The 144,179-nt window shown below is 45.4% G+C and overlaps 1 protein-coding gene across 3 annotated transcripts; it reads right to left on the bottom strand.

Moving 5' to 3' along the window:
• Positions 1 to 34,788: 34,788 nt before the first annotated feature.
• On the bottom strand, positions 34,789 to 95,006 carry ZBTB7A (zinc finger and BTB domain containing 7A). Of its 3 annotated transcripts, none has more exons than XM_066574424.1 (3): positions 94,939 to 95,006; positions 78,731 to 79,857; positions 34,789 to 36,214 (listed from the first exon to the last, which is right to left on the bottom strand). In XM_066574424.1, the coding sequence occupies exons 2-3, from the start codon at positions 79,843 to 79,845 to the stop codon at positions 35,866 to 35,868; spliced, it is 1,464 nt and encodes a 487-aa protein (XP_066430521.1). In that variant the 5' UTR covers positions 79,846 to 79,857; positions 94,939 to 95,006; the 3' UTR covers positions 34,789 to 35,865. The 3 variants fall into 3 exon arrangements, with proteins under 3 accessions (XP_066430521.1, XP_066430522.1, XP_066430524.1); XM_066574425.1 differs by lacking the exon at positions 94,939 to 95,006 and adding an exon at positions 94,253 to 94,316; XM_066574427.1 differs by lacking the exon at positions 94,939 to 95,006 and adding an exon at positions 87,179 to 87,217.
• Positions 95,007 to 144,179: the final 49,173 nt, after the last annotated feature.

The following is a 144,179-nucleotide window of genomic DNA, read 5'->3' as shown; positions in this document are numbered from 1 at the left end:
GGGCATTATGTGGCGCAGAGTGTTAAGGCAGCAGAATGGAGTTCTAAGCTCTCACTCACGGCCTGAAGTTCAAGGTCGACTCGGCAGCCTTCTATCCTTCTGAGGTTGGTAAAATGAGTACCCAGCAGGACGACTTGCATCCAAATGTGGCCATGTGAGTGTCCATGTGATGTCTGAGTGGGGGAATAGTGGACATTGCATGACCTACTCTTGTCCACGGTACGCACCAGAATAGCAAATGCAGCAGTTGTTTTCACACAGACCATTGGTGAGCAGCTTAATTGGCAATAATGGGTCTGTGTGCAGCCCATGAAATACACGAACAACAACACAGATGGGAAAAATCCGTATATGTATGGACCTTTATAGAGAAATACAGTCTAACTGAACTGACAAATAATACAAAACCAGTTGCACCAAGACAGGTGATCGTCCGGGGACCAATGCGGCAGCCCCTATTGATGGGATATTGAGGATAGGTCAGCAATACTTTTTTTTCCGGAAGACCCCTTTAGGCCTGTGATAGTCGAGCGCATTCTGACTGCATCTATGTGTCCATAATACGGAGGAGTGTCCCGGCCTGACCCTGGGTCTCCTGACCCAAACTCTGAGCATCACCGCAATACCTGCGGTAAGGCTGGGACACACGTCTGCATTGCAGATGCATAAATGTATTTGGAATACGTAAGTCTGTCAATGGCCTTAAATCAGATTGTGTTTGTCCAGAATTGGAAGCAGTCAGACCACATTTTATTAATCAATGCAGAAATACAGAAAATTCCAAAAGGTTCAGTTTCTTTTTCTTGTAAATGTATATGACCTTATTGGTCATCCCATTTTACTGTCTAGACCACCACCAATGTGCTAACTAGAGATGAGCGAGTAGTGCCTTATTCGAGTACTTGCCCGCTCTTCTCTAAAGATTCGGCTGCCGTTGTGGGTGACAGGTGAGTTGCGGGGGGGAGAGAGTGAGGGAGAGATCTTCCCTCCATTCCTCCCCGCTCTCCCCCACCGCTCCCCGCCCCCCGCCGGCAGCTGAATATTTAGAGATGAGCGGGCAGGTACTCGAATAAGGCACTACTCACTTGAGTAGTTTGCCTTAGTGAGTATGCTCGCTCATCTCTAGTGCTAACCTCTTCTGTACATAGATCCCCAGCGATGTGCCCATTAACCCCTATACTATCAGATCAACAAACCTGGTATGAAAATTCCAAAAGGTTCAGTTTCTTTTTCTTGGTTGGACCTTATTGGTCACCCCGTTTTACTGTCTAGACCACCACCAATGTGCTAACCTCTTCTGTACATAGATCCCCAGCAATGCGCCCATTAACCCCTATACTGTCAGAGATCAACAAACCTGGTATGAAAATTCTCAAAGGTTTTCTACTGAGGATAAGACATGAAAATCTTTGGTGTATTTGCGATGGATTTTGCCCCAGATGTGACTCTGGATTTGAACCTTTGCATTATGAGTGAATTCAAAGACCATTTAGGTCCTGGCCAGGAGAGCCAGAGAACGTGCCAACTGCCTTTCACTGCCCATATGGTCTAGTAGTTGTCAGTATTGGAGGGATGCCCAAATGGTTGAACCCCCACCATCAGTAATTTATGACATGTACCTTTCTGATGACTAAATAATATGTAACAGTCCTCCTAGATGAGCTGCAAAAGGAATTTAGTTGAAATTAAAGGGGTTGTCCCGCGGCAGCAAGTGGGGTTCAGCACTTCTGTATGGCCATATTAATGCACTTTGTAATGTACATCGTGCATTAAATATGAGCCATACAGAAGTTATTCACTTACCTGTTCCGTTGCTGGCGTCCCCGTCTCCATGGTGCCGTCTAATTTCAGCGTCTAATCGCCCGATTAAACGCGCTTGCGCAGTCCGGTCTTCTCCCTGGTGAATGGGGCCGCTCGTGCCGGAGAGCTGGTCCTCGTAGCTCCGCCCCGTCACGTGTGCCGATTCCAGCCAATCGGGAGGCTGGAATCGGCAATGGACCGCACAGAGCCCACGGTGCACCATGGGAAAGGACCCGGGGTGCATCGTGGGTGAAGATCCCGGCGGCCATCTTAGTAAGGTAAGTAAAAAGTCGCCGCAGCGCGGGGATTCGGGTAAGTACTAAACGTTTTTTTTTTTAACACATGCATTGGGTTTGTCTCGCGCCGAACGGGGGGCCTATTGAATAAAAAAAAAACCTGTTTCGGCGCAGGACAACCCCTTTAAATTTTCTGTGATGTTTGATTGCACTCAGGTCCCATTCACATCATGTTTATGGCCTTCATTTAATACTATTTTGGCCTTCATTGGGCGACTATAAGGGTTCTGTCACACCACCGTGTTTGCGCAGGTATTTGTGTATCTGAACTCCGAGAACAGAACCGATTGATTTAAATGGGTTTGTTCTCAGGAAGCATTTTGTGCGCAGCAAAGTGCCAAAGAAGCCTATGGGAAGTGTGAAAATACACAAGAGCAAGGATGTAACACTGCGCGAAAATGCAGTAAAAAGAACACATCTAGACCTTTAATTAGCCCCGAAATCCATGGAAAGGGAGTGTCAGATGCGTTTGAACTGGCCTTGCGTGCGCAAAAATTACAGTAATATGCACAGCCTCGTGCACCACGCAGATTATGTTCCTCTTCAAACCTCGTTCATATGTAACTACACTGCGGCAGGTGTTTTTGCGCATAAGCTTGTGTAACGCCGCCCTAACCCTATGAACACAATTGGCGTATATGTTAGAATTCCTAGTATACACACTGAATATACATCACAGATATGATATGGACTGAACCTAAACTGCTTGGGTTTTGGCGTAAGCATGGTGTGTTTCCAGCACGGCATGTTTGATGTGTAGCTTTGTGTTTGGCGTGTGCATTAATCATGTTATTTGCCGGATTAAGGTGTAAATCCTCACAGATAACAAAGCTTCTAAGGATAAACAGACACAATTAGGGAACTGGTAATATGCGCCTATTGCAGATCGCACAGCCACCCAGTGAGAGAGAGTGAAGTGTCAGGAATCCGGGCGGAAGAGAGAAGCTATTAGAAATCAATACAAATAAATTAAGGGAGTCGGACGACATTTGAGCAAAAAAATAGGCTTTTTTTTAATTTGAAGGGACACAGAATGTCTACTGCAGTCCACAGCCGGGGAGCCTCCTTCCTAATAGATTCCTTAATGGGGTGGACCTCGGCGCACAACGAGAGAAACATGAATGAAAAAGGAAGCTCGGCAGAAAACATGCAAAGCAAAGCAGAAGAACGGCTTCACTTCCCCGCAGAGTTGTTGGCGAAGTCACTTACAAATCATGAAGCACAAGAGAAAAACCGGGTCACCGAGGAGAGCCAAGTGAGACATAAAATGGACCTCTCTATAAGAAGTCAAGAAAACCTCATGATAATGTCCAAGATCATCCCTAGTGATAACGCCGAGGAGATAAAACTGGAAACAATGGACAGAACGACAAAAGGCAAACTAGAGACAAAGAGCGGTCAGATGAAGGAAAGAAATCAGCAGGAAGACAGGAACGGTCTCCTCGAGAAGCCAAATCAATCATACATAGCCTTGATTTCAAGAGCAATCTTGTCCACCCCTGAGAAGAGACTGCAACTAAGTGACATCTACCAATGGATCATGGACACCTACCCCTACTACCACAATCAGGTAACTCGGCTTGCAAAAATGTAACTAGAGCCTTAGAAATGAACTTTATTGCAAGGGTAATTAAGGACATGGAACATGATAGATACAGCAAAGGACAACAGGGTTTAGATTTTAAGCCTTGACATGTTGGGGTCTTAGAGGTTTCTGCATGTTCTCATTGAAATGTATGCGAAGGTAACCGTGTAATAGGTAAAGTGTCACTGATATTGTGGAACGGGCATTATTACAAAGCCCTTTTACTATAGGTGTCTCATCTGCTATTTATCCCACAGCTCGGATATGAAATAGTAGAACCACACAAATAAATTATGAAGTCGGGACAAACATAGTAACATAGTATGTGAGGCTGAAGGGAGACAATGTCCATCTAGTTCAGCCTATCCCCCCCCCCCCCCTCCCACCTTGTTGATCCATGAACATTTTTCCCCAGTCTGACGTAAATTCCCAAAATGTTGCTTACCCAAAAAGCGGCTCCAGAATGCTGATCTAGCAGGGGGCTACCGGTTGGACCTGATCACTTTAGTGCTATCATCAGACACTGAACTGCTAAGACTAAGCCTTAATGTTGCTATCATGGCTGGATTCGTCTTTGCACTACATGCAGCGCTCAATGTTCATCTATTTTATTTTTTGTGCCTTTTATATGCTTTCTTTTTGTTGGTAATTTTTTCTCCTGAAATACATTTCTGCTCAGTCGTCTAATAATCAATCCTATCAGTAGTAACGGTAACTTCTATATGAAGCAGGATGACGATGACCGCATCTAATAACCATTATATGTGTGGCAGGACAAGAGCTGGAGGAACAGCGTACGCCATAACCTCTCTCTTAACGAGTGCTTCATTAAGGCTGGACGGAGCGATAATGGGAAAGGACATTACTGGGCTGTGCATCCTGCTAACCTAGATGCATTCTCTCGTGGAGATTATCAGCGCCGCCGGGCCAGAAGACGAATTCGCAGGTATATGAGTCATCTATTAATTTTAGACATGTAACGGACCGGGGTTGTAAATGCGATTCATTAGGATAAAGGTTGCGTTTTAGGGTCCGGAACAATTGTTGTTCCAGCAGTTCTCACTCCTGTGCTTTCACAAAGGAGCGATGATCGCTCAGTGAATGGAGGCGGAGATAGCTTCTGCCCGCCTCCATTGACAGTGAACAGGCAGATGAACGGCTGCCTGTTTACACTGGCCAATAATCGTTTGATTGTTATGCCTGCACAAACTGAACGATAAGTTAATGAATTATTGTTCGGCATTCCGTCGCTGGCAGCGTTTACACTCAACGATTATCATTCACATTCTCACGATTCAGCGATAAGCTGAATGATATCATTCTGTGTAAAGGGGCCTTACAAATACTTTACAGTTGCTTATGAAACTTGCTAAGAAGAATGGGTGCGCCAGCTGAGGCCATGCAGATCATTATGTAGGGGAAATCAAATGACCAGGATAGGCATTTATCTAGAATAATTACAGACTTAAAGGGGTTGTCCACTTTTTGGGAAAATTTGTAATCTGCCAAAAATGACTGTTTTGTTGCAATGGAAAGTATAGAACTTCTTACCAAAGTCTTTCCCCAAAGGCCTCCTGCTGCCCATGAAGACAATGCATGCCGCGCTCTCCTGGCCATACGAATGAAGATTATAGCAGCTATGTGATCCAACCACATGACTGTTTTCCTCTCTTTTGCCCGGCTCAATCAACTTCTTTGTGGCGCTGAAGATGACCACCGCCATCTTCATTCGTATGGACGGGAGAGGGTCACATCCATTGTTTTCATGAGTGGCAGGGACCTTTAGGTAAAGGCTGTGATAAGCACAGGCGTTCTATAGATTCCCGTCATAAAATCTTGTTGACGTTTGCATATTTTGCATCGTTATTGGTAATCCCAGCATGGATTGTTCCAAAATACAGAAGAGGTACAAAACTTTCCATTATACTTGTTCACGGGTTTTCTTCCACTTCTAGTTTGACCTTACAAATACTGATTACTGACCACAAACCACCCGGATGACGGTGTCAGAAACAAAAGTGCCAAGGATCTGTAAGCCTCCTAAAAGGCATAAAAGGGTCCTTGGCAGAAAGAGCAGCAGACTTACTTCCCCTAATATAGTATTATGACCTGTTGCTTTCAGTCCACAAGGCGGTAGACTCAGGCTGTTATCAGCTCCGGATCCAGACGCTTCTCTTGTGTTTTACAGAAAGTAATATTTTTTTCTTATGCATCACTAATTATCATTACCCGTTACTGGCATACAAATAATACAATATAGAACATCTACATCTATGGGATACTCTTCCTGAACTACATCAGTACCTGCTGCACCCGTATATATATGCATACAACTATGGCAGAATAAGGCTTTCTGGGTCTCGTTTAATGAGACTGTCAAGCAGTAAGACCAATCTTGTTGCCCCTAGCTACCAATCAAAGGCTTGAGATATAAAAACTGTGCTGCGATTGGTTACTAGGGGCAATAAGGATAGTCTTACTGTTTGACAGTTTTGTTAAATGAAACTTTTTGAGTCTCTGTTTCCATTGATGTGGGCAACTACCATAATGTAAATGGAATGGGCAGACTACAATATCCAGAGAGGTTATCAAAATTGGGGTTATTAGAAAAAAGACAGCTAAAGGCCGACCTAATAACTATATAAAGAAAATCATCGGGGATCTGTTATACCCTGGAGTGTAACAAGGGGGTGCTCTAATAACTATGTATAAAACATCAGGGGTCAGTACAGAGATCTCTCCCATCATCTATTATACCCAGGACTGTAAAAAGCGGGAGCTCTAATAACTATGTATAATATATCAGGGGTCAGTACAGAGATCTCTCACATCATCTATTATACCCAGGACTGTAACAAGGGGGCGCTCTAATAACTATGTATACATATATCAGGGGTCAGTACAGAGATCTCTTCCATCATCTATTATACCCAGGACTGTAACAAGGGGGCGCTCTAATAACTATGTATAGATATATCAGGGGTCAGTACAGAGAGCTCTCCTATCATCTATTATACCCAGGACTGTAACAAGGGGGCACTCTAATAACTATGTATAGATATATCAGGGATCAGTACAGAGATCTCTCCCATCATCTATTATACCCAGGACTGTAACAAGGGTGCACTCTAATAACTATGTATAAAACATCAGGGGGCAGTACAGAGATCTCTCCCATCATCTATTATACCCAGGACTGTAACAAGGGGGCGCTCTAATAACTATGTATAGATATATCAGGAGACAATACAGAGATCTCTACCATCATTTATACCCAGGACTGTAACAAGGGGGTGCTCTAATAACTATGGATAATATATAAGGGGTCAGTACAGAGATCTCTCCCATCATCTATTATACCCAGGACTGTAACAAGGGGACGCTCTAATAACTATGTATAATATATCAGGGGTCAGTACAGAGATCTCTCTCCATCATCTATTATATCCAGGAGTGTAACAAGGGGCGCTCTAATAACTATGTATAGATATATCAGGGGTCAGTACAGAGATCTCTCCCATCATCTATTATACACAAGACTGTAACAAGGGGGCGCTCTAATAACTATGTATAGATATATCAGGGGTCAGTACAGAGATCTCTCCCATCATTTATATATACCCAGGACTGTAACAAAGGGACACTCTCTACATCTAGAGGAAAGAAGATTTCTACACTGACATAGAAGGGGGTTCTTTACTGTAAGAGCAGTGATACTGTGGAACTCTCTGCCTGAGGATGTGGTGATGGCGATACAATATAGAGTACAGGAGGGCCTGGATGCCTTTCTTGAGTGATACAATATTACCTGTTATATTACTGATTACTCAGGAGGGTCGGTGATCCGAGGATTATTCTGATTGCCAGATTGGAGTAAGGAAGGAATTTTTTTCCCTAAATTGGGAAATTAGCTTTTACCTCATTGGGCTTTTTTCCTTCCTCTGGATCAACATTGGGGTTAATGGGCTTTTCAGCCTAACATACTATGTTACCATGTATATTTAAAGGTGATCCTTGGCTCCATTGGCCATTTACTGCCATGACTATGTGATGCTTCTTAGTGCATGGGGAACTGTATTGTCAAAAAGGCAAATGTTTGGACTAATATTACATCTCTGTAGCCCTCGCCTCTTTATTCTTCATGTACTACTATTCTCACTTTCCTTCTTTTAACAGGGTGTCATCTGTTCTTGGAAACCCAAATCAATTTCCTCTCTACAATCTGCCTTGTTTTCACCAAAGACTCTGCATCTGCTGCTCCCCTCTTTATACTCACTCCAGTCCAACTCGAATCTGTCCTCTCATGGAAAATCCTCACCAACGGTTGCGCCGTTCTCTTGCCATACCACATCTACTGCCCTGGAGCCAGCCGTACATATCATTCAATTAGTAACTTAGAATGAATTTGGACAGTGTCTGAAATCTATGCAATGTGGGAAACCCATCATACATATCTTGTAAGTTGCATTATTTGCTTGGTTTGGCTTCTCACCAAATAAATATATTTTACACTTTTTTTTGCCTCTTTTCATATTAATGACAGAATCCCTTATACTGATGGGGTTTATAATTACCTTTTGGAAAATATGCATGAATCAATACCAGATGCTTTATTTCCCTCTTTAAGAGCATGGTTTTAATTCGCTGGGTGACTAATAGAGATGAGCGAACGTACTCGGTAAGGGCGATTTCGCAATCGAGCACCGTGATTTTCGAGTACTTCACTACTCGGGTGAAAAGTACTCGGGTGCGCTGTGGGGCGGGGGGTTGCAGAGGGGAGTGGGGGGTAGCAGCGGGGAACAGGGGGGAGCCCTCTCTCTCTCCCTCTCCCCCCCACTCCCCGCTGCAGCCCCCCGCTGACCCACAGCGCACCCGAGTACTTTTCACCCGAGTAGTGAAGTACTCGAAAATCGCGGTGCTCGATTGCAAAATCGCCCTTACCGAGTACGTTCACTCATCTCTAGTGACTAAGAGTGTATGTAGATGTCTTTGTATTTGGCTGTCAGGACACTAGATAATGTGGCTTCGCTGCATCTTCAAATACAATTTATAGTGGGATAACTGCTTTTTAATAACTTTTATGGTAAATCAAAGTTTAATAACTTTTCTACAATACAGTGGCACACAGTAGGATCCTCTATATTGTAGTGTCATTTCTGCAGTAAAGATACCTGCTGGAGGAAAGGAGAATCTGCCATTTAGGTGTTAGACCTGCAGGGGCTCTATGTCTGGCAGCCACTGACCCCCTTCTCCCGATCACCCTTTCCTAGCCGGTCACCTTGGCTGATTTTTTTGAATTTTTTTTTTCCTGTATCTGGGGCCTCTGACACCCGAATGTATTTGTGCAGTGTTTTCTGTGCGCATAATTTGCACGCAATACAAAGTGAATAGAACCCATTGAATTCAGTGAGTTCACATAACAGTATTTTGCACACGCATTTTGTTCACGCAAAAAAATACACAGCATTCTTTATTTGCGCATTTGCACATAAAAATAGCACATATTGAACTAATTAACTTAATTGCCTATTTCAATAAATGGGAGCATGGCTGCATAATTTTTTTGTGTTTGCAAAAAGTACAGTAAAACATGCACAGGCCGATTACGTGGCACAAATGTGCTTGTAAATGCGCTTATACCCATGTGACAGCGACCTTACACTGTAGCTGTTTTGATTTTTATCTATGTATCTTAATAAAATGGATTTACGCTGGTTTTAGAGCTGCGTCAAAACCCCCAGCCGGAGGCTCTGTCGAGATCCAGCGAAAATACCAAAAATAATATGTGCTGCATGCAGCACTTTTCTTCCATTCAAAAGCCAGGCAGCTAAGTGGACAGCAGGCAGATTCCATTGTGGTTAATGGGGTCTGTTCAGCGGTGTTTGGTTCCATCCAGAAACAGAACCATTCGGCCGTGTGGATTCCTCTTTCCTGCTCCCCAGAGCATCTAAGTGAAATCCCTGGCTCAGATTTAAAGGTACTCTTACTGATCATTGCTTCTTGGGGGATCTGCCCTTGTCCAACCATCATAGAATAAAGGATTTAGCAGTTAATTGGTTGATAATACGATTTCGCATACTGAACCTGATGATTCAGAACCAAGTCTGTACTTTCCACCTCCAGGATTTGTTTACACTGTGCAGCATAAATTAAAGGCCCATTTAGACACAACGATTATCGCTCAAACTTCGCTCTAAAGCCATCTTTTCAGCGGTAATCGTTGTGTGTAACTACACTGACATCGTGCAGTTTTCGTTAAGCCAGCGCTGATCGTTGATCTTTCAGCATGCTGAAAGGAGTTATCAGGAGTTCACAGCGGGATACAGCTGATACTATTGTTTCAGCTGTATCCGACTCCCTGAACACAGGCGGGGTATGAAGAACACAGCAGTCCAGCGCTTCAAGCAGAGAACAGCTGGATGCAGAAGACAAGCGGCCCCGCTTGTCTTCTGCATCCCCCACTTGGAGCACAAAGTCATCGCTCCACATTTGAGCGATCACCTTGCGCTGTAAGGCACACAACGATTATCGCTCAAAAGACATCTTTTGAGTGATAATCGTTTTGTCTAAATGGGCCTTTACACACTGTGGAATTAAAATCCGCAGTGCAGGTCAATTTACACCAGTTAATTCTGCAGCATCCCTGCCCCGTGTGAACATATTTATACGTCCATACTAATATTACAAAGGCAAAAGTCACTCTGTTTCTTTTTTACGGCTGTGCCGTTGAAGCGATTATGATGAGATTTGGCAGACAGATGGTTTGCATCTTGAGGAAGGACATCGGCTACGTTTTATCCTGAAAATTTAGAGTTCTCTAAGAAGTGCAACAAGACAGATTTATTTGGTGATGAGCAGGCGCACCTCAGCTCCGGCACCGCGCTGAGCGGCGAGATGAAGGGGAAGGGAATGAACATCATTAGCTAGGCATCGTTGCCGCACATATGCAATTATTAACCCTTTCCAATGCACTGTCTGACCTCAGAAGACATTATGATTTAAGGCTGTACAGCTCTGATGTTGGAAGACGTCCGTCAGGGTTCTCTTACTGTTTACTGCCAGCCTCTCTGCTGTCGGAGCCTATCCAACGTGTCACCTCATGCAGTACTGGCTTTAGCCAGCAGATAGCGCCGTTGTATAACGGCAGAAAAAGAGTAAGCCCCCTAGGAAAACCAGGATACAAATTGGATTGGAAAGGGTTAAGCTAGCAGGGATACCTGGAGTTGCCTGGGATTAAAACTTGAACAAAAGACACATTAACATGGATGGAGATTTTAAAGAAAATCTGTGATGCCCCTAGAAACCAATCACAGCGTATCTTTCATTTTAGCTCAGCAGTATAAGAAATGCCAACCAATCATAGCGCAGCTTTATTACCTCAGCAGTATAACACATACCAACCAATCACAGCGCAGCTTTTATTTTACCTCAGCTGTGCAAGAAATGATTTCCTTTTGATAATCGGATTTCCTATCCATTTACGGTCTTTTTTTAATATGCCGCACAAGTCAGATGTAGTGCCTGGCTCCAGCAGAGTACGAGCTGCAAAATTACTGAAACCTAGAATCTGATGAAGGCACTTAGGCAAGAAGACATCGACAAACTGGAAGACAAGCTGCTCTTAGAGCAGTGGAGACCCCGGAGCATCTCAGACCCGTCGGACTTTAGATCATGAGCGTCACGTGTCTCTTAGAGCTACAGAGACGTTGCAGTAATCTCCGGTCCGCCGAACTCCAGATGCTGATCCTACACAGACATTGGAGCAATCTCAGGGCCGCGGGACCTTACATGCTGAGCGTCACACATCCCTTAGAGCTGCTGAGACCCTAGACTAAACCCAGACCCGTCAGATTTTAGATGCTGAGCGTTACGTGTCTCTGACCGCTGCGGTGACGCTTGAAGACTCACAAAGATGGCGTGTTTTCTTTGCTGAATGACATTAAAAAAGGAGACGTGCGTTTGTCCGCAGCAGGTGGAGCCTTTTAATGATGCCACATTTCATTATGACCCATTGATTGACTATGTTAAGCATCAATTAGTAATCATAAGGAGAATGAATCAAAATGTAGGCATTGCGAAACGCGAAAATTGAAGGAGGAAACTGTTGGTATCTGTAGTTTTGGTGGGAAAATCTCACTCCCCTCGCGAGGCGAGCCAGAGGAACTGCAACGAATCACAGCGTTTTTTAAATAGAATTAGGAAATACAATTCGTGCTTCCAGATCAGATGAGGTCATTTGGTGCAGATAGGGAAGTCATAATACCCGGTTTTTCACCTACTTTCACAATTCGAGGTCACACTTACCATAGAATTGGCTCGTTGCTTCCTACAGATAATGATGTCATGAATGGCTGTGATTGGCTAACACCAGACTAAGATAGCCAATCAGAGTATTAGCTTTCTGGAGGCGGGGCATTCAAGCCTCGCTTGCAGAAAGCAATGCTCTGCCGGCGTGCACGGTGGAGAGACAGCCTGCAGCAGCACTGCAGGTGGTGAGTATTCATTTTTTTTTTCGGACACTGTATACCCAGTGTATAAGACGACCCCCGACTGCAGAGCAGATTTTTTGGGGTTAAAAGGTCGTCTTATATGCTGGAAAATACGGTATTTATTTGCATTTTGCACAGGGAAATAAGTATTTGATCCCTCTGGCAAACAAAACTTAATACTTGGTGGCAAACCCTTGTTGCCGAGCACAGCAGTCAGACGTTCTTTATAGTTGATGATGAGGTTTGCACACATGTCAGAAGGAGGTCCGCTCCTCTTTGCAGATCATCTCTAAATCATTAAGATTTCGAGGTTGTCACTTGGCATCTCTGATCTTCAGCTCCCTCCATAAGTTTTCTATGGAATTGAGGTCTAGAGACTGGTTAGGCCACTCCAGGACCTTAATGTGCTTCTTTTTGAGCCACTCCTTTGTTGTCTTGGCTGTATGTTTTGGGTTATTGTTGTGTTGGAAAACCCAGCCACGACCCGTTTTAATGTCCTGGTGGAGGGAAGGAGGTTGTCACTCCATCCATTCTCCCACTAATGCGGTGAAGTAGTCCTGTGCCCCTAGCAGAGAAACACCCCCAAAATATAATGCTTCCACCTCCATGCTTGACAGTGGGGACGGTGTTCTTTGGGTCATAGACAGCATTTCTCTTCCTCCAAACACAGCGAGTTGAGTTAATGCCAAAGAGCTCAATTTTTGTCTCATCTGATCACGGCACCTTCTCCCAATCACTCTCAGAATCATCCAACCTTCAGACGGGCTGCACATGTGAAGGATTTTAATCCATTATTGGGTTACCAATGGATCTTCTTTGTGACTGTGGTCCCAGCTGCTTTGGGATCATTAACAAGTTTCCCCCGTGTAGTTTTAGGCTGATCTCTCACCTTCCTCATGGTCCAGGATACCCCACGAGGTGAGATTTTGCATGGAGCCCCAGATCGATGCCGATTGACAGTCATTTTCTTCCTATTGCACCAACAGTTGTCTCCTTCTCACCCAGCGTCTTACTTCTGGTTTTGTAGCCCATTCCAGCCTTGTGCAGGTCTATGATCTTGTTGTAGAGGTTAGAGTCTGACTGATTAGTTGGGTCTGTGGACAGGAGTCTTTTATACAGGTGACCATTTAAGCCAGCTGTCTTTAATGCAGGTAACAAGTTGATTAGGAGCATCTAACTGGTCTGGAGGAGCCTGAACTCTTAATGGTTGGTAGGGGAGCAAATACTTATTTCCCTGTGCAAAATGCAAATAAATATATATAATTTAGACAATGTGATTTTCTGGATTTTTTATGGATATTCTATCTATTCGACCCTAAAAATGATAGACTGTTCATGTCTGACAGCAGGCAAACTTACGGAATCAGCAAGGGATCAAATACTTATATCCTTCACTGTAAATATTATGACGCATTACAATATCAGCTCATTTTTAGAAAGGGGCAGAAAGGGTATCATTTTGAAATACTGCAAATAAACGCTGTAACAGGCCTTTCCCTGACGAACAAAAAGGTGTCTTGTATGGATTTTTATACCTACAGGACGATATGAGAAAACTATTTTAATATGATACCACGATGTAGACAACTGGCCAATCAGTCGATATGTATGTTAAGATTGAAAGTGAACGACTGTGTTATATATAATTAAGGTGTTATTTACACGAGCGTATATCGGCCGGCGTTTTCACGTCCGGCTAATATACGCTTCCATCTGAGAAGTCCCCCCTTCCTCCCCACTCACTGACTCTTTGCCTCTCTCCTCCACTCCGGCGTTTGCAATGTGAGGGGGTGGAGCTAATAAAATCAGCATAAATTCTCAGGAGGACAGCATGCTGTGTTCTCCATGGGCAGCGCTGATAGCATTGTAAGCAACTGGCATTGTAAGAACAAAGCAGATGTATTTAGAGAAGAGACCACCTGCAGTTCTCTAAATACATGCAAATGAAGCTAGTTAGCTGCTAATGGGATGATTAGCCCATTAGTAGGTAATGCAAAATGATCATTCAAAACTGTCAGTTTCTTACACATTTTGAGTGATCATCTTTGCGTGTAAATGAGGCTTTAGATTCAAAAACAAGTCAACTCTTTAGGCTCATTCACTTCAAAATGTGTAAGCTAGAGAAAAAAGGTAGAAAGAAACATTAAAACTAGAGATAAGCGAGCATACTCGCTAAGGACAATTACTCGATCGAGCATTGTCCTTAGCGAGTACCTGCCCGCTCGGAAGAAAAGGTTCGGCTGCCGGCGTGGGTGACAGGTGAGTTGCGGCAGTCAGCAGGGGAGAGCGGGGAGAGAGAGAGGGAGAGAGAGATCTCCCCTCCGTTCCTCCCCACTCTCCCCTGCCGCTCCCCACCCGCCGAATCTTTGCTCCCGAGCGGGCAGGTACTTGCTAAGGGCAATGCTCGCTCAAGTAATTGTCCTTAGCGAATATGTTCGCTCATCTCTAATTAAAACCCCCCAAAATTCTGGAACTGATTGTCCACAAGGGAAACGAACACTGATGAAACCACAAACATTGTAACACTTTAAGCTGAAAATCCTATAATATGTAATGAATGATGTGTGCAGCACTAAAGGACACGTTGGCGTGATATATACGTATTATTGCCTTTATTAAAACGAGGAAGAAAATGGTGATGGATTCCGTATTAACAATTCCATGGAAATGACAAGAAAAATCCTACATATTACATTTGTGCATTTGCTGATTTTTCTTCCCATTTATGTTATCTTCTGGTTTCGTATCTTTTGGCTGAACAGATTTTCCATCTCTGGATCCATCATGAAATGTTTACAAAAATGTCAGCGTGTCGCCTAAGCTTCTACTATTCATGCGTTGACCTATCACACCTCATACTTCAAAACAGTGCCCTAATTTCTGGCTAATTGCTTATGAGGCTCTTAACAGGATCTTCAGCTTTAAGCCTGTAATTGTTCTTTAGTCGGATTTAGTCCTCGCTGTGTTAGTGTTAATCTGAAGGTTTAATCAGTCGGAATCTGCTGAGCTTCGAAAAATAGTCAGCTTAAGACAAGCATATCATCCCTTGGAAACTTCAGTGTCCTAGAAGTGTAAGGCTTCTTATACCTCCAGGCTTCATGTTTTGGGATATGCACTGTTCTGATATTGTGTTGAAATCCTACAGAGGTAGCAAAGTTTAACTTGGTTGTGAAAATATTTCTGTGACCAGTTATCTTATCTTAAGCCATTGGGAAGCTATTTAATCTTATTTAGACCAGTGCTGGATTATAAATGGAGCTAGGCCCTGGGATATCCGCTATTTAGGCGGTCCCCAGCTGCCTGCCCTCAGATAGGGTGAGGGAAACAACCCCAACATTGGTTCTCGTGGTTTGGTAGAAGCAGTTACACCCCCTTATCTGCTTGTTTAAAAAAACACGATGTACTCAGTCTTGGTCCAGTCATGTGTCTTGGCACGTACATTTACCAACACTTGGCTACAAATTACCTGAAAGCGCTGCAGAATAAGTTGGCACTATACAAATAGCAAGTCCCCCCCTTCCCTTCATTGTGTTGAGAGTTTGTTTCCTGCGGTTGCGGTTGGCCTATGTTTCCCCAGCTGTTGCCTGTCACATGTTGGGGGGCTGCTAAGTACAGATAGTCCCCGACTTGCGAACATTCGACTTACGAATTTCGCTAGATACGAACTATCTGTCCTGCACAGTATGATGTCATGCTATGGCATTACATCATACTGTGCAGGGAGCGGGCAGGCTTCTATCAAGCCTGATAGAAGCCTGTCCGGTCACATGGCGGTTGCTGGGCTGCCGGGGACCTCCTGAAAGGCCCTAGGGCTGTCTATGCAGAGCGCCTATCAAGCCGTGCTTGATGGGCACTCTGCATAGACAGCCCTGGGGCCTTTCAGGAGTTCCCCGGCTGCCTAGCAACCACACAGCGTCCCGCGATCTCATCGTGGGACGCTGTACGGGCCCCCTGAAGGTCGGGTGCAGGCTGTTTCTTACAGCGGGGGCACCCGGTGGCAGCAGTTCCGACGAGCCGCGCCGCTTGTCAGAACTGTTAACACTCTAAATACTGCTGTCAGAGCGGTATTTAAAGTGTTAAAAGTTCTGACAAGCGGCGCGGCTCGTTGGAACTGCTGCCGCCGGGTGCCCGCTGTAAGAACAGCCGGCAACCGACGTTGTATGGAGCGGGATCCACCCACGATCCCCTCCATACAACCATTTGTTCGACTTGCGAACAGGCTCCTGGAACGGAACCTGTTCGCAAGTCGGGGACCACCTGTATTATACTTGCACATAGATAAGGTATGTACCAGACATCATTAATAGGTTGTAAGCCTGCGTCATGCACTACACATATGAGTTGGTCTAAGAGATATGACTTATCTATGTGCAAGTATAATACGAAGCGTCTCCCACCATATGTGGTGGCTGTATGAGAATATTCTTTCAGTATTTTGAACCTGTGTAACGCTCCTTCATATAGCAGTTGGGCTACATGCTGAGGGATGTGGTTCTTTACCTGCCCATGTGCTTTCTATCAGTATATTAATGGGTATGGCCGCTGGCAGTGATGTCTGAATTGATAAGTCAGCTTTCTGTGATAGATCTAGGGGATATTTCCCACAAATTTGAAGCTCATATTGCAAGACATATTAATACTCAACACGATGGGAATATTAAAATGATCAACTTTATGGGCATTGAGCTGGTGAAGACTCATGGGAGGGGAGGGAACGGGAGAGACTTATCTCACAGAGAAAGGCTAAGTGGATGTTTCAGTTGGATTCTGTGGCACCGAGGGGGGCGAATGAGTATTTGCGTTTCCATTCATTTTTATTACCTGTTATATACCTTTCTCACATCCTCCCTCATCTTCCTATTTTGGTTCATTTTATTTTGGACCATATGAGCACTATTTAATAGGTGTTCTTGTCTGCCCTCATTTGTCCCTTTGGGTCTTGTATGGTGGTGGAAGATTTGTTTTCCTTGCCACTGTCTGGACTGTTAGGAAAGCATCATCTCCACAGAGGTTCAAGCTTCGAAGAATGGAAGTTCTGTAGAAACTGTTTGGGTAAGAATACAAGGAGAGAACAACAGAAAGGACACCACTGTAGGCATTTACTATAGGCCGTCTGGACAAGCAGAAGACATGGAGGAACTCTTTCTACATCAGATGGCCAAAAGTATCATATCCAGACATTTGTTGGGAATCTCTCTCAGAGCATAGTAATGGACAGAGAGGGGCATATCGAATGAAGAATATAATGACGTCTGCAGAAACTGTAGGGCAAGTGTCACAAAAGTTAACCTGATGATGATTTGAAGCTTCCAATAGAGGCCAAAAGCAATAAAAAAGGATTTTGGGAACATGTCAAAAGCAAAAGAAAAGATGCTAGTGGATTCTTACAGGAGGAAAGTGGTGAATTGTTCAAAAAGCTGTTGAGAAGGCTGAACTCTTAAATTCCTATTTTGTATCTGTTTTCTCTCAGAAAGTAGCTGTAACATCAACTGATCTTCCCTGTGCTATTAGAGGAATAAAATGCAGGCTACCTATAAGCAGAGAGATGGTGAGGGAACACTTTGCTGACTTAAATTAATTCAAGTCTCCAGGTCTAGATGAATTACATCCTAGGATACTGAAAGAAGCAGCGGAAGTAATTGCTGAACCACTCGCCAGAATCTGTGAAAATTCTTGGAGAACAGGAGAAGTCCCAGAAGATTGGGGAAGGGCAAATGTTGTCCCTGTCTTCAAAAACGGGAAGAAGGTGGATCCAGGAAACTACAGGCCTGTGAGCCTGACTTCTATAACGGGAAGGTCTTTGAACAAATTATTAAACAGCATGTATGCAAGTACTTGGATGAGAATAAAGTAATTAACTGGAGCCAGCATGGGTTTGTAGCAAACAAGTCATGCCAGACTAGTCTAACTTTCTTCTATGACAGAATCACCGACTGGGTTGATCATGGAAATGCAGTAGGTATAATACATCTTGACTTTAATAAAGCATTGGACATTTAGCAACCACAATTCTGGGATGTATTAAGCACAGAGTCTAGATCACATGATGTAATAATTCCCATCTACTCTTTCTTGATCAGACCTCATCTGGAATATTGTGTCCAGTTCTGGGCACCCCAATAAAAAAGACAGACAAACTGAAGCAAGTTCAGAGAAGAGTTACCAAGATGGTGAGCGGTCTGCAAATCATGTCCTATGAGGAACGGTTAAAGGATCTGGGAATGTTTAGCTTGCAGAAGAGAAGGCTGAGAGGAGACTTAATAGCTGTCTACAAATATCTGAAGGGCTGTCACAGTGTAGAATTGGACACAGTATCCAGATGAGGTCTGACTAAGGAAGAGTAGAGAGGGATAATGACCTCACGTGATCTAGACTCTATGCTTCTCTTAATACATCCCAGAAATGTTTGCCGTTTTTGCTGCTGCATCACATTGTTGACTCTTATTCCAACTCTGATCTATTAGTATACCCAAGTCTATTTTACATGTGCTGCTACTTAACTCCCATTCTGTATGTGCTCAATTCATTTTTCTTGCCCAAAATGTAGGACCTTCCATTTTTCCATGTTAAATACCAATAGTTTCGTCACGTCCCACTGTTAAAACTTTTGAATCCTCTCTCTTCTTGTCAGGATTTGAACCCGCAACCTCCTGCACACAGAGAGGTAGCCCTTCCTATTGCGCTGTCAAGCCTTTTGGACACTTCCCATGCATGACTCTTCTCCTATTCCCAGATAATACTAACCCAACCCATGCCCTAGCTTCGCCCAGTTCTTGATTAGACTCATTATAAAAGCCTGGCCCTGACATTCGTGTTTTTATTGTGCCTTGTGCCTCTAACTTAGCTACCTCTCCTTCTACTGCCTTCCTTGCTGAATAGATTGTCATCCCGTGTACCAGACTCCGGCTAGATTCCTCTAGACTACTGTACTGTACAAAAATGTTGACCAATACTGGGCCTAGGACAGAGCCTTGTGGTCCCCACTTGATACATTCTTCTAATTGGATGAGCAGCAATTTATGATCACTTTTTGAGTATGATCACTCAGCCAGTTGTGAATCCACCTAACAGTTGCCTTGTCAATCTCATTTTTGGTAATTCTTTTCAACAAGTATGATATGAGATACTTTTTCAAGTCAAGACATACTATATCTACAGTATTTTACTCATCAACCCAATCAGTGATTCTGTCATAGTTTGAGCCATGCTGGCTCCAGTTAATTACTTCATTCCCATCCAAGTACTTGCATACATGCTGTTTAATAATTTGTTCAAGGTTCTTTCCCAGTAAAGATGTCAGGCTCACAGGCCTGTAGGTGCCGGAGTCCATCTTCTTTCCCTTTTTGAAGATAGGGACATTTGCCCTTCTCCAATCTTCTGGGACTTCTCCTGTTCTCCAGGAATTTTCAAAGATTATGGCAAGTGGTTCAGCAATTACCTCCACTGCTTCCTTTAGTATCCTAGGATGTAATTCATCTGGACCTGGAGACTTGAATTCATGTAAGTTCCCTCACCATCTCTCTGCTTATAGATAGCCTGCTTTCTTTTATTTCCCCAATAGCGCAGGGAAGATCAGCTGATGTTCATCTACTTTCTGATATATAAAATAGGAATTTAAAAGTTCAGCCTTCTCAACAGCTTTTTTTAACCAATTCACTATTTTCATCCAGTAAACATCCTATAGCAGTGATGTTGAACCTTTTAGAGACCGAGTGCCCAAACTGCAACCCAAAACCCACTTATTTATCGCAAAGTGCCAACATGTCAGGGGGCGGGGCTTATCACGATGTACGATTTTACGCCCATCGTTCTAAAAAGGACAGGGCCGCTTTAAATTAGACAGCGTGCAGATTTTGACAGTTTTTTAGATGCGGAAATACTGGAGAATGTCCTCAGCAGGAATTTCTGCAGCAGTCAAAATCTGCACGTTGTCTATTTTGAAACAGCCCTGCCATCCCACAGCGGCCCCCAGCAATAGTGACACCCCACAGCAGCCCCCAGTAATAGTGACATCCCACAGTGGCCCCAGTATAATAGTGACATCCCACAGCAGCCCCCAGTAGTAATAGTGACACCCCATAGAGGCCCACAGTAATAGTGACATCCCACAGCGGCCCCCAGTAATAGTGACACCCCACAGCAGTCCCCAGTAGTAATAGTGACACCCCACAGCAGCCCCCAGTAATAGTGATATCCCACAGCGGCCCCCAGTAGTAATAGTGACATCCCATAGTGGCCTGCAGTAATAGCAACATCCCACAGTGGCCCCCAGTAATAGTGACATTCCACAGCAGCCCCCAGTAAGAATAAAAACCCCACAATGACCCCCAGTAATAGTGACACCCCACAGCGGCCCGCAGTAACAGTGACATCCCATAGCGACCCACAGTAATAGTGACACCCCACAGCGGCCCACAGTAATAGAGACACCCCACAGCAGCTCCAGTATAATAGTGACATCCCACAGCAGCCCCCAGTAATAGTGACACCCCACAGCGGCCCGCAGTAACAGTGACATCCCATAGCGGCTCGAAGTAATATTGACACTCCACAGCAGCCCCCAGTAATAGTGACATCCCACAGCAGCCCCCATAAATAGTGACACCCCACAGCGGCCCGCAGTAAGTGACATCTCATTGCGGCCCGAAGTAATAGTGACATCCCACAGCAGCCCGCAGTAATAGTGACACCCCACAGCGGCCTCAGTATAATAGTGACATCCCACAGCGGCCCCCAGTGTAATAGTGACATCCCACAGCGGCCCCCAGAATAATAGTGACATCCCACAGCAGCCCCCAGTAATAGTGACACCCCACAGCGGCCTCAGTATAATAGTGACATCCCACAGCGGCCCCCAGTAGTAATAGTGACACCCCACAGTGGTCCGCAGTAATAGTGACATCCCACAGCGGCCCCCAGTATAATAGTGACATCCCACAGCAGCCCACAGTATAATAGTGACACCCCACAGCAGCCCCCAGCAGTAATAGTGACACCCCACAGCAGCCCCCAGCAGTAATTATGACACCCCACAGAAGCCCCCAGTAGTAATTATGACACCCCACAGCAGCCCCCAGTAGTAATAGTGACACCCCACAGCAGCCCCCAGTAGTAATAGTGACACCCCACAGCAGCCCCCAGTAAGAGTAACACCCCACAATGACCCCCAGTAATAATAACACCGCACAGCGGCCCGCAGTAACAGTGACATTGCACAGTGGCCCCCAGTAGTAATAATGACATCCCACAGCGGCCCCCAGTAGTAATAGTGACACCCCACAGCGGCCCACAGTAATAGTGACACCCCACAGTAATAGTGACATCCCACAGCAGCCCCCAGTAATAGTGACATCCCACAGCGGCCCCCAGTAGTAATAGTGACACCCCATAGCGGCCCGCAGTAAGTGACACCCAACAGCGGCCCGCAGTAATAGTAACACCCAACAGCGGCCCGCAGTAATAGTGACATCCCACAGCGGCCCCCAGTAGTAATAGTGACATCCCACAGCGGCCCCTAGTAGTAATAGTGAAATCCCATAGTGGCCCCAGTAATAGTGACATCCCACAGCGGCCCCCAGTAATAGCGATACCCCACAGCGGCCCCCAGTAATAGTGACTACCCACAGCGGCCCCCAGTAATAGTGACTACCCACAGCGGCCCCCAGTAATAGTGACACCCCACAGCGGCTCGCAGTAATAGTGACACCCCACAGCGGCCCCCAGTAATAGTGACATCCCCTGTTGGTAAGAATTAGGTCCAAGATAGCAGATCCCCTTGTTTTCTCTTCTACCTTCCGGAAGATAAAGTTGTCACCAAGAGCGGATAAGAATCTGTTGGATCCATTACTTTTACCTGAGAGATTCCCAACAAATGTCTGGATCGGTAAAATCTCCCATGATCACCATGTTGGGCTTCTTTGAGAGCTTGGCCATCGGATGTAGAAAGAGTTCCTCCATATCTTCTGCTTGTCCCGGCGGCCTATAGTAAATGCCTACAATGGTGTCCTTTCTGTTGTTCTCTCCTTGTATTCTTACCCAAACAGTTTCTACAGAACTCCCAGCTCTGAAGCTTGAATCTCTGTGGGGATGAATGTTCTCCTAACATACAACACAACGCCTCCTCCCCTTTTATTAGATCTGTTTCTTATAAATACATTGTATCCTACAAGCCTTGTATCCAATCATGTGTATCATCCCACCAAGTTTATCATACCACTCATCCCAGTGATGCTCAGCCTGTCCGGTTACACAGGAATATTGCTGGCATTGCTCACAGCGCTGCCGGCATGGAGTTGGAGCGGGCCAGGGAGCATTCTTCCCCCGCCCGCCTCCATTCACAGTAAGCAGATAATCGTTCAGCAGGGACCGTCATTGAGTTGTCTGCATGCAGAAACTGAATACCTGAACAATTCTCGTTCAGTCGCTGCGTGCGTTTACCCGGGACGACTATCGCTCAGATTCCCGTGGGAGCCCGAATGATAATCATCCCGTCTACAAGGACCATAAGTTATGGAAGTCCATAGGTAGAATTTGGAGGTCCAACTTGTAACTTTGTTGCTCCTATTAAACCAGTAAAACACAAGACATCTCATTTTTTTAAAGACATGTTTTATTTACAGGAGAACATGATATTTTGCATATGATTTAACCTGACAGTGCAGGTAGGAATACAGGGAGAGTTGTCCGAACTGCACTCAACCTGAAGACCTGTGGAATGCATGAGGACAGAAGGTCATACACTGCAAAGAATTAACCAATGTTACAAAAAAGGAGTGAAACTGGTTCCTTAAGCTTTATAGTGTAATATTGAGAAGCAGTTAACATAGACATAACATCCCCAGATCTCTTTAGATTAATGTCTGTGGAATGTGCAGCCCGACAGGCTGGTGTTAGGACTCAAGTATTGGTTATCAACATTTCTTGGCCAACAACATAAAGTCAGGAAGTTATTCTACATCGTACAGAAATAGAACTTTTGGTTGAATTAACTGGAGGTGTTACAAGGTTTCCCCGTGGAAACCCAGCTTGGCCCAATCATTTCCATCTCCTTTGGGTGGATTCCACATGACGCAAAAATTCACCACAAGCAAACTCCCACAAAATCCTGATTTCTTACATGCGGCAATGGCGTGGAAATGCTGCGGATTCCACTCTTTGTAATGCAAAGGGCATAATCTGCAGCCATTCCATGGAAAATCTGCCTCAAGATCTGAGCAAGAAATCGCGATACTTGTCAGAGTTGCTTGGTTTTAGCGCCCTAAAGTGCCCGACAGTCATCCCGTGACTTTAGCTGGCTTTAGTACCTTTTAGCTGGCTGCTTGACAAGGGGGTGTTATTTAGTGGTAAGGGGGCATGGCCTAAATGTGACAACATGCGCCAAAGTTGTGGCACAAACTAAGCCAAGCTAACAGATAATATGAAGTTAGACAAAAGTATCTAAATATACACCAAATTTACCATCTAGCACGAGCCACTATGATACATTGCTGCATTTTTAGACTGCCTGGTCTTAGTATACAAGGTTTAACTATTAGATCAGTAAACTGCCCCGCTGTGTACAATCTATATGTGATGTATAAGATAGATGTAGTCGTTGCAATAGTTCTACTGGAGTTGGCTCACCCACTTGACCTTTATCTGCCTGGGAAATGGTTGTGCCATATATTTCTGGCTAGCCGGATTATTTCTCTTTATGTAAATGTCGCTGCATTATACGGCTACAGACAACAGGTCACACAAGAGTCTCGGAAAGTGCTTCAATACATTCTCAGAGGTGAGAACAATATAAGATGTGGACCTGCTCTGCTGCTGAATGGAATACATTTAGAAACAATGTTGCAGATGTGAATTTCCTGGACCTTTTCAGCCTGCGGGACTTTGCTATATTGAATTAAATAAGTCAGGAAAATCATGGAAAGCACTTGGCGAATGGACCGCAATACCCCGCAGTACCTGTTCTCAGAATCCAGACCCCATCACTGGGAGTTGTCTGGTGATATTCTGTTTGCCTCTACCAGCCATAGTAACTAACCCCTGTTAGTGCATGTGCTTTGTAGGACTTTGGACTTGCTGAGCTATATACACTGGAGAAGAACTAGCCTAGATGACCATGCAGCGGACAAGCAGGGTCACATGAGCTGTGCAATACATGGAAGATACACATTGTAACTGCATACTGTTAGTAAAATGAAAATTTGTATAGTAAAGGGGTCGTTACATGAAAACTAGTTATCTCCAATTCACAGGATAGGGGAATAATAGCTGATCTATGGGGGTGCAATCTCTGGGACCCCCAGCAATGCCAAGAATGAGGATCCAGAGCATCTTGCAATGTGACAGCAGCGGATAGACATGTACACTGCCACTCCATTCATTTCAATGGGATTGCCAAAAATCGCTGAATGCTTGAACTCACCATCTCCAGCGGTCCCATTGGAATGAATGGAGTGACCGATCACATGTGTAACCGTGGCTGCTTACATTTTGGAAGATCAGTGGGGGTCCGAGTGGTCAGACCCACAAATATCAGCAAGTTATCCCTTCTCCTGTGGATAGCTGATAATGTGTTTTTGTGGGACGACCCTTTATAAGCTGCAATTTTAGCTTACTCTTGCAAGTACCAGGATGTGATTAGAACTGCACATGACTTGACCAACGATTCCTTACAGATGTGTCCAGCCTTATTAGGGTTATCCCAGAGCAAAACTATTGGTGAACTATCCTGAGAAAGGACCATCAATAGTGGATTGGCGGGTGCGCTGCTCCGCACCCCAGCCATTCACAACACTGTCCGGTCTGCAGTGGTCCAGGTTGGTATTGCAGCTCTCTCTCGAGTTTAATGGGAGAGAGCTGCAATGACAAGCACTACGGATGGCACTTTGAGAGTTTCATCCATCTATAGTAGCATGTAATCAGCTGATTGGCAGGGATCCCAAGCCTCAGGACCGGCCACCAATAGTTTTGCTTCTGGGAAAACCTCTAACTTTTTTGAATTTGTTATGATACCAGTTGAATCCAATTTAGTGCCATAACATAGAAGCCTATAGTGGATGGATGGCGAAAGATGTCTGACGGATAGCATCTGGCGAGTCATATATTAGGTGTATATATATATATTTCATTTTGGTTTTGCTAAATGAAGTAGGGATACATCTGTATGATTCCATAATAGAACTGATACTGCATAGATGGGAACAAAGTAACTTAGTGTAAGTACTGGCTATCCATTGCTACTCGCAGTCTTGTCTGCATGACCGCGTATTTCCAACTTGTTTCCTCGTTATAGACAGGTAATCTGAATAAATCAATAATGTAATAATTGGGCCCCTATTAAATCAAAAGAAGACCAAACCTCTGTGAAACCACTGCGCGGCTCACTGCCACCTTCAGGGTGTGTTAAACAGTAGCAGCAAAATGCATCAAAATTTACCAAATCTCATTCATACACCGCATTAAAAAATTGCAGTGTATTAAATCTGCAGCATGCCAGTTTATGCTACGAATTTTCATTGCAGATTTCACTACTTTCACCGAGCGGAGAGAAATCTGCAGCATGTGTGTATTTTGCTGTGCTGGCGACAGATATTGCCAAGTGGACACATCCTGTGTGGACGAACCCTTACACTGCCCAGTGCATTATAGAAGGTAGGACATACAAAGTCTGCACATGTACCAGATGAGAACTGCTCATAGAGGAGAACCACTGGATAGTATAGACAGCACTGTGTACCAGAAACGAAGGTCCTGCTTTAAAGGTTCTTGCTTAACCCCTTAAGGACCAGGCTGTTTTGTACCTAAAATGACCAGACACTTTTTGAGGATTTCAGCCATGGGGTGGTTTACTACCCTAGATTTTTTTTATTCAACTTCCAAAATTAGTTTTGCTGCATTTCCCCCCCACGTTTTTTATAAGTTTATGGGATTCCGGGGTGGGGGTAGGGGGTAAAAAGCTAAAACAAAAAAATGTAACAATTATATATATTTTTTTAAATTAATATATTTATGCTAAAAAAGTATGGGAACGGGTTCCTCATTTTGTTTTGGACATTTTGATACATAATATGTGTAGGTTTGGACTACAGGGCTCATACGTTTTTGGGTTCTTTTCTTTTTTATGAATATATATTTTTATTTTATTCAGTTATTTATTTTTTTACTTATTTTTGTAACCATTTATGACCCCCATGACATCATATAAGACATCTGCGGTTCTATCATATTGTCTTTTTTTTATTTCATACTTTTCCACTGTAGTTGGGGAATCCGTTGGAGCCCCAGTTACAGGGAAAACATCCCCCTGTAGTGACAATAGTCACTGACGGAGCTGATCCGGGTCTGCCATGATCCTGCAGCTCTGCTGTAACGGGGAGATGCTGGCAGTCACGTGATCGCCAGGTCACATAGTGGAAGAGCGTTATGTACTCGGGAAAGGGGTTAAAAACCTTCTCCATTCTCTTCCGGGGTCTTAGCTCTGACTTACAGCTGAGGACCCGACCTGTTCCGGCTTGATTGCAGGAGCAGAGGCTTTAATCTTGCGCCATATATCTTTGCTATCGGTGGGGATTAAAACCCAGGACCAAATGCCGTATATTTACAGTACTTGGTCCTTAAGGGGTTAAAAGGAGACTGACACCAGGGCAAAACTGCTGACAGCGCTAGGAAGGGATGGGGAGGAGGGTGTGATCATACCTTTGGGCATGATTTGGGGCTTTTAATAGCAGCACCAACAAAATGAAATTTTAATCGCTGTTGTACTGCCGCAAATGCCAAGAGGAGGGGCTTTCTCTTTAACATGTCCATCACTCTGCCCATTAAGCTGCTCTACAGCTCTGATTGACAGCTCTAGTGTCCAATCCGGAGACTACTACAACTGTCAATCCCAGTAGTGGAGCTGCTCAATAGGCAGTGCAGAGGCAACTTCAGTGAGAAGCCCCTATGGCACTTTGTACCCAGAGGTACGATTGCCCATGCTCCCCTACCCAGCGCTGCCAGTAGTCTTCCATTGACAATATTCCAACAGACCCTTCAAGAAGGTTGAGAAACAACTGATATAGTGGAGGCCGGCCAGAGGGGCCATGGACTTGTTGGGCAACATTTAATCTTTACCAAACAGGGTTTTCTTTGGACCTCTTTTTGTGAATCCCAGAATGTAAGAAGCTTTTGTGTACAAAGAGGTAAAAGGCGTTCCATCACAGGCCAGTCTCTACATGCCCTATGAACAAGTTGGTACAATTGTACCCACCAATCAATGGGCCAGAAGTGAGACCCTTGTATACTAGCAAATATGGACAGAACCTCTTTGTTAGGAGTCAGGGTAAAGACAAGTGTCATTAGACATCTTGGCTCTCCTGAAATACTTAGGCTAGTCTCACCCAGACAGGACGGGTGCGGAGCCCGCCGCAGAATCCGTCCCTGTCCCTGCTGGCGACCATGGGTACCTGGTATATCCTGTATTGTGGATGGCCACAGCAAGCCGCCATCAGACATGTGCAGTACAAATTTTTAAAAGAATCTTTTTTTTTTCACCACGCCGTCGTTAGGTGATGATGTGGGCAGCCGCGACCTTTCTGCAATGTTAGTTGCGGATGGGCCGCAGGTCGGACGGCTTCCATTGACTTCAATGGGAGCCATGCGTGCAGAATCTGCACTAAAATAGAACTATGTGAGCGGACATGCGAATGTTCTATTGTTGAATGTGTGCGGAGTGCCGCGAATCGTCTGTGCGGGTGACGATTGTGGATTCCGCAATTCAAACCCAGTGATGTGAGATCGGCCTTAGAAAGAAGGGGAATTATATGGTAAGCTTTTTCCAATCGTCTGATCAGCACTTTAGTAGGCTGCTTAAAGGGAGTCTGTCAGCTGGAACGTGTTGTCCACACTGCAGCCATCATGTTGTAGAGCCGCACGGATATATAGTTTTATGGGGAAGATTCGGTATAACTTGTATTTTATACATTTATATCTCTGCAGATTCTGAGTTGAAGAGTCCAGTGGGCGGAGCTATTAGTGATTGACAGCTATCTGTGTATGGCTGTACATCCAAGGAAGGCTGCCAATAAGTAATAAGACCACCCATTGGACTGTACATAAAATGGATCAGACTGAAAATAACAACAGTCCTGGTATGTTAAATAACCCTGATAGGTTACTAGTTTACTAATGATGGAATCTGACCCCGAGGTTCTCACTTTAAGGCCACTTTCAGACAAGTGTGTGCTTACTCAGTATTTGGTCCGTGCTTTGCAGACTGTAAAGTAGAGCCAATGTAAAGCTATAGATTTGCATGGCCACACTTTTCAAATCCATGTTTTACAAAAGCAACTTACTTTTGTCCATTTTTGCATAAATTGGTATTATTTCTATTGGGTGAATACAGAAAATAAAAGGAATGACTGCAAATACAGAGATAAATACGGATCAAACAATCACGATGAACAATGTCATCTGTACAACGTCCGTATTTGGAACATGTGGCCATTTGCTCATTGTGCCTACTAGCTCAGTGTATATTGGAGTGATACATGTGAAATCTTGTCCGGGTGACGGCTTAGATCCCATTTACACTGATAGATGATCGCTCAAACGATAGTTTGAGTGACAGTTTTGAGCGATCATCTTCGCATAGTCTATAGTAGCTAGTAAAGAGCTATGCGGGCAGAGCGGGACACAGCCGCTATCACTCGGCGAACAATACAGCTATTCTGAATAAGCAAACAGCTGTATTGTTCTCCATGATTACAGCTGGTGGGACACTGGCTGTAAGAATCTTATCAGCGCTGCCGACTGTGATAAAAGCCTGCACCGCTGATAAGAGTTCATCGCTCAATTCAAGAAAACTAGAATTGAATGAGGAATGACTCGTGCACGAAAACTGCACCATGTCCGAGCATTTAGACCAACGGTTAACGCTCAAAAGACGGCTTTGAGTGAAATTTAAGCGAGAATCATTGTGTCTAAATGGGCCTTTAGCTTGAATGAGGATTCTGCTTTAGCATAACTATAGGGTATTAACCTCTTCTGGGCCTACAGACTTCTCTTAAAGTGGCGGCTCTGATTACAACTTCCAGAACAGTTTTTTCAAGAAATAAATGTCATTTTTTTGCAATCCAAATTTTTCGGACTATTATATCTGCAGTGTAAATCTGCTGAGCGCCGCGAGTTGATGCATCTTCATGTATCCCTGGAAGCCGCAGCTGTAAGGGCCCGTTCACACGGGGCGGGTTTATATTCACAGTGCAAAATCTGCAGCAACTGGACTTCACCCCTCATGTAAATAGAAGGAATCAACCCTGAAAATACGCGCCGTAAACCGACATGCTGTAAATGGAAAATCTGCACCGCAAGTCAATGCTGCAACAGATTTTGTAGAGATTTTTTCTGCACCGTGTGAACGAGGTTTGGTAAATCCCATCCGCATGGCTGGTACTGCGGGAGACCTGCAGCCTATATGGTATGTTGCTGTGGTCCACATGGCTGGTACTGCGGGAGGCCTGCAGCCTTTATGGTATGTTGCTATGGTCCACATGGCTGGTACTGCGGGAGACCTGCAGCCTTTATGGTATGTTGCTATGGTTCACATGGCTGGTACTGCGGGAGACCTGCAGCCTATATGGTATGTTGCTGTGGTCCACATGGCTGGTACTGCGGGAGACCTGCAGCCTTTATGGTATGTTGCTATGGTCCACATGGCGGAAGTCACCACTGAATTTACTGCCTGACTTCCGCCTCTAATGACCACAGCAAACCTGACAGTTGGGAAAATGTGAGTGCGAGCGGCAGCGGCTGTTGTGCAAGGGTTAATTCCACCGCATACGGATTGAGCCCGGTCGATGGGCAAACTCTGCATGAGGAATTCAGATGCAGAAAAACCCATTTCTGCATCAATTAGTGACATTTCTTGAGCGGAAACGTGTTGCGATTCCGTAGGCGGATTTTACGGTGGTTTTTAAAGGCGGAAATCAAGTGGAAAACTCTGCAGTGAATTCCGCGGTTACACAAGCGTCGGCAGCTGCTGCTCACACCCGCGTTTTCCCGAAAACTGCCAAGTTGAACCTACAATTGCCCGTCTAGCCCAGCAATTAGCGTTAAATTGTGCGTGCTTGTGGCGGCCACTAGCGTTCGTGTAATCACACCCTACCAGTTCAAATTGGAGCGGTCATGCCACAAGAAGCGGTAATGGAAACGTCACCATGGAGATGGATCTGGAAATGACTATAGTTTCTGCAGATAGAGGGTGGTTGCAGTGTACAGCGCCTCGCGTCGTCCCCAAAGATGCTGCGAACACACCAAAATTAGGGTAAAAAAATACAAACATATATTCCTGTCTGAAATTCAAGCTTCCTTTACAAGTGCAATCAGCTGTGAGGGCTCAGGGGTGCGAGCGCCTAGTTAGCACTATCCTCATCGCCTCCCAGACCCTCCTGACCATGTAAACATTACAGGGATTAGTAAGGTGCTTCTGCGGCTCTAAATAGTAGTACCAAGTGCCTTATTACGTATCGCTACCTTCTGCTGCACAGGGACCTTCCCACCGGACAGGACGCACCGCGAGCCGCGCCAAATGCTGCACCAAAATCTACAAGCTGTTTTCGGGTTTCGACGCAGAATTGAAAATGGCTTTAAACTCTTGCAATTCTGCATCAAAATCCGCAATTAGGCCCGTGGACATTGGCGTGAAATTCCGCAGCTGTAGATTTGGCGTAATTCCATGAAAGGTCATTTATTCTCTCCTTGCATAATATCGGTTCAGTACAAAATTGCAGGGATACAACTGTTTGCGCCAGAGTTGTACGACAGCTCGCGGGACACTGACCCCCGCTTCTACGGCTTGTGTCCGCACATAACGAGCCGCGCACATTTTATTTATGACTCTGGATGCAGCAAACATTCCTGCAAGCATCGCACTCTTCATAAGGCGGCGCTCACACGACCGTATGGTAAAACGCTGTACATATGCAATGAAGTTGTGTTTGCGCAGCGCTTTCTTATGCACCCATAGAGAACAATAGGTCCCTATCGTGCGTAATACGCGGTAAAATAGGACATACTGCGTTCTTGTTTAAGTGCGTATTATACACAAGGAATATACTCAAGTGTGAATGGATCCATGAAAATCACCCCATTGGCTCATTCACCACGTATTATGCCCACACACATTGCGCAGGTAATTGACGTAATTAAATTACGCACATTTGAACCCGGCCCAAGTCTGTGTATGAAAAGAGCCGATTCAGTCCAGTGATCTGATCTGGTTCCCCGACCCACGCGGCGGCCTTTTTCTTTTTTGGCAGCATTGACAAGCATTTGTGATGAAACTACGTGCCATCGCTGCACCAGAATCCCCACCCTGACATTAGACCCCGGACCCCACCAGCGGGATGCTTCTACCTTATATATATGCACTAACTCCAGGGATAGAAGAATCAGATCTTTGAAGAATCTGCCTGTATTCTGTAAGGACGTATTCTTACTTGCTGAAAAAGTAATTGCAAAATCCCGGTAAACCATTTATGGGCGGGGCTTATGACCGCTATTATTGGGGTTCTATGATTTTAGTAACTAGTGATCAAACTCTGAAATAGCAGAAACTATGTAATAACCTTGATTTTTAATTTATATTTCCTGCTACACAGATACGTCCTTACCACTAGTTCTATGGATAAGTTATGTGCATTGGATGAAACAGCTGTTCAGTTCAAGAAACCCTTGAATACAGCATACTGGGTTACTGACCCTTAAAGAGATAAGCCCATCTCATACCTCGCTAGGGTATACCATTACTTTATGATTGGTGAAGGTCCAATCTCTAGGACCACTATCAATCATGAGAAAGAATCAGCCTTCCAGCCCCTTTGCTACACAGCTGTGTGGCTGCCAGGAACGTAGCTGTGTAGTACACTGCAAGCGCCCCATTCTCTTGTACAGAGCTGTGCTGCTATTGCCTGGGAGCAGCTCTTAAGGAAAAGACTGTGTAGAGGCTGCAGGCATTGGACCCCCATCGGTCATAAAGTGATGCCATATCCTTTATTTATATACTTGTCTACATCAGGGTTTCTCAACTCCAGTCTTCAAGACCCCTCAAACAGGTCAGGTTTTCCAATGTATGACACAGGTGATGTAATTATTGTCTGTGCCTCAGTTACAGGTACCTTCCTTAAACCACGACCTGTTGGGGGGTCTTGAAGACTGAAGATGGGAAAAACCGCTCCAAACTAATTTGTTTTTGAATTTCAAGGATATATTGCACAATATTTTAGAAAGTCTTTTGTCGCTCCCATTTGTACAATCATTTATTAGGTGCGCAGCGTAAGGTTAAATTCAATGGCTGTATTCATTTTAGAACATTTGCAAATAAATAACAGAAATGCATCTGTGATCCAAAAGAAAGGACAGAAATGACTACGGCTACTAAACCAAAGCATCGGTCCGAGCTGAGCCATAATAATCTCATGTTACAGCAAAGACAAATGTTATCAAAGCGTGGACATACGTTGTATTTAGAATGGGTTTAGTTGTCCGACGACTTTTGGCAAATAGAAAATGAATTCACAAATCTAAAGTGAGAATTTTTAAGACAAAACAAGAACCCAAATAACAAGACTAGTGAGGCGCCTCTAGCTGTGATCAGAGCTGAAGATAGGAAAATGTAAGCTAAGTGACAACATAAAAAAGATACTTTCTTGTGCAAATGTAACTTAGAAGTGAGACCCCAGCAAGTCCTCACTACATAAAGTGCTTAAATCTGGAGGACACCGACAATATTACCCCTAGAATAGTAGGTTTTACATTTCATTCCAAGGTGACTGATGAAGAGGATTTCTAGAAGTCACTGAATATGACCTTTATAGACTATATTAACGCAAAGCTTTACTCCTGGACATCTCTTTTTTGCTTTGGGGGGTGTTGGTGGGTTGGAGATGTCACAAGATTAACTATTTTTAAGATGTATTTAAAACTGCTTTCTTGCACTCATTGTGCAGGCAAAAAACAAACAAAAAGAAACTAAACTGCCCGGAGTTTTAAAAGTTTTTTTTCTATTGATCTCAAACTAAGTTATTCTGCTAAAGAATTTTTTTATAAATAATGACTGCAGAGAATGGGATTTCATGGCTTCCAATAAATGGCATTATTATCCTCAATTACTGCTTATATACTCTATGGGGACGTTCCTGCGTAGGGGAAAATGTTATGAAATGTCCACAATGGATATTCCGCACCACAACGAAAAATGTGTCAAAATTTGTGCCCTAGGCGTACCTATGCTGCAAGTTTGGACTGCTTCTGTGTTGTGGCTATGGTGCGCAATGTCCTTTACAGACGTTCAGCAATATTTTCCGCTCCGTGGGAACGAACCCAAAATATTAGAAATGTCTGAATTGTTCCTAAACGATGCTTGCGGAGTAATGTGCACTGTGTAACCCAGTGCTCCCCGACCAGTAGTTTGGGCACAACACGTGGCACTCCGCCCACCGGCCTCCTAAGGCTCTGTTCACACTAGCATCATGGGTCCCTTTATAAAAGAGCCACAGCGGCTGTTACACGTGCGGATGGACCCAGCTAACTTTAATGGACAAGACTGCAGCTATACATTTAGTATTTACATACCAGCTCTAAAAGGTCCACTGGTATCATCCCTGCTTTCTATTCTTAAAGGGGTATTCTGGAGATGAGGCCTTTCTTTCAGTACTCATCCCATCCACTGGATAGGTGATAACTGATACATCGGTGGGGGTCTGACCACTGGAAGCCCCACTGATCCGGAGAATGGGGGATGCCCCCCCCCCCCCCCCACCATTGTCCCATTTGTGTAGTGTAGTGGATAGATGAAAACTGAAGACAATGTCTCATCACCACAATACCCCTTTAACACCTGGCCTCTCTCATTTCTTCCTGCTAGGGGTGTGTGTAATAATGTATAACCCCGCCTACAAGAGAAAACGGCTACTTTTTCAGAGAGTACTATAACTACAGCTCTACGTGGTCAGCAGGGAGGCACGCTACAAGGAGAGATAATAAGACCCCACTGGGAGAAGTACTAGACACTTTGCATTGTGCCGCACCCCACAATGTGCCCATGAAGGACATGTTGTGCACCAACACGCAGTAACCGTGTACTGCAGTAAAAATGACACGGCAAACAGCAGATCCGAAGGAAAAGAATAAAATAAAGAATGAACACATCTTTGTGAAAAATAACATTTTGGTCTCTGACATTTTGGAGCTACAATGCCTATAAAGCTTTAAAAGTGCATTGGAGATTAAGCAATTAGTGGAACCTGTAATGTACTTCATGCTGCCGTCACTGAGGGCAGCATACAGTAGTGACAGGCATGCTGATGTCACTTATGTCCAGGGCTCTTTAAGAACTTACAGGTGGTTTCTGCAGCTCCTGGCAAGAAATGAGTCCAACTTATTCATGAGGTGCTGCTAGCCCCGCCCATCCATCCTATTACTCTGCATATTGAGAAAACTGCCAATCACAGAGGGTGGGCAGGGCTAGCAGGACCTTATCCATAAACTGGTCTCATTGCTTGCCAGGAGCTGCAGAAACCACCTGTAAGTTCTTAAAAACCACTGGCCACAAGTGACAGCAGCATGCCTGTCACTACTGTATGCTGTCCTCAGTGGGAGAATCATAAGACATGACAGGTCCCCTTTAAGCTTGGGCTACTTGGAGGATGATGCCGCAGTATCTTTCCTGCAACATTAGAAATCTAAGATGCTTTTAACTAGTCCTTTCTTTCATCAAGGGCAAAGATTGGCTCTAGCCCTGTAACTAAATAGTCCCCAGTCAAGGCAGAGTAGCATATGTCTGGCCATTTGCCCCTTCGCTAAACCTTTAGATGGTTTTCTAGTTAGTCAAACCAAAGAAAAACTTGAAGTTCTTTCAAATTGATTGTCAAATTGTGGCCATCCAGTCTATGTAGACTACTGTAGGTAGTGTCACCCGGGAGTGAAGGAGATGACTATGTATCCCTTTTGGCACATCTAGTATTAAACTGGAAGTAGTAGTTGTGCTGTAACAGTCTAATGGTTATCTAGTCTACTATCAGAAGCCCGTTCACCTCTAATACACAGCTACGGCATCTGTTACGTCGCTACACAATCAAAAGAACCAGAAAGGAAATGCTGGATAGTAATTGCACTAACTGTATAAGTTAAAGGCTTTTCTCCCGCGGTTCCACCGCTCAACATCTCAAGAAGCGGAACGTTTCCTTTAGAAAAGTACAGCCTGATTTACATGGACTTCTATTAGATTGAACACCCTAAATGATGCCAGAATCACTTATCCTGCAGCACTGGCAGCCGTTCTGCACACACAATCACACATTACACGTAAAGATAAGAGTAGCCTCGCGCAGCATGAACCTTTAGAGTAGACGCTAAGTACGTTTTCAGTGTAGCTGCTCTCTACAGCAGGTATAGAAATAGTGCAACCTGCCCCGATACACCTCAAGCGCTTCTGCTTTACTCCCAACCATTCATTCGTTCCAAGCACCCCCCACCTCCCACAATCCCAGGAGAACACGGTTCCCCTCCCTGGTCCCCTGTGCTGAGTCTAGACTCTCAAGTCCCTCCCACGAGGATAGTGATAATTAGGCAACCCCAAATATACTTTGATATAATTATAGATTTATATATATATATATATATTTATAATGATTTAGAGAAAAATTCTAGTTTGTTTTTGGTTTCTTTAGGAAGTGCTTCCAGCCCCCACACTTGGGCACCCAGCCTGAATTTCTCCAGGACCATTGCCGTTCCCTGGAGGTGGAGGAAGAGGAACAATTCCTTCTCGAATGCGGGGTTTCCGTCCTCTACGAGAGGGGATCCCGTTGCAGCCATCCTTCTTTAGGTGTCTGTGGAGATGGTCAGAACGCACAAAGGTTTTGTGGCACGCCTGGCATTGGTAAGGTCGCAGCCCGGTGTGCACTCGCGTGTGATTCTTCAGGTCGTAGTTGTGGGCAAAAGCTGCACCGCACTGCTGGCAAAGGTAAGGCTTCTCTCCTGTGTGCTTCCGCATGTGGACCTTCAGCTTGTCCTGCCTGCAAGAAACACAAATGGTTTACGAGTCGGTAATGTACAGAATACAAAACAGTCAACACAACTCGAAATTCTTTTGACATGGAGTATTACGGCCGGGCTCACATGATCGTATCCCGCAGCGTGCCACCCGCACGAGACATGCACACGCCATTTAGCAAATACGCACAGCGTATTCCACGCTATGCCGAAACGCTCGAGTCCAGTTCTGTGGACACTTCTCTACCGGTCAAGTTACAAATCCGGCCCCTCTGTCATCAGGGCTCTAGAAACACATAACGGACCGCGATTGGACAGTCGGGGGTTATTCATGCGTTGGCTTTGTATATTAAAAAGCTGACATGTATGGACTACGGCGTGTGCAGCATGAGGCCTCAGATCTGGGTGTGGTTAAGCCGCCAGCGTTCCCGTGTGTAATATGTGGGGAGAAATGGCACGCAACTTATCCCCGTGGCGCAACAAAAATCTATGCAGAAATTCTCTGCTGTGTGTGAATGGGACAGCGGAGACCCCCAGATGGGACAGCGGAGACCCCCGGATGGGACAGCGGAGACCCCCGGTTGGGACAGCGGAGACCCCCGGATGGGACAGCGGAGACCCCCGGTTGGGACAGCGGAGCCCCCCGGATGGGACAGCGGAGACCCCCGGATGGGACAGCGGAGACCCCCGGATGGGACAGCGGAGACCCTGGTCCCATGCAGAATCTGTGCTAACACATCCAAGATTTTGCTTGTATTTCAGCAAACTCCTGAAGGGCAACTAAACTTTTAGAACAATTCGGATATATCACAGTAATAAAGATAATGAGATCTAAAACACAAACAAGGTTATTGAACATTCGGTATTATTCATGTGGACTTTTACTAAATGCTGTACAAATGTATTACAAAAAGTAATAATTGTGGGCAAATTTACATAAATGATAAAATGGAATATATATATAATATACACACTTTGTCAAAAACAATCCCGCCCCTAGAAGGAGTTGTGGAGGCTCTAGTACCCCCGGCATCTCAGGCAGATCTGTAAATGATGAGTTGTGGTGATTAGATGAACGGTCTTGTCATCGGAGGCCCTAAAAGTGTTTCCCCCCTTGGCCTATAAGAGGCTCTCTTGAACTGGATATAGTTTTCTCCAGCAGGTTTCGGGGTATTTTGTAGCTTCCAAATTGTATAGTGTGCACACATCATCGAGCAGATCAGACACAAGCTATCAATCTCATATCCAAAATGGCTCTCTGGGCAGAAACACCCAGACGGCCCCTTTTATTGTAAAGCATAACACCTGCCCTTTAATGGGCGTGCAACAGATTACATCAGTAACATATAGAATTCTCATTTGTCAGATCATATAGAATCCCCCCTCCTTCCTGCCCACCTTCTCTCAACTCCAATGTATAAGCAAGTCTTTGTCTTACAAACATGTGCTCAAATCTGAAACTGAAAGTAGATATCTCTTTATTCTGTGTGGGGGATGGGGAGGACTGGGAAAACACTCAGTATTGAATACAAGCAATAACACTGTGATTTAACTCTTTCCTTATGCAGCAGAGTTCCACATTAGGCTGAAGTCACAAAACACACATAATACGTCTAGTTTAGTACAAATCGATAGACATTTTATACTAACTAATCATCATGTCTATCACACTCTGAGACTCCTTCATATCTGGAGATTTCAGGGTGATCACCTCAATCCTGCCCCCTGCTGATGTGATGGTCTGGGGGGCCATTGCATATGACAGTCGGTCCCCCTACTGGTGGTATGAGGGACAATGACAGCTCAGCGATATGTTCATGACATCCTGTGTTCCTCGCATGACGGCTTCCAGCAGGATAATGCTCGGCCGCACACACAAGGGGGTCCCAGGAGCCCCCACAACATTGTCACACTTCTGTGGCTGCCCGGTAACTTGATTTATCGCCAATAAAACCTGTATAGGACAAGCCAGTATGCAAGATATGTCAGCCTACAAGTTTTCATGATCTGGAGGCTCAGTTACAGCAAATGTAGAACGATATGCCGCAGGATACCGTACAAAACCTGTATGCCTCCATATCCACCCGTATCACATCTTATATCCAAGCTACAGGCAGTACAACAGGGTACTAGAGCCTCCATGCCCGCCCGCATCACATCCTGTAGGGTCTTGCCGATCCAGAGGAAGGCAAAAAAAAAACAAAAAAAAAAACAAGCAGCCATCTAGCCCATTTGGAGGAAAAAAACTCCCCAAGGGACTCAATAATGGCCGCGAGAGTAATCCCTGGATCAACATTTGAGATCAGCAACCCCACTAGTCACGAAACGTCTATATCCTGTAATATCATAGCGCTCTAACAAGACATCCAAGTCCCCTTTTAAACTCCTCTATGGATTCTGCCATCACCACGTCCTCAGGCAGAGAGTTCCATAGTCTCACTGCTCTTACAGTAAAGATCCCCCTCCTGTGTTGGTGATGAAACCTGCTTTCTTCTAGACGTAGCGGATGCCCTCTCGTTACTGCCGCAGTCCTGGGTATAAACAGATCATGGCAGAGATCCTTGTATTGTCCCCTCATGTATTTATACATAGTTATTTGGTCGCCCCTTAGCCATCTTTTTCCGGGGTGAATAATCCCAGTTTTGGTGCCTCTCTGGGTATTCCAGTACCTTCATTCCATGTATTAGTTTAGTTGCCCTTCTTTGTACCCCTCCAGCACTGTAACATCTTTCCTGAGCGCCGGTGACCAGAACTGTACGCAGTATTCCATGTGAGGCCTGACAAGTGCCTTATATAGTGGAAGGATAATGTTCTCATCCTTCGCCCCTATACCTCTTTTAATGCATCCCAAGACTTTATTTGCCTTTACAGCAGCTGACTGGCATTGGTTGCTCCAGTTTAGTCTACAGCCCACTAGTACCCCCAGGTCTTTTTTTTTCCATCTCACTTTTCCCTAGCAGTACCCCATTTAGTGTATATTGGTGACATCCGTTTCTCCTGCCCATGTGCAGAACCTTACATTTATCCACATTGACCTCCATCCCCCCCCCCCCCCCCCCAAGCCCCCGGCTTATCTCGGTCCGTTTGTAGCCGCACATTGTCCTCCGTTGCATTGATTATATTGTATAATTTTGTGTCATCTGCAAATATTGATATTTTGCTGTGCAGCCCCTCTATCAGGTCAGTGATAAATATATTGAAGAGAATGGGGCCTAATACTGAACCCTGTGGCCCCCACTAGCGACGGGGGCCTAATCAGAGTACGAACCATTTATTACCACCCTCTGCTTTCTATCTCTGAACCACTAACAATTTGCTAACGGGTGCATGTGCAGAAGCTGGGGAAAGGTCCGCGGACGACGATTCAATCGAGCGGAAAACCCGGGGGCTTTATGTAACTAACTTCCATGAGGGGAGATGAAACTAACTTTTTTAAAACTTTTTTTTTAACTTTACATGTTCGCTGTTATGCCTTCTCCCACGCTTGCTGCAAACCCAACTTTTTTTTTTTGGTGTGTGTGGGGCAGAGGGGTGGAGGGATTTCTTGACCTCAGCGGCAGGGATGAGGTGTAGAAAGTGGCGCTCTGTGAGGTTTCGTAAGGTTGTTGAGGTGCGGCGGTGTAGAAAATGGCCCTCGGTTACATCTCTCTGCTCTCGACTATGTTTGACAGTTGGGAGCAGGGAGTTTTTAAATTTCGCTGCTGGACGTCGGAGGTGAGTCATTTCAGCTACCATCACGGTTCCGATCCGTGAGGAGAGTTTGAAACTTTAACTTTTATGCAATTGCCGTTATTCATTGGATAACGGCGATCACATGACAGACGGGCTCGCTCACTGTGGCCCCCATGACAGGTACAGGCTACCCCTGGCAGCCAATAGCAGGGAGCTGTCACACATATAGACCCCGCGTCTTAAGTGTACAGGGTCGGCGTGATTTTACGGCCCTGTAGATTAAAGCCCAGACACCCAGGACGTGGTCACTAATGGGTTAAAAGATATAACTCTTCTAGTCGTTGGTTGCGTCCGAATGTTGGGCAGTGAGTGAGGCCCCTGGCCTGCAGACAACATAAAGAGTGGCGTCTTAAAGTCTGAGAACCCTGGTGAGAATGCTTTTATTTTGTGTTTTTTTTTCTAATTAAAGCCAAACTTTTTTCTAATGATTATAATTTGAGATATTTTATATGAATTTCAGAGTTTCTCAGTATTTTGTATGTCTTCTTCCTGCTTTAGTGTACCGATGTGCAAACTGGATGACCCATGTTATCTCAGCATCATTTGAAAGTGTTCCAAAGAGTATCCTGTGATGATAATGAATGCTCGTCTTTCTTGCCCTTCAAGCGCCCCCATAAATATTTGATCTGTTGAGTTCACATGACAGCCGGCACTTCTTGCTCTCCTTCGGTCTTCCAGTAATTCGTGCTTTCAGGTGTGGTTTTTGGTCACTACCCTGCTGCAGTATGAATCCTTCACAAAAGATTTAAACCCCATGGTATAGCTTGGAATGTTTCCTTTGCCAGGGTGTAGTTGCAGAAGTCCAACTCGGTAGGCAAAATTGTCACTTCGAGGGACAAACCAAAATAGTTTTATAGTAATATGGAATGAATTATTAAAGGGGTTGTCTCGCAGCAGCAAGTGGGGGTATGCACTTCTGTATGGCCATATTAATGCACTTTGTAATGTACATCGGGCATTAAATATGAGCCATACAGAAGTTATTCACTTACCTGCTCCGTTGCTAGCGTCGCCATGGATCTGTCCAATTCTGATGTCTTCTTGCTTTTTTAGACGCGCTTGCGCTGTGCGGTCTTCTGCCTGGTGAATGGGGCCGCTCGTGCCGGAGAGCTGGTCACCACGTCGTCATCGTAGCCCCGCCCCGTCACGTGTGCCGATTCCAGCCAATCAGGAGGCTGGAATCGGCAATGGAACGCACAGAGCCCATGGTGCACCATGGGAGAAGACCCGCGGTGCACCATGGGAGAAAACCGCAGTGCATCCCTGGGAAAGGACCGGCGGCCATCTTTGGGAGAAGATTTTTTAAAGTCCTTATTTCATCGGATCGGTGAGTAGCAAGCGGTTTAAAAACCGCTTTAATTTGCTATTTTATGCCAGGGAGGTGACAGGGGGAATGGGGTAAGGTAAAATTTTGAGGTTTGCCGCGAGACAACCCCTTTAAGCTGTAATGAAGAACATTCTTCCCAGTTTTGGCGACTATATGTTCTCGTTTGAAGTGACACCAATCAAATATGTCCCTAATACACCCTGAGAATCAGGCATTCACTTTACACATAATTACAGGGTAACAATATAAGAGGGACCATGTCCGCTGCCTGTGCTTCAGCGCTAATCGCCGTGCCCTTAATCATAGTTCAGCAAGAGGAGGATTTGCAACAAAGTTTTCTTGTGTGGGATTAGAGCTCAGTACAGCTTATTATAAAATATTTTTTTGTTTGTCCCTCATAGTAACATTTTCCATAAAGCACAAAAAATGCTTTCTATTTGGTGAGGACAATAATAACTTGAGGCTTGCAAGAGAGATCAAAAGCAATAAAAAGGATTTTGGGGGTATGTCAAAAGCAACAGAACAAGATGAAAATGGTGAATTGGTTAAGAATCATGTTGAGAAGGCCGAAATTTTAAATTCCAATTTTGTATCTGTTTTCTCTCAGAAAGTAGATGTAACATCAACTGATCTTCCCTGTGCTAATGGAGGAATAAAAGAATGTAGGCTATCTGTAAGCAGAGAGATGGTGAGGGAACACTTAGCTAACTTAAAAGGAACTTAGGTTTCCAGATCCAGATGAATTACATCCTAGGATACTAAAGGAAGCAGCGGAGGTAATTGCTGAACCACTCGCCATAATCTTTGAAAATTTCTGGAGAACAGGAGAAGTCCCAGAAGATTGGAAAAGGGCAAATGTTGTCCCTGTCTTCAAAAAAGGGAAGAAGGTGGATCCAGGAAACTACAGGACTGTGAGCCTGACTTCTATACCAGGAAAGATCTTTGAACAGATTATTAAGCAGCATGTATGAAAGTACTTGGATGAGAATGGAGTAATTAACCAGAGCCGGCATGGGTTTGTAACAAACAAGTCAAGCCAGACGAATCTAAATTTTCTTGTGTGACAAAATCACCGACTGGGTTGATCAGGAAAATGTGGTGGATGTGGTAGATCTTGACTTTACTAAAGCAATTGACAAAGTATCTCATGCTATCCTTATTGAAAAAAATGATCAAATATGGGATTGACAAGGCAACGGTTAGGTGGATTCACAACTGGCTGAGTGATCTACTCAAAGAGTGGTCATAAATGGCTGCACATCCAATTGGAAGAATGTGTCAAGTGGAAACCACAAGGCTCTATCCCGGACACAGTGTTTTTAAACAGGAGGTAATTGATGGGAAACTGATCAAATCTGTCGACGACACAAAGCTAGAAGGGATGGTTAACACTGGAGAAGAGAGAGAGTTCAACAAGATCTAGACAAGCTTGAACAGTGGACGGTGACTAACAGAATGGTAATTAACAAATAGAAATGCAAAGTCCTGTATCTGGGCAACAAAAAGGAAAAAGATGCAGAATGAAAGGAATTGGGCTAAGCGGCAGCACATGTGAAAAAGACTTTAGTATACTAAGAGATCACAAACTGAACATGAGTCAACAATGTGATGCAGCAGCAAAAAGGCAAACACAATTCTGGGATATATTAAGAGAAGCATAGAGTCTAGATCACGTGAGGTCATTATCCCCTCTACTCTTCCTTAGTCAGACCTCATCTGGAATACTGTGTCCAGTTCTGGGCACCCCACTTTAAATAAAGACATTGACAAACTTGAGTAAGTTCAGAGAAGAGTTACCAAGATGGTGAGCGGTCTACAAATCATGTCCTATGAGGGACGGTTAAAGGATCTGGAAATGTTTAGCTTGCAGAAGGGAAGGCTGGAGACACAGATTAGATATTAGACAGTGAGGGGGATCAATGAGTGGAACAGGTTGCCATGGGAGGGGTGAGTTCTCCTTCAATGGAAGTGTTCAAACAGAGGCTGGACAGACATCGGTCTGGGATGATTTAGTGATCCTGCACTGAGCAGGGAGCTGGACCCGATGACCCTTCCAAATCTATGAGTATAGCACATTAATTTGATGTGAGAGATTCTCATTGGATCTAATGTATGTCTATTTTAATGTATATATTTATTAAAAGTTAAAGGGAACCTGCCCGAACCAAGAGCAGCATGAACCCGGGACAGATATGTACTGTGTGTTATTCTTAAATGCTGTGATGTTTCAGAATAAAGATACATTGAAGTTTGCCTGTTTAACTCCTTAACGTCCATGGACGTAAGGTTACATCCTACAGCGTCAGAGTATGTATGAAGGGAGCTCACTCAGTGATTTTCTTCCATACAACGCTGACATCTGCCCGCAACAGCTCCACTAAGCCCTGTGGCTCATCGGAGCTGTCAACCCTTTAATTGCCGCTGTCAATATTGACAGCAGTATTTAAATCCCCTGGCCGATGGTCCCATGCTGAGATCGCAGGGAGCTGTGGAGGTGTCATGGCAGCTGGGGGCCTTCTGAAAGGCCACAGGGCTGTCATGGCAGAATGCCTTATCGATCGCAGTATGGATGTAATGCTGTCATCTATTATACCCAGGACTATAACAAGGGGGCGCTCTAATAACTATGTATAATATATCAGGGGTCAGTACAGAGATCTCTCCCATCATCTATTATACCCAGGATTGTAACAAGGGGGCGTTCTAATAACTATGTATAGATATATCAGGGGTCAGTACAGAGATCTCTACCATCATCCATTATACCCAGGACTGTAACAGGGGGGCGCTCTAATAACTATGTATAGATATATCAGGGATCACACAGAGATCTCCCCCATCATCTATTATACCCAGGACTATAACAAGGGGGCGCTCTAATAACTATGTATAGATATATCAGGGATCACACAGAGATCTCCCCCATCATCTATTATACCCAGGACTATAACAAGGGGGCGCTCTAATAACTATGTATAGATATATCAGGGATCACACAGAGATCTCCCCCATCATCTATTATACCCAGGACTATAACAAGGGGGCGCTCTAATAACTATGTATAGATATATCAGGGATCACACAGAGATCTCTCCCATCATCTATTATACCCAGGACTATAACAAGGGGGCGCTCTAATAACTATGTATAGATATATCAGGGATCACACAGAGATCTCTCCCATCATCTATTATACCCAGGACTATAACAAGGGGGCGCTCTAATAACTATGTATAGATATATCAGGGATCACACAGAGATCTCCCCCATCATCTGTTATACCCAAATGCTGTATGCTTTGCTGCCAGATGCTCCATATGAGCAGGTTTTCTTATATACCAAATATACCACAACTTATGTATTATTTTGATTTTTGCAGGGAAATAATAAAACTTCAAAAAAGACTGAAAGCAATTTATTATAAAGCAAACAAGAGCTGATTTATAAACCCATGATGCAATGTTTTAAGTATAGGAACCTTTTGCAGGCAGTAAGGAAGTGTCGTAGCACAACAGTCTAAGCTTCCTTCCACACAGTGCAACTTGAAAAAAGAGCTAAAACCTTGTACTCCCCAATACAATACCATAAAACCATGGTGCATATTGGGCATCCAAGTAATAAATGTAAGGGTTGTTCCAAATTGTGGTTGGAAAAAAAATACAGCTGAGGGGCGCTCTAATAACTATGTATAATATATCAGGGATCAGTACAGAGATCTCTCCCATCATCTATTATACTCAGGACTGTAACAAGGGGGCGCTCTAATAACTATGTACAGATATATCAGGGGTCAGTACAGAGATCTCTACCATCATCTATTATACCCAGGACTGTAACAAGGGGGCGCTCTAATAACTATGTATAGATATATCAGGGGTCAGTACAGAGATCTCTCCCATCATCTATTACACCCAGGACTGTAACAAGGGGCGCTCTAATAACTATGTATAATATATCAGGGGTCAGTACAGAGATCTCTCCCATCATCTACTATACCCAAGACAGTAACAAGGGGGCACTCCAATAACTATGTATTATATATCAGGGGTCAGTACAGAGATCTCTCCCATCATCTATTATACTCAGGACTGTAACAAGGGGGCGCTCTAATAACCATGTATAGATATATAAGGGGTCAGTACAGAGATCTCTCCCATCATCTATTATACCCAGGACTGTAACAAGAGGGCGCTCTAATAACTATGTATAATATATCAGGGATCAGTACAGAGATCTCTCCCATCATCTATTATACTCAGGACTGTAACAAGGGGGCGCTCTAATAACTATGTACAGATATATCAGGGGTCAGTACAGAGATCTCTCCCATCATCTATTATACTCAGGACTGTAACAAGGAGGCGCTCTAATAACTATGTATAATATATCAGGGGTCAGTACAGAGATCTCTCCCATCATCTATTATACCCAGGACTGTAACAAGGGGGCGCTCTAATAACCATGTATAGATATATAAGGGGTCAGTACAGAGATCTCTCCCATCATCTATTATACCCAGGACTGTAACAAGAGGGCGCTCTAATAACTATGTATAGATATATCAGGAGTCAGTACAGAGATCTCTCCCATCATCTACTATACCCAGGACTGTAACAAGGGGGCGCTCTAATAACTATGTATAATATATCAGGGTCAGTACAGAGATCCCTCCGATCATCTATTATACCCAGGACTGTAACAAGGGGGCGCTCTAATAACTATGTATAGATATATCAGGGATCACACAGAGATCTCCCCCATCATCTATTATACCCAGGACTATAACAAGGGGGCGCTCTAATAACTATGTATAGATATATCAGGGATCACACAGAGATCTCCCCCATCATCTATTATACCCAGGACTATAACAAGGGGGCGCTCTAATAACTATGTATAGATATATCAGGGATCACACAGAGATCTCCCCCATCATCTATTATACCCAGGACTATAACAAGGGGGCGCTCTAATAACTATGTATAGATATATCAGGGATCACACAGAGATCTCTCCCATCATCTATTATACCCAGGACTATAACAAGGGGGCGCTCTAATAACTATGTATAGATATATCAGGGATCACACAGAGATCTCTCCCATCATCTATTATACCCAGGACTATAACAAGGGGGCGCTCTAATAACTATGTATAGATATATCAGGGATCACACAGAGATCTCCCCCATCATCTGTTATACCCAAATGCTGTATGCTTTGCTGCCAGATGCTCCATATGAGCAGGTTTTCTTATATACCAAATATACCACAACTTATGTATTATTTTGATTTTTGCAGGGAAATAATAAAACTTCAAAAAAGACTGAAAGCAATTTATTATAAAGCAAACAAGAGCTGATTTATAAACCCATGATGCAATGTTTTAAGTATAGGAACCTTTTGCAGGCAGTAAGGAAGTGTCGTAGCACAACAGTCTAAGCTTCCTTCCACACAGTGCAACTTGAAAAAAGAGCTAAAACCTTGTACTCCCCAATACAATACCATAAAACCATGGTGCATATTGGGCATCCAAGTAATAAATGTAAGGGTTGTTCCAAATTGTGGTTGGAAAAAAAATACAGCTGAGGGGCGCTCTAATAACTATGTATAATATATCAGGGATCAGTACAGAGATCTCTCCCATCATCTATTATACTCAGGACTGTAACAAGGGGGCGCTCTAATAACTATGTACAGATATATCAGGGGTCAGTACAGAGATCTCTCCCATCATCTATTATACTCAGGACTGTAACAAGGAGGCGCTCTAATAACTATGTATAATATATCAGGGGTCAGTACAGAGATCTCTCCCATCATCTATTATACCCAGGACTGTAACAAGGGGGCGCTCTAATAACCATGTATAGATATATAAGGGGTCAGTACAGAGATCTCTCCCATCATCTATTATACCCAGGACTGTAACAAGAGGGCGCTCTAATAACTATGTATAGATATATCAGGAGTCAGTACAGAGATCTCTCCCATCATCTACTATACCCAGGACTGTAACAAGGGGGCGCTCTAATAACTATGTATAATATATCAGGGTCAGTACAGAGATCCCTCCGATCATCTATTATACCCAGGACTGTAACAAGGGGGCGCTCTAATAACTATGTATAGATATATCAGGGGTCAGTACAGAGATCTCTCCCATCATCTATTATACCCAGCACTGTGACGGTAACAAGGAGGTGCTCTCTACATCTAGAGGAAAGAAGGTTTCCACACGACACAGAAGGAGCATCTTTACTGTAAGAGCAGTGAGACTATGGAACTCTCTACCTGAGGACGTGGTGATGGAGAATTCAATAAAAGAGTATAGCAGGGGCCTGGACGGCTTTCTTGAGCCATATAATATTGCATGTTATATAAACTGATTACTTCAGAAGGGTCGGTGATCAGGGGATTATACCAATTACCAGATTGGAGTCGGGAAGTCATTATTTTCCCCTCAAATGAGGAAAATTGGCTTCTACTTCATTGAGGTTTTTGCCTTCCTCTGGATCAACATTGGGGGGGCCAATAATCGTTCAGATTCCCATGATCCAGCGAACATCTTAATGATTATAATCTATATATATAAAATTGAATGTATGCGTGTGTGTCTGCGTGTGTGTCTGTCTGTCTGTTTGTCCTTTATGCGCTACTACACCATTCATCCGATCGCCATGAAACTTTGGGAAGTTGTTGAGTACACTCCTGGGAAGATTATAGGCATAGTACAAATATTCTATGATAGGTGGCGTGCGTGCGTGCGAGCATCGTCGACAGTTACGCCCCCCCCCCCCAGGTAGATCGTTCGATTTCCATCATTGCCACTAATTCTCTCACTTCCTGATGTTGTAGAAACATGAAATTTAGCACGAGCATTGATTATGTCATAAATAGGAATAACTAATGGGTCCCAACTCGATTATTCAATTCTAAGAGCCAAAGAATTAGCGTCCACATTTTACATACGGAATGTAATTCTCTCACTTCCTGATATATATAAATGAATGTATGTCTGTCTGTCTGTCCTTTATGCATTACTACACCATTCATCCAATTGCCAGGAGACTTTGGGAAGTTGTTGAGTACACTCCTGGGAAGATTACTGGCATAGTACATGTATCCTACGATAGGTGGCGCACGTGCGAGCATCGTCGACAGTTATGCCCCCCAGACAAAGATTGTTTGATTTCCATCTCAAGCACGAAAGCAAAAGGCATTACGAGCAACGGGAGGCGTGTTCAACTACAACATGATGCATCCGCCGAACGTTTCGCAAGACAATTGCTGGATATTGAGAATGCTGAGGTAAAATGAAAGCTGTGCTGTGATTGGTTGCTATATATTATACTGCTGAGGTAACATGAAAGCTGTGCTGTGATTGGGTGCTATATATTATACCGCTGAGGTAAAATGAATGCTGCGCTGTGATTCGTTGCTATTTTTTATACTGCTGAGGCAGAATAAAAGTTGCGCTGTGATTGGTTGTGATTTCTCTTACTGCTGACGTAACATGAAAGCTGCGCTGTGATTGGGTGTTATATATTATAAAGCTGAAGTAACATGTAAGCTGCGCTGCGATTGGTTGTTCTATGTTATACCGCTGAGGTAACATGAAAGCTGCGCTGTGATTGGTTGTTATCTAGATATATAAAATCGAATGTATGTATGTCTGTCTGTCTTCGCAGCAACGCGCGACGGGTAAGCTAGTCTATATATATAAAATTGAATGTATGCGTGTCTGTCTGTATGCGTGTCTGTCTGTCTGTCTGTTTGTCCTTTATGCGCTACTACACCACTCATCCGATCGCCATGAAACTTTGGGAAGTTGTTGAGTACACTCCTGGGAAGATTACTGGCATAGTACATTTATGCTATGATAAATGACGCGCATGCGTGCGTCGTCGTCGACAATTAACCCCCCCCCCACCCATGTAGATCGTTCGATTTCCATCATTGCCACTAATTTTCTCACTTCCCGATGTCGTAGAAACATGAAATTTGGCAAAAGCATTAATTATGTCATAAATAGGAAAAGCGAATGGGTCTCAACTCGATTATTCAATTCTAAGCGCCAAAGAATTAGCATCCAAATTTTATGTACGGAATCTAATTCTCTCACCTTCCTGTCTGTCTGTCTGTCCTTTATGCATTACTACACCATTCATCCAATTGCCATGAGACTTTGGGAAGTTGTTGAGTACACTCCTGGGAAGATTACTGGCATAGTACATCTATCCTACGATAGGTGGCGCGCGTGCGAGCGTCATCGACAGTTATGCCCCCCAGACAAAGATCGTTTGATTTCCATCTCAAGCACGAAAGCAAAAGGCATTACGACCAACGGGAGGCGTGTTCAACCAGAAAATGATGCATCCGCCGAACGTTTCGCAAGACAATTGCTGCATATTGAGAATGCTGAGGCAACATGAAAGCTGCGCTGTGATTGGTTGTTATATATTATACCACTAAGGTAAAATGAAAGCTGTGCTGTGATTGGTTGCTATTTCTTATACTGCTGAGGCAACATGAAAGCTGCGCTGTGATTGGTTGTTATATATTATACCACTAAGGTAAAATGAAAGCTGTGCTGTGATTGGTTGCTATTTTTTATATTGCTGAGGCAGAATAAAAGTTGCGCTGTGATTGGTTGTTATTTCTCTTACTGCTGAGGTAACATGAAAGCTGCGCTGTGATTGGTTGTTATGTATTATACTGAGGTAACATGAAAGCTGTGCTGTGATTGGTTGTTATATATCATACTGAGGTAACATGAAAGCTGCGCTGTGATTGGGTGTTATATATCATACTGAGGTAACATGAAAGCTGCGCTGTGATTGGGTGTTATATATTATAAAGCTGAGGTAACATTTAAGCTGCGCTGTGATTGGTTGTTATATATTATAGCACTGAGGTAACATAAAAAAGCTGCGCTGTGATTGGTTGTTATATAGATATATAAAAACGAATGTATGTATGTCTGTCTTCGCAGCAACGCGAGACGGGTAAGCTAGTACAGTATAAATGTGTGCGCCGACTGAATGACTCATTGTTACAAGGCTTGTATAAAGAGTCTTACATTCACTTTAGGGATTGCTGCTTTTCAATAGGTGGCACTGTAGAGGTTTTATTCTATCTCCCTTATTTGCATATCACCCAGAGGAGCGTGAATGGCCTTTTAATTCTCCTCACTCACTGTCCAGGTGCTCTCCCTAAGGAGAAAAGATAGCGTTTCGGAGCCATGTCATAGGCCTCTCTCTAGCAAAGTCAGAATCCTACTGCACAGTGAAGAAGGGATAAAACCCTAATAGCTGTCTGTGCATGGGCTCTGACTTGGTTTTCAATTCTTGGTCATTGTTACAAGGTTTGTATAAAGAGTCTAACATTGACTTTAGGGATTGCAGCCTTCCAGTAGGTGGCACTGTGGAGGTATTGTTTCATCTCTCTTATTTTGACTGAATGACGAGCATGCAGCAAACCGAACAATGCATCGGTCTGTGTAAACAGGCAGTATCACCTATGAATGACTGTGAATGAAGGCAGGCCAGAACGATCCCCAGCCGACTCCGTTTCACTAGTGTAGAAGCACAGGACCAATACTTCCACTATTTAAATTACTACATGGAGCTACTCCAATTCCCATATTCAGATATATTCATATGGGATATATAGTGCATAAATGGATGTAAGTAGGAGAAAACCGGTCTGTTCGTCAGGTTGTTAATAGCAGTCATCCATATTTCACACAGAATTCTCTTCCCTGTTCAGTGTAAATGGGTAGAACAGATCAACTGTCAGGACTTTGAACCGGGAACCTCCTGTACTCCAAGCAGTAGCCCTTCTTAATGAGCCATCAACCCTATGGACAACACCCTGATCCCAGTTATCTAGTTCCTGCCTGCAGGTCCTTATTAGGTTCATTATAAAAGCATGACCCTGGCACTGTACCAGTGCGTGATTATTGTGCTCTATTGCCTTCAAGCTGCAGCTCCCAACCTGCTGCTCTCTTGTGTACTGTGACTACCTGCTGATGACTCCTGGCTCTCCTCCTGACTACGTTTTCTGCTTCATCCATTTGTACTGCAACTGAGACTTCCCAATAGGACTCCTGGCTTTCCATCTGACTACGCTTTCCGCCTCATCCATTTGTACTGCAAACGTGACTACCTACTGATGACCTCCGGCTTCCTCCTGACTACTCTTCGGTTCCGCACGGCTACTATACTACACCCATGGCTGCCTCCCAGTGCTAGTACGAAGCTACATAAAACGCACAGTGAAGCCTTATTCAGACAACCATATTTTCTGTCCATGCATTTCATGGACAGTGCACAGATCCATTATAAGCCTATGACGCGATACAAACAAGTGTTTTTTCAACCAGAACCATGATCCATGTGAAAAAAAAAATCCCTGCATGTTCCATTCTCATCTGTATCACAATGAGAATAGGACATGTTACGTCCACTGTCCCTTCTTGCAGCTCACGTATGGCCGTCTAATTGAGGACTAAGATTATCTGAAATGACTAATAAATCTGTACAGCACGGATACCCTCATAGTGTTTGCAGTGACTCTGTCTCTCTGTTATCACTTGCTCAGCATCTCCTCTGACAAGAAGTACATCCAACCTATCACACCAGGGAGCCCTCCACATCCCCAGCACGTCCACCGCAGCACATTCGCGCAGGTGGACACAGAGAAGCCATGCAAAAGAACCAGCAGGTAGCGCTATTCTAACATTACCCCGGAATCTCTGGGTATAGAAACTTTTTTTAATAAATGGAAATATATTAAATATTTATAATTATGGGCTGTTTTTAAATATACATATTTTTTTTTGTGGGGCAAGCCCTTTCATACCTACCTATACGGTGTTAGGTACACACACTACTAATGTACTGCTCCATTTCCTATTCCCAGTGTGTGTATGGATTATCTAGAATATTTAGGTTCTGTTTAATTTCTATTTCTCCCGCCAGTAGATCCCAATGTGAACCCCGAATTTATAGCCCCAACGTATGCAACTGTAGGAAATGTTGACATCCACTGTGAAGAAAAAAAAAGGACAATATAAGATTTTGTTTGTTCGGTCCTCTTTATTTGAAAAGTCCTTTACTACAATTTTCAATTGTGTATTAAAAAAAAAAAAAAAAAAAGGAGTAAAGCACATTATAATCTGACGCTGCGTTGGGTAAATACATCTGCCATGTGATAGTCTGGTTGTAAGAAGGGAGCGGTTTGCTGCCTGTTCTGCTGCCATCTAGTGGGAAAGAGCGAGATTTCATCATTTTGTTTTAAAAGTCACCTTTCCACCCCTACACTTTTTAATTGCTACATCATATAAATTGAGAGCTATCTAATGCATGCAATTTTGCAGTGGAGCCAAGGCCATACAGATATACTGTGACGGTGCATAGTTGTGCGGTATCCAAAACTACAAACTTCTTAACCCTTTCAAGACCAACGGTCACCATTGCCAATGGAGCTGTCAGCATGGGTTTGGATTTCTAGACCTTGGAGTGAATTACCTATATGATGGACTGCGTGCTAGAGACAGGTTGCACCTTACAAAGACAGGTAAGCATATATTTGCTGGGCGCCTTGCTTCACTCATTAGGAGAGCTTTACACTAGAACAATATGGGAAGGGAAGTGGAAGGCAAAAATATACAGCTAATTAATACATTTGAGAACCTCACTATTAGAAGTGGAAAGAAAGAACAAAGGCAAAAAATTCAGAAGGAAGTAGAGGAACAAGAGACCCCGATCACAAACTAACATGTTTCTACACAAATGCCCAGAGCCTGGGAAACAAACAAGGGGAATTGGAGCTCCAAACACAGGAAGAGAAATATGATGTCATAGGCATCACAGAAACTTGGTGGAATAATACACATGATTGGATACAAGGCTTGAAAGATACAATGTATTTATAAGAAACAGACCTAATAAAAGGGGAGGAGGTGTTGTGTTGTATGTTAGGAGAACATTCATCCCCACAGAGATTCAATCTTCAGAGCTGGGAGTTCTGTAGAAACTGTTTGGGTAAGAATACAAGGAGAGAACAACAGAAAGGACCCCATTGTAGGCATTTACTATAGGCCGCCTGGACAAGCAGAAGATATGGGGGAACTCTTTCTACATCAGATGGCCAAGCTCTCAAAGAAGCCCAACATAGTGATCATGGGAGATTTTACCCATCCAGACATTTGTTGGGAATCTCTCAGGCAAAAGTAATGGATCCAACAGATTCTTATCTGCTCTTGCTGACAACTTTATCTTCCAGAAGGTAGAAGAGAAAACAAGGGCATCTGCTATCTTGGACTTAATTCTGACCAACAGAGAGGGAATGGTTGAGGAAGTAAGGGTGGCTGGGACCTTAAGAGGCAGTGATCATGCTATCCTTGGATGTTGGGTAACAAGGGGAGGAAGACCTAAGAAGACTCAGACCTCAAGGGCGGATTTCAGAAAGGCAGATTTTAATGAACTCAGAAAGAGGATAGGAAGAATCCAATGGCTGGATGTTCTTAGGGACAGAAATGTCCAAGAAGGTTGGGAAATATTGCGAAATGAGATTCTCACAGCATATTCGTTAACAATCCCTAAAAGAAGGAAGAATGGGAAGTATTTAAAGAGACCAGGATGGATAAACACAGAACTTAAATACACGCTAACAAGGAAGAAAAATATGATTATCAAATGTAAAAAAGGGGGAATATCTAAAGAAGAATATTTTCGTGGTATGTCAAAAGCAGAAGAAAAATCAAAGATGCTATTGGATGCTTACAGGATGAAAATAGTGAATTGGTTAAAAATAATGTCAAACTTTTAAATTCTATTTTGTATGTGTTTTCTCTCGGGAAATAGATGGAACATCAGCTGATCTTCCCTGTGCTATTGGGGGAATAAAAGAATGTAGGCTATCTGTAAGCAGAGAGATGGTGAGAGAACACTTAGCTAACTTAAATGAATCCAAGTCTCCAGGTCCAGATGAATTACATCCTAGGATACTAAAGGAAGCAGCGGAGGTAATTGCTGAACCCCTCGCTGGAATCCGAAAATGCGTGGGGAACAGTAGTCCCAGAAGTTTGAAGAAGGTCAATTGTAGTTCCTATCTTCAAAAAAAAGGTGGATCCAGGAAACTACAGGCCTGCGAGCCTGACTTCTATACCAGGAAAGATCTTCTAGCACATTATTAAACAGCATGTATGCAAGTACTTGGATAAGAATAGAGTAATCAACCAGAGCGAGCATGGGTTTGTAACAAACAAGTCATGCAAGACAAGTCTAATTTCCTTCTATGACAGAATCACTGACTGGGTTGATCAGGGAAATGGGGTGGATATAGTATATCTTGATTTATGTAAAGCTTTTGACAAAGTATCTCATACCATCCTTATTAAAAAAAAACAAACAACAAATATTGGATTGACAAGGCAACTGTTAGGTGTAATCACAACTGACTGAGTGATCATACACATCCAAGTGGAAGAATGTATCAAATGGGGGACCACAAGGCTCTGTCCTAGGCCCAGGATTCTTCGACACTTTTATAAATAATCTGGAGGAGAGAATTGAGGGAAAACTAATCAAATTTGCCAGCAATATAAAACTAGAAGAGAGAGGATTCAAAAAAGATCTGAACAAGCTTGAACAGTTGTCATCAACTAACAGAATAGTTTTTAACAGAGAGAAAAGCAAAGTCCTACATCTGGGCAAGAAAAATGAAAAAAGCACATACAGAATCGGAGGAATTGAGCTAAGCAGCAGCACATGTGAAAAAGACTTGGGTATACTAATAGATCATAGACTGAACATGAGTCAACAATGTGATGCAGCAGCAATAACGGTAAACACAATTCTGGGATGTATTATGAAAAACATAAAAAAAAGTTTGCTACGGTGTTAGCCAGTGAAGCAAAGTGTGATTGTTTTCAGTGAAAGAAACCAAGTGATCTTGTAGATATTATACCTTTTAATGGCCAACAGAAATACATGATGTTACAGCAAGCTCTTATATATGTGCCCCATCCAAACCAGTTCCATTTTATCCTGAGGAAGGATCGATAGACGATCGGAAAGCTCGCTATTACATCATGTATTTTTGTTAGCCATTAAAATGTATTATCTACAAGATTACTTGGGTTTCTCTCACTGAGAACAATCACACATATGAGGAGCATAGAGTCTAGATCACGTGAGGTCATTATCCCCTCTACTCTTTCTTAGTCAGACCTCATCTGGAATACTGGGTCCAGTTCTGGGCACCCAACTTTAAAAACACAGACAAACTGGAGCAAGTTCAGAGAAGAGTCACCTGTTTTTTTGCAGGGAGTCCTGTAATTTGTATTAGTAACATTTTGGGGAATATACGACTTTTTGATAGCTTTTTATTCAATTTTTTTTGGAGATGAAATGACCAAAAAAGCACATTTCTCCTATTGTGTATTTCTTTCATTTTTTCTGATGCAGTTCATTATGCAGGATAAATGATGTGATTTTTTTTTAATGGACCTTTATCTTTCAGATGCAATGAAAGTTTTTTAACTCTTAATATTTTGTGTTTTTATTCTAATTAATAAAAATATTTTATCTGTAACTTTTTTTCTTTTAATTAGAACCCATAGGGGACTTGAACTTATGATTGTTTGATCCCTTATATAGTATAGTGCAATACTATGGTACTGCATTATACTATAGTTTAACAGGCTTCCTATTAAAGACACACTACAGGCCATAGGCACATCTTTAATATGCAAACTATTGTGGCAGCCATGGAGACTTTCAAAAGTCCCCAGACTGCCATTACACCCTGACAGCACCCCCCCTTCCTCCTCCTTCCCGGTGGCGGGGCCGTTTAGGACATCTAATTTCTGTTATAAGACCTGACAGCAACATTTGAAGAGTTAACAGCTGCAATCAGAAACAACTGTCACCCGCCATGTATAGGGCGGATTTAGCTCTGAAGCCCGCTCTATACACAGCATATGTAGTGGACAGCATGGCGTACGTGCAGTTAGGGCAAGTAGAGCTATATGTGTGTCACAAAGGGGTGAAGGAAGTGGCTTTAAAGCCTCTGGCTCTATATACGATGTCAGCTTTTTTTCCTCTACTTCTAAGCTCCTGGCGTCACGGATGTGTATCCCTGTCCGTGCACACACTGGCCTTATCCAGTAGCGTTAGTAGCCTCTATGTTATATTGTGTACATGGTTTTCTATGTGACCGACCTCTTAAAGTGTACCTCAATGAATAGTGAAACAAAAGAACTAATGAACTCGATTAGCGCATTCTGCCTCCGAACTGCAGCACAGACTTATGCAGCGGCAGACCTCCCATGTATTGTATGCTAGTCACTTATCATATACCGCTGGCTGCAGAACAGGAAGATCTGTACCTACTGCATAGCTATTACAATTAAGAAAAACTATGCATTGTATCATTAAAGGGGGTGTTGGCATCTCTCAGCAATTCTAGCATATGCACAGGATACAAGTGTGTGATAGGTGCAGCTGCTACCTCTGGGAGAACTTGTGTCCAATCTGATGACCCCATTCACTCCATTTATTAAAGGGCTTCTCCGGGACCTTACAATAAAATTGCTAGCTTAAATAAAGAAAAAATACATACTCCCCTAGTTGAGCGGCCAGTCACCGAAGCCGGTAGCTGGCTGAGTGATCACGACCGCAACCAATGGCTTCATTTTTGCATTGCTTGAGCTTTGTTAGGACTTGTTTTTGTGTGGGGCAAGCTGTAGCTTCTCTTGGTACTACTCTGGACTACATACAGGCCCTGGTGTCAGTCACAACCATTTCTAGACACTTGGCTGAAGGACATTTGGTCTGGCGGCCCCCATTACATGTACGGCCTTTGTCAACCAACATCACCTCAGTTTGCAGTGATGTCATGAACGATGAAACTGGATGCTACGGAGTGAAACCGGGTTGCTTTTAGCAATGAATCAAGGTTTAGTTTGGGCGCTGAAGATGGCCATGTTTGTGTTTGGAGACCTCGGGGTGAGCGCTCCAATCCTGCCTTTGCTGTGGAGTTGCACACTGCCCCCTGCTGGTGTGATGATCTGAGTGCCATCGCATACAACAGTCGGTTCCCCCTAGTGGTGGTACGAGGAACAACGACAGCTCAGTGATATGTTCAGGGCATTCTGCAGCCACATGTGTTCCTCCAAGAGGCAGCAGGATAATGCTCGGCCGCACACACAAGGGGGTCACAGGAGCCCCCACAACATTGTCACACTTCTGTGGCTGCCCGGTCACCAGATTTATCACCAATAGAACATGTATGGGACCATCTGGGACGCCAACTTCCACAGCCTACGAGTTTACAGGATCTGGAGGCAATGCAGAGAGCTCCTAGGTGTATTTGGCGTTGACATGCGGGAGGCAGAGCATAACATGGATAGGTATTATGTGAAGAGTAAATGTAGGGGTTGAGCAGAGCAGCAAATCTGCGAGGTAAAACTTCAATCAATGGCTGAGGAGATATTGTGACCACTTCCAGACAGCCCAGCAACATGCGACCATTTTATTTCTTGCGTTGTCAATGACCTGTAGGGCATTAGATACCGTGGCAACTTGTATTTGCAGGACTAGAGTGAATAAGTGGCTCTTGTGTGTTACATGGCCCGAGTACAGCCATTTTATTAGTTATGAAACTTTTGCTGAAGTTCCACTTTAAATTTCTTTATACAACCGATTGGACTGTTTCCAATCTACTGGTAATTCTGTAGGTAAAATCCTTTCTCTAGTTTGGCCCCGATGACCCCGGAGGTCCCTTTCAACTCTATGATTCTAGTTGACCTAAGGTCCCTTTACACAGGTCCACTTTCGAGCGCATAAGCTTCCGACAGCCGTCCCACGGACTACCGCCTTTCACTTGTGTGCTTTACATAGGAGCAATAGTCATTCAAATGAATGGAGTGAGCCAGCCGCTATCGTTCCAGCCCACCCGCCTCCATTCACAGAAAACAGGATTTGCTCAAACATGGAGTAGCTCCTGTTTGCACGGCCCGATTGTTGCTTGGTCTTTCGTTCTGCTAAAAATAGAAGACTTACTAGCTTGTACTTTCCGGGCTCACTTTTTCACTCCTAGTAGAACAGAACCTGTCACTGTAGAGTCCCTAAATATAAGAAACAATGGTCTGTCTATAACATTACTTAATTCCCTTAGTACCCAGGGGTGTATGCTATCAGACCCTGGTGATTTGTCCATTTTAATCTTTTTTTTTAAATAATTGTATTTTTAGTGATATTTTTCCATTACATACAGAAAAATAAAGTGTTGAAGAAAACATAATAGTAAAACAGTAAAGAAAGCAAAACAAGGGAGGTACAGTTTTAATTTTAGGTGAAAAGTTGTCTGAGTCTCTTTACTTATCATTCATTACAGTATAAGCCAACATACTGGGTGTGAAGGATTTATGTCTGATGGAGGAGGTCTGTGTATTCGAGTCTGGTTGGGCTTAATAGAGGAGGGGGATGACTCTACTATACTGTAGTCTTGACTGTCTCGTCTGTTTGTGTATCCCCCTTCACACATCTCCCACACACCTCTCATAAGGGGTTGCTAGTCGTATAGTCTAGACAGGTTTCCCAGAAAGACGTCCGTGGGGACTTGGTGACAAATCCTACGTGAGTAGGCCTCCTCCAGGTGGAAGGTGTGGTTCACTGAATTCCTTACTTCCAATATAGAGGGGGCCTCTTTTGATTTCCAGTGTTTGGCAATAGCCAAACGCGACGCAAGGATGATGTGTGAGGTGAGAGCCGAGTAGAAAGGGGATAGTTTACCCGTATTTAAGAAGCAAAAGGGCCAGAGTCAAGACAGGGGGCACATATTGGTGTGTAACTGAGTATATGAAGTTAAATACTTTATTCCAAAAGGACCGTATAACTGGACATAACCACCACATGTGGAATACTTGGGATCCGGTTAAGGAGTGGCAAGTAGTTTTTGGAGAAAGTAAGGGAGCTGGGGTACGCTATATTGATGCCTAGATATGGAATAGAACTGTTACACCAGGTGAAGGATTCAGTTATAGTTTGAGTTGTCTTGGCATCCATGCCTAAATTTAACATTTGAGATTTTGTGTTAATCTTATAGTATGAGACATCACCGAATTGAGCTAAGGTGGATTGGGCGTGTGTCAGGGAGGTAGTAGGGTTAGTGATAGCTAGTATAACGTCATCTGCGTATAGTCCAATCTTATGTTCCTGTGATGCTATTTTGATCCCTTGGATGTTCTGGTTATTTCTGAACTTTTCCGCCAGTGGTCTCATTACCAGGGCAAATATTAGGGGCGAAAGGGGGCATCCCTGTCTTGTGCCATTAGAGATAACAAATGGAAAGGACAGGCATTCCGAGGAGAAGACTCTTGCGGAAGGTGCCGAATACAAGGACATAATTGCTGTTTTGATGGGCCCTGAGAAACCAAACTTTCCCAGGGTGGCTTCCAGGAATCCCCAATGTATTCGATCAAATGCTTTCTCAGCATCTAATGCCAAGAGCATTGCAGGTGTTCCATTCTTTTCCGCCACCCTGACAAGGTTCAAGAATCGTCGGGTGCCGTCAGGGGCCTGTCTTTGGGGGACGAATCCCACTTGATCTATTGCTACCAACAGGAGGATCGTGAACAGTCTTACACTAAGAAGTTTCGCGTACATTTTAATGTCCGTGTTCAACAGGGAGATGGGTCGGAAGTTAGCCGGGGATGTGTTCTCCTTTCCTGGTTTGGGGATTGTAACAATCAAGACCTCTAACATCTCGGATGGGAAGGAGCCACTTTCCATCGCCCCGTTGAACACAGACGCCAAACGAGGGGCCAGGAGTAGGGCGAATTTTTTATAGTAGCCGTTTGAAAAGCCGTTTGGACCAGGGGTCTTGTGGGGCTTTAGTAATTTAATTGTGTCCAACACTTCCTGTGTGAAAATTGGTGTAGAGAGACTGTCTATTTTCTCAGGGGAAAGACGAGGGAGATTCATGCTTTGCAGAAAATTCTGTATTTCTTCATTTTGGGGGTGGTGAAGATTTGAATTGTCTTTTAAATTATATAGGGAGGAGTAATATGTGGCAAATGCATTTGCAATCTTTGAGGGTGGAAGATTTTCCTGCCTTGGGAGTCAAGAAGATATCTGATTCTTTCTTTAGCTCTAAGGTCTTTAAGTTGTTTTGCCAATAGGGCCCCTGTTCTGTTATCGTGTACATAAAATTGCATTTTGAGCTTCTGGAATGTGATATCGTGTTTAATAACTAACAGGTTTTGGAGCTTCGTCCGAAGATTAAAAAGGTCTGCTGTTCTTTGTGAAGATGGTTCTTTTTTGTTTAGTGAGTCTACAGATTTAATTTGGTCCATTAGACGATTAAATTCCTCCGCTCTTTCTCTTGGCTCTTGCTCTGAATTTTATGAACATGCCCCTCATGAAGGCTTTATGTGCATTCCACACAGTGAACATGTTCGGAACCGAACCTACATTGTTCGCGAAAAATCCCTCTAATTCCTCCTTAAGTGGTAGTTCATGTTTGGGGTGGTTTAGAACGTATTCGTTCAGTCTCCATGGGAATGATGGATAATAATTTAATTTCTCTTGGAGGGACAAGGATATGGGGGCATGGTCAGACCATGTAATCGTTCCGATTTCAGCCCGCAAGACCCCCGCTAGGCCCCTCCGCGGCAGCAGAAACATATCAATTCTGGAATAGGATGAGTGTGGTGCAGAGAGGAATGTATAGTCTTTCTCAGATCCGTGTAGGCATCTCCAAACATCATATAATTCCTCTGAGTGAATAATTGGAACAATAGGTGACACGCCCCTGCTGCTCACGGGGGAGTCCAACGCGGGGTCAAGCACAGAGTTTAGGTCCCCTCCAGTTACCAAGTTGCCTTCTTGGATTATGGCCACTTCTGATAGGACATGTCTAAAAAATGTAGCCTGTCGTTTGGGGGTGGGGGGGGGGGAAATGGACATTTACAAAGGTGTAAATAGTGGCGTTAATCTCACAAACTAATATTAGGAAGCGCCCTACTGAGTCTGCATATAGATTTCTTTGGGAGAATGTTACTTTTTGACTTATGGCTGTCATTACGCCTCTTTTCTTTTTCTCCACATTTGATGCCAAGAAGAGGTTTGGGAATTTAGGATGGGTACAAGGGGGGGGGGGGGTGGCTCTCAGAAAGTGAGTCTCTTGAGCAAAAAAAGACATCCGAGTGGGATTTAAGGGCCTGTCTCCAAAGCATGTTACGTTTATAGGGGCTATTCAGACCTTTTACATTTAGGGATGTAATATTAATAGGCATGACTGGCGGGTGGTTTATGAGCTGGCTGTCGTGTCGTCTTGTCATATTAAGTATAGTGGTGAGTTGGGGAAAAGACCTCCTAAAGAAACTTTTATAACTATATTTAACATAAAAGTAAACATCAACGTTTAACAGTATCAAAATATTGTTCATCCAGCGCCAATGCGCACTGGGTGAATGAACATTAGGGGGGGATAGCATTCTGAACCATCCGCTTTAGGCTTCATGACGGAGGAAAGCAAAAAGGGACCGGGACCTTTTAAAGCACCGGGTTACGCATGTCTGCCGTGCTTATCTGCCGTCAACCAGTCTTGTTCAACTCTAGGAGGGGATCTCCCTGCCGTCCTCGGGGATTTCCGGGGGAAAGAGACTTCCCATAGTTTCAGAAGAATAATGCCTTCCTCCACCGAAGTTGCAACGTGGAGAGTTCCATTTCTGGAGATCAGTAGCTAGGTAGGGAATCCTCATCTATATTTGATGTGGGCCTCTTGTAGAGCTGATGTGAGTTCTGCAAATTGTGTACCGGTAGTGTGCCTCTACGTCTTCCAACAGATAGAATTTCTTCTTTGATTTTATAGAAATGGATCCTTGCCAGGATATCTCTTGGTGCGGATTCAGGGACGGAACGAGCTTTCGTGATCTTATGAGCTCTGTTGATAGCATATTCCATTTCAGGGAGATCCGGGAGGAGCGTTTGGAGCATTTTAAGTATATATTGTGGAATGTCAGAGGGGGACACAGCCTCCGGGATTCCCCTGAATTTGAATTTGAGATTGTTCCTCCTGGATCGGTCTTCTAGGTCTGTAACCTTTTCTCGCAGACGGGCTACTTCTTCTTTTAGGTTACCGTGAGCGTCTACCAGCTCATTGTGGGCTTTAGTAAATTCCCCTAGTTTTTGTTCGATGTGATCAGTTCAGGTAGCCAGATGATCGATGTTAGATTGTAATTGTCCTGAGAGGTTCTGTATATTCTTGGAAATGTCTTTTTGTAGTGATATCAACAGGTTCTTCAAAGTATTTATAGTTAAGGGGCTCTCAGAGTCTGGGTAGGCTTGGAGATTGTTAATAGAATCTGTCTGCGGAGGAGTTTCTTGTGATTTGTTGTTTTGACTTTTCTTTGCTACGGGGCCCTTTGAGGAGGGGGAGGTTGGAGGGGGTTCTTGGGCATTCCTTTTACCGCCACCTCTGGAAGGGGTATTGAGGCTGCCCAGAGTAAGGGAGAGAGAGCCTGGGGTGGAGCTCTGCGACGAAGCGGCGGTACTTTGTGTATTAGATGCATCTTCGGTTTCAAGGTTCTTTGGGTGAGGAGTAGCAGGTTTGTTTCTGTTGCTCTGCGGGACAGGAACTCTGAGAGTCTCCTTGGGACCGTCGTTTTGATACGGCGCTTAACTATTGTGTATAGACAATGCCTGGATATGCTCGTTGGATTAGTTGCTGTTTATGTATAAAAGAGTCCGCCAGAAGGAGCGTTGTTTGTGGAGAACGTTGGAAGACGTAGTCAGGATGTTTGGAGCTTTTTAAGGTTTCATTGGTGCTGAATGGTCTGGTTATGAGCTGTTTTGGAGCCACATGTTGCGGATGGGGCTACGTTATTCGGCCATGCTATTCCATCATGTGTGCAGGGGAGCAGCTCTCCTGTGATGTTTAAGGAGATTAGTTAAGTGTGGTATTTCTGGGTTTCCTCCCAGAGGGTGAAATAGTCGATGTAACGATTTAATGGGGGACTCTCCTCGGTTTGGAGACTTTTATATTGTATAGAAGGGGATATGCGCCAATAAAAGTTTTGGTGCAGAGCCAAAACTTGTAGTGTGCCGGGTAGGTTCTAGATGGCGGTGTGGCTGTGCTGGGACTTGAAAAGAGTTCACTTTCAAGTGATGCAGGAAGACTCTGTCCCTGTAATTGAGGGTGCCTTGTCCGCTTTAAGGCGCTAAGGAGGTTTTTTCCTGCGCTCCCCTTTCTTATGTCCCTCTTGCAGGGGTGTGGGGGGGGGGGTTCTCTAGGGCCCCTTTCTTCAGGTCCCTCTTATCTAAGGGTTTCTTGGCCTATGCAGGGCCACAATATCGTGGGGTCTCAGCATCCTTTTTATGGCTCTCAGGCCTATATAGCTGTTTAGAGGGTCCCTGTTTTGTTTGGGGGGGGAGCGAGGGTGTCCGGGTCTTTCTGGAGCTTCACCCTGTTGTCGCGGGTCCCCACCGCTACTCCTGATCTGCCGCCGCTGCCTGGGGCCTGACCTCCCTCTTCTGTGCGGTGTCCTACCTCCAGCCACTCGCGTACCGCCGGCCGCTACTTCTCCTCCGTACCTCTGCGCCCAGAGAGTCACTCTCTGCTGCGGCGAGGGTCTCCGTTCGCTCCTGCTTCCGGACGGCCCGGGACCCACTTCCGGCTGACGGCACCCGACACTTCAGCCCGCAGCTTACTTGGGGCAGGTAGGCCTCATCGCGCGCCGGAACCGACACGGCCGTGGAACGGCTCAAAATGCTCCTCCGGTCTCAGGGATGTTCGTCGTCCACCTCTCGGGCTTCTCCGGTGACTTCTCCGGCAGGTATGGGCCAAAGAGAGAGGGACTATAGCGGAGCTCTCTCTGCTGCGGCTTTCCCGCAGCTCGCCAGGCCACGCCCCCCCCCCCCCCTATTTTAATCTTTTTAAGGCGGATCTGCACTTCTTCCTGGGTTAAACTTTGGGGATTTAGTGGAGAGTTTAATTTATCAATTTGCATTTCAGCTGACATTTCATTTTTCTTTGTGAATACACTGGAGAAAAAACTGTTTAACAGATTTGCTTTCTCCTCATCACCCTTTATACTTTTCCATACAATATTTATTAAAGGGCCAACACTTTCAGTATCAATCTTTTTACCATTTATATAATTGAAAAGCAGTTCAAGGTTAGTTTGGGAATGCACCTCTCTGTCTCCACCTTTACTGCTTTTCACATAATTTATTTTTTTCCTTATAGTTTAAATGCTTTCTTTTTGTTGTTTATTGCTCCCTTTACATCTTTATTAACATAGTAATTTATTGAGCCACATTGGTATACTTCTACTCCTAACCCTATTATTCCTGTAAGGTATGAACCTCTCACAGTAAGTATTTAAAATGTTTTTTAAAATTTCCCATTTATTGTCTGTACTCCTATTTCTGAGGACATTGTCCAAATCCAGGAATCTCTGAGCTGATCAAACTTTGCTTTCCTAAAGTTTAGTATTTTTGTAGCTCCTAGATAAAACTCTCTCTTGAAAGAAAAGTGGAAATGTACTATATTATGGTCACTATTTCCCAGGTGCAGCTCTACTTGCACCCTCGTTATTCTGTCAGGTTTGTTGGTTAATATTAAGTCCAAAATTGCCATGCCTCCATTTGGAATAGCTGAAGATTAAAGAAAATGGTGGAGCACAACCCAAAAGTTATCAAAAACCTGAGTCTTAGGTGTAAACCTATGGCCCAAAGGCTTTGAGGAGGGTTATAGAGAATAAGTGGTGCAGGTGCTGTCAACTAGGTGGACCATGGCATTCTTTTGTCCACCAAATGCGTGGGGGACACAAGTCTAGGTAAATCACCAGACAGATATAACATAATGGCACTAATACTGTCTAATAGCTAGACAGTTCAGACTTAGACTAGGCAGTCTATAAATGTGCAAGAGTTGTCACAGTGGTTGTCCTGAAAAATAAATCTGTCAAATTTTAAGACTGTCTAGTCGAAGGGTGGCTTTATATAGGGCAACTATCAGTCAAAAAAAAAATCAGTCAAAGGGGCGATCCTGAGCAATAGTTGTCTCATATAAGCGAAGGATCCGAAGGGGTACTGAGCGAGGAATTGCTTCCTTTAAGCTCACGTTAACAAAACAACTACTGAAAAACTCTCGCCCGGTGTGAACAGGCAGTCAGTTAATCATCTTTGAATGACCACCTGTTCACAGTGAATGAAGGCAGATGGCTCTGCCTCCATTCACTGAACTATCGCTCCTGTGTGAAAGCACAAGAGCGAGAGTTGTTGGGATGACTTTTGGGTGCTATTGTGCCCATCGTTTGTCCCGTGTACAGTAACCCTAGTTGGTGTAGCTAATTTTGTCACATTAACATTTGGTCTCAGGCCCATGAGACCAACATTGCCCCACTGCAGCACGCACTGGCTCCTATGTCTTCATGTCCTGAGGTCAGGGGTTCTGCATCCACCGCTCCTTCGGAAGCCAGAATGGAGGGAGTGCCTCTTCAGACTCTTGGTAGTCCCTGACATTACCACCCTCAGGCAGCTCTCCTCCTGCTGACTAGATGCACTCAACAAGGGGCTACAGGAGCCATCCATGAGAGGCGGTGACGGCAGTTCCCTTCTCTCACCACTTGTGGAGGAATGACCGGCTCTGCCTGAGATGGAGGACAGGTCTGCGTTGCATCCCTGCTCTCAACATCATCAATCAGTTGACACAGGGACTTGGGAGCTTGCCCCTGGAGTGGAGGGCGGACAGAGATCTCTTACCTTCTCTCCCAGCCCCTCTCACTCCTACCTGGACTCTACCTTTCCAGATGGATCTTTTCCCCATTCTCGCCTTTGATCCTTCAGCTGGTGTTTCCCGAGGGACATCCCGTATAGCATTCCCTTACCTCCGATGAGTTAAAGGTCTACTTCAGTCACATCAGATGATGGATGTCTGGTGCACAGCCCACCCCGAGGGGATTACACATACTATTCCCCAGTCCACAATATTTATTTGCAGATTATTTTTCATTAGACACGCTGAGCTTCCCCTAATCCGCTCCTCCACAATAGACTCCATCACTTTTGCTGATCACGCGATATTGCATGCTTCACTGACATCCCCTCTGACCTTATCTAGACCCCGGCACTGGCGTCTGAATGAGAACCTAATACATGATGTGGTTATCAGCCAGGCCATTCATACAGACCTAATCCATTACTTTGAGGAGAACTCCCGGAGGATACCTCTCCCCTCAAGGTGTGGGCTGCCCACAAATGTGTCGTTCAGGGTTCGGTCATGAAGCATGGGACTCAGCTTAAAAAAAGAAAGAGCCCATGAGATAGCAGCCCATATATCCGAAACTGAAACCCTGGAGATGTGTAACTTATACCAGTGATATATACAGGGAGATGTATATAGTAATAAGGAGCATGCTGGTATAACCTGGGTGTCTCCTGTATATAATTATATATGTACAGCTGGTATAAGTTATACATAATAATAATAATCTTTATTTGTATAGCGCCAACATATTCCGCAGCGCTTACATAGACAGGGGGGAATACAGAAAGACAAAATACAAACATTACAGAACCGCGGTTACATATAGTAATCAGTTGATGGAAACAATAGGGGTGAGGGTCCTGCTCCAACGAGCTTACATACTACAAGTAATGGGGTGATACAGAAGGTAGAGGGGCCGGAGATGTGCACAGTATGGCGAGGTGGAGAGTGAGCGATGCTATACACATAGACAATGGTCAGACATTTAGCCGTGTGACGGCAGAAACGGTGTGACTGCAGGAGCGGTTTATGATGGCTAGCAGGGATTGCAGTCAGTAGGTAAGGGAGCATGTTATCAGGCGGAGTACAGAGAGGTTTGTTTAGGGAATGCGGTATGCCTCCCTGAAGAGGTGCGTTTTTAGAGCACGCCTGAAGTTCTGCGAGTCCTGGATTGCTCGGGTAGCCTTTGGTAGTGCGTTCCAGAGGACCGGTGCTGCTCTGGAGAAGTCTTGGAGGCGGGAATGAGAAGTTCGAATTAAAGGGGCGCTCAGTCTGGTTTCATTAGCAGAGCGGAGAGCCCGGGCTGGTTGATGGATTGAGATGAGGGAGGCGATATAGGGGGGCGCTGTACTGTGGAGGGCTTTGTGGATGAAGGTAGCGAGTTTGAATTGAATTCTGTATTTAACGGGCAGCCAGTGCAGTGACCGGCACAGGACAGAGGCGTCCGAGTAGCGGCTGGACAGGAAGATGAGCCTGGCTGCCGCATTCAGGATGGACTGGAGAGGGTAGAGTCTGGTGCAGGGGAGGCCGATCAGCAACGAGTTGCAATAATCGAGCCGGGAGTGGATGAGGGCGACAATAAGCGTTTTTAACGTCTCCACAGTGAGAAAAGAGCGGATTCTTGCGATGTTCTTGAGGTGCAGCTGACATGTTCGGGCAAGAGATTGGATGTAGGGGGCAAAAGAGAGATCAGAGTCAAATATGACCCCAAGGCAGCGGGCGTGTTGTCTAGGAGTTATGGTGGCGCCACACACTGAGATGGAGATGTCAGGATGAGGTCGGTTAGTGGAGGGTGGAAATACCAGTAAGTCAGTTTTAGAGAGGTTTAGTTTTAGGTAGAGAGAGGACATGGTGTTAGAGACAGCGGACAGACAGTTAGTGATGTTTTGGAGGAAGGGTGCAGAGATGTCACAGGCAGAGGTGTATAGCTGGGTGTCATCAGCGTACAGGTGGTATTTGAGGCCAAAACTCCTGATGGTTTGTCCAATAGGGGCTGTGTAGATAGAGAAGAGAAGGGGGCCAAGGACCGAGCCCTGGGGGACCCCAACAGCAAGGGGAAGAGGAGGGGAGGTAGAGCCAGCAAAGGAGACACTGAAAGAGCGGTCAGATAGGTAAGAGGAGAACCAGGAGAGGGCAGTGTCCTTTAGGCCAATGGAGCGTAGCATACTGAGGAGGAGTTTGTGGTCAACAGTGTCAAACGCTGCAGAAAGGTCGAGGAGGATCAGTAGGGAGTAATCGCCCCTCGATTTGGCTGTCAGTAGGTCATTGGATACCCTAGTAAGGGCAGTTTCTGTCGAGTGTTGAGGTCGGAAGCCAGACTGTAGGGGGTCTAGGAGAGAGTTCTCTGATAAATAGCTTACAAGGCGGGAGTAAACTAGGCGTTCTAGTAGTTTGGAGATGAAGGGGAGGTTTGAGATGGGTCTGTAGTTGGCAGCATCAGTTGCATCCAGAGTCGGTTTCTTTAGCAGTGGGGATATGATGGCGTGTTTGAAAGAAGAGGGAAAGATGCCAGAGGTCAGAGAGAGGTTGAATATAGTGGTGAGATGGGAGATGACCACTGGGGAGAAGGAACGGAGGAGGTGTGAGGGGAGAGGGTCGCTAGCGCAGGTGGTGGGGCGAGCAGAGAAGAGCAATTTGGAGACTTCTTCCTCTGTCGCTGGTCTGAGTACAGACAGTGAGCAGGAGCTAGATGCAGTGCTGACAGGACTAGGGTCAGGGCTAGTATATCTCCTGTATATAGTGATATGGAGCATGCTGGTATAACCTGGGTATTTCCTGCATATAATTATATATGTACAGCTGGTATAAGTTATACATCTCCTGTATATAGTGATATGGAGCATGCTGGTATAACCTGGGTGTCTCCTGTATATAATTATATATGTACAGCTGGTATAAGTTATACATCTCCTGTATATAGTGATATGGAGCATGCTGGTATAACCTGGGTATGTCCTGTATATAATTATACATGCACAGCTGGTATAGGTTATACATCCTGTATATAGTGATATGGATTATGCTGGTATAACCTGGGTATCTCCTGTATATAATTATACAAGTACAGCTGGTATAAGTTATACATCTCCTGTATATAGTGATATGGTATTTCCTGCATATAATTATATATGTACAGCTGGTATAAGTTATACATCTCCTGTATATAGTGATATGGAGCATGCTGGTATAACCTGGGTGTCTCCTGTATATAATTATATATGTACAGCTGGTATAAGTTATACATCTCCTGTATATAGTGATATGGAGCATGCTGGTATAACCTGGGTATGTCCTGTATATAATTATACATGCACAGCTGGTATAGGTTATACATCCTGTATATAGTGATATGGATTATGCTGGTATAACCTGGGTATCTCCTGTATATAATTATACAAGTACAGCTGGTATAAGTTATACATCTCCTGTATATAGTGATATGGAGCATGCCGGTATAACCTGGGGATCTCCTGTATATAATTATATATGTACAGCTGGTATAAGTTATACATCCTGTATATAGTGATATGGAGCATGCTGGTATAACCTGGGTATCTCCTGTATATAATTATACATGTACAGCTGGTATAGCTTATATATCTCCTGTATATAGTGATATGGAGCATGCTGGTATAACCTGGGTATCTCCTGTATATAATTATATATGTACAGCTGGTATAGGTTATACATCTCCTGTATATAGTGATATGGAGCATGCTGGTATAACCTGTGTATCCCCAGTATATAATTATATATGTACAGCTGGTAGAGGATATAGATCTCCTGTATATAGTGATATGGAGCATGCTGATATAACCTGGGTATCTCCTGTATATAATTATATATGTACATCTCGTATAAGTTATACATCTCCTGTATATAGTGATATGGATCATGCTGGTATAACCTGGGTATCTCCTGTATATAATAATATATGTACAGCTGGTATAAGTTATACATCCTGTATATAGTGACATGGAGCATGCTGGTATAGCCTGGGTATCTCCTGTGTATAATAATATATGTACAGCTGGTATAAGTTATACATCCTCTATATAGTCATATGGAGCATGCTGATATAACCTGGGTATCTCCTGTATATAATTATATATGTACAGCTGGTATAAGGTATACATTTCCTGTATATAGTGATATGGAGCATGCTGGTATAATCTGGGTATTTCCTGTATATAATTATATATGTACAGCTGGTATAAGTTATACATTTCCTGTATATAGCGATATGGAGCATGCTGGTATAACCTGGGTATCTCCTGTATATAATTATACATGTACAGCTGGTATAGCTTATACATCTCCTGTATATAGTGATATGGAGCATGCTGGTATAACCTGGGTATCTTCTGTATATAATTATATATGTACAGCTGGTATACGTTATACATCTCCTGTATATAGTGATATGGAGCATGCTGGTACAACCCGGGGATCTCCACTATATAATTATATATGTATAGCTGGTATAAGTTATACATCCCCTGTTTATAGTGATATGGAGCATGCTGGTATAACCTGGGTATTTCCTGCATATAATTATATATGTACAGCTGGTATAAGTTATACATCTCCTGTATATAGTGATATGGAGCATGCTGGTATAACCTGGGTATTTCCTGCATATAATTATATATGTACAGCTGGTATAGGTTATACATCTCCTGTATATAGTGATATGGAGCATGCTGGTATAACCTGGGTATTTCCTGCATATAATTATATATGTACAGCTGGTATAAGTTATACATCTCCTGTATATAGTGATATGGATCGTGCTGGTATAACCTGGGTATCTTCTGTATATAATTATATATGTACAGCTGGTATAAGTTATACATCTACCTGTATATAGTGATATGGAGCATGCTGGTATAACCTGGCTATCTTCTGTATATAATTATATATGTACAGCTGGTATAAGTTATACATCTCCCGTATATAGTGATATGGAGCATGCTGGTATAACCTGGGGATCTCCTGTATATAATTATATATGTACAGCTGGTATAAGTTATACATCCTGTATATAGTGATATGGAGCATGCTGGTATAACCTGGGTATCTCCTGTATATAATTATATATCTATAGCTGGTATAAGTTATACATCTCCTGTATATAGTGATATGAAGTATGCTGATATAAGCTGGGGATCTCCTGTATATAATTATATATGTACAGCTGGTATAAGTTATACATCTCCTGTATATAGTGATATGAAGTATGCTGATATAACCTGGGTATCTCCTGTATATAATTATATATGTACAGCTGGTATAAGTTATACATCTCCTGTATATAGTGATATGGAGCATGCTGGTATAACCTGGGCATCTCCTGTATATAATTATATATGTACAGCTGGTATAAGTTATACATCCTGTATATAGTGATATGGAGCATGCTGATATAACCTGGGTATCTCCTGTATATAATTATATATGTACAGCTGGTATAAGTTATACATCCCCTGTATATAGTGATATGGAGCATGCTGATATAACCTGGGCATCTCCTGTATATAATTATATACGTACAGCTGGTATAAGTTATACATCCTGTATATAGTGATATGGAGCATGCTGATATATAATTATATACAGGAGATACCCAGGTTATATCAGCATGCTCCATATCACTATATACAGGATGTATAACTTATACCAGCTGTACGTATATAATTATATACAGGAGATGCCCAGGTTATATCAGCATGCTCCATATCACTATATACAGGAGATGTATAACTTATACCAGCTGTACATATATAATTATATACAGGAGATACCCAGGTTATACCAGCATGCTCCATATCACTATATACAGGGGATGTATAACTTATACCAGCTGTACATATATAATTATATACAGGCGATACCCAGGTTATATCAGCATGCTCCATATCACTATATACAGGATGTATAACTTATACCAGCTGTACATATATAATTATATACAGGAGATGCCCAGGTTATACCAGCATGCTCCATATCACTATATACAGGAGATGTATAACTTATACCAGCTGTACATATATAATTATATACAGGAGATACCCAGGTTATATCAGCATACTCTATATCACTATATACAGGAGATGTATAACTTATACCAGCTGTACATATATAATTATATACAGGAGATACCCAGGTTATACCAGCATGCTCCATATCACTATATATAGGAAATGTATAACTTATACCAACTGTACATATATAATTATATACAGGAGATACCCAGGTTATACCAGCATGCTCCATATCACTATATACAGGATGTATAACTTATACCAGCTGTACATATATAATTATATACAGGAGATACCCAGGTTATATGTACAGCTGGTATAAGTTATACATCTACCTATATATAGTGATATGGAGCATGCTGGTATAGCCTAGGTATCTCCTGTATATAATGATATATGTACAGCTGGTATAAGTTATACATCTCCTGTATATAGCGATATGGAGCATGCTGGTATAACCTGGGTATCTTCTGTATATAATTATATATGTACAGCTGGTATACGTTATACATCTCCTGTATATAGTGATATGGAGCATGCTGGTACAACCCGGGGATCTCCACTATATAATTATATATGTATAGCTGGTATAAGTTATACATCCCCTGTTTATAGTGATATGGAGCATGCTGGTATAACCTGGGAATTTCCTGCATATAATTATATATGTACAGCTGGTATAAGTTATACATCTCCTGTATATAGTGATATGGAGCATGCTGGTATAACCTGGGTATTTCCTGCATATAATTATATATGTACAGCTGGTATAGGTTATACATCTCCTGTATATAGTGATATGGAGCATGCTGGTATAACCTGGGTATTTCCTGCATATAATTATATATGTACAGCTGGTATACGTTATACATCTCCTGTATATAGTGATATGGAGCATGCTGGTATAACCCGGGGATCTCCTGTATATAATTATATATGTACAGCTGGTATAAGTTATACATCTCCTGTATATAGTGATATGGATCGTGCTGGTATAACCTGGGTATCTTCTGTATATAATTATATATGTACAGCTGGTATAAGTTATACATCTCCCGTATATAGTGATATGGAGCATGCTGGTATAACCTGGGGATCTCCTGTATATAATTATATATGTACAGCTGGTATAAGTTATGCATCCTGTATATAGTGATATGGAGCATGCTGGTATAACCTGGGTATCTCCTGTATTTAATTATATATGTACAGCTGGTATAAGTTATACATCTCCTGTATATAGTGATATGGACCCTGCTGGTATAACCTGGGTATCTCCTGTATATAATTATATATGTACAGCTGGTATCAGTTATACATCCTGTATATAGTGATATGGAGCATGCTGCTATAACCTGGGGATCTCCTGTATATAATTATATATGTACAGCTGGTATAAGTTATCCATCTCCTGTATATAGTGATATGGAGTATGCTGATATAAGCTGGGGATCTCCTGTATATAATTATATATGTACAGCTGGTATAAGTGCACTGGTAAACGGCAGCAGTGACTAATCACAACTGCAGTCTCTGTGTTAGGAAGAACCGCGAGTCGGGGGGAGTCTGTCAACTGCCCTGGATAACGGCCCTCCCATAACTGAGCGGCACTCAGAGCCGGCCCGCAGTGGTGAAGCAACACATGGCAGGGGCCCGTAGGCCCCCTCTTACTTAGGGTCCGGGTCGCAGTTGCAACCCCTAGCGGTACGCCAGTGCCTACACTTTTCTGAACTCCCTCTACGTGCGCAGCGCAAGTCAATAGTCAAACATCTGATTAATGCGGCTGACTCCTACATTCCGGCTTACTGGAAGTCCTCTTCACCGCCTACCCTGGTCCACTGCGTACATGAGGTGCATAAATAAAGAATTTACACGGAAAAAAGTGTCTGAAAGTGTCAAAAACATCAGAAACGTAGATAGTTTATTGGCGCAATGGTAAATCTGCCGTTTAGGTGATTATGATGGCGGTCGGGTCCCGGCCAGGACCATTATAGATTTTCTTTAAACACTGCTCTCTACTGCCAGAGGTCTGGTGGCGAAGGGGGAAGGTGAATGGGGACTATGGGCAGAACAATTTTTCACAGGGGGGGGCAGTAAAAGTCTAACTAGAAAATTCAGCCCTATTCACAGGAAAGACTTATGCTAAAATAATAATCTTTATTAGAGACAGTAGACTCAGGGCACAACACAAAACAAAGAGTTGGGAAGGATGTTGCAGCCACTCAAGGGTGGTCAAGCCACCAGGTGGCAGCGCCTCCGACCAACCTAGGACAAGACGTCGTTAGCTACAAAAATACTCTTGTTAGATATACTTATTGGGACTAGAACTATGGATGGTGTCACTGTATGGGGATGATGAATCCTCAACCAGAGGATAAGATGATCATACACTCTGTGCTCAGGTAGTTCAGTCAGACCGAAACTGATGATAGTGTCACGTTCACGTCTCCCTTGCCTACCATCAAGGCGATGGGACCTCTCTTTGTTATTTTGACATACTAAAGCCTGCTATTATGCTTAGGGAAACGATCTATGCTGTACACCTCGCTCCTCTAGACCTTTTGACTGGGGTGATTGGGCCTTTAAAGAGACCAGCTTTTACCTACAGATTCTAACTGGGCAGTTTGGCACTTTAGGAGGATTGACTCTAGGCGTATATAGCCTTCGGTGCTAGCCAACGAGTGTTAACATTGATTTCCAGACTTCCAAGCTATTTTTTGACAATGGCATAAATGGAATGCTTAAGTCTGTGAGAGTAAAATAATCAGATTGGTCTCAGCTTATATACTGGATCGGTTTCCCCCAAAAGGAGACTTTGGCTTGTTGCATCTTTTTCTAGAAGCCGTCTTACCTTTTGTTCATAGGCACAAGCATGAGCATATATTGCATCTAGGACTCATAACTTTGGTATACATCACTTGGCTCTTCACCTTGAGCACAGTGATTCACCTTTGCAAACTATACGACTTATCTAGTACTATCACTCCTGATGATCCACATTTACGAAGTGGTGAAACGCGTCGAGATTATAGTACGATGCAATACTCCGAGACCAAAAGTGTGATGCAATAAACCTAAGACTAGTGTACCTAATGAGAAAGTTCTGTAGTTCCTGCACTAAGACACGCAAGTCCTTACTAAGTATTTTGTTGCGTTAGCTACATCTGGAGACGTGACCGTGACACCATCATCAGTTTTGGTCTGACTGAAATATCTGAACACAGAGTGTATGATCATCCTATCCTCTGGTTGAGGATTCATCATCCCCATACAGTGACACCATCCATAGTTCTAGTTCCAATAAGTATATCTAACAAGAGTATTTTTGTAGCTAACGACGTCTTGTCCTAGGTTGGTCGGAGGCGCTGCCACCTGGTGGCTTGACCACCCTTGAGTGGCTGCAACATCCTTCCCAACTCTTTGTTTAGTGTTGTGCCCCGAGTCTACTGTCTCTTTTTAAATTATTCTACTAAAGATTATTATTTTAGCATAAGTCTTTCCTGTGAATGGGGACTATGGGCAGAGAACAATGAGGGAAAAATCAATGATTCCCTTGGAGGATATCCGGCTCACATCACTGACAGCAGCCAGGCCCCTGCCGGCGGCAGCGCTGACCGCCTGCATAATAACAAATCATTCAGATCATAGTAAAGGCTGCCTGGACATCTGCAGCCCCTCCTGGACGTCTCCTCCCCTGCCCCTCAGTGGACAGTGAACTCCCCCCCCACCAGGCAGAACCTGTCAATCAGGCTAACTGATGGATTGTGCAGGAAATCCCTGCTACAGCCGCAGCGCACAGCTACACACTGCGGGGCAGGGATGGTTACACAGGTTTAACTAATTACAAGAATTGCTTTTGTGTAAAAATGCATTTTTCCCTACAGAAGTGCATAAAGGTGTCCACAGCCTTTAACCCCTTAAGGACGCGGCCTTTTTTTCCCCATTTTTTGCTTTTACTCCTCCCTTTTAAAAAATCCTAACTCTTTTATTTATCCGTCGCCGTCTGCGGATTGCTTTTTGCGGGACGAGTTGTATTTTTCAATGATACTATATAATGTACTGAAAAACTTTTAAAATAATTCTAAGTGGAGCAAAATGGAAAAAAATTAATGAATTCTGTAATCTTTGAGGATGGGAGGGGAGCGTCTTGTTTCTGCGGCGCTGAAACTGCAACAAAAATGACCTGATAGCTTTATTCTACGGGTCAGTAAGATCACTACGATTCCAAATTGATATTTTTTTTTTTTGCTGCAGTACTTTTATTTTTTTCTAAAGATATTTAATTTTTTAAATACATTTTCTGCCGCCATCTTCTGACTATCATAACTTTTTAATTTTTCCATCGGCTTAGTTGTGTGGGCCTCATTTGTTGTGGGACGTCCTGTAGTTTCTATTGGTACCATTTTGGAATATATACGACTTTTTGATCGCTTTTTATAACATTTTTTCTTGGAGACAGGGTGACCAAAAAAGTGTTTTGGTTTTTTTTTATGATGTTCACCGTGTAAGGTTAATAATGCGTTACTTTGATCGATCGGACTTTTACGGATGCAGTGATACCAGAGCTGCACTTGCAGTTACAGGCACTGGCCACTTCACAGAGGTCTTAGGAGAGACTTCTGCTCCGCCCCCTATGTATTTACGGCGCTGTCAGTGGGCGCACAATCAGCTGATCGGTCGGGTCCCAAGCGACAGACCCCTGAGGATGAACCATTGATGACCTATCCTGAGGATACCTCACCAATAGTTTTCTCTCTGGAGAACCCCTCTAATACGAGGATTAATATTTTATACCATTCAACACAACAGATCTGAACTTCTAACATGCTGCACCAACAAGAGGAGCAGATTCAACGGGCAGATCGGTGTTAAAAAGGAACTTTTATTTTGTACTGAGGTTAGTTTAGATTAAGGGCGCCTTCACACTGGCGTTTTTCTCAAGTGTTTTTTTAACACGAATGTCAATAGGACTTTTTAATGTTTAGAACGCATCGAAAGTTCTACTGACTTTCGCATAAAAAAACGTGCAAGAAAAACGCCAGTGTGCAGGCGCCCTAAGAGGAATCTTGGTGGTGACTCAGGAGCTCCCACTCCTGCCAATGGTTAATACACGGAGATCTAGAGGTTTTGATCTCTGCACGTTCAGCAGCATAGGAGATAAGCAAATCTCTAAGCTAAGAGCCAATGGTATGTTCATGCAAAAAAAGTTGGGATGTTGCGTAAAATGTAAAAAATAAATAAAAATGCAATAATTTGGAGATCTCAAATAACCACGTTATTCATATTGGAACACAGAACTCAAATCTGAAGTTCAAAGCAAGTAATTTTTCCATTTCATTGTAAAATATGTACAATTTAGGATTTAATGGCAGCAACACATCTCACAAAAGACTGGAAACTAGAGTTGAGCGCACATACTCTGCCGAGCTTGATGCTCATTCGAGTATTAGCGTACTCGATGGTGCTCGTTACTCGAATAACGCCGACCCGAGCATTTGGGAGCTCGCTCATCTACTGGAAACGTAAGTAGCTACAGTCACATGACTGTGTATAGAAAGAGCATGTAGAGGCAGAGTCTGTCAGAAGCAAAGATGGCCGGAGGTTCACCAATGTGTGAACCCTCTACCTATGTACTGTAGATGGGAGGATATTGAAGGGCTTTGCTATTTTACGTTGAGTAACATTTTACTGAAATTGTTCCACAATTTTTAGACACAATTTTTCAGACTGGTGACCTCTGATCATTTTTGCTACTGAGAGACTCGGCCTCTCTAACATGCTCTTTTATGCACAGTCATGTGACATAGAAAACTGGCCCCTCCCCAGCTATTTTTCATTAATACCACTTACTTTTCCAGTCTTTTGTTACCCTGTCCCAACTTTTGTGAGATGTGTTGCTGCCATCAATTTCTAAAGAAGTTATTTTTTTTATGGAATGAAGCATGCCTCCCCTCCCCTGATATGATCTGCTGTGAATGAAATATGGTTAGATGAGATCTCCAAATCAGGACATTCTTCCTTTCTTTACATGTATTTACGTTTACACAGCGATTCCCAACTTTTTTGGAACTGGTGTAGTAAATGCATGATTATCAATTTACTAAAAGAAGCAATTTTAGGACATTTATCTAGAATCCCTTTAAAAAAAAAAAAAAAGACTGTGGTTTTTACATGCAGTTTCCACACAGAGCAACAACAAAGTACGTCAGACGTGCAGCAGGTTCAAGTCCCAAAGCTACCTGCAATAAGCGGACAGTTCATGATAACGTAACACCTAGGTGCTGCAATATTTACTGCGGCCTCAAAAACAGTGGAGGGATCGGTGACATGAAAGAACGGACGGCGCATCTATAGATGTTATCACGGACATGAAATGGTAAAGGTGAACCCTACCTTCCAAATGGGTTTCCAAATTCTTGGAAACAAGCTCCTCCCCATAAAAGCACCATTTGGTAGGCCGCGGCCGCGAGGGCTATACAACGCTCTGCATTTTGGAAGGCCAGTTGAACCAACACATTGCTCCCTAATTTGTGTCCAATCGTTTTACACCCAGAAGTCCATAATCTTACTGTAATAGAATAAGTTACAAAGGAAACACAGACATGCTTCTGAGTAACGTTTCATGCCGAGGGGCGTAGAGATCATTACCTGGTGAACCGGACCTTGCAGATAATGCACTCGTACGGCTTCTCTCCAGTGTGAGTGCGGATGTGCCGAGGCAGCTTTCCTGCTCCCTGAATAACTTTCTCACAGATGGGACATTTCTGAAAGGCTTTAGCCCTCATTTTCTTCTCCACCTTTTGACTCCAACCAGGATAGCCACCTGTCCCTTCTTCACCATCCTCTTCCTCCTCCTCCTCATGAGGACCACTACGGAAGTATTTCAAGTAATAATCCATAATTCCTTCTTCGCTCTCATCTTCCTGTCCGACGCCCTCCCTCTGAGATGTGCTCATCATGTGCTGTAACAGGGCACTTGCCGTCAGACTGTCCATTTCATCTAAACATGGCCCCCCAGCCAGACCCCCAAGAAGTGGCGAGCCTTCCACATCCGGTGCTTCAGGCCCCTCATCACGATTATTGTCCTCAGTCATTAGCCTGTAATGTCCATTCTGTGAAGGGACATACATTTGGTCCTCATCCTTACCTTGCCAGTCATCTACAAGCTGCCCTTCTGATCCATTCTTGTGTACTGATTGGTGATATCCCTCTCCCAATTTAGATGATGGCGCCGTGTCTTGTCCCGACGGACACGTACTGTTCCAAGGACTCCCTTCCTGTCCCTTACTCTGGAAGTACTCCAGATATTCTTGTGCTCGTGCCAAATTTTGTGGGTCACCTAAATGTTCTGATTCTTTCTGTCCTAAAAAAGGGCCATCTAGGAGGTCGGCGCACACGTTCCGGACTGTACCAATGTCCAACAATCGCGAGGCATCCAGAATCTCGCCCACGTTCCCTGCACTCAGTGTTAAGGTGGCTGTATAGGCAAAGTCCAGAAGAGCAGAAAGGGATTCAGCAGTCACAAAGTCCAGCTGATAAACGGTTAGTCTTTCGGCGGCTGGACCTGAGGTAAATAGCTGGCGAAAGTAGAGGCTGCAGGCGGCAAGGACCGAGCGATGAGCAGGGAAATCCCGACCTTGGCAAAGGAGAAGTACGTCACATAACTCCCCCCGCTGACGTTGCCCATTGAGAGCGCACAGAACATCACTGCCGTGGTCGGGGAAAGGAATTCCAATTGGGCCATCGACAGTAGACGATGCCATACTGCTTCAACCCTGGAAAGGAATGAAGAGAGGAAATACACAATGTTAACATGTGTAGCAAAACTCCAGAAACTAGAAGACATTATTTGGGCTAAGGCTGAGCGATTTTGTTCAATCTCTTCTCAATTTTTGATTTTAATCTCGATTCTTTTTTGTTGCTAACCGAGCTAAAAATACCAAGACAACAGTACATAAGGGAATCCCATAATTAATATATACGGATTATCAGAATTCAATGGGACAATTCTCATAATCCTGCCTAATTGTAAAGAGGAGAAAATGATGGACCGCGGGCGCAACCCTGGTAAAGGCATAAACGCAAAAGGGATCAACCCAAATTCTTCCTTATTAATGGCCAACACAAACAACGCGTTTCAGGGAAATCCCTTCTTCAGAAATAGCTGGAAAGAGTACCAATAAAACGAATGGATCGTAGAAGGAAGGAAGAAAAGGAAATTAAGAAAGGAGGAGCCAAAAATAAAACCAATAATTAGGAGCAATGATATAATATATAACGCACACCGATACAAGACAGTCATGAAATACGATCGATGATTATAAAAAGATTTCTAATATAGTAATTGAATTAAAAATAAAATATCACAGTGACAACAACAAAGAACTGGCGGGTCTGCTGTTGGATTATCCGTAGACTCCAGTACCCGGTTAGAGGACTTATGGTTACGGTAATTGGGCTGGCAGCACCCTACTAACTATTCTACTAAAAACTATTCTGGCTATCGGGATCACATCCTTAATACGAGTCGTTTCACCCTGCTCTTCAATTCTGATAGTACTTGCGATGTATGCTATTCCCTTATGTAAAAAATGGGATATGAACTTTATCAAAACAAAGGATGGGGTTCCACACCCCCCAGTCATCAGAGCACCTCATGTACTACACCCCCCCCAGTAATCACTGTCCCTATGTACTATGCACACCCCACAGTCATCACTGTCCCTGTGTACTACGCACACCCCCCCAGTAATCACTGTCCCTATGTACTACGCACACCCCACAGTCATCACTGTCTCTGTGTACTACGCACACCCCCCCCAGTCATCCGAGCCCATCATGTACTACGCACACCCCCAATCATCTGAGCCCCTCATGTAATACGCACACCCCCAGTCATCCGAGCCCCTCATGTACTACGCACACCCCCCAGTCATCTGAGCCCCTCATGTACTACGCACACCCCCCAGTCATCTGAGCCCCTCATGTACTACGCACACCCCCAGTCATCCGAGCCCCTCATGTACTATGCACACCCCCCCAGTCATCTGAGCCCCTCATGTACTACGCACAACCCCAGTCATCTGAGCCCCTCATGTACTACGCACACCCCCAGTCATCTGAGCCCCTCATGTACTACGCACACCCCCAGTCATCACTGTCCCTATGTACTACGCACACACCCCCAGTCATCTGAGCCCCTCATGTACTACGCACACCCCCAATCATCTGAGCCCCTCATGTAATACGCACACCCCCAGTCATCCGAGCCCCTCATGTACTACGCACACCCCCAGTCATCACTGTCCCTATGTACTACATGCATACCATATCTCAGCCTCCATACACTGTCTTCTCCCCTCCTCATCACACTGTCTATATACTGCCCTCCTCCCAGTTATCACAGACCGGCTCCCATTTCCTCCCAGCTGACTATTAGTGCCATCCACAGGGGGCAAAATCACAGGGATGAGAGAAAAAAATGTACAAAGACATAACTCACAAAAAAAGACGCCTAAATTGTGGCTGCTATTTAGTCTGCACTGAAAATCAGGGGACATGGTGATCGAGCCTGTCCTGTAATGTATCAGGGGACATGGTGATTGAGCCTGTCCTGTAATGTATCAGGGGATATGGTGATGGAGCCTGTCCTGCAATGTATCAGGGGACATGGTGATCGAGCCTGTCCTGCAACGTATCAGGGGACATGGTGATCGAGCCTGTCCTGTAATGTATCAGGGGACATGGTGATCGAGCCTGTCCTGTAATGTATCAGGGGACATGGTGATTGAGCCTGTCCTGTAATGTATTAGGGGACATGGTGATTGAGCCCGTCCTGTAATGTATCAGGGGACATGGTGATGGAGCCTGTCCTGTAATGTATCAGGGGACATGGTGATGGAGCCCGTCCTGTAATGTATCAGGGGACATGGTGATGGAGCCTGTCCTGCAATGTATCAGGGGACATGGTGATGGAGCCCGTCCTGCAATGTATCAGGGGACATGGTGATGGAGCCCGTCCTGCAACGTATCAGGGGACATGGTGATGGAGCCCGTCCTGCAATGTATCAGGGGACATGGTGATGGAGCCCGTCCTGCAATGTATCAGGGGACATGGTGATGGAGCCCGTCCTGCAACGTATCAGGGGACATGGTGATGGAGCCCGTCCTGCAATGTATCAGGGGACATGGTGATGGAGCCCGTCCTGCAACGTATCAGGGGACATGGTGATGGAGCCCGTCCTGCAATGTATCAGGGGACATGGTGATGGAGCCCGTCCTGCAACGTATCAGGGGACATGGTGATCGAGCCTGTCCTGTAATGTATCAGGGGACATGGTGATCGAGCCTGTCCTGTAATGTATCAGGGGACATGGTGATCGAGCCTGTCCTGTAATGTATCAGGGGACATGGTGATGGAGCCCGTCCTGCAACGTATCAGGGGACATGGTGATGGAGCCTGTCCTGCAACGTATCAGGGGACATGGTGATCGAGCCTGTCCTGTAACGTATCAGGGGACATGGTGATTAAGCCTGTCCTGTAATGTATCAGGGGACATGGTGATGGAGCCTGTCCTGCAGCGTATAAGGGGACATGGTGATGGAGCCTGTCCTGTAATGTATCAGGGGACATGGTGATCGAGCCTGTCCTGCAACGTATCAGGGGACATGGTGATTGAGCCTGTCCTGCAACGTATAAGGGAACATGGTGATTGAGCCTGTCCTGCAACGTATCAGGGGACATGGTGATCGAGCCTGTCCTGCAACGTATAAGGGAACATGGTGATCGAGCCTGTCCTGCAACGTATCAGGGAACATGGTGATCGAGCCTGTCCTGCAACGTATAAGGGAACATGGTGATCGAGCCTGTCCTGCAACGTATCAGGGGACATGGTGATTGAGCCTGTCCTGCAACGTATCAGGGGACATGGTGATCGAGCCTGTCCTGCAACGTATAAGGGAACATGGTGATCGAGCCTGTCCTGCAACGTATCAGGGAACATGGTGATCGAGCCTGTCCTGCAACGTATCAGGGAACATGGTGATCGAGCCTGTCCTGCAACGTATAAGGGAACATGGTGATCGAGCCTGTCCTGCAACGTATCAGGGGACATGGTGATTGAGCCTGTCCTGCAACGTATCAGGGGACATGGTGATCGAGCCTGTCCTGCAACGTATAAGGGGACATGGTGATCGAGCCTGTCCTGCAACGTATAAGGGGACATGGTGATCGAGCCTGTCCTGCAACGTATAAGGGGACATGGTGATTGAGCCTGTCCTGCAACGTATCAGGGGACATGGTGATTGAGCCCGTCCTGCAACGTATCAGGGGACATGGTGATCGAGCCTGTCCTGCAACGTATAAGGGGACATGGTGATCGAGCCTGTCCTGTAATGTATAAGGGGACATGGTGATCGAGCCTGTCCTGCAACGTATAAGGGGACATGGTGATCGAGCCTGTCCTGCAACGTATCAGGGGATGCGTATTTGGCTTCCTTTTCTGTGAGTCGCACCCACAGGGGGCGGGGCTAATCTCAATTTCACTATTTTGTCAAAAGTTAGAATTGTGCCTCACAAAACGACGATTAATTGAATTAATTATCTACCGCCGTCTTGAACTAATCTCTAAAAGCAGAAGAGAATATATCAGACAAAAACAGTGAAACAATATACTAATTTATTAGTGGATACATCCACCTTCACAACCACATTATTTAATTCTCTTTACTAACTTTGCAATAAGTGTTAATTACCGTTTTGTTTCTACAGCTCCTGTGCAGATTATGCTTCTCCATGGTAACAGACAGCAAACTCTGTGTAGTCTGGTCCTACAGCCATGTGTTCTTCTATCTACTTCCTACCAGATGTATGCCAGCACAATGCAGAGAACACAAGGCAGTAGTATGTGCATTACTCTGCCGGATCTTCATGCTGTCAGTTACTATACAGAAGCAAAGTCTGCATGAAAGTTGTAGAAACAAGATAGGACCTTTCTATCTAACGGCCTCCTGACATCCTCCACTCATCGTCAATGGGTGACACCAGTGGGCAGAGGAAGCCTGATGTTATCCGTTGACAATCAGTGGAGGAGACGGCGCACGTGACTGATTTACAAGCAGGAAGGTGTAACCAGCAGAAGTCGGTGCAGTGGGAAAGTAGAGGAGCCTGCGGCTACAAAGCTATGCAACCGGCCCTGTTGATCAGAGGACATGACAGATTTTCTTTAAGACCTGCTGCAGGCACAACACACTGCAATACTGAAGTATTACAGTGTATTTTACAAGTCATCGCATGGTTAACTCCCCTTGTCAGACTAAAAAAAAAAGTAAAAAAAAACATACAGTAAAATAATAAAAATTTTAAAAAGCCCCTTTGCCATAAAAATATAAATAATAAAAATAACCATAACTGGTAACGCTACATCCATTATAGTCTGGACTATTAAAATGAGGTTTCCAGGCAATTTTTATTGATTACCTATCCTCAGGAAAGATCATCAATAGCGAATTGGCTGGGTTCTGCTGCTCAGGACCCGGGATGCCTGCTGTCAGTGCCACAAGACACGGGGTATGGAGCGGAGGCTGATCACCAACATCGACCACTACCAAGAGTCGGAGCAATCCGCTTCCGCTCCACACCTAGGGTTTTTTTTGCTGGTGACAGCGGGTGGATGAGCATCTGATCGGTGGGTCAGGGTCCTAAACAGCAGAACCCAGCTGATCAGATATTGACAACTATCCCCAAAACTGCCTAGTAAACCCCTATAGAACATCCCATAACTTATCCTACAGAGTGAAGGCTGCGAAACAAAATCCAATGCCAGGAATGCTATTTTTTGGTCACAGTGCTTCCCTAAAAAAATGAATTAAAAAAATTATCAAAAAGTCTTATGTATGGTAACTCTAAAAACGACTACAGCTTGCCTTGCAAAAACCAAACCCTCACAATAGCATCAGAAAACCGTTACGGGGCTCAGAATATATTCACGCAAAGCAATTTTTTTTCATTTTTTCAAAAAGTTTATTTTTAAAAGTCATAAAACAAAGAAACAAAAAAAAGAGATACATCTGGTAAATCGGTCTAATCACAGCGACCCACAAATAAGGTGAGGAGGTCATTCTTACTGCACCGTGAATGTCATAAAAACAGCATGGCTTTTTTTCCGCATTCCTTTCCCCAAAAACCTCTTACAAAGTTCACACTACATGATTTGGTGATTAAATGATACCTCTAATAGGAGAACGTCCTGCAAGAAAAGCTTCAGACAGCAACGGCAGCGGAAAAATTAAAGGGGTTGTCCCGCGCCTAAACGGGTTTTTTTTTTCTTTTCAACCCCCCTCCCCCCCCGTTCGGTGCGAGACAACCCCGATCCCGATGCAGGGGTTAAAAAAAGAACACCAGACAGCGCTTACCTGAATCCCCGCGCTCCGGTGACTTCTTACTTACCTGCTGAAGATGGCCGCCGGCATCTTCTCCCTCGGTGGACCGCAGGGCTTCTGTGCGGTCCATTGCCGATTCCAGCCTCCTGATTGGCTGGAATCGGCACGTGACGGGGCGGAGCTACACGGAGCCCCATTGAGAAAAGGAGAAGACCCGGACTGCGCAAGCGCGTCTAATTTAGCCATTAGACGGCGAAAATTAGACGGCAACCATGGAGACGAGGACGCCAGCAACGGAACAGGTAAGTGAAAAACTTCTTATAACTTCTGTATGGCTCATAATTAATGCACGATGTACATTACAAAGTGCATTAATATGGCCATACAGAAGTGTATAGACCCACTTGCTGCCGCGGGACAACCCCTTTAAAGATGCTAGAGCTCTGAAACAAGAAATGGTTCAATGGGAAAGTGTTCAGACCGGCGGCACAGCTTGTAGATGTAGGAGGACAATAAAAGTGTTTAGAAGGTGGACAGAGCCTTTAAGTACCCAATACCATTGTTGGCCCTGCTTCGCTTCCTTCTGTTTACTCTTCTCTGACAGTAATACCGCTCCAACCAGAAGCTTGTGTAATTATTGAAAGACGGGCACTTGGTATTTGTATAGCGCCAACTCATTCCACTAGAATTTTATTTATTACCCCCACTTTATTTCACCGACCTCGGAAGGATGAAGGCTGAGTCAACCTTGAGCCGGCTACCTGAACCAATGCAGGGATTAAACCTGCAACCTTCAGGTCGTAAGCGAGAGCTTAGGACTTCATACTGCTGCCTTAACACTCTGCGCCACACGAGTCTACATGGTTGTGCAGAGATCTGGTGGTGCCACCCACTCTAGTGCAGGGGGTCAGGTGGTGCAGCTCCCTTCATGTAAAAGCCAGAGATGGCGGGCATCCACATAGGTTCATGGGATGATTGGAAGCATATTTTTTAATCCCAGGATTTGGTAGAATGGCAGGAGAGATGTTACCCCCATGTCCTACACTGTGCATTTATTACTTCCTAATGTGTTTCATCTACTTCATAGAAGAGTTGGAAGGGACCTCCAGGGTCATCGGGTCCGACCCCCTGGTCAGTGCAGGATCACTAAATCATCCCAGATAGATGTCCGTCCAGCCTCTGAAGACTTCCATTGAAGGAGAACTCCCCACCTCCTGTGGTAACCTGTTCCACTCATTGATCCCCCTCACTGTCTAATATCTAATCTGTGTCTCCTCCCTGTCAGTTTCATCCCATTGCTTCTAGTCTTTCCTTGTGCAGATGAGAATAGGGCTGATCCCTCTGCACTGTGACAGCCCTTCAGATATTTGTAGACAGCTATTAAGTCTCTTCTCAGCCTTCTCTTCTGCTAAACATTCCCAGATCCTTTAGGGTAAGTGCACACGGGCGGATTTGAATTGCGGAATCTGGAACGGGCGTCTGTCTCCGGATTCTGCAGCAAACACCGCCCATAACATACAATGCCAAAGTGATTCTTCATTTGCGGTTTCCACTCGCAGCTCGCTCCATTTTCCTGCAGATTCCGCATGGACGGCTTCCATTGAAGTCAATAGAAGCCGTCTGACTTGCGGACGAGACACGGATTCCACAGGAAACGCAGGAGTTTAATATATATATATATTTGCAATGTAGAAAGAAGAAAATGAAAGCAGGTACCCTGGGACGCCACTGCTGCCAGATTCCGCTGTGGTATTCCACCTCCGGAATCCGACCCGCCTGTGTGCGGGCGGCCTTAGCCTTTCCTCAAAGGACATGGTACTTCCAATAAGGCTGGTCTTATTCTGACATTTGTCTCAGTAGCAAAGTGGAAATCCCCAAAACATGCGAAATGGTTGCAATAGGAAAGTGTTGTAGGAACATTTCTCCTTCTCATCAAAATATGCAAATAAGGAAGATCGCACAATGCCTCTGCAGCGCCCCCTATACCTGAAAATCAATGTTCGACTTTTTAACAAGTCTGTAGAGCAATGATTGGGAATAGGAAGCCAAGCCAGAAGCCATACACAGACAGCTGTTTCGAGGTGTTTGCCCCTCATCAGTGTGCAGTAGGTTTCTGGCTCGGCTGGTGAGAGGCCTGTGATGTGAGTCAAGAGGGGTGTCGTCTCTCCTCAAGGGGATCACCCAATAAGTGTGTGGAGACACCTAGGGGCTGAGTCGGTTAGGGGGGCATCATCTCTCCCAGAAGGGGTGTGAGAAGATACCTGAAAAGTGAGTGGGCATCGTATGCGGTTATATTCATGAGCAGCATATACGATTTTGTATGTGGCATCATGGGCAGTTACACAGGTGGGCATCATGGGATGTTACACAGGTGGGCATCATGGGATGTTACACAGGTGGGCATTGTGCGGTTATACACGTGGGCATTGTACAGTTATACACGTGGGCATTATGGATGGTTATACAGGTGGGCATCATGGGTGGTTATACAGGTGAGCACCGTGCAGTAATACACATGGTGTACACTTATACAGGTGGGGTGGGTATAATGAGTGGTTTCACAGGTAGGCACAATGAGTGGTTATACAGGTGGGCATCGTGTACACTTATACAGGTGGGTATAATGAGTGGTTACACAGGTAGGCACAATGAGTGGTTATACAGGTGGGCATTGTGCAGTTATATACATAGGAATCATGGATGGTTATACAAGTGGGCATCGTAGGTGGTTTTTTCATAGTGGCACTGTGCGGTTATACACATGGGCATCGTGTACACTTATACAGGTAGGCATGATGGGTGATTATTCAGGTAGGCATAATGGGTGGTTATACAGGTGGGTATTGTGGACGGTTATACAGGTGGGCATCATGGGTGGTTATACAGGTGGGCATCCTGTGGTTATACACAGACATAATGGGTGTTTATACATTTGGGCACCGTGCGGTTATACACATGGGCAACGTGGGTGGTTATACAGGTGGGCATCGTGTACACTTATATAGGTGAGCATAATGGATGGTTATACAAGTGGGCATCAAGTGCAGGTAAACAGCTGGGCATCGTGCGGTTATATACATGGGCATCATCGCTGTTTATACAGGTGAGCATTGTGCAGTTACACACATGGGCATCATGGGTGGTTATACAGGTGGACACCGTGCGGTTATACACATGGGCATCGTGTGTGGCTATACAGATGGGCTTTGTGTACACTTATACAGGTGGGCATGATGCGTAATTATACAGGTAGGTATAATGGGTGGTTATACAGGTGGGCATCGTGGGGTTATACACATGGGCATCATTGGTGGTTATACAGGTGGGCATGATGGGTGATTATACAGGTAGGCATAATGGGTGGTTATACAGGTGGCCATCGTGCGGTTATACAAATGGGCATCATGGGTGGTTATACAGGTGGGTATCATGGGTGGTTAAACAGGTGGGCATCATGGGTGATTATACAGGGAGGCATAGTCAGTGGTTATACAAGTGGGCATCATGCGGTTATACACATTGGCACCATGCGGTTATACACATGGGCATCATGGGTGGTTATACAGGTGGGCATCACCCGTGACATCTCTGCACCTTTCCTCCAAAGCATCACCAGCTGTCTGTCCGCTGTCTCTAACACCAGGTCCTCTCTCTACCTAAAACTAAACCTCTCAAAAACTGACCTACTGCTGCGTCTGCCCTCCACTAACCGACCTCCTCCTGACATCTCCATCTCAGTGTGTGGCGCCACCATAACTACCAGACAGCACGCCCGCTGCCTTGGGGTCATATTCGGTGCCGATCTCCCCTTTACCACCTACATCCAATCTCTGGCCCGAACATGTCAGCTGCACCGCCCTACATTGTATCCCTCATCCACAGCGCCGCCCTACATTGTATCCCTCATCCACAGCGCCGCCCTACATTGTATCCCTCATCCACAGCGCCGCCCTACATTGTATCCCTCATTCACAGCGCCGCCCTACATTGTATCCCTCATTCACAGCGCCGCCCTACATTGTATCCCTCATTCACAGCACCGCGCCACCCTACATTGTATCCCTCATCCACAGCGCCGCCCTACATTGTATCCCTCATCCACAGCGCCGCCCTACATTGTATCCCTCATTCACAGCGCCGCCCTACATTGTATCCCTCATCCACAGCGCCGCCCTACATTGTATCCCTCATCCACAGCGCCGCGTCACCCTACATTGTATCGCTTATCCACAGCGCAGCGCCGCCCTACATTGTATCCCTTATCCACAGCACCGCCCTACATTGTATCCCTCATCCACAGTGCCGCCCTACATTGTTTCCCTTATCCACAGCGCCGCCCTACATTGTATCCCTCATTCACAGCGCCGCCCTACATTGCATCCCTCATCCACAGCACCGCCCTACATTGTATCCCTCATCCACAGCGCCGCCCTACATTGTATCCCTCATCCACAGCGCCGCCCTACATTGTATACGTCATCCACAGCGCCGCCCTACATTGTATACGTCATCCACAGCGCCGCCCTACATTGTATCCCTTATCCACAGCGCACCCTACATTGTATGCCTTATCCACAGCGCACCCTACATTGTATGCCTTATCCACAGCGCACCCTACATTGTATGCCTCATCCACAACACCACGCCGCCCTACATTGTATCCCTTATCCACAGCACCGCCCTACATTGTATCCCTTATCCACAGCACCGCCCTACATTGTATCCCTTATCCACAGCGCCGCCCTACATTGTATCCCTTATCCACAGCGCCGCCCTACATTGTATCCCTCATCCACAGCGCCGCCCTACATTGTATCCCTCATCCACAGCGCCGCCCTACATTGTATCCCTTATCCACAGCACCACACCGCCCTACATTGTATCCCTCATCCACAGAGCTGCGCCGTCCTACATTGTATCCCTTATCCACAGCACCACACCGCACTACATTGTATCCCTCATCCACAGCGCCGCGTTGCCCTACATTGTATCCCTCATCCACAGCGCCGCCCTACATTTTATCCCTTATCCACAGCGCACCCTACATTGTATCCCTTATCCACAGCGCACCCTACATTGTATCCCTCATCCACAGCGCCGCCCTACATTGTATCCCTCATCCACAGCACTGCGCTACATTGTATCCCTCATCCACAGCGCCGCCCTACATTGTATACGTCATCCACAGGGCCGCCCTACATTGTATGCCTTATCCACAGCACCGCCCTACATTGTATCCCTTATCCACAGCACCGCCCTACATTGTATCCCTTATCCACAGCACCGCCCTACATTGTATCCCTTATCCACAGCGCCGCCCTACATTGTATCCCTCATCCACAGCGCCACCCTACATTGTATACCTCATCCACAGCGCCGCCCTACATTGTATCCCTTATCCACAGCACCACACCGCCCTACATTGTATCCCTCATCCACAGAGCTGCGCCGTCCTACATTGTATCCCTTATCCACAGCACCACACCGCCCTACATTGTATCCCTCATCCACAGCGCCGCGTTGCCCTACATTGTATCCCTCATCCACAGCGCGGCCCTACATTTTATCCCTTATCCACAGCGCACCCTACATTGTATCCCTTATCCACAGCACCGCCCTCATTGTATCCCTCATCCACAGCGCCGCCCTACATTGTATCCCTCATCCACAGCGCCGCCCTACATTGTATCCCTCATCCACAGCGCCGCCCTACATTGTATCCCTCATCCACAGCGCCGCCCTACATTGTATCCCTCATCCACAGCGCCGCCCTACATTGTATGCCTTATCCACAGCGCCGCCCTACATTGTATACGTCATCCACAGCGCCGCCCTACATTGTATCCCTCATCCACAGCGCCGCCCTACTTTGTATCCCTCATCCACAGCGCCGCCCTACATTGTATCTCTCATCCACAGCACAGCGCCGCCCTACTTTGTATCCCTCATCCACAGCGCCGCCCTACTTTGTATCCCTCATCCACAGTGCAGCGCCCCCCTATATTGTATCCCTCATCTCAATCCATCAACCAGCCCGGGCTCTTTGGTCCGCTAACAAAATCATACTGAGCGCCCCTTTAATTCGAACCTCTCATTCCCACCTCCAGGACTTCTCCAGAGCTGCACCGGTCCTCTGGAACGCACTACCAAAGCTATCCGGGCAATCCAGGACTCACAAAATTTCAGGCGTGCTCTAAAAACGCACCTCTTCAGGGAGGCATACCGCATTCCCTAAACAAACCCCTCTGTACCCCCCTGATAACATGCTCCCTGACCTACTGACTGCAATCCCTGCTAGCCATCATAAACCACCCCTGCAGTCATACCAATTCTGCCGTCACACGGCTAAATGTCTGACCATTGTCTATGTGTATAACATCGCTCACTCTCCACCTCGCCATACCGTGCACATCTCCACCCCGCCATACCGTGCACATCTCCACCCCGCCATACCGTGCACATCTCCACCCCGCCATACCGTGCACATCTCCACCCCGCCATACCGTGCACATCTCCACCCCGCCATACCGTGCACATCTCCACCTCGCCATACCGTGCACATCTCCACCTCGCCATACCGTGCACATCTCCATCCCGCCATACTGTGCCCATCTCCACCCCGCCATACTGTGCCCATCTCCACCCCGCCATACCGTGCACATCTCCACCCCGCCATACCGTGCACATCTCCAGCCCTTTACCTTCTGTATCCCCCCATTACTTGTAGTATGTAAGCTCGTTGGAGCAGGACCCGCACCCCTATTGTCTCCATCAGCTGATTACTATGTAACCGTGGTTCTGTAATGTTTATACTTTTTGTCTGTCTGTATCCCCTGTCTGTGTAAGCGCTGCGGGATATGTTGGCGCTATACAAATAAGGATTATTATTATTATTAACATGGGTGGGTATACAGTTGGGCGTTGTGTAGACTTACACAGGAGGGCATCCTAGGTTATTACAAAGGTGGGCATCATGGATGGTTATACAAGTGAGCATCGTTGACAGTTATACAGGTGGGCATCACAGGCAGTTATACAGGTAGGCATCATGGGTGGTTATATACATGGGCATCATGGGTGGTTATACACGTGAGAATCGTTCAGTTATACATATGGGCATCATGGGTGGTTATAAAGGTGGGCATCATGTAGATTTATACAGGTGGGCATGATGGGTGATTATACAGGTGGGCATCGTGGATGGTTACACAGGTGGGCATCGTGGACAGTTATAAAGATGGGCATCATGGGTGGTTATACATGTGGGCACCATGCGGTTATACACATGGGCATCGTGGGTGGCTATACAGATGGGCATCGTGTACACTTATACAGGTGGGCATGATGGGTGATTATACAGGTAGGCATAATGGGTGGTTATACAGGTGGGCATCGTGGACCAATATACAGTAAGGCATCATAGGCAGTTATACAGGCGGACATCATGGGTGGTTATACAGGTGGGCATCATGGGCAGTTATACAGGTGGGCATCATGGGCAGTTATACACGTAGGCATCATGGGCAGTTATACACGTAGGCATTATGGGCAGTTATACACGTAGGCATTATGGGCAGTTATACACGTAGGCATTATGGGCAGTTATACACGTAGGCATTATGGGCAGTTATACACATAGGCATCATGGGTGGGTTTACAGGTGGGTATTGTTGGTGGGTATACAGGTGGGCATCGCGGGCGGTTATAGAGGTAGGCATTGTGGGTGGTTACACATGTGAGAATCCTGCGGTTATACACATGGGCATCGTGGGTGGTTATACAGGTGGGCATCATGGGTGGTTATACAGGTAGGCATCGTGTACACTTACACAGGTAGGCATAATGGGTGGTTATACAGGTGGCCATCGTGGACCGTTATACAGTTAGGCATCATAGGCAGTTATACAGATGGACATCATGGGTGGCTATACAGGTGGGCATCGTGTAGACTTATACAAGTGGGTATGATGGGTAAATATACAGGTGGGCATCGTGGACAGTTATACGGGTGGGCATTATGGGTGGTTAAACAGGTGGGTATCGTGGGTGGTTATACAGATGGCATCAATTGTGGTTAAACACATGGGCATCATGCGTGTTTATACAGGTGGGCATCATAGGTAGTTATACACGTGGGTATCATGGGTGGTTATACAGACGGGCATCGTGGGTGGTTATACAGGTGGGCATCGTGAGTGGTTATACAGGTGGTTTGTAATACACGTGAGAATCGTGCCGTTATACATATGGGCATCGTGGGTGGTTATACAGGTGGACATTGTAGGGGGTTATACAGGTGGGCATTATGGGCGGTTATACAGGTGGGCATCGTGGGTGGTTATACAGGTGGGCATCGTGGGTGGTTATACAGGTGGGCATCATTTGTGGTTAAACACGTGGGCATCATGCGTGTTTATACAGGTGGGCATCATGGGTGGTTATACAAATGGGCATCATGGTTGGTTATAAACACGAGAATCATGCAGGTGGGCATCGTGTGCGGTTATACAAGTGGGCATCATGGACGGTTGTACAGGCAGGCACCATGGGTGCTTAAACACATGGGCATCATGCGTGATTCAGGTGGGCATCGTAGGTGGTTAAACATGTGGCTATCATGGGCGGTTATACAGGTGGGCATTCCTCTCTACCTGGCTGCCAGCTCTCCCTCTAGCGGCCGCCCCTCCCCCGGTTCCTCTACCTGGAGGGGCAGCCGGAGTTTTATCGCTTTTTTTACTTTCAGCAAGTGCCTGGCGCCCCCTGTGGCCCCCGCTGCCCTCAGCCTCCCACCTGTCAGTCCCGGCTCCCTGTACAGCGGCTCTCGGACACACGGCACCGTCCGCCTGGCGCCCCGCCACCCCCCTCCCTCCTGTTCCCTGGGGTGGGGCCTGTCAGCTCTGCAACGCATGCCGCTGCCGCCAGCGGGGGGTGTGGCCTCACAGCCAGGCGGCAGTTAGAGGCGGACGGTGCCGCCACCAGCCTCACACTCTCCCCATGAGCGGCCGCTGACTGCACATTAGCAGGTGTCTGCCGGGGGAGGAAGGGTTAACGCATAAGAAACAGGAAGTGTCCTGGAGCTCCGCCCCCTGCCCGCCCACCCGTCGTCTACCACGCCTGCCATTGGTCGGCTGTCACTTGCGCTGCACCTTGGGATATGCAGTCCAGCAGGGCCCTGCCATCGGCAGCGCTGCATCACTGCGGGGACTACAAGTCCCAGAGATTCAGCAGCCGTCCCTACAGTGGCCGGCTCGGACGCGTATTGGCCTTCTCGCGCACTAACGACGGGCTCACTATCTCTCTGCCTGCGCCATCGCCTCGGCCGAGCGCTGAAGTCATGTGCGCTCGAGTTGTGTCAGCGGCAGGACGGCGGGCGGAAGTAGGGCTGCGGCGGCGGGTTCCTGCCTCGTCACCTCCCACAGCGGCTGCTGCCACCACCCGAGAGCGGCCCGGTCCCGAGCTGTGGGCGGCGCGCCTACCTGCTGCTGGGAGGTAGATGTGTGCGGCGCTGTGCGTGGAGCTCCACCGCTCGGCTGCTCCCTTCCTGGTTTCTGTGAGGACGCGCCGGGGTACTCCCTTCTCTTAAAGGAGAAGCACATGCTGCCAGCTGAGAGCTGCTGTCACTGGCGGATCACATAGTGGATCACAGGCGGAATACAGCCAGATCACATGGGGGATCATAGCACTGATCGCAGGCGGAATACAGCCAGATCACATGGGGGATCACAGGCGGAATACAGCCAGATCACATGGGGGATCATAGCACTGATCGCAGGCGGAATACAGCCAGATCACATGGGGGATCATAGCACTGATCGCAGGCGGAATACAGCCAGATCACGTGGGGGATCACAGGTGGAGTACAGCCAGATCACATGGGGGGATCATAGCACTGATCGCAGGCGGAATACAGCCAGATCACATGGGGGATCATAGCCAGATCACAAGTGGAGTACAGCCAGATCACATGGGGGATCATAGCACTGATCGCAGGCGGAATACAGCCAGATCACATGGGGGATCACAAGTGGAGTACAGCCAGATCACATGGGGGATCACAAGTGGAGTACAGCCAGATCACATGGGGGATCACAAGTGGAGTACAGCCAGATCACATGGGGGATCATAGCACTGATCGCAGGTGGAATACAGCCAGATCACATGGGGGATCACAGGTGGAGTACAGCCAGATCACATGGGGGATCATAGCACTGATCGCAGGCGGAATACAGCCAGATCACATGGGGGATCACAGGTGGAGTACAGCCAGATCACATGGGGGATCACAAGTGGAGTACAGCCAGATCACATGGGGGATCACAAGTGGAGTACAGCCAGATCACATGGGGGATCACAAGTGGAGTACAGCCAGATCACAAGTGGAGTACAGCCAGATCGCAGGCGGAATACAGCCAGATCACATGGGGCATCACAGCCAGATCACATGGGGGATCACAAGTAGAGTACAGCCAGATCACATGGGGGATCACAGGTGGAGTACAGCCAGATCACATGGGGGATCATAGCACTGATCGCAGGCGGAATACAGCCAGATCACATGGGGGATCACAAGTGGAGTACAGCCAGATCACATGGGGGATCACAGGTGGAGTACAGCCAGATCACATGGGGGATCACAGGTGGAGTACAGCCAGATCACATGGGGGATCACAAGTGGAGTACAGCCAGATCACATGGGGGATCATAGCACTGATCGCAGGCGGAATACAGCCAGATCACATGGGGGATCACAGGCGGAATACAGCCAGATCACATGGGGGATCATAGCACTGATCGCAGGCGGAATACAGCCAGATCACATGGGGGATCATAGCACTGATCGCAGGCGGAATACAGCCAGATCACGTGGGGGATCACAGGTGGAGTACAGCCAGATCACATGGGGGGATCATAGCACTGATCGCAGGCGGAATACAGCCTGATCACATGGGGGATCATAGCCAGATCACAAGTGGAGTACAGCCAGATCACATGGGGGATCATAGCACTGATCGCAGGCGGAATACAGCCAGATCACATGGGGGATCACAAGTGGAGTACAGCCAGATCACATGGGGGATCACAAGTGGAGTACAGCCAGATCACATGGGGGATCACAAGTGGAGTACAGCCAGATCACATGGGGGATCATAGCACTGATCGCAGGTGGAATACAGCCAGATCACATGGGGGATCACAGGTGGAGTACAGCCAGATCACATGGGGGATCATAGCACTGATCGCAGGCGGAATACAGCCAGATCACATGGGGGATCACAGGTGGAGTACAGCCAGATCACATGGGGGATCACAAGTGGAGTACAGCCAGATCACATGGGGGATCACAAGTGGAGTACAGCCAGATCACATGGGGGATCACAAGTGGAGTACAGCCAGATCACAAGTGGAGTACAGCCAGATCGCAGGCGGAATACAGCCAGATCACATGGGGCATCACAGCCAGATCACATGGGGGATCACAAGTAGAGTACAGCCAGATCACATGGGGGATCACAGGTGGAGTACAGCCAGATCACATGGGGGATCATAGCACTGATCGCAGGCGGAATACAGCCAGATCACATGGGGGATCACAAGTGGAGTACAGCCAGATCACATGGGGGATCACAGGTGGAGTACAGCCAGATCACATGGGGGATCACAGGTGGAGTACAGCCAGATCACATGGGGGATCACAGGTGGAGTACAGCCAGATCACATGGGGGATCACATGTGGAGTACAGCCAGATCACATGGGGGATCACAGTGCTGATTATAGCCAGATCACATGGGGTATTATATCCGGACTACAGCCATATCCTGTTGTGGATCACAGGCGGAATACAGCCTGATCAGATGGAGGATCACAGGCGGAATACAGCCAAATCACATGGGGGTTTACAGTGCGGATTACAGCCAGATCACATAGGGGGATCACTTGGGGGCTCAGAGTGCTGAATACAGGCAGATTACTTGGGGAGCACAGAGGGAATGCAGCCACATCACTTGGGGGATGACAGCCAGAATACAACCAGATCACATGGAGGATCACATGTGGAATACCGCCAGATGACATGGGGGATCACAGCCAGATCATTTGTGGAATCAGAGCGCTAATTACAGCCAGATCACATGGTGGTTCACAGTGCTGATTGCAGCCAAATCACATGGGGATCACAGCCGGAATACAGGCAGATCACATGTAGGATCACAGCCAGAATACAGTCAGATCACGTCATGGATCACAGGCAGAATACAGCCAGATCACTCGGTAGATCACAGCACAGATCACATAGTGGATCACAAGATGGATCATAGCGCTGATTACAGTATTGAACACAGACAGATCATATGGCGGATCACAGCACTGAACACAGCCAAATCACATGGTGGGTCATCATGCTGATCACATCATTGAACATAGCAAGTTTATATGGTGGATCACAGCTTGATCACATAGTGGATCACTGTGCTCATCACAGCATTGAGCATAGCCAGATCACATGGTGAATCGTAGTGCTGTTCACAGCATTGAACACAGCCAGATCACATCATGGATCACAGCCCGATCATATGTTGGATCATAGTGCTGATCAAATCATTGAAAACAGCCAGATCACATGATGGATCCCAGCATTGAACACAGCCAGATCACATAGTGGATCATAGTGCTGATCACAACCAGATCACTTTGGATCACAGCATTAAACACAACCAAATCACATGGTGGATCACATGCTGATCACAGCATTGAACATAGCCAGATCACATGGTGGATCATGGCGCTGATTACAGCCAAATCACATGGTGGATCACAGCACTGATCAGAAAACAGATCACCGTGCTCATCACAGCATTGAACATAGCTAGATCACATGGTTGATCATAGCGCTGATCACAGCAATAAACACAGCCAGATCACATTGGTGATCATATAGCTAAGCACTACATTGAGCACAGGAATATCACATTGTGGATTATAGCATGGATCACAGGCTGATCACATGGTGGATCATATAGCTAAGCACTTCATTGAACACAGATCACATTGTGGCTCATAGTATGGATTACAGGCTGATAACATGGTGGATCATAGCACTGTTCACAGCATTGAACACAGCCAGATCACATTGTGACATCCTAGCATGGATCACAGTGCTGATAACTGTATTGAACACAGGCAGATCACATGGTGGATCACAGCACTAATCACATAGTTGATCACCGTGCTAATCACAGCATTGAACATAGCCAGATCATATGGTGGATCATACTGCTGATTACAGGATTGAAGACAGCTAGATCTTATGGTGGATCATAGCATGTATCACAGGCAGATCATAGCATGGATCACAGGTTGATCATAGCTTTGAGCATAAGCAGATCATGGATTATAGCGCTGATTACAGCATTAAACACAGCCAGATCACATGGGGGATCATAGCGCTGAACATAGCCACATCATATGGTGGATCATAGTGCTGATCACAGCTAGATCACTTTGTGGATCACAGCATTGAACACAGCCAAATCACATAGTGGATCACAGCACTGATCCTATAGTGGATAACTGTGCTCATCACAGCATTGAACATAGCCAAATCACACCGTGGATCATAGTGCTGTTTACAGCATTGAATACAGACAGATCACATGGTGGATCATAACATGGATCACAGTGCAATCACATGGTGGATCATAGCATTGAACACAGCCAGATCACATTGTGGATCATAGCCTGATCACATAGTGGATCACTTTGCTGATCACAGCATTGAACATAGCCAGATCACATGGTGGATCGTAGTGCCATTCACAGCAATGAACACAGATCACATTATGGATCACAGTGTGATTACATGGTAAATCAAAGTGCTGATCAAAGCATTGAAAACAGTCAGATCACATGGTGGATCACATTGTGGGTTCATAGCAATGATCACATACAGATCACATAATAGATTACCATGCTGATCAAAAGCATTGAAGACAGCCAGATCATATAGTGGATCATAGAATCGATCACAGGCAGATCACATAATAGATTATAACGCTGCTCAAAGCATTAAACACAGCCAGATCATATTGTGGATCATAGCATGGAGCACAGGCAGATCACATGGCGAATCAAAGTGCTGATTAAAGCATTGAACATAGCCAGATCACATTGTGGATCATATCATGGATCACAGGCAGATCACATGGTGCATCATAGCGCTTTTCACAGCACTGAACACAGTCAGATCACATTGTGGATCATAGCATGGACCACAGCGTAATCACATGGTGGATCATAGTGCTGATTACAGCTATGAACACAAACAGATCACATTGTGGATCATAGACTTAATCACTACATTGAACACAGCCAGATCACATTGTGGATCATAGCATGGATCACAGTGAGATCAAATGGTGGATCATAGCACTGTTCACAGCATTGAACACAACCAGATCACATTGTGGGATCATAGCATGGATCAGAGTGCTGGTCACTGTATTTAACACAGGCAGCTCATACGGTAGATCACAGCACTGATCACATCCAGATCACATAATGAATCACCATGTTGATCACAGTATTGAACACAGCCAGATCACATGGTGGATCACTAGCAGATCACATGGTAGATTATAGCGCTGATCACAGCATTGAACACAGACATTTCATTTCCCTCTGAATACACTGGAGAATAAAAATATTTGCTTTCTCCTCGTCACCTTCTACAATTTTCCGTACATTATTTATTAAAATGACAACATTTTCAGTATTAATCTTTTACTAAACACTCCAGTAATTGTTTTCAGCATCTTTTGCCTCAATGTGATCTGAAATATCTGAGAAATGTCCTACTGCCTGCTGAAGAACATACAGTACCACCACCCACAAGTTAAAACAAGTATCATCTACCTTGCCCGTAGTCTTATTCTCACTTCACTATCCTCTCCTGAAATAGTATCTGCTTACCACCCAGCATCAGTCCTCTTTGTATCTTCTTACCACCTCAAGTATGAGTCCCCTCCCCCTATCATGAACCTGTATTTAAAGGTTTATTCAGGCCTTTTACAACTGATGACCCATTGTCTGGAAATGTCATCAGGATTAAATAAAAGGATGTCTGCTGCTCAGTATCCCAGTCCTTCAGCTGATCATCTGGCCCGCTGCAGTGATAATGATCAGTGCAGTAAGTTGAACATTATCATCAGTGGTCAGGGCAGGAAGTGAAAGTCTCGGCTTTATGCCAGTTGAAGTCAATGGGAGTACCACCCTTCTATTTCCCTTCCTGCTCCTATGGTCAGGACCAGACATCCAATAAGAGAAACAAGGAGTTCCATTGATTTTAATGGGAGTGAAGCTGGCTGTCAGTAGCCCTTATTGAGCTATCCAGCCTGTGGACAGTTCCCCAGCATGACTCTCAGCCTTGTTTGCTGATCCCAGTTCTCAGCTCCTGCCTCCTGGTCCTGCCCCCGCCTGTCTTTGACTGCGCTTCCTATATAAGCCTGGCCCTGCCACTCCCTCAGTGTGAGATTATTCTTCTCTACAGCATTTGATCTAGCTTCTATTCTGCCTGCTAGACTTCCCATTACCAACGCCTCGATTTCCTCCTGAGTACGTTACCCGCCTCATCCTTTGTACTGCAAACCGAGACTCCCGCTACCTTCCAGCACTTTATCAATGACGTATTTCGAGACCTGTTAGATCAATTCGTAGTGACATAGCTCAACAACATCCTCATCTTCTCTGTCAATCTGGAGAAACATTGAGGCACGTTTTGGTGGTCTTGGAGCGACTCCAAAAAAATAACCTCTACATCAAGCTAGACAAGTGTTAGTTTGAAGAGACCCAAATGCAATTCCTGGGATACATTATCTCCCCAGTCATGTTTGAAGAAAGTACAGTGCCTGATCGGTTTTGCAAACTTCTATAGAAGATTTATCAAGGACTTCTCAAAAGTCATCTCTACCATCACCTCCCTCACAAAGAAAGCACACATGTTTTCCTTGTCTCAGGATGCACAAGTCGCTTTAGAGAAACTAAGGACTCTGTTTACTTCAGCACCAGTACTGATCCAACCAAGACCAGAATTACCTTTTGTCATGGAGGTGGATGCCTTCGACTTCGCTATGGGAGCTATCATATCACAAACAGTCAGAGATAAGATGCAACTACATCCTTGTGCATTTCTGTCCTACACCCTATCACCCACGGAAAAAACTATGATGTCCAGAACAAGGAACTTCTGGCCATCAAAGCTGCTTTTACCGAATGGAGGCAACTCTTGGAAGGAGCCCATCATCCAGTAATGGTTCTTACTGACCATAATTTAGAATTTCTCCGTACTGTCAAGAGATTATCTGTGAGACAATTACGATGGGCCCTGTTCTCCAGGTTTAATTTCACTGTGTCCTACATCCCCGATTCCTGAAATGGCAAGGCAGATGCATTGTCTAGGGTATTTTCGAAGCCTGAAGAGAAGTCAAATACAGACCACAAAATTCTGTCGCCAAAAAATCTTTTATTTTGAGGACCTCCTAACAAGCTTAAGAGGGGCTATGAAAATGATCCTTTTCTGAGTTGTCCTTCTAAAGATGTGAAGCTTTCTTTCAAAGATGGAGGTGAGAACACAAACTATATGTTCCCGAGGCTGGTCGACTAAAAGTCCTCAAACTTAACCATGATTCCAAGCTTACTGGTCACTTTGGGTTAACAAACACTTTGAAACTCCTGCTTCGTTCCTTCTGTCACTTCTGTCACCAGAAGGAATGAATGTGCTCGAAACAAGACACTACGGGCTCATCCTCTGGGTTTCCTACAACCTCTTTAAGTCACAGCCAGGCTCTTTGGGGTCTATGGACTTCATTTTGGATCTGACACAGTTCACCCCCATCAAAGGAATTCCTACCACCAAGCACACCATAAAGTTGATGATCCAGGATTTTTTCAGATTGCATTGAATTCCTGATGATTCAAGGGGGTTCAGTTTACAGTCAAAATTCTGGAAACACCTTTGTACAGCCCTGAGAACCACCGTAAACCTGCCTGTCAGGGCTCGAACCCACAACTTCTTCTGTTCCAGTCGGCAGCTCTCCATTAGGACAGTTCCTTGTTGAAACCCAGCCTTGTTCTATGCTTCCTTGCTCCTGCTAAATCCACTTCCTGTCTCCTTGTTCTAGCTCCGCCCTGCTACTACTTAGCACTTCCTATACAAGCCTAACCCCGCCACTCTTTCAGTGCATGATTATTGTGTTTCACCACCTTGATCAAGCTCCACTTCCTCAGGCTCCTTTACAAGCATACCAATACCTACTGCTGCTGACCTTTGGCTTCCATTGACTGCGCTTCCGTCTCATCCATTTGTACTGCATATCGATACCTCCTGCTGCTGATCTTTGGCTTCCTTTGTCCACGTTTCCATCTCATCCATTTATACCGCATACCGTGACTTCCCGAGAACGACTCCAGGTTATTCTGACTACTCTCTAGTGACCAGCTCAGCTACTACACCTGTGTTTCCAATCCAGCATCGGTAAGACGCGACACTGCCTTCCATTCCCAATCTAATGGCCACACCGAGAGGATGAACCGGACCCTTGAGCAGTATCTTTGCTGCTTCATTTCTCATCTCCAGGACACTTGGGACACTTGGAACTCTGCCGTTAGTAGACTTTCTACTAACGGCGGAGTTCACTTACAATAATGCCAAGCACAGTTCAACCGCCCAGAGCCCATTCTATGCCAACTACGGGACGCAACCAGTCTTCATTCCTGGCCTTCTTACCAATACTCCTGTCCCAATGGACAATCACAAACTGGCAGTGTTGGCGGATATTCAGAGGGAATTAAAGGAGGCTCTATTGGAAGAAGTGGCAGACCGACACCGCCAAGCGGCTTCTCCTTTCCGGGTTGGAGAGAAGGTATGGTTATCCACCAAAAACCTAAAGACTCGTGTACCCTCTCCCAAACTGAGACCAAGATTCATCAGTCCCTTCTGAATTACAGCGAGGATTAGCCAGGTGGCCTTCCGTTTAAAACTCCTGGAAAAATCTCAGAATCCATCCTGTCTTCGATATAGCTTTGCTAAAACCTGTTCAGGAGAACACCTTCACTGGAAGATAGCAATCACCTCCCCCTCCTGTAAAAGTACCAGAACATGATCAATTCCTTGGGGACCAGATTAAAATGTGCATGCTTCAGAGCTCACTGGGCCGTTCCACAAGAGGTAAACCAGGCCCTGGGATGTCTGAAAACAAGGGGAAAAGAATATAAGGACAGCGCTTGAAAAACCTTGCAGAGTGCATTAGCTCTGGAAGGGGTTATGTCATGTAGAGGTGCACAACAGAGAATGGCCTGTAGAGGGCAACAGACAGGCATTCTGGTGCCTGAGAAAAGGGAAAACGCCCATAGGTGTGGTCAGGAAGCTGGATATAAGGGTACATTCCTGCTACACCCAGGGAGATGTTGGCTGAGAGAGCAAGAGCGGACCTGTGCAGCAGAGCTAAGCTGCTGCAGGTCGGTGGCCTAGGACAGGCCAGAGTCTGACAAGGGTGACCACCCTGACCTTAGCACCCAGGTGGCGTGTGTATGTGGACTTTTATATTTTTGTTGAAGAACGTTATATGGACTCTGTTTACGTTGGTTATACTGTGAATAAAGACTGGCAGGAGCTAGGTTTAAAGGAAATCCGCGTCTCAAGAGAGTAATTCTACGTGGTCGGTGCCCATTCCGGTCTGAGAGTTGGCGATCCGTAGGCAAGTGCACCCCGCTTGCTACATATGGTGGAGGATGCGGGCGTGATCTGGAGTGGCGCACAAAGCTGCAGGAGCAACACGTGGATGTCTGCTGGGAGCAGTGCTGCGGTTAAAGGCCCAGAGACAGAGTGTGAGATTGCTGCTGTATGCAGAGTTTAAAGGGCCAGGAGGCCGAAGCTGTGGTTAAAGGGCCAGAAGGCCGAAGTTGCGGTTGCTAAGGGAGCAACAGAGGAACAGGCAGAGGAAGTCTGCGAGGCAAGTTTGTGAACTTGTTTGTGTATTATGGACTGTGCAGTCAAGATGGTGGGTGGTGCAGGAGGCAACCAGAAAGAGCCATGCTGGGTTTGTCTACAAATGGACTTATGTATGTACGGGTGTCCAGTGGCAAAGTGGCCAGTAAAACCCCACTGGTCAGTGTTGGAGGCTGACTACAGCGCTTTGAGGGCACAATAGGAGGTGTCCCCGCCAAAGGACTGTGATAACATTCCATGGAGTGGTGAGACTACTAAAAAGACTGTGTGTTCTGGGCAGTATGGACTTGAGAGTGGAAAAATTGATGCCCATGTGGTTAAAATGCTGCCTAACAGAATGTTTTCCTTGCAGGAGAGTACTGAGAAAACTGCAGTGTCTGCATTGGGTGCAAAAATGTTCAAAAACCGTACGGTACATAATGTGTTGCATGATATGTTTTCTGTGCACGATGATACCATGAAAGCTGCACAGTGCACATGGACATTTAAGAAAGATTTGTCTGAGAACTGTGTTGCTGACCGAGTGGTGCAAGAAAAGACCATTAACCCTGAAATGTCATGTGTGGGGGATGATGGAATGTATTTTGTACCTAATATATGTAGATATGTTTCGCAAATGAAGTCAGGATGTGAACAGCATGCAATGAGGAGTACAGCCAACGCCCATGTGAGAGCCAGTGCAAGTATACCTCTAGTGAAAGAGGGAAGTAATAATGAAGATAGAGGTTGTAAGACTAGAAATACTGGAGTTAGTAGTACTATGCGTTTAGAGAGAGAAAGGATAGATTGTACTAAATCTGCAAAAAAGAAGAAAAAGGCTGCTGCTAGTGAGACAAGTGAGGTTGTCAGTGCAGATCCTGAGGTCCAGGGTGAGACAGCAAGAGATGTAGCCAGAGGTGAGGCTGATCGCAGAGTATGTCTGGAGGCACAATCTGTGCAGTATGAACAGGACTGTAAAAAACTGCAAATGAAAACCCAAGAGTTGGAGATGACGTGTTGCAAGTTAGAAAGAGCTTCTACAGATGCACGTAATCAAACTACAGGTATGCAGAATCAGGTTGCAGAGTTGAAAATGCAGTTAGCAAAGAAAAATGGTGACTTGGAGTGCCAAATAAGGCAGCTCAAGGAAGAGCTGGAACTAGAGAAAGCTGCTTGCAGTCAGGCAGAGAAACAAGCAGAGATCTTGAAAGACTTACTGGGTTACAAGGAAAACCAGGAGGCATTGCATGAGAGACTGTTATCCCAGCTACAGATGAGCCTGGATGAGGAAGCTGAAGAATATGAAGCCCAGATCCAGGACCTTAATCAGACCCATGCGCTAGCTATGAAGGAACTGCCCCAACAGTTAGAGCAAGCTGAAAAGATGAATGAAACCTTAAAAGAGGTCAAACAGGCTGTGGAAAGCAAGTGTACTGAGCTTACCCATAAACTGACAGTCCTATTGCAGGCTAAACAGGAGTCTGAATGCAAGAGAAATACAGTAGAGATACAGCTTCAAGAGCTACAAATAAAAATAACTGAAGGTGACAGTGTGTAGACAGCGTTGTCTGAGCAGGTGAGCAGACTGCAGGTAGAGCTGGAAGCTCAGAGTGAAGAGTCCCAGAAGTTGCTACAGGAAGAGACGCAGCAGAGGATTGGTCTCAGTGCACACTTGAAGACAATGCCAGATGAGAGAGATGTGTTCCTCAAGCAGGTAGAGGAATATGCAGAAGCTAAGAGAAACCTGTCAGAGCAGATTGCAACACTTCAGGCTGAGGTGTCTGACCTAGAATATAGACTGGAGAAGAGTGCTGTGTGCTTGGTTTCTGTGGAAGAGCAGAAAAGAGAAATACAAGAGGAGTTAGAAGCTACAAGGCAGCAGTATGAAGAGAAGACCGCTGCCTGTGATAAGCTTGAGAAGGTTAAAGTACATCTTCAGCAAGAGATAGAAGATGTTTCTGTGGACCTTGGTCTCCAAAAGGTGTCCAAACGAAGAAAGACGCAGAAAATATGTGAACAGCAGCTTACAGAGGAGAAAATCAGGTCTGCAAGATATGTCACTAAATGTGAGCGTGCTGAAGAAAGGGTCTGTATGGAAAAGACTGAAGGGTTAACTTTGACACGCACCCAGAAAATGATGTCAGAGAAAAGGGCTGTTCCAAAAGTTTGCCAAGAATTCAAGCATGAAGATGAAATGCAGGGCAGCACAGTGTCATGTTGCTAAAAAGAGGGTTCAGAGACTAGTGCGGTCTAGGAGCCAGTTCAGACAGCAAGTAAAAGAGAAGAAGGGCTTGTGGAGGATTCCCGATAATGATGCTGGAAAGCGAACTCTGGTACGAAGAAAATGCAAGGGCGTGGTCCCACAACCCGTGGCAGGAATGAACAATTGTAAAAATAAGACACAAGTGGTGAAGCAAACCAAACTAGATGAAGGTGACCTGGGCACTCCAGGTGAACAGTTTGTAAAGACTGGGACAGTCTGGAGGAAAGAAATCACTTCTGTAAACAAAAGAAAAGTCATTAGGTGAGAGCTGAGCAAAAGATGCAGACTGAACAGACCTCTGAAGTACAAGAGGCCAAGGAGAAGGCAGAAAGTGAGGCTATTGTAGCTGAGACGGTCTCAGAAGTGGCGGCAAAAAATCTTGGAAGAACTGCAGCAAGAGTATAATGACCTCAAAAAGCAAACCCAGAAAGTGAAGAAACAGGTTGTTCAGGTGGTAGAAGCCTATCACAAGGATGCTGGCTCCAAGGACCAACTCATCAGTGAACTGAATACTACCAAGCAAAAGTTAGATTCAGAGGTAAAGGAACTTCGAAGAATGCTAATGGGTCTAACCGATAACACTGTACTAAGAGAAGAAAGAGAATTGCTATAAAGTGAGGAAAAGATAATTATAAAGCTGAATAGATTGAAATATGAATTAGAGACTGTAATCCATAGCAAGGCCATGTGGGAGCATGAGGTACAAAGGGAACTGGAAGAATACAGAGACAATGTTACGGCACTCTGCCCCCCGAGCGCCAGGTGGGGTGCCCTGAACTTCCCGCACCCCACTGTCCCTGCCTACTTGCCTCGGCCCTGGCTAACCCCAGGCGGACAACTGGGTGGCGGTCCCTGCTCTGGCTAGGGACCTGGCGACTACCTAGATGGAACTACTAACGGGGGACAGAGTGCCGACAGAAGAGGCAGGTGGAACAGACCAACAGAACTTACAAGGCAGAGTAAGGCTGGAGATGGAGCTCACAGGCAAACTGAAAGGACACTGACTAGCAACTAGAGCAGACTGCAGGTAGAGCTGGAAGCTCAGAGTGAAGAGTCCCAGAAGTTGCTACAGGAAGAGACGCAGCAGAGGATTGGTCTCAGTGCACACTTGAAGACAATGCCAGATGAGAGAGATGTGTTCCTCAAGCAGGTAGAGGAATATGCAGAAGCTAAGAGAAACCCGTCAGAGCAGATTGCAACACTTCAGGCTGAGGTGTCTGACCTAGAATATAGACTGGAGAAGAGTGCTGTGTGCTTGGTTTCTGTGGAAGAGCAGAAAAGAGAAATACAAGAGGAGTTAGAAGCTACAAGGCAGCAGTATAAAGAGAAGACTGCTGCCTGTGATAAGCTTGAGAAGGTTAAAGTACATCTTCAGCAAGAGATAGAAGATGTTTCTGTGGACCTTGGTCTCCAAAAGGTGTCCAAACGAAGAAAGACGCAGAAAATATGTGAACAGCAGCTTACAGAGGAGAAAATCAGGTCTGCAAGATATGTCACTAAATGTGAGCGTGCTGAAGAAAGGGTCTGTATGGAAAAGACTGAAGGGTTAACTTTGACACGCACCCAGAAAATGATGTCAGAGAAAAGGGTTGTTCCAAAAGTTCGCCAAGAATTCAAGCATGAAGATGAAACGCTGGGCAGCACAGTGTAATGTTGCTGAAAAGAGGGTTCAGAGACTAGTGTGGTCTAGGAGCCAGTTCAGACAGCAAGTAAAAGAGAAGAAGGGCTTGTGGAGGATTCCCGAAGGGACAACAGGTTTCGATAACGACTTATGGCACCCCCTGTGAGCCCTCCTTTTGCGATTTCCAGAGGACCGGTACCCCTTCTGTCCCACCCTGTACGGCTCAGATACAGACAGACTCTTCCCACTACGCAACTGCATACGAGACCCCACCACTTCTAGCCTCTTTTGCACTTCCTTCCACCCCCCCTGCAGTACATTGGTGGCGACATCAGCAGCAGGACAGGCCGACGGGGTGGGAAGGGAAGTCAGACCTCGGGGACTGAGTGCGGTATCAACTGAGCAGAGAGGAAGGGGAGCAAGATGGCTATGGCAGGACGGTCCCCACTGGGTCAGCTCCCCAGTGGCCCAATCGAATTGGGGGTTGTGCAACGCCAGCCACGGCATTCCTAGTACCATGTCTACCGACATTTTCTCCATCACCAGGAATGATAGATCTTCTGAGTGGTGACCCCCCACCGTGAGCTGTAACACTGGGGTCCTCCATCGTACCAAGCCCGAAGCAAGAGGGGTAGCATCAATGCTAGCAAAACGAATTGGCGTCTTCAGCGCCACAAATTCAGCCATCAGGGGCTCAACGAGACACATGTTTATCAGGTTAGCGGCTGCTCCGGAATCAATAAACGCCTGCCCTGGGCGGGAGAAGTTCCGGAATCTAACCTGGCAGGGTACCAGAAGTCTAGGACGTACCTGTAGTCCTAGGCGATCCTCCCTGCAATCGCCTAGGACTTGGAGTCTTTCTGCCGATTCAGACTGGACGCTGAGGCCTCAGGGGGCAGGTTATCACCCGATGTCCAGCTTTCCCGCAGTAGAGGCAGAGATGATGCAATAAACGAATCTGGCGTCACTCCTTGGGGTCCAGCGGGTCCAGTTCCATAGGCTCGGGAACAGACACTGGTACGGAAGAGGAGGGAACAGGACAAACGACCTCCCTGACTCTACGGGTCGGTCTATCTTGCTTCCCAGCCCTGAGCCTCCTATCTGCCTTCACCGCTAGCTCCATAGCCTCCTTTAAGGACCCGGAAACAGGATGGGTGATCAACAGTTCTTTAACCGCGTCCGAGAGGCCCTGCAGAAAAACGTCTTTCAGGGCGCTATCGTGCAGTATCACCCGCATGGCGTCTGAAATTGGAGCAATAATCCTCCACACAAAGCGACCCCTGATGCAGCGCCAGCAACCGCGAAACCGCCAACCCCACTTGGTCCGGTTCATCGAAGATACCCCCGAGTTCCTGAAAAAAGGAGTCCACCGACTGCAGGGAGGGGGAACCCTCGGGAATGGAAAAGGCCCAGGTCTGGGCAGAGCCCCGCAGCAGGGACATTATAAGCCCGACCCTCTGGGCCTCCGAGCCGGAAGAACGGGGACGCATCCGTAAAAACACGCCTGTTGAAAAACGAAAAACTTGTTCCTCTCCCAGAGAACACCTCGGGAAGAGGGCACTTGGGTTCGAGACTGGTTGAGGCGTCCCGCCCCTGCGACAACGCCCACTGCTCCTGGGCCACCATGCGAGCTGATAAATCCCGGATCACCAGCACCAGGTCTTGCAGCTGGTTTGCGAGGGTGCTGATCGCCGCCATGGAAAGGAAAACAGTATTTAAGGGCCAGTTATTATGTTACGGCACTCTGCCCCCCGAGCGCCAGGTGGGGTGCCCTGAACTTCCCGCACCCCACTGTCCCTGCCTACTTGCCTCGGCCCTGGCTAACCCCAGGTGGACAACTGGGCGGCGGTCCCTGCTCTGGCTAGGGACCTGGCGACTACCTAGATGGAACTACTAACGGGGGACAGAGTGCCGACAGAAGAGGCAGGTGGAACAGACCAACAGAGCTTACAAGGCAGAGTAAGGCTGGAGATGGAGCTCACAGGCAAACTGAAAGGACACTGACTAGCAACTAGAGCAGACTGAGACAGACATAACTAGAGGCTAACAGAACCAACAAGAACAAGACTGAGCAATAGGTAACTAGAAGGAGCTGACCGGCAACTAGGGACTGGCTGAGGGTAACTGCAGACAGACTGGCTAGATGCAAGCAGAACCAATAACTGGCAGTGAGCTCAATTCACTGCCAGTCTTTTAACCACAAGGCTCCGCCCAGGGGCGGAGAGTGGGAGGAGGCAACTCCACCCACTGCTGTATAGGAAGAGCGGAGGAGTGCAGGCGGCCACCCTACGGGCAGACACACCCACGTGGCCGCCCACCGGCCGCCCCAAGCCGCTGGGAGACCCCCGACACAGAGCTCCAGGCCGCCGTAGCGACGCGCGCCGACCGCAGGACCCCATGCCGCCCTGCATGGTAACAGACAAGGTTCTTAAGCTAGAAGGAACCTTCAAAATGGAGGCTCAGTTTGAAAGTCTTAACAAGCCGTTGTGCACTGAAATGGAGGACTTAGTTTACTCCAAGGATGATGGTGAAAAGGGTGAACATGAACTACAAAAGTCTAAAGAAGTAGAAGAAAGCATGATTCAGTTAGAGGAACTTGAAGATGAGTTACAAGCCACAGAGGATACAAAGTTGCACTTGGAAGTCAACCTGCAAGCTGGGAGGGCACAGTCTGAGTAAGATCTGCAAGGATGTGATGAGCCAAGTGAAGACAAGAAGAGAGAACTTTTCAGACAAGCAAAACTAGAAAGAGACCACCGAGGCCGAGTTTTCACCCTGGAGGGCCAAAAGGGAAAATTGTGACACGGCCTACGGCCTTTATCAAAGAGGGGGGGGGGGGGGGGTATGTAGAGGTGCACTACAGAGAATGGCCTGTAGGGGGCAACAGACAGGCATTCTGGTGCCTGAGAAAAGGTAAAACGCCCATAGGTGTGGTCAGGAAGCTGGATATAAGGGTACATTCCTGCTACACCCAGGGAGATGTTGGCTGAGAAAGCCAGAGCGGACCTGTGTAGCAGAGCTAAGCTGTTGCAGGCCAGCGGCCTAGGACAGGCCAGAATCTGACAGGGGTGACCACCCTGAACTTAACACCTAGATTTGGTGTCTATGTGGACTTTTATGTTTTTGTTGAAGAACGTTATATGGGCTCTGTTTACGTTGGTTGTACTGTGAAATAAAGACTGGCAGGAGCCATATTTAAAGGAAATCCGTGTCTCCAGAGAGTACTTCTACGTGGTCGGTGCCCATTCCGGTCTGAGAGTTGGCGATCCGCAGGCAAGTGCACCCCGCTTGCTACAGTCACCATCACATGCAGAGATAAAATGTCTAGACGCTTTATAAGCCTGATGAAACCCTTTTCAAATTAGACACATCATTGAGATACTCCAATATTCTTGTCTTGATTTTGTGAGTCGTTCTTCCAACATAACAGAAGGGGAAATATAGAAACATAAAAACAATCACAGAAAGCGGCCATTACTTACTCACTAAGGAGTGCATATAGATGCATCCTCCTCTCACTATGCAGGTAGCAGACTACCAAATGAGGGAGCTACCTGCATGGTGAGAGGATGCATCTATATGCATTTCTTAGTCAGTAAGTATATGGTCGTTTTCTGTGATTGTTTTTATGTTTCTATATTTCCCCTTCTATGATGCAATTATATTAGTGTAGGGACCCACTACAGGCAAGGAACCTTGATGCGGTTAGTGGGCTGATGTATCTTGGCCAAAATCCAACTAATGCCTTGCCTTCATTATCTATCATTCACATGCAGTGTGGCTTTAAGACTCCAGGGGGAGCCCAGGGTGGCAGTACCAATGTGGTTCACTGTTGGAAGTGCAGGGCAACCCGCCAAATTATGAGGGAGCTAATTACACCTGTGAGCAGCCACCCCCTCTATATTAAGAGGCTGTGTGAGTGGCTGTGTCATCGGTGTCCCTCACAGGTGTAATTAGCTCCCTCATTTGGTAGTCTGCTACCTGCATGGTGAGAGGATGCAGCTATATGCACTCCTTAGTGAGTAAGTATATGGCCGTTTTCTGTGATTGTTCTTCCAACATAACATATATCACAAACAGTGCATGTGATGGCTCAGTGCTGCAGTTGATGAAACTTTTTATTTTTATATATAAATGCGTTTTGCTGTCTGTTTATGCACAACCAAACGAATGGACCAATCAGCACCTAGGGAAATCGGGCACTTCCGAAGGTTTTAGACCGGGTTTGCAATGGAACCTGATTTTGTGTCAAACAATGCATGCTTCATGCTTGAGGCTACAATACTGACTGGTTGTTCTCAGAATGATGAGGTTTTTATTCCTCGGATCCCTCTAATCCACAATGACAAACATTCACCATTTCACTCTAAAAGACTGCAGTTTCCTGTCCGAGTTTTTTTGGCAATGACAATTAACAAGGCCTGCGTCGTGTAATGATAATTTGCGCTTCTAGGTCTTGTAGTACTAAGCCTTTTTAGAAGCTCATCTCTGCAGGTGTGAGTTGATTTGGCTGGCTGTTTGTGTGGATTGCTCCAGCCAGCCAATCACCTGGGATGCAGATGCCTGGTCCTGTTTGGTTTGATTGAATTCCCTCCATCCTTTGGTTTGAGGACACCAGAATTCCACTCTGTCCGTAGCTGTGCAGACGCCTGTATATGTGCGGACACCCGAATGCTCCTCCGTCTCTAACTGTGCAGATGCTTGTGTCTGAACTATGTCTTATCTGATCTGTTCCCTTGCTTTGAGGTTTGCTTATGTTTGTTGTTTATGTTGCTGGAGTTTATATTACGTGTCATCTGTATGACTTCTTCCTGCTAGCTGTTTAGAGAGAGTGAGTTTGGTCCTTGGTTCCTGACATGAGGCCGTCCTTATCGGGACAATTACTCTGCTTATAGGCAGGTTTCCCCCTCTTGGTGTAGACCAGGGTCAGATGTTTTCCTGTTGTTGGTATGACAATGTATTTGTATTGTATACTTGTTTTGTCTAATAAAATAATTATACACGTTTTGTATATCCGAGTGGTGTCCATTTATGTCCAGATCATTTCTGTTCAGTTAGGGGTTATGTACGTTCATTCAAGCAAGGTGAATAAGACCTGTGGATAAAAGTAACAGCCAGTCCCTGAAAATTGCTGGTGTAAATGTGGAACAACCATGCTTCTCTCACGGACAACTGATCGTGGCTGCAATTTCTCCATACCCAGAAATATTCTCCTACCGATATTAACTAGATTATGTGATGACAATGGTTACTACTAGCTGTGAGGGATTAGTGTTAGGATAGGTAGCAGCGTGGGCATCCACGGCCAGAGACAGTGACACCGTGCAACAAAGTTCTTTAGTCCAGGCTTTACCTGGATTTATTGCAGCATAAACAAAACAGGCCTTAACTTCAGGCCAACATAAATGAACACCTGCTTGTCTGAGCGCTCACTAAACAGAGTCCAGCCCTAATTACTCACTGGAAAACAAATGTTTGCGGCACACAGTCAGTCCGATCCTCACACCTGCGGAGGTCTCAGCACACACCTCTCCTAGGTGTGGAGGTTAGGAGCATCTCCCTGTAAACCTCAGGCCTTCTCAGCCACCCACTGGGCTAGCCGGGCTCCTAGCTCCACTGAGCCGTCTCTCTGTCTCTCAGCCAGACACTCTCTGTCAAGACCTGCAGGCCCAGGTTTTTATGAGGCCTGTTACCAGCCTCACCTGGTACGTGGAAGTGGCCATCCCACCCTTCACTTTGACCACTCCAGGAAAAGCTGGCCCGGACTATGCGGCTTTGAGCCCCTTACACAACTACAACGTGTCAGTAACTTAATGTTACTGACACAAAACTGACGGCTTCCTCCACCAGGATGCTCGGTGGCACGTATCTGCCCAAGTGCTCCCTAAGGCCTCATAGGAGAGCATCCTGGGCGAAATATATCTGCCCTCCAGCACTTTGCCGGTCACTGTCTCACATAGCTTTGAGAATTATATTTTATGCTATTGGTTTTCTATACTTACATGTTGAAACCACCTTACCAGGATTTTCATGGAACTCTGAGTTCAAAAATGTGATATTCGAGAGATGCGTTGGATAAGTAAATCACTGCAAGGGCTAATCAACCAGTCAGACAGCCTCTCCTTCAGTAAGACAGTGCCCAGAACATCTGCGCTGTTATTTTTTCCATCTGCTTCGCTTAAAGTCATTCAAAAACTGCTGGGTCACAATACGCAGTACACCCCTAGATGAGTTCGTTAGGGAGTCTAGTTTTCAAAATGGGGTCATTTGTGGGGGTTCTTTTTCGTTTTGGCCGCTCACGGGCTCTACAAGTGGGCTATGGGGTCTAAATCTCCTTCAAGCCAAATGTCTGTTCTGAAAGCCACCGGCTGCTCCTTTCATTTTAGGCCCCGTTGTGCATAGAAAAAAGTATGTGTTTAAAATGACATATTTGCAAAAATATGAAATATTACTTTTTCTCCTCTAAATTGCATTAAAGGGGTTGTCCCGCGAAACAAAGTGGGTCTATACACTTCTGTATGGCCATATTAATGCACTTTGTAATGTACATTGTGCATTAATTATGAGCCATACAGAAGTTATTCACTTACCTGTTCCGTTGCTGGCGTCCTCGTCTCCATGGTGCCGTCTAATCTTCAGCGTCTAATCGCCCGATTAGACGCGCTTGCGCAGTCCGGTCTTCTCCCTTCTGAATGGGGCCGCTCGTGCCGGAGAGCTGCTCTTCGTAGCTCCGCCCCGTCACGTGTGCCGATTCCAGCCAATCAGGAGGCTGGAATCTGCAATGGACCGCACAGAAGACCTGCAGTCCACCGAGGGTGAAGATCCCGGCGGCCATCTTCACAAAGTAAGTAAGAAGTCACCGGAGCGCGGGGATTCGGGTAAGTACTACCCGTTTTTTTTTTTTTTATCCCTGCATCGGGTTTGTCTCGCGCCGAACGGGGGGCTATTAAAAAAAAAAAAAAAAAACCCGTTTCGGCGCGGGACAACCCCTTTAACTCATACAAAAAAACTGTGGAATCAAAATCCTCCTGCCCCCCTCAGTGAATACATTAAGGGGTGTAGTTTATAAAATTGATTATTCACAGGGGGGGGGGGGGGGGCAGTAAAAGTCTAACTAGAAAATGCAGCCCTATTCACAGGAAAGACTTGTGCTAAAATAATAATCTTTATTAGAATAATTAAAAAAGAGACAGTAGACTCAGGGCACAACACAAAACAAAGAGTTGGGAAGGATGTTGCAGCCACTCAAGGGTGGTCAAGCCACCAGGTGGCAGCGCCTCCGACCAACCTAGGACAAGACGTCGTCCGCTACAAAAATACTCTTGTTAGAGAGATACTTATTGGGACTAGAACTATGGATGGTGTCACTGTATGGGGATGATGAATCCTCAACCAGAGGATAGGATGATCATACACTCTGTGCTCAGATAGTTCAGTCAGACAGAAACTGAGGATGGTGTCACGGTCACGTCTCCATATGTAGCTAACGCAACAAAATACTTAGTAAGGACTTGCGCGTCTTAGTGCAAGAACTGCAGAACTTTCTCATTAGGTACACTAGTCTTAGGTTTATTGCATCACACTTTTGGTCTCGGAGTATTGCATCGTACTATAATCTCGACGCGTTTCACCACTTCGTAAATGTGGATCATCAGGAGTGATAGTACTAAATAAGTTGTATAATTGGCAAAGGTGAATCACTGTGCTCAAGGTGAAGAGCCAAGTGATGTATACCAAAGTTATGAGTCCTAGATGCAATATATGCTCATGCTTGTGCCTATGAACAAAAGGTAAGACGGCTTCTAGAAAAAGATGCAACAAGCCAAAATCTCCTTTTGGGGGAAACCGATCCAGTATATAAGCTGAGACCAATCTGATTATTTTACTCTCACAGACTTAAAGGGGTTGTCTCGTGGCAGCAAGTGGGTCTATACACTTCTGTATGGCCATATTAATGCACTTTGTAATGTACATCGTGCATTAAATATGAGCCACACAGAAGTTATTCACTTACCTGCTCCATTGCTGGCGTCCCCGTCGCCATGGATCCGTCTAATTCTGATGTCTTCTGGGGTTTTTCTCAGAAATCTCGTCCACACGGGACAGCCAATCCGCTGCGGTAAGTCTGGCTGGTTTCAGAATATGCAGCATGTCCATTCTTTTTTTCATTCCACTGCGGCCGCGCTCTCCTCTATGGGAGCGCCGGCCGCAGCGAAAGAGCGAGCGGCCGGGCTGCTTCAAAGCCGCCGCGGCTTTTTCCGCGGAGGTTCTCCCGGCGGAAATCTTGCGGTTTTTGCTGCGGCCAAACCGCGAGATTTCCGACGGGAATCCGCCCCGTGTGAACCCAGGCTAACACTTCTGCTTTCTCTCTGCACTACATCAATATCTGTGGTCTCATGATATTAGGAGCATGACCACCCAGTCCACTCTATGAGAAAGGCTGCACAAATGAGAGAAAGGGCAACTAAATATGTACAAAGGCAGTCTTTTTATACATGTTACGAAAGTACTGGGCTGTGTGAAAAAACTAGGGGGATACCTTTATAAAGAGTAGACACATTTCCCAGACAGCGCTGCGCTTCATTGCCTGCAGGGAAGATTTATCACAATTCTTGCCAGTAAAAGGAGGTGATTCCCATTGGAGTCAATCAGAGTCAGATGCCCTTTTTACCAGAGGCCTTATGGAAAACAATTGCACAAGTTAACTTTTTCTCCACAGTGCCTGATAAGTGCCATTCATTGCCCAAATACAAAGTGCTACTGATGTCCAGTGAATACCACATCTTGCACATGATAATGCAGTACAATACTGTTCCAAATTATGGCAGCAGCACCTAGGGAGGGCCATAGTTCACCCTGACAAATAATGCATTTAGTGCCTGCAGTCCCCCCTCCACCGAGTATTGTAGTGGCCACTTGCCTGGCCTTCAGACCAGCACCAAGGATGTTTCCTGTGCTTCCAACTAAGTTTATGTTGCCCTCTACTGGTAGCAACCTGTAATGGTAACACTGTTCAGTAAAGCTAGTTATTTCAAAGCTCTGAAAGTTTTCCCAACTATTGGGGACATTCAATCACAGCCATTCATTGCTCACTGGCTGTGATTGGCTCAGCGTCAGCCAATCACAGCCATCGCTTCCAGGAGGCTTGGATTTTTCACTCCCAGGCCAGAAGATGAAGAAGAGAAACAGTGTCGGGACCCGGGGAGAAGCTGCGGCGACGTGGGAGAGCGCTTCTAATGGGATGTATGTTTTTTTTCTTAATTCTTTCCTGCAGCTAGGGCTTAGATTTGGCTTTGATCGTTTTTGTGCGATGCAACAGGGAGGAAGGCTCCATAGGGAAACATGGACTACAAAACCCAATGAGTCTCAGGCATATCGCCGGACCTGCGAGGCTTTTGTGTAGGGTTGTCACAGGCTACAAAACATCGTATGTGTGAAGGAACCCATAGGAAAGCATGGGCTTCACATACATGCGATTTGTAGCAACGCGACAAAATAGCGCAACTTTTTTGCCCATGTGGAGGAGATCTTAGTCCTAACAGCAGCAAATACTGGGGGTATTTCTGCCCCTGTGTAATTGTAAAACAGGTGGAATTTTCAATGAAGCAAATTAAACACTAACTAGAGCCCTCTGATCTTGTAAGAAGGATGTCCAGCATCTCCCACCATGTGTTTATTATAAAGAAGTACACTTAATAGGATGGGGAGCTTCTGCTGCTAGGACTAAGGGAAAGCAGATTAGCATTAGAAATCAACGCTTCCCTTGCTTCCCAAGCAGCAGCACAATAATGGGGATTTAGCAACAAATATCCCTATGAGGAAGGCCCTCTTGTCTATTGGAGGTCTGAATAATGTGAGCTAGAGTAATGGTGTCTTTAACTAATCTATCTTGGGTAGGTATGGCAGCTTTCAAACATTTGATTCTCCCAGAACACAAAATAAATACATTTCTTGATTTCTTTACCTTCAGCTAAGTAGATATGACAACAGGGCAGATCTAAGAATGGAGAATACATTTCCTCATGTAAGGAAAGCTCAGAACACTGGAAGGAATTACCTGATTACAGTAGAACAGTTTGGCAGTAGCCTTTGAAAGCCTACTGCCAAACTGTCAGTAAGCACACTGATGTACATATCCACTGATGATAAGGCTTTCCTGTTCTTTTGAAGGATGTTATGGCCCAGAGAAATAACCAGTAAGGACAGATATTTATGTCAAGACTACAAGAGTTTCAAAGAGTGATAAACATACATCTTTTAAGACTAAGGCTCATTTTTCAACAGGCCTGAAGATACTAGACCTCATTCTATCAGACCCTTTCTGAAGCCTTTTCAGCAAGAGCTTTTGTGGCAAGAATCTACCAAAATAAAGTCGGACATAGCTAAAGTTTGGACCTTGAAGGTGGATGGATAGGCCTTTTGCAAATCCCTCCTGCCGGTTAAGCTAGGATGCTCTTAATCTCCAGATTGGAACTACTTGAATGGAACACCAAACTGAAAAGATTTGTTTGACCCTTGCATAAGCCTAAGATCTGAAACTGGGCTACAACGAGGTTTTCATGACTGTGTTAGTAAGCCCTCCAGCTGATTAACCTTCAAGCTGTCAGAATGAATCTGTTCAGTGTAAACAGAGTTAAGTACTCTGAGACATTACTCTTGTACTAGGGGAAGTCTCCAGTAACACCCATGATTCACCTGAATGAGTTACAAAAACCATGACCTCCTCAGGTGGAATGGTATTATGGTTACTACCATTGCCTGATCTTGCCTGGTTTTCATCAATATCCTAGATATCAAGTAAACTGGAGGCTAAAAGCAGGCCAGCCTGAACTTCCAAGAGTTGGATAGGATATAAACTGCTAAGATCCCCCCCTAATAAATGGAAAGGTTTCCTTATTACAGTGAGATCGATCTCTGGCAATCCCCACATCCTCGTGAGCTGCTTGAAAATCTGTGAGACCATTTACCCAGACTGCTAGAGCTCAATTTGGTCAGCAACAACATTGAGAAGCCTTGAATTTGCGCTACAGGCAGATGGGTTAGATTAAACTCTGTCACACCTGTCTAAGAAGGGGTTCTGATCAAGTGCCATCCTGATTGTTGTGTTACCAAACCTAATATTGACTGCTTTCCCCAGGATCTGCGGAAAACATGCTTTTTGGCTCTCACAGAGATAACACTCTAGCTTGGTGACCCCCTAACACTAATTCAGAGACCATAAAACTTTCAGATATTTATCAGTGGACTATTTAAGTATTTATTTATTTCTCCACTCATCCTGTTCTGTATTTTTAAGTGCAGATAATCACACTTTTGTGCCTTGTCATATGTATGTGTATATATAAGCCTCTTCGGATCTATTTCATTATGCCTGAGGAAGAACCCTGAGTAGGATCGAAATCCCGCTAAAACATCATGTATTTTTGTTAGCCATTAAAAGCTATCATATCTACAAAATTACTGGGTTTCTCTTACTGAGAACAAACACATTTTGGCTCTACGTTCCTTTAAACTTAGGACCTGGAATTCAGATGGGACTCCTTCAGACCCTTGCTGAATACTCCCCTTGGTGTACTCTCAACCTACCTCAGATGCATCTGTAATCCACAGGATCCAGGGAGGCTGGATCAAGATCCTCCTGTCTTTGAGATGTTTCTTTTAAAGCGAGGACAGCACTCCAAAAGTAACGGTGTATTGAACATGCAGAATTTTAAATTAGTCAGGATCTCTCTGTAGAGGATGTAAGTACCATAAAGCACTAGGACCATGCCTCTACAACTGCTGACTCAAAACGAACCTCCAGTCCTGGATAAAGATGGCTGCAGTGCTTCTCTGACTACCTGCATTAGTATGTATCAAAGGAACTTGGGAAAAAGCACAAAAGTCAAGGAAATGGGGGAGCAAGGGGGTGCTATCTGGTGTTATGAGTTCAATAAAATTGATGTGAAGTGTAATAGTCAATGCTCTTACCTGGTAAAGTGGTGCCAGAATGTGCACAACATAAAAACATGCCAAAGCCACAAAAGTGATGGGCCCAACAGAAAGGGGAGTGGCAAGCCTCAAATACTCCAGAGGAGGGTCTTTCCAAGAGCTCAAATTGGGTATCATATTGTAGCAGAATGAGAATGAAATCCAGCTGATAAAGGAGCCTCTCCTCAAGAACTGACAATTAAAAGGTCAGACTTGTTACCAATTTAAAGGGGTTGTCCCGCGCCGAAACGTTTTTTTTTTTTTTTTCAATAGCCCCCCCGTTCGGCGCGAGACAAACCCGATGCAGGGGTAAAAAAAAAAAACGTCCGGTACTTACCCGAATCCCGGCGCTGCTGCGACTTCGTACTTACCTTGCTAAGATGGCCGCCGGGATCTTCACCCTCGGTGGACCGCAGGTCTTCTGTGCGGTCCATTGCCAATTCCAGCCTCCTGATTGGCTGGAATCGGCACACGTGACGGGGCGGAGCTACGAGGAGCCGCTCTCCGGCACGAGCGGCCCCATTCAGAAGAAAGAAGACCGGACTGCGCAAGCGCGTCTAATCGGGCGATTAGACGCTGAAGATTAGACGGCACCATGGAGACGGGGACGCCAGCAACGGAACAGGTAAGTGAATAACTTCTGTATGGCTCATAATTAATGCACAATGTACATTACAAAGTGCATTAATATGGCCATACAGAAGTGTATACCCCCACTTGCTTTCGCAGGACAACCCCTTTAAGTTCACTTTTTTATTAACAGAAACAAAAACCTATTATGTGTGTGGAGCGAGCGGTAGCTGAATCTCAGTGCTCCTGCAACTGGAACAGATTGCGGCAGTTTTCGGAGACTCCCTTGTCAACTATGCTCCGCTCTTCTACACCAACAGCTGCTCCACAGTCCAAGGAACAAAAAGAGGGGTCGCAGGTCCCGATCGGCCGCGAAGGGAATTTGAGGCCTAGCGCAACAGGTGAAGCCGGGGCCTAGATTTCGGAGCCAGAGCGCACCGGAAGCGGGGACGAGCGGGATTACACCACCGTGCCGGCAGCACAGTAAGCAGCAGCTGCACCCGGAGCCCCAGGCGAAGGGGAGAGGCCTGTAGAGGAAAGAGGAGCGGGGTTAGAAGCAGGGGGGAAGGTGAAGACAGCGCCGGGACCCGCGGCGCCCCCCCACCCCCACCCCACACCTGAGCCCTGAAGTAGGAGATAGAAGAGGGGAAACTGTGTGATAACAGAGACACTGTGCTGCCCAGAAGGGCACAGCTGGAACCACACTACACAGTGCACCACAGCGTTACTGTCCCCCCCCCCCGAAGGGAAGCAGCTGCAAAACGCAAACGCAGACCCCCTGACTGGAGTAAACAGCAAGACCCACGTTCCCCTCCTTGCATCTTCACTCCATCATTGCATCATGCCCTTCTCCCAACAATATTGTCCCTCACGGATGGACGCTTAACCTAACAGTTGAGGACTATCTAGAGAAAGAGAGACGCAGAGGGTATTCTCTCTAACACAGGCATAGCCTGAATTTTTCCAGGAGCCCCCACAGTAGAACTCTGCAACAGCGCAGGACAGCACTAAGTAAACAGCGACTTCTAAACAAGAGTGACGCAGAGACCCCTTAGTCACATAATTAATCGTTAAATCACCATGGCCCACGGCTGAAGCGCCTACGTGAGTCAGTTAAGGCACCACGGCGGGTTCCCATATACATAAAAAAGCAGCGTCACCATGGGGAAGACAAGCCGAGACAAAAGCAGCGAAACAATAAGCACTCCCCGTCCGCATAAAGGACAAACAGACATGCAACGCTTTTTAAAGGAACGTAACTCCAGATCACCCTACCCATCTAGCAAAAAAGCGCTAAACATGACATCTACATCCCATCAGAGCCTAGAGAGAGAAGAAGACGCATCATCAGGAGGCGAAGAGAGCGAGCATATCTCCAAGGCTTTTATGAGAGATCTGATCACAAGAGCCTTACATCCAGTTATCTCAGACCTCTCTGAAATTAAGGAGGAACTCAAACATATGGGGAGAAGAGTGGAAGACCTCGAGTCGACTTCTGCTGACATGATTACCCACTCAACAGTATTAGCAGAAGTAATAAAAGAACATCACTCCCAATTAAATCATACGTTAATTATGCAAGAAGACCTTGAGAATAGAAACCGTCGTAGTAACATTAGACTCAAGGGACTTCCAGAAACCTGGGCAACAGAAGCACTCCCCAAGGGCGCCACGGAAATATTTGCTTCCCTCCTGGGTGCCGAACGAGCTACTACTATTACAATCGAACGCATCTACAGGGCTCTAAGACCACCTCCATCTCCCTCGGATCCACCGAGGGACGTGGTCTGTAAACTTCTAGCTTTCCCGGACGCAAGAGCAATTTTAGAGGCTGCTAGAAGCAAAAAGGACTTGCAATATGGTGGCGTGCACATTCAACTTTTTCAGGATCTAGCTCCCACAACCCTGGCCAAACGCCGGATGTTGAGACCGCTACTAGAAGCCCTAAGAGCAAAAGACATTAGATACACATGGCTCTTTCCATTTGGCATAGGAATATTCATTAAAGGCAAACGACTCAACATCCGCACTCCAGAGGACTTAAACAAAAGCTGGCGCCAACTGGACATAGAACCTATAGACCTTCCCTGCTGGTTGCCAATCCCAGAACTGCCCATACTCCCACAGCTGACTCCTGTTGAAAGCTGGCAGTCCATGGGCCACTCCAAATTGCCTAAAGGAAAAAAGAAGAAAAACAAAGAAGATCCTACACAAGACGACACCTGAATATAGCTATGGTTACCCCAGAATAAGGTTTCCACGATAAGTGGCTCTATTAATCGATTGATTGACTGTCTGATTGGTTGATTGTCTGTTTTTCGTTTATACATGCCTTTCTTGATGCCTGTTCCACTACTAACAGTTATTCTCCTCTGACAAACACGTTTGTCTCAACCCTTACTTAGCATAACAAGATCCACCCGATTGTGGTGCCTAACTGAGTAGGCACGATTATTGTTACCCCAGTTACTTAATAGAGACCCTGCAAGTTTAAGGGTCTCTCCGCTAAGGGTCTGATTGTAACTGTTGCCCCTGCTGAAAGCGGGGACACCTCTGTGACACCTAACCTTAGCTGTTATAGTTTAACTGAAGCAGCTCTCCTACGTAACGAGCTGCTGATTCATTTCAGCTCCACATATTGTCCCCTTTCCCTCCAGTAACCCCTTTCCTCTCGTGTCTCCCATCCCCTCTATACCTTACTCTTCCTTGCCGCCCGCCCCCCCTTCCACCGACTTAGGAGAGAGGCTCGAGCACAGAATAACGGTCTTTCTTGCTATCGTCTTAAGGGACCAAATATGGATGATCTCAGATGTACTTCGTACAACGTCCGGGGCCTCAACGCACCAGCGAAACGCCACAACATCGCTCTCCTCCTCAAGAGATACGGCTCCAAGATAGTGCTCCTGCAGGAGGTGCACTTCAAGGGGGACAAGTGCTTCGAGCTGCAAGGTAAGCAGTTTCCCCAGCACTTCCACAGTTCTCACCCCACATCTTCATCCAAGGGGGTATTGACCCTCTTCCACAAAACCGTCAATTTTAACTGCGATTCGCGGTATACAGACGGAGAAGGCAGAGTCCTCTACTAAAAGGGATCTATTAATAACATGCAGATCACAATAGCCAACTTGTATGCACCGAACACTGACCAGGTCCCTTGGTTGATAGCCCAATTAGAGGTCCTAAAAAACTTTGCAGTGGGTCAGATCATCCTTGGAGGAGACCTGAACCTGACCCTTAATCCCCTAATAGATTCTTCCACGGGTCGATCTCAGATATCACAGCCCAAACTAAGGAAATTAAGTAAATACATGCAAGAGCTAGGTTTGGTAGACGCCTGGCTCTTACTATACCCAACAAACAGAGACTACTCCTTTTTCTCGCAGGTACATCGTACCTACCAAAGACTAGACTACCTCCTAGTATCACCTGGACTCCTCACCTCACTAAAGGGAGCTAAGATAGATTCAGCAACGGTTTCTGACCATGCACCAATCCATGTAAATCTTTGCTCTCTGCGACGGCAGCCTAGGGAGTGGAGATGGAGGTTAAACCCCTCCTTATTGGATTCTAGGGAGGACACTTCCTCCCTATCCACACTAATCGAGGAGTATTTTCAAATCAACTCAGAAGGTGAAGTGAGTACCCCCATGGTATGGGAGGCCCACAAAGCCTATGTCAGAGGCTTATTGATAGCTTTGGGCTCCAGGGTCAAGAGGAAAAATCAAAAAGAAATAGACGATAAACACACTAATAGCCCAATTGGAACAAAAAGTCAAGCTTTCCCAAACCCAGTCCCTACTAGGACAACTATCTGATCTAAGAAAAGACCTTCAGTTTTGCCTCAATTCTAAATTTAACAAAAAACACCTGTATTGGAAACACACTGTCTACGCCCAAGGCAACAAGGGGAGCAAGCTTACTTCTTCCCTAATTAAAAAAGCTAGAGCAAAAAATACAATCGCAAAAATAAAAAACTAATCGGGGAAAGTGGTTACTTCAACCACAGAAATTGCAAAAGAGTTTCAGCTCTACTATTCGGACCTATACAACCTCCAAACCCGACACCCCCCCGAAGACATTCCCAACTCAAAAAAAATAATAGACACCTTTCTACAACAACTACCTTTACCGAAGCTAACCGACGAGAAAGTGGACTCCCTATTGATACCTGTGTCCCAAGAAGAGGTTAAAAACTTGCCCTCCCAACAAAAGCCATGGACCAGACGGTCTATCCCTGCCCTACTATAAAACCTTCCAATCAATACTAATCCCCAAACTAACCACATTGTTTAACAACCTCTTGACGGGAGCCTCCATCCCTAGACAAGCACAAGAGGCCCACATAACGCTAATCCACAAGGAAAACAAGGACCCGGGGCTCTGTAGTAGCTACAGGCCTATATCCCTCATCAACCTCGACGTCAAGCTATGGGCGAAACTTTTAGCACAGAGGCTTGGCAATTTCATCCCAAGGCTCATCAACGTAGACCAAGCAGGATTTGTAAAAGGGAGGGAGGGCAAGGACAATAGTCGTAGAGTGTTACACGCTTCACGATACGCCCAACTCCATAATATTCCCCTAGCACTTATTGGAACGGACGCCGAAAAAGCGTTTGACCGAGTTAACTGGTGTTATATGAAGTCTGCGCTACTACACTATAATATACCTCCGGAGTTCGTAACGGCGATCTTTTCCCTGTACGCTTGCCCATACGCTAGACTTAAAGTGAATGACAAATTATCCCCATCCTTTGAAATTAAAAATGGTACACGGCAGGGCTGCCCCCTCTCCCCTTCCCTATTCATCTTGGCCCTGGAGCCCCTTCTGCTACAAGTTAGACAAGATCCAGACATAACAGGACTGTCTATCGGAAACGATCTCCTCTCCACCGCGGCCTTCGCGGATGACATCGTCTTCCTGATTCCAAACCCCGAAATAGGCCTCCCCAGGTTGGTAGACTTGCTGAATGAGTTCGGTAAACTCTCTAATTTCAAAATTAATTTTGATAAATCTATAGCATTAAACATCTCCATTCCTCAGGCAAGGTGCAGGGGGTGCAGTAATAACTCCCCATTTAAATGGTCAGAAACATCTATGGAATACTTAGGGATCAAGATACCTAAGAAGATAAAAGACATATTCGCAGCCAATTTTATCCCCCTGCTAGACCAGGTTAAAAAACTGTTAGCAAACTACGACATACCCCTGATATCCTGGTTTGGCAGAAGGAATATTCTGAAATCCTACATCCTACCAACAATCCTTTATAGGATAAGGATGCTACCAATTTATCTCCCCCCAAGCTTCTTTAAAACCCTGCGCTCGGCATTCACAGGCTATGTATGGAGGTACAAGAGACCAAGGCTGGCCTACAGCCTAATGACAAAAAGGAGGTTTGAAGGAGGCATGGACATCCCGAATGTATTACATTACTACCGGGCCTCACAGCTGGGCTACTGGATGGACTTGGTCCAATCGAAAAGAGACCCTCTCCTGTCTAAACTGGCCACAACCCATGACTATAGCGGTTCTATGGAGGACCTGTGGTATCCAGAAAAGAATAGATACAGAGCGAAGGACTTTAACCCCCTTCTGAGAGGCCCCTGCGAGGTGTGGGACAGCCTGAAAGAAAATCTAGCTCCTAAACCCTCTCCATCCGCTCCATTGAGCTTGATCTGTAGACTAATAGATCTACCACTAGACTCAGTCTCCACTTCGGTATGGGGAAAATTTAAAGATATTACAGTTGGAGGCCTGCAGGTCTTGGCCCACCTACCAGCACAGGAGATAATAAGTTCCCTGCTTCCGGCTTGGACACCCTCCTTTCTCCTCCGAGCCACAGTTGAAAGAATTATAAGAGAGTTTCTTAGGATCCATAACTCAACCAGACCCCGAACCCCTTTTGAGCGCTCATTGGTGGAATCAAACTCTAGAACAAGAAAAATCTCTAACTTGCGTCAACAATTCATCATACCCCACCCCTCATCCAAACCAACCTTTATGACCACCTGGGAAAAGAAACTGGGAATATCCTTGTCACAGGGAGACAATTCCTTTGGCCTCTCCCCATGCGTTCTATCCCAGGAATCCCACTACAAACTCTTGATAAGGTGGTATAGGACCCCGCAGTGTCTCTATGCATACAAGTTGGCACCTCACAACAAATGCTGGAGATGCAACGCCGAAGAAGGCTCCTACTTCCACATTTGGTGGTCCTGCAAGAGACTGATGCCCTTTTGGAAAGGAGTGGGCGAAGTGCTGGGGAAAATCAAACAAAACCTCACGCTAACGCCCGAAATAGTGTTTCTATGGAAAATGTCTCCTGGGTTTCATCCGCAAAGAGATAAGCTGATAGCCTGCCTGACGGACGCCGCTAAGGCCCTAATCCCCCTGCACTGGCGAAGCGAGGTACCCCCTTCCTTATCTCAATGGAAGAAGAAAGTAGATATGATCTACAATCTAGAGGAACTAGCGAGCTGGCAAAACAACTCCTACGATAAATTTATAAAAATTTGGTATCCCTGGCGTGACCTGAGACTCCTGGACGTTCTGCAGCAGTAAGAGACTCTCCCCACTTCTCTTCTCTCCTCCACTGCTCCTCTCATTTCTTCCCTAACCCCCCCCCCCTTTTTTTCTCCCCCATTAACACTTTCTCCTGAACCGCTTAGGGCTGGTAAGACCTGGCGCCAAGCCCGTTGTTTGTCCCTGTTGTGCCACACTGCGACGTCAATCTCTGTATTTACAGTAGACAGTAAAACTGAATGCACCATCTAGCCTTGACAGAGCATAGCCGTATGTGATTTCCCCTGTTCCCCCTTCTTTTTTCTTTCTGTATGACAAAAATCTTTGAATAAAAATTGATTTGAAAAAAAAAAAGAAACAAAAAACTAAATAAAACGACACATTTCAAACTCCGGAAAGGGCTCTTCCTCAGGTTCTAAATGCGTAGTCTTTTCCTTCGATTTGTTCTTTTTTGTTTCTGTTAATAAAAAAGTGAACTTGAATTGGAAACAAGTCTGACCTTTTAATTGTCACTTCTTGAAGAGTGTTTTTTTTATCAACTGGATTTCTTTCTGCGGCAATTAGTCTGCATCAGTAGTCTAAGACACTACATGCTGCTCCGACTGGCCAGTGTTGCTATTTTTGTTTTTTTGCTTCCCACTTTCAAAAAATCACAACTCTGTCTGTCGACGTCGCTGTCTGAGAGCTTGTGTTTTGCAGAATGAATTGTATTTTTGAATAGTGCTATTTAGTGTACCATATAATTACTGAAAAACTTTTAACAGTTTCTAAATGGGGTGAAATGGAAAATAAAAAATTCTGTCATCATTTGGGGTTCTTGTTTTTATGGCATATACACTGTGGCAAAAATGACAGGATAACTTTATTCTGTGGGTGAGTTTGATTACGACGATACCAAATTCATATAGTTTTTTTTTACTGTATTAGTTTTAAAATATATATTTTTTTCCAAAGGTATTTTATTCTCTGCTGCCATCTTCTGACCACCATAACCTTTATATTTTTCCATCAATATAACTGTGTGAGAGTGTCGCGGCTTGTTGGTCACAACAGCATCGTGGTATGGTGGCCTCGACACAGGCCAAGACCTGTCACCTTGTTATGCAGGACAAGGGTTAATGCTCCATGTGCAGAGACTGCTGGGCGCTGTCTCTCTTTGCTGCATGATGCGTGCTAGATTGGTCATGTCTGGGAGAAGATTGGAGGTATACTTCTCTAATTGTTGTGCTAGTCCTCAGGTGTGGAGTAGGTTTATATTCTCACCCCTCCTTTGGCTCAGTGCTGCTTATTCAGCTCCATAGATGAGTAGTGGAGAGTGGAGCTCCTCTTTGCTGGGTGTACTGCTACTTCCAGATAAGTTGCTGCAGTTTACTTTTCAGTTGTATTTTCTGTTTTCATTTCTGTATTGCTTTGCTGTTCGGTTCATCGCTCCAGGGGCCTCTATAGGGACAATCAGGGTCCAGGCAGAAGACTGTGGGGCCGCCTCTATCGAGGCAATTACTCCACTTCTAGGCAGGGACCCTTCACCCCCCTGCTAGGTTAGGGCCAGGCTTCCTTCTCCCTGGAGTGGTAAAACTGTTCAGAATAGCGTGGTGGGCGTCTCCAGCAGTGTATACGTTCTCTTTCGCCGTGCTGAGCGTAGTACTCTTGTGTCACATGAGCTTCACATACTGGTTTTCGTACTCCTGTTGTGGTGCACACTGTTCTACAGTTTACAGCATTATCAACTACAGCGGTTGTGAACGTCACCTTGCGTCTGTGCTGAGCATGGTGCTTGTGTGCCGCATGGATGTGACAGAGGGCTTGTTTTTTTGCATTGAAGTGTAATAAAATTTTTGGCCACTTTTTTTTACATTTTTTCCTTAGAGACGGGTGACAAAAAGTGCAATTCTGGTGTTGAGTTTTTTTGATGACGTTCACCATGCATGATAAATGCTACGGTAGCATTTCTGGCATTGGGTTTGGAACTGCGGATATAGTAGCCCTGCAGGTCTAGAGAGATGTCAGAAAAGAGCTAGAGGTCAGTATCGGTAGGTCTCCGTTTGCGGTACAAAGGAGGAGACGGGTGTCATAGTCAGGAGGAAAGCCAGAGGCCAGTATTTGTAGGTCTCAGTTTAGATTTGCAGAGGAGCAGGCAGGAAAGAAGTTTGACTGAGGTTGTGCAGCACAATAATAACGTACTGAAGGAGGGTCAGGGCCAGACTTTTATAATGAGCCTAATTAGGAACAGAAGTGGGGTCAGGATGGGGGCTGGGTTTGCAGGATCTAGGAACAAGGCAAAGAGTCATGCAGAGAAACTGTCCAAAGGCTGGATGGCTCAGCAGGGAGAGCTACTGACTGTAGTGCAGGAGGTCCCAGGTTTGATCCCTGACAGTTACTTTGGTGAATTGGACATTTGGATGCAGCAATACCAATCATGTTTCTTGTTCTATCTGTTTTGATTTTTTTATTATAAATACAGGAAAAGATTTTTTCTATTATTGTTTACAATAAATTGTTTGCACTTATTTTTTTTTGTCTCTAAAGGGGACTTGAACTTGCGATCATTTGAGCTTTGATACCACATACACACGAATTAGTCCATATTAAACTAAATTAGCCTTTTAGTAAGCAAATATGTAGGACATGCATGCTCAAAAATACAGTAAAATACATAGACACGTGCAAAAAAGGAAATCTCATTGCTGAAATGCTCACATAAATACACTTACACGAGAATGCTGTCTTTAGCCAGCAGCGGGAACGGATGCCATCTCAGGTGCTCCAGGGTGGAGGAGACTTTATGAGGCCGTTTCGCCATCCTGAGAGCACCCCTGGAGCTGAGGACCGCACCACTGACACCACCGGAGCAAGAGCTGCAAAACCAGACCTTCCACAAGTCTCTAGCCGGAGCTGCAGAATGGAGGCTTACCTCGCCGGGCGCAACCCCAGGCTAGAGTTGGGAGCACAACCGACCGGAAGTGAGGGTAGCAGCCCGCCTGTGGCCAGATCCTGCCGCCGACTGCAGTGAGCTCCTACCGGGAGACGACTGAAGAAGAGGCACAGCTGCTAGAGGGAGAGGGCCAGCTGAAGAGGTGACAGCGCCAGAGGGGAGGTGAGAGAACCCTGGATTTGCCTGCAGGCACTGCGAGGGTCAAGGCTGCCACAAACAGAGAGAGGGGCTGAAGAGACAGGGAGCTTCATCTGGACTGAGGGCCTTCATTGGGAGTGCTGTCCAGGAGGCTCTTGAAGCTAGAGAGGGGGGCCATCCCCTACTGCAGCAGGAGAAAGGTGCTGGCCGGGTCTCCAATGTTACTTGTGTCCTGGACATCTAGAAATCAGTGGACTGTTATATTTCTACAGGTGAATCTTGCCCCCTTCTGGTGTTCTGCTGCCTCCTACTGTCATAACAAGGAATGGTGGCAGCTCTGATTTCCTATTAGCCAGCATAGGTTTGTAACAAACAAGTCAGGCCAAACTAATCTAATTTCCTTCTATGACAGAATCACCGACTGGGTTGATCAGGGAGATGCGGTGGATATAGTATATCTTGACTTTAGTAAAGCATTTGACAAAGTATCTCATACCAGACTTATTGATGAAATGACCAAATCTGCGATTGACAAGGCAACTGTTAGGTGGATTCACAACTGGCTGAGTGATCGTACTCAAAGAGTGGTCATAAATGGCTGCACATCCAAGTGGAAGAATGTATCAAGTGGGGACCACAAGGGTCTGTCCTGGGCCCAGTGGTGGCCAACATTGTTATAAATGATCTGGAGGAGGGAATTGTGGGAAACTGATCAAATTTTTCAACGACACAAAGCTAGGAGGGATAGCTAACACTAGGGAAATGAGGGAGAGGATTCAGAAAGATCTAGAAAAGCTTGAACAGTGGGCGGTGACTAACAGAATGGTATTTAACAAGGAGAAGTGCAAAGTCCCACATCTGGGCAAGAAAAAGGAAGAAAGGTCAATTGTTAATCTGGGTATGCAGGCAGGTAGGAACTATTAGGGGTTGATCCAGGGATTAGTCTGATTGCCATTGGGGAGTTGGGAAGGAATTTTCCCCCAAATGGGCTAATTGGCTCTTGCCTCTTGGGGTTTTTGCCTTCCTCTGGATCAACACAGGAGGATAGACAGGCTGAACTAGATGGACATTGTCTTCATTCGGCCCTACATACTATGTTACATACAGAATGGGAGGAATTGAGCTAAGCAGCACATGTGAAAAAGACTTGGGTATACTAATAAAGCATAGACTGAACATGAGTCAACAATGTGATGCAGCAGCCAAAAAGGCAAACACAATTCTGGGATGTATTAAGAGAAGCATAGAGTCTAGACCACGTGAGGTCATTATCACCCTCTACTCTTCCTTAGTCAGACCTCATCTGGAATCCTGGGTCCAGTTCTGTGCATCCCACTTTAAAAAGACATAGACAAACTGGAGCAAGTTCAGAGAAGAGTTACCAAGATGGTGAGCGGTCTGCAAATCATGTCCTATGAGGAACGGTTAAAGGATCTGGGAATGTTTAGCTTGCAGAAGAGAAGGCTGAGAGGAGACTTAATAGCTGTCTACAAATATCTAAAGGGCTGTCACAGTGCAGAGGGATCAGCCCTATTCTCATCTGTACAATGAAAGACTAGAAGCAATGGGATGAAACTGAAAGGGAGGAGACACAGGTTAGATATTAGACAGTGAGGGGGATCAATGAGTGGAACAGGTTGCCATGGGAGGTGGTGAGTTCTCCTTCAATGGAAGTCTTCAAACAAAGGCTGGACAAATATCTGTCTGGGTTGATTTAGTAAATCCTGTATTGAGCAGGGGGCCGGACCCGATGACCCCGGAGGTCCCTTCCAACTCTACCATTCTATATTTTACTGTGCAGTCCCTCTATCAGGTCATTAATAAATATATTGAATAGAATGGGTACCATAGCCTCCATGCACACCTGTATCATACATCGTATCCAAACTAGAGGTGGCCCAACAGAATACTAGAGCCTCCATGCTCACCTGTATCACATCTTGTATCCAAGCTAGAGGCGGTACAACAGGTTACTAGAGCCTCCATGCCTGCACATATCAAATCCTGTATCCAAGCTACAGGCGGTACAACCAGATACTAGGGCTTCCATGCCTGCCGTAACACATCTTGTATCCAGGCTAGAACCGGTACAACACGGTACTAGAGCCTCCATGTCTGCCTGTATCACATGAAAAAAAGTCTCCAGCAGCACTACTAATGTACCGTACCATACGGGGAAGCTCCTAGAGTGCCTGCTTGCCGTCCGAATCCTGACTCCACAAGGATTTTAAGTGAATGTACAGCATACAATGGTTCTGCAAGCAGCACACAGGCATCTTTCTTGTTTAAAACTTACATCCTTGAATGCTTCTTTATTATGTCCATTTAAAAAGACGTTTTGGTCCACCGCAGGCCTTATTCAAGCTTGAAGAAGGCCTGCGGTGGGCCGAAACATCGCTTTTTAAATGGACATAATAAAGAAGCATCCAAGGATGTAAGTTTTAAACAAGAAAGATGCCTGTGTGCTGCTTGCAGAACCATTGTATCCTGTCTGAATCACATCTTGTACGCAAGGTATGGGTGGTACAACAGGGTCCGAAAGCCTCCATGCCCCCCTGTATCGCATCTTGTATCCAGGTGGTACAACAGGGTACTAGAGCGTCCATGCCCCCATATCACATCTTGTATCCAAGCCAGAGGCGGTACAACAGGGTACTAGAGCCTCCATGTCCCCCCCCCGTATAACATCCTGTATCTAAGCTAGAGGTGGTACAACAGGGTGCTAGAGCTTCCAAACCTGCCCATATCACAACTTATCTCCAGGCTAGAGGCGGTACAACAGGGTATTAGAGCCTCCTCTACAAGCCCAGCTGTATCACATCTTGTATTCAAGTACAGGCAGGGTGGATAGGGTCTTGGCTAATAACTTAAATGGTCACTGTCATTTCATCAAATGAATAGCTCACTAGGAAAATTTCAATTCATTTTATTTACCAAAACTGACATTTTCTGCCTGAAGAATCACTCCAAAGTGCCATCCACTAGGGGTCTCCCTTCCTTCTAATATGCTGTCTACTGCCTATTGTCAGTTGATACCGGTCTCTAGTACCGTGTTTCTCCGAAAATAGGTCCTACCCCAATAGTAAGACCTATCGGGTTTTCGGAGGAGGCTTGAAATATAAGGTCTCCCCCCAAAATAGAATCTAGCGAAAGTGCCCCCTTCCCAAAAAAAGCAATACTCACCTGATCCGCGGCGCCCCGATGGGCTCCGGCAGCGCTGCGATAAACTGCGTCCTCATCTCAAAGCTGAGCTTCTGCTAGTGACGAGGCTTTGAATACCCCGCCTCCAACAAAGGGAGCGCTGTGATTGGCTCATCGAGCGTCAGCAGCCAATCACAGCCATTCAGTGATTGGTTATCAGGAATTCACCGCGGGATACAGCTGATACTATTGTTTCAGCTGTATCCTGCTCCCTGAAGACAGGCGGGGTATAAAGAACACAGCAGTCCAGCTGTGTTCTCCATACCCCGTTCAGCTGTATAACAGCCAGGCGCTCCGTCAGGGGAACAGCTGGCTACAGAAGACTAGCGGCCCTGCTTGTCTTCTGCATCCCCCGCTTGGAGCGCAAGGTGATCGCTCAAAGATTTTTTGAGCGATAATCGTTGTGTTTAAACCAGGCTTCAGAATAAACCACACCAATTTATAAAACAAATACCTTTATTAGAAGATTTACATAAAAATAAATGGCCCCTTCGCCTGTTTATGTGCTCATGTTCTTTGATCCTTATTCGTACAACGACCAATATGTCGGCTTGATTAAAGGGGTTTTATCATTACCATAAAAACTTTTCTAGCAGCTGGACTCACTATAAAAAATAGATTATACTCGCCTCTCCTCGGATTCCTGAAGCAGCGCTGGCTTCTGGGTAGACTGTCAGGGAGAAGCACGTGACCGCAGCTTCACATCCTTAAACTCCTGGCATCATGGCTCCCAGGATATGAGCGCTGATGCCAGGAGCGCCGACGGTGCACAGCAGCTATAAGCTTCCACCCAGGCATTTACCTGAAAGCCAAGGCAGTGAGCGGGTTAAGTTGCTGGAAAAGTTTTTATAGTTATGATAAAACCCTTTTAATCGTCAAGTAGTTTCCCAAGATTTATTGGTCTGTTGTATACAGTGAGATGCCAGAAATCATGGGACAGGAACTAATATCATGTAGGACCTCCTATAGCTCAGCAAAATGTTGCAACTCAGTTTGGCATCAATTCCACAAGTGGATGGAAGATGGCCGGAGGGATGTTGAGCTATACCATCTGAATAACCACCCACAGCTCCATGGTATTTCTAAGTGTAGGATATCAGGTGTGAATGGCTGTTTAAATGGACTCATGTTGGGTGAATGTGCCGGCCGCACCATTTGTAGGAACTCTTCAGAATGCTCACTAAACCAATTCTGGACAACTTGTGCCCAATGGCATGGGTGGGAATATCCCATTGTTGTGGGGGTACGTGAAGGGCTACAAATGGTCACAAAGGAGTGAAATATAGAGGGAATCAGTCAATGATGCTCTTAGGTGGACCATTGGACCCAGCCCATGCAATGAGAACACATTGCATACCAGTATGGAACCACCACCAGCCTGTACAATGTCTTGTAAACAACTGGGGTCCATGGCTTCATGGGGGACTGTGCTGCACACAATCCCTACCATTAGCCCAAAACAATTGTTACTAAGACTCATTGGACCATGCCACATGTTGCCAGTCCTCTAGGGTCCATTTAGTAACCTCACAAGCCCAGGTGAGGCGCTGTGCCCGGTGTTGTGGTGTTAATAGAGCAGCTCTAGTGGATCTTCTGCTCCCAGATCCCGTAGAACCTAAAGAACACTGAGCTAACCTGCGGGACATGAATGAGGGGCTTCATGCATTGAATGTGGATGCGATTTCTAGCCAGATGCCGCCGATTATGATTAAATATGCATAGGCGGCCAATGTATATGGCAATGCCTTCTATGAAGTATTGCTGGTAACACTGTGGATCAACAAATGTTAAATGCCCGCACAACATCAGAAATGAAATATCCCATCTTTCTTGCACTCGCTACCACACCTCCTTCAAACTCCAATTACACTATGTAACACATTTTAACTTTTTTTCTGTCCTTGGGCATTAATTGTGTTTTCCTGTTTCCCCATGTCTAGAAAGTACAGAAGAACAGAAGAAAAGGGCCACAGGAGAGAAAAGGGCCATGAGGTTTGCAGTTCCACAAATTTGGAGGGAACCTACTGACCACACGGGCAACTGTTACTTCTGCATGGTGGACCCTTCAAAACATTGATCTGGTAAAAATGCACAAGCAGTGGTGTATCCAGACATTCCTTCATCAATCACCCAAGTGCCACACAGCTCAGAGTTCCCAGTGCCCACTCCACCAGCAGCAAAAAAAACAGTTAAGATCCTATGAAAGTAGCGAATCAGACAGCGAAGGAGATGAAGATGCTGATTTTACCGACACTACTGCGGACAAAGTGCCAACATGACCTGAATGATTTGATTAGAGATCTTGGACTCACAAAATCTAATGCTGAGCTGCTGCCCCCCCAGGCTCAAGCAGTGGAACCTTTTGGTCAACAGTATCCATGTAACAGACCGGAGGAAGCGCCACCATGTTTTTACAAGGTTCTTTACCAGTCAAGATGGATATGTGTCCACCACGATGTGAGAGGTCTTTTTGATGCAATCAGCATCACCTACAGTGAGAATGAGTGGCACATTTTCATTGCCAGTTGGTGCAAGAGCCTCAAGTCTGTCGTGCTTCATAATGGGAACATGTTACCTTCGCTTCCCCTGACACACTCAGTGCATGTCAAAGAGGACTATGAAAACGGGAAGATTTTACTGCACCGACTGAGGTATGATGAGCAGCGGGGGCGGTCATAGGAGATGTTAAAATGGTGGCATTTCTGATGGGTCTCCAAGGTGGTTTTACAAAGTTCCCCTGCTATCTTTGCCTTTGGGACAGTAGGGACACTGATTCACACGACCATAAGCGGGACTGGCCACTGCGAATGGAGTTTTTAGTTGGACAGAAAAACAAAGTGAGAGCCACTGGTGGACACTACAAAGGTGCTGCTGCCGCAACACATCAAATTGGGGCTTATGAAACAGTTTGTCAAAGCTCTCGACACTGACTCAGCAGCCTTCAAAAACCTGGAAGACCTCTTTCCAAAGATCTGAGGCCAAAATCAAGGCCGGTGTTTTCATTGCACCACAGGTAAAGAAGCTCATCAAGTGCACTGAATTCCCAAAGAAGCTGACCAAAAAGCAAAATGCAGCTTGGAACAGCTTTGTGGCAGTAGTTAAAGGTTTCCTTGGGAATCACAAAGCCCACAACTATGTGAAGCTGGTTGAAACTCTGGTTAAGAACTATGGCAACATGGATGTCTCTAAAACTCCATATCCTTGATGCTCACTTGGATCACTTCAAGCGGAACATGGGAGACTATTTAGAGGAGCGCAGCGAACACTTCCACCAAGATATTATGGCCTTTGAACGTCGATACCAAGGACAGTACAATGAGAGCATGATGGGGGACGACATATGGGGACTAATTCGGGAATGTGGTGTGCAGTACCACCGTAAATCTAGAAAAACCACACCTTTTAAAATATTGTCTTTGTTTTGAAGTATAAATAAACATTACTTTTGATCTTTGTTGTCTGTTTATAAAAATGTGTTACCCATTTACGTATATGGGGATATGCAAAATATAAAACTCATTCTCTTGAGCAAACTTTGGAAGGTATAATGGCCATTTTCTAAACTTTTTAGCCATAAGAAAGCAGGAAATAAACTAACTTTCCAAGGACAAAAAGTGTGTTACATAGTGTTATTTATGTTTCTTTGTCATGAACACGCTGGCCGGTGTTCAACCTCACCCACACGATAACACCTCACAACTCATACAGGTGCGGGCATCCCCAGCATCACCTGAGGCAACGCCACTTCATTAATTTACATTCTGCTATTACTATTGGCAGGTTGGTGTATATGGGTACTCTTTATCCTTTTGTCTTTACCCCTGGAAGAAGCGAGGGTGTAACGCTCGTCAGGACACGGATGCCATCTTGGCATTATATGCCTTAGGGTGCCTTAGCACTTGCCAGAAAATTGCATGATTTTTGAGCAATGCGAGAGTGAATAAAAATGCAGAATTATGAAAACAATGATTTTCAATAGGTTTAATTCCCATTTGTGATGTTTTCACTCATGTGGTATGGAGTGAAAAAAATAAACGACGCCTATCATAAAACTGTCAAAATCCACAAAATTGGTGCTGATTTCATACTATGTGGCGCTCCTCTCACCTCTTTTGAAGGCTTTCTGCTATCAGCGCTCCATGGCTTTTGGTTCCCAGCAGCCTGGTCAGGTAAAGCCACCACAGGCCTCTGCGAACCAGAAGGGGGAGCGCCGCATAGTATGACATCAGCTGCAGGTTAATGGCTCATTTCCAGTCAAAATCTGCACCAATAGTAGTGCAGGGCTCTGGCTTAGAAACAAGCACACGGCGTTCCTCCCTGTCTACTTTGAAACGTCCCTTTCCTTTTTATAACGACGGAGTCAAAATCGTACGTCATGATAAGCCCCGCTCCCTGACATGTTGGCACTTTGTGATACAGAAGCGGGTTCTGGGTTGCAGTTTGGGCACTCAGTCTCTAAAATGTTCGCCAAAGTCTAGATGGTTTCATTCACGTATCCTATGTGTGGTGATTTATACTTCTTAGGTTTCATAATTTATCACTTTTTTTTTAACTCGCTTTTATTGACATTTTTCAAAATATACAAACATGAGGAGGACACATAATTGGCCCCTGGTATTACATTTGGTGCAATTTCCTCAATCCCTCTTCCACCCCCTATAAAATAGAATAAAATAAAATAAATGATGTTGTGAAAACTCCTGGTGACCCTCCGCCATCTTTTGCTTCCTCATTAGTTGTGTTTTGGGACTGTTATATATCGGAGATCAGGATTCTAGCTACTTGCTGGGATCGCCTTCTCTTAAAACCTTTTGGGCTACGTAATTTTTAAGTTGGCATCATCCTGAGTGTAGTAGCGGGTTGTGTTGGTGAACGGTCTCATACATTTTATCATCTCATTTTGATTTAAATATTTTTCGATAAAAACTCTCCACTTTTTAAAAAATTTAAGGGCTTGAGATTCTGCATCCCCTCCGATCTCCACTCTCTCCATTTTAGCTGTTGCAGGATGTCTGACACTGCCGGGGGTTTTGCTTGGAACCAGTTATTCGGCCAGCACCTTTTGTGTATCAGTAGAATAGTGCGTATCATGTTGACATTTCTTGTTTGATCGGGGAGAGAGTGAAGTATGTATATTTGTGGTCTCAGCTGTAGGAGCTGTCCCATATCACGCACCAACATTTGCGTCTCAGCCCAGTACCTGTCAATCTTAGGGCAGTGGCAGATGCCATGTAAGAAATCGGATTTTGGTAAGGAGCATCTAGGGCATTCCTGTAACCTAGCCGGCCCCCGAGGATTTTGGGGATGTCAAAACTGTAAATTGCTCCATGTATATCTTTAAAATTAGTCTCCCGCCACCTTTCATTTGATATGGCTCTCCTCACGGAAGTCCACCCTTTAACTATCTCTTGGGTTATCTCCGGGTCTTTAAGTTCTCACGCCCATTTCTGGAACAATAAGGAGCTATCCATTGCTAACCACCCCTCCCTAAATCTAGAGTATAAGACAGAAATTGATTGTTTTTGTGAAAGATATCTCATAAGAATGTCAATGGGATTAATTACTGCTTCTTTAGAGACATCCACGAGTCTAGCGTGTAGGAAGTTGCATACTTGTATATACATACATCACACATTTCTTTGAATGTCCTTTATCAGGGTTCATCTTGGTGCAGACTATGTTGGACCCTTACAATTCCTTTACTGCGTCACAGTTCAAACATTTTGTTGTCCCATCCCTCTTTGAACTCTGGGTATCTCCACAGATCCCTGTGTTTAGATATTTTAAATGATAGACTGTAGGCTTTACGGGTTATTTTCCAAGCAGCTATAGTGGCCCTTGTCATGGTTGTGTGCTCTCTGGCAGGAGATTGATAAAGCCGGTGTGCAAATGGGCATTTAGGCTCAATGAGTATAGCAGTTCTGTTTCTAGGGCATAGTTAATTTATCACTTTTTTATATCATATTCATTAGAGGGCTGTAATCAAAAAATATTACTGTTGGCGCCTAAACTGAAAATTTTTAGTTGTCAAAGTTAAATATATAAAAAGAAAGCTTTTAAGTTATTAAAACAAGAAGGCAGTGAAGAAGAGCTAAAAACAAAGGGAAAAAAAACAAATATGTAAGAAAAAGATCAAAACTGCCAAGGAGGTGGCAGAGAGACGGATCGCCAAAGAGAGCAAAAATAACCCTAAACTATTTTTTAATTATATTTATTTGGGGACCCACTTTGTAGATAGCTTCTTCATGTTCAAATGTTCATGGATAATGACACAAACACGTTCACGAGAAATCCCCATGATATCTGCTATTCCTTTAGCCGAAATTTGCCGATTCTCCAGTATGAGGTTGTGCACAGCATCGACGATCTCCGGAACAACAACCTTTCTCGGTCGTCCAGAACGTTCCTCATCATTGGTGCTGAAGTGGCCCGCTTTAAATTTGGCAACCCAGTTCTTAACTGTAGAATATGAAGGGCATTGATCCCCCAATGTCTGCCACATCTCACCATGAATATCCTTGGCGGACTTTCCTTGCAGAAACAAGAATTTTATCACTCCTCTGCTCTCATTGGCTGTGAATATCATCTTAGGCTCCGCCATTTTGTTTTCCCGCGTGCCGAGATCACTGTGGCCATAAGCTACAAACACAAAATTTGGAAAACATATATTAGACACATAAGGCTTTCATGTGATGTAACATTCGCTACCATAGAAACAAAAAAGAACACAAAGCCAAAGACTTAGCAGCCCCTCGTATAAATAGTAAAAGTATTTGCACTGAGAGCACTGGCCCTTTAAGCTTCCTTGGGGCTCTTATCCACTGGTGATAGGTTTTCGAGTCATGCGAGAGTGAAAACGCATGAGTATGAAACCAACGATTTTGAATGGTTTCAGTCTCATCTGCAATGTGTTCACTCGAGCCTCGCTGCGATACAAAACAGCTGCAATATCGCCTATTGTTTTCAATGGGAGAAGATCGCACAACAGCCTTGGAATTCCCCCTAGCGAGGAGAGGCGTGGGGGAGGGGGGGGGGGCGAATTTGGTAACAACAGGGGATTTCTTACATATCTCCCCATATTTGGAGAGATAGGGTGCATGGCTATAGGGCTTTCCCAGAGGTGAGGGGGTGGGGCTAAAGGGATTCTAAGTGATTCAATCTCTGGCCAAGAAAGGGGGTGGGGCTAGCAAATATTTGAGCTGTCACATACCGGACACAGGACAGGGAGAGGGGGGGATACCTATCGATCCCGCCTCAGTCCTCGATCACTCAAGTATTGTAAGCGTGAGGTCATTAGACTACAGGCTGATTTGCACCCAGCTTCCTCGGGGCTTCTGAACGCATGCGAAGCGAAAGCTCAAATCACCACCTGATCCGTTGTAACGCACTCCAGTGCCCTACAATGCCCATACACAGTTGCCACCACCAATGTTCATAGGCATTGGACCGGATTTGTGAATTATTAATGCAATCTTCGGAGTATTATAGTTCGTTGTTAAAATACGTTTTGTCCGGCTGAGACACCCGATTTTGAAAATCTAATTCATATCAGGCTGAGACCTTCACACGACTAAATATTCTTATTAAAAATTTCCCCAATATGCATTCTTTCGGCCCCAGATGGAAGAGTTAGGGTCTAGCCCCCTAACAGAAGAATGCTTTTTCTAAAACTTAATTAACACATGCATGGTCTGTATCCTCATCCTAATACCACCCAACAAGTACAGCTCTTGTCCAGGCCAGGCGAGACAATGCTTTTCCAGCTGTTCTAGCTATTTTTGCCTTTTTTCATGACATGCACTGTATGGGTCAAATAATATTCTAACTTTATTTTTTATTGTTTTTACATAGTAAAGTGGGGTGTTGACATTTTTATACTTTTTATTTTTGTCCCACTAGGGGACTTGATCACCATATTTAATCATGCTTCTAATACACTACTATACTTCAGTCAGTAGCTGACTAAGTCAGCCAGACACTGAGCCTCACAGGCCACTGTAGCTGGCGAGCCCGGAGGCTATGTTCAAGCCTATGGGTGCTATAGCAACCCATTGGGACCTCGTGATCACATTGTGGGGGTCCAATAGGTGAAAGAGGGAGCCCCCTCACTCTGTCTGTGTGTAACATGCCGCGGTCTCAGTTTGAACAGGTGCCAACAACTGAGCACCTGCTCTCCCTGGCACAGGAGAGCCATGCCAGAGCTTCTGCTGCAGCAGTCATCAAAAGACAGCGAATCAGAATAAAGCCCCTTAACGGCCATCGTCAAAATGCGTATAGGTGGTTGTTAAGGGGTTAAGTGGCGGTTTTACTCAGTGTTTTAGGGTCCTTTAAGACAAGCCGGTTATTGTTGGAATGAGTGAGTGATGTCTCCGCATCTCGCGTGCAGCCTGTTTAGACAGGCAGATACATCGTTGGCTCGTACAGTCTTTCACATTCGCTGCATAAGGCTAATATAATGTGGGCAAGTGCGCTATGGGGCAGTAAAACTCAGACTGATATCGCCCTTGCCAATGTGCAATGTCACCGCGTATGTGAGGCACTTTAAGCATTAAAACCACCTCACATCGGGGAAGTATCGGTACTCTAGTGTTTCCCATTGTTTTTAGTGGGTAAACCTTGCATCGCATTCCGTGCAATGATGTGCTGACGCCATTGTAAACAATGGGTGATGCGAGGGAACGCCCAAAGAAAGGACATGCCAACAATTTATCCCACACTGCGGTGTGGGAGTCACTCCTGTGTATGACCCTACCACTGGAGGGACGTATCTCTTAAGAAGCGACTTGTGAAAAACCCTATGGACCTTCCACGAGTCCGGCAGGGCCAACTCATATGCCCTGGGGTTAATGACTCTGGTGACTGAAACCGGCCCCACGAACAGAGGAGCTAGCTTTACTTAGGGTTCCTTTAATTTCAAATGCTTAGAAGACAGATTCACCAACTGGCCCACGGCAAATGGTTCTGAAACTGTACGTCGGTTCATGCTCCTTCCCTGCATCACCACCCGCGAATGCTCCAGGTTACTACGCACCTTGCCCCACACCTCCTGCAAGTTCTGCACGAGCGTGTCTGCTGACGGATTGTTGGAAGAGGAGAACGAGGGGTGGCGCCCATAATTGCAGAAGAAAGGAGAAACACCCAACGCAGAACTAGTGCGATTGTTTATGGCAAACTGTCAGCGTCAAATAGTCAGCCCAAAGATTCTGCTGTTAACTTACATACATTCTGAGATATTGCACCAGCTCCTGGTTCATACGTTCGGTCTGCCCATTATTTTCGGGGTGAAAGGCAGAGGAGTAAGGCAACCCAATTCCCAAGCACCTACAGAAGGCCTGAAAGAACCAGGCAACGGATTGCACTCCTCGGTCAGAAACTGTGTGTCTTCATGGTGTTCCGATTTGACATAATCTCCTTGATAAATATGACGGCTAACTCTGAGGGAAGCTTTTTCAACTGTATAAAATGACCCATCTTGAGAACCTGTCAACCACCACCAGAATACCTAAACAGCCTTGAGACACGGGTAAATCCGTAATAAAGTCCATCGACAGATGGGACCACGGTCTATCTGGAACAGCAAGAGGGAGAAGCGGCCCCTCAGGCCGTCTACGTACACTCTTCCACTGGGCGCAAGTGGAGCATGACCTAACAAACTCCTTGACATCCTGGGACATCTGCAGCCACTAATACAATCGGGCACACAGTTTCAATGTCCCTCGGACCCCTGGATGACCGGCCAGGACAGGCGAATGGAGCTCCTCCAGCACAAGGAGACGCAGTGCACTAGGAACGAACAACCTCTCTTCTGGGAGATCCTCGGAAACCGCCTCTTGGGCCACCAGGAGTTGAGTGGAGAAGTCAGATGTCAGAGCTGCAACCCCAACACTCGGGGGAAAAATACTCCCCGTCTGGGAATCGTCCACCTCAGGGACCCCAAAACTGGGCGACAAGACATCTGCCTTCACATTCTTAGATCCAGGCACATAAGCAACAACTAAATTGAAACGTGTGAAAAACAGAGCCCAGCGTGCCTGCTGGGCGTTAAGGCACTTAGCGGACTTCGAATAAACCAGGTTCTTATGGTCCGTAAGGACCGTAATAGGGTGCCGGGCCCCCTCCAGGAGGTGCCTCCATTCTTCGAAGACCCATTTTATAGCTAACAATTCCCTATTACAATATCGTAATTGCATTCGGTCGGGTTAAATTTCTTAGAGAAAAAGGCACAAGTTTGGAGACCGGCCCGACCTGAGGATTCCTGGGAGAGAATCGCCCAAACTTCGTGTTCCGAGACATCGACCTCAATGATGAACAGGCGGTTCAGATCAGGCTGAACGAGAATCGGCGCTGTAGAGAAGGGCCTTTTGAGAAGTATGAAAAACTCTACAGCCTCCGGAGACCAGGATTCAACCTCCGCTCCCTTCTTAGTAAGGTCGGTCAAGAGTTTGGCCACTATCGAAAAATTCTTAATAAATTTTCAATAAAAATTAACAAAGCCCAAAAGTCGTTGCAAAGCCTTTAAATT

The sequence above is a fragment of the Eleutherodactylus coqui genome, chromosome 7 (genome assembly GCF_035609145.1).
Source record: "Eleutherodactylus coqui strain aEleCoq1 chromosome 7, aEleCoq1.hap1, whole genome shotgun sequence".
Taxonomy (NCBI): domain Eukaryota; kingdom Metazoa; phylum Chordata; class Amphibia; order Anura; family Eleutherodactylidae; genus Eleutherodactylus; species Eleutherodactylus coqui.
This window is presented reverse-complemented; position numbering and strand designations above follow the sequence as displayed.

Coding starts and splice junctions, on each gene's coding strand:
- ZBTB7A (XM_066574424.1), bottom strand. CDS start 79,845: ATGGCATCGTCTACTGTCGATGGCCCAATTGGAATTCCTTTCCCCGAC. Junction 36,215..78,730: donor TGCAAGGTCCGGTTCACCAG/GTAATGATCTCT, acceptor TGTTTCTTGCAG/GCAGGACAAGCTGAAGGTCC.